This window comes from Pempheris klunzingeri, chromosome 20, assembly GCF_042242105.1.
Source record: "Pempheris klunzingeri isolate RE-2024b chromosome 20, fPemKlu1.hap1, whole genome shotgun sequence".
NCBI lineage: Eukaryota > Metazoa > Chordata > Actinopteri > Acropomatiformes > Pempheridae > Pempheris > Pempheris klunzingeri.
This window is the reverse complement of record NC_092031.1, coordinates 14,876,681-15,004,863: the sequence shown is the minus strand read 5'-3', so window position 1 is coordinate 15,004,863 and position 128,183 is coordinate 14,876,681. Positions and strand designations below refer to the sequence as shown.

The following is a 128,183-nucleotide window of genomic DNA, read 5'->3' as shown; positions in this document are numbered from 1 at the left end:
GGTTAAACATTGCATTTTCTCTTCCTCTTTCATCTGTGTTTCGAAAAAGCAGAAACAGGATACAGGGATTTTCTGTCCATACCTACTTCTTGTGCTGAATAACAAAATTTGAGCGCCTCATCAATTTAACAGAGAGACAATCGTGTTTCTTTTGGTAGCATTCACCAGCAACACAAGTTTGCTCATGAGCAACTGAAGAGTCTCCTGAGCCGACACCTACCATTGCCTTCTTTGTGGCCTCGTTCACTGAAGCCTTAAACTGTAAAGACACGTTTAGATGTAACACTGAAAATGATTCAGAAGTGTTTCTCCAACAGTAAAAGAACATGAAGCTGAAATTGGGGTGTAATTTTTAAAAGATAAAGATGCCTAGTGGACGAAAGCGTGTTCGGTTTACGCTCAGTGTTTCTAGCCAAAATATTTGTAATCGTGCGTTGTTCACATCCATGTTCTTCCCTGCATTTGCTTGCACAATTGTTACTAGAACTGCAATTGTGAAAAAAGGTGCAGAATTCCTTTATTCCCACAGCAATGAATGCATTTATAACTTTGCTTACTTTACCAGCTGTTCATATTCATTTTGATTAGGATTATTTAATGATTGCTAGCGTACATTACATGTGATTATGTAGAGGAAACCCCAGATTATATCAAAAATCTATTCAAATTCAGATCTTGAAAACATGCTGGGTTAAGTCGAGAATTTTCCGAAGTTTCGAGACGAACTCTGTCCGAAAGGGGCTGGAGATCTTCTCAGGCGTAGTCTCCTTTGTTTACAGAAAATAGCGTGAACATAAAAATTAAGGTCAAACAAGTTTACTTATGGTAAACCCCACGAGCCTGGCTAATATGGTTATGTTTACACATGATAGGAGACAGGTGTACTGATGGTGTGCCATCTGTGAGGCTGTGTTTTGTCCACACCATCCACTGACCCAGAAAATAATGTCCTGGTTTTGTGTGTAGGATAGATAAACTGAGGGGAGCAGTAGCGCTCGGCGAAAGCGCAGTAACACGGGACAATTTGCACACGAGTCCTGCTGCATTTTCTCATGTTTTCTGGGGAAACCACGAGCTGAAGGCATCAGCGAAATAAAAAGCGAATCACTCAGCTTGTTTGGGTCTTTGCAGCGAGGTTATGTTGAATGAAAACAGGGGAAATAAGTTGGAATCCGTCAACGGTGGCTACTGCCCTCTGATCACACCGGGTCATGCTTTGCTGCTCTTGGTATTGTGGTGGTGTATTTACTGCTATTCCTGTTCCCACACACTCAGATGCTCTGCAGCGCCCGATGCCAAGTTGCCGGCATTCACCCGAGCTCGCTGACACACTCACGGCCGCTCAAAGACTGGAGAAGTGGCACACACAATCAGCAAAGGGGATCGGTTTTTATTTCCTGCAGAGGAGGAAGCAGTCAGGGGGTGAGCTGAGGACACTGAGAACTCTGTGACCCCTCCTTCACCACAACCACCACCACCCACCATCTACCACCACCACTGGCATGTGTGGAGAGTGTGTGGTGTGTGTTTATGTATGGCGATTGCATGTGTGTGTGTGTGTGGACAGCTGGTGTTTGTTTGTGTTTACATCTAAAGAGATGTGGATTGAGGGAGGCGAAGCTAGTGATGGCCGCAGTGCCGATCTCCCTCTTTCAAAAGCTTTTCTCTCTCTTCCCCTCCTCCATTTTGGGCTTTCATCTCTGGCGCTTCTCGCTTTAAAACATCAGACAGATCTCTTAGTTTTCAGACACACACACACACACACACACACAGATGGGGGAGGCAGCAAAAGACAGAGGTTTGTCACTATGCAGTCAGGCTGGGCGACTGTATTAAATCTGCTGAGAGGTAGCCAAGCGTGAGATTATGATGCATCCATCTTTCTGCTGTCATTATTTAACACTCTGCTCTAGTATCTCTAGTCCACACACACACACACACACACACACACACACACACACACACACACACACACACAAGGAATGATATTTCAGAAACGTCATATTTGATCAACTATGGAGCCGTTATTCACACAGTGCAGTAAAGGCCACTGATTAGGTTGACATACAATATTTATTTAGGTTCACAAAAATGATAAGTTAATTATCAGGTAGTCCACAAATATTGTGGGAATGGTCTCATACAGTCATACAAGTGGGGAAACATACATGAGAAACCATTTAGGAACAGGCCCACCCAGAGACGCTCTGATTTTACCAAATAAAGTATGAAGCATGGAAAGGGATGAACTCAAACATTAGTTTAGTCTAAATAATAAAAAGGAAGTTTCTTCTTTATTCATTATTATATCCATATTTTTCCCAGTAATCTTTTTCTTTTCTTTCTAAAAAAAGACCCTCAACTATTTAAAATATCTCTTCTTACGCTCTCTTCTTTTATCGAATGAAAAAATAATGAGGAGAAACTAAAAAAGGGGCAGACCCTGCATTTAAAATATTGCCGTTTGTCAGGGTCATCCCTGAACTGTCCCTCAGCAGAATCAATGGACCAGGGACCGGTCGAAACTAGAGACCTAAATGTTGTAAAAACCCCTCTGTAGTACAGTATCTGAGGGTATACACATTGGATATCTGAAAGTAGTCTGTAGTGTCCCCAAACAGTCTGTGGTGGTTCTTCCTCAAGCTGCCCCATCATCCTCCCTTTGCTTCTCATATCTGACAAGACATTGTGTCCAATTTACAGTGAGACGCTGCCGATTTGACTCGCGCTTTGTGGAGAAACGCTCGTCTGTCGCATTTCAATTAGCTTTGGGAATGTGACCCACCGCCCCGCCCTCATTTTTAACTCACCCCCTCCCCATAAACATGTCTCGACCTCATGTATGTTTGCTACAAAAGATGTTACACGTTATGAACACATCATGCAAAGTGGCAATTCTGTTTACAAAGATGGAGTAGTCGTGTTTTTTTTTTTATCTTGTTTTAAATCGGTAGCCATTTTAGCTGCGTTTGATTCACTTTCAAAAAAAATTAAAAAATCAACCTGAAATCCCACCCATTTTCAAAGCCACCTCCCTTAACCTTTCAACGAAAACAGAACAATTAGCATTATAAACAATATTATATTAAACCATGATTTCTCAATCTCATTTTTCTTGTAATAACCCAAATCTCCAGAAAAAGGATACAGTGGACAGCTGTAGTCTGAGTCCAGGTTTAAAACTGTCAGGAAAAGCCATTGCAGCAAGGATCAGTTAGCATAAACCAGAATGGCTGCTGCCTTTAAGAAAAAATCTTTAAAAACTTGTCCTGTGGCGGCGGCAACGGTTGGTTTAAGAAGAATCCCTGATTGGCTGAAAGAAGTCAGGTGACCACCAGGTGAGGTAAGAAAAGTCCCACCTTTGACGATGGGGATGACAGTATGGAGGTGTTTCCTCTAAACGCTAGTGTGTGTGTGTGTATTTGTGTGTGTGTGTGTGTGAATATATGTGTGTGTGTGTATACATTTTTGATTACAAACTGACCACCCGCTCACATGCGTATACACTCACACTCAAGTGCGTGTTGATTTTAGAGTCAATCTCAAACACTGCATTGCAAGTCCCTCTCTCCTCATGCAGCACAGACAGTTGCAGAAACACAGAACACCAGTGGCAAAAAACACTGGCTGAAACGATGAAAAAAAAAAAAAACTAAACAAAAAACTGAAAATTAAGTTTGCTGCCTTGAGTGTCCTCGAACATCACATAGAATCCTTGGGCGTGACACTTTTTTAAAAATTTCTTGGTTTTTTAGTTCAATAATATTTCTCTTATCTATGCATTTACTTAGGAAAAACTAACAAAGATTTGAGTTGCTCTTTTATTACTATGTGTGTGCGTATCTTTTTTTTTTTCTATTTTTGTATTGATATTTGCATTGGTTTTCTCCTCTTCTTAAATTGTCCACGTTGAGTTTTTCTTGGTTTGCGTAGTTTCCGTCTCTTCCCGTATCCATCCATCTTTTCGGGAAAAAGATCACACCGCTCCCACCCTCCCCGCACTCACCCCCCCTTTTTTTGACCTCCCTCCCCAGGGTGGAAAGGGTGGGTTTCAGTCCCATGCTGCCCTTCATCTCTCAGCCTCCATCGCTACACTAGCCTTCTGCTCGGCGCCCGCATGCGGGTTCACGCCCGTGGGCCAGGCGGGGCAGGGCTGCGTGGGGGGCTGCCCCTGAGTCCAGAGTCCCTGTGGAGGTTGCGGCACATTAGGTACGTTTGGTGAAACCCCCCAGCCGCCGACCTGGGGGGGCGGGGGTGAGGTGGCCATGGAGGCGGCCATGGGGCTGCCACCGCTGCCGCTGTTGAAGCTCTCGGACGCCTTCAGCCTGGAGAACATGGTCAACGCGTCCGGGAAGTTGGGGGGCGTCGCTGGTGTGTTGGCTGGGGTGCACATCTGAGAATGAGGAGGGAAAGAGAAATGCTGATTCAACACAGGAGTACAGAAATACAAGATATAAAAACAAAACAAAACTATATGAATATTGAGATAAGAGGACACAGAGATAACAGAGCAAAATGCATCTTGTCCTATAGCTGCACTACATTCTGTTTTATTTATAGTTGGCATATTTTTGGCTTGTAGAATGGATTTCTTCCATTATTGTTGACTTTCACTGTAAAACAGAGAGGCTGTAAAGAGGTTTTTGCTCTTCTGTTACAACAGAATGACAAACTCATGCTGCTGGAGTGGAAAAAAGTGGAAAAAATGTTGTGTTGTTGACACTGGCCAGTTAACATGAAAAATGTGCACACACCAAATAACCAAATTACTTCAGCAACGTACATCACGGGGAACATTGCAAAAGGTGGTTTTCAGCAGTGTCACTTTAACGGTGGCAAACTGTTTTGTTTAACTGACTGGAAATTTAGGGGAATCCCAGGCTCTCTTTGGCTCCCCAGAGGATCCTTTGTTTACATCCACTTCCTGTTTCAACTACAATGTGGCGTCCAATCTGATTTAGCAAACTGGATAAACTTGGCCAGACTCAGTATAGAAGCTAATTTCACTTAGGACACACACACACACACACACACACACACACACACACACACACACACACACACACACACACACACACACACACACACACACACACACACACACACACACACACACACACACACACACACACAAAAAGCATGCGGACACACATCAAGACTCCTTGGCCTTAATATATCCCCCTGTGCTATAACCTGCTCTGACCCTCCTTTGTGCCAGCGCTGTTATTGTTACTGCTGCCAGGAGTTCCTTTAGTGCACACACAACACGCGTGTGCCAAGAACAATACTGAACCTAGCACCTTGTGGCTAAGGGGCCATGTGAACAACATGTTTGGCTGCTCAGAAATGGTGAGCCCTCATCACCATCATCCTCGCTAACACAGCTTCTCACATGCTGCTCTGTGGCCTGCTTCCTCATCCGTGTCCCCGTCCATTTGAGGCCAGGAAAACAACAACCTACTGTATCCCAAAGGGACACTGAGGTGGGGGCACGTTGAGCCAGGAGGCCTGTCGTCTAAAAATAAGAGCCTGGGCTGAGAGGCCAACAGGGCAGGCACCTACATGAAAAAATAGCCCTGAATCACCAGCCTCAACAATGGAAGAAAACAGCTTGGCAACTCCCAGGCTTTGGATTACATAAAATGAAATTTCCTTATTATTCAAGTACAACTGACATGACAGAATACAAGCTTCCAATAAAGATTAAAAACAACTTTAACAATCTGTTGAGTATCTTGAAGGCTCAAACATACAAGCTGTTACTTATCAACCACTTGAACTGTCATCATACTCTTAAATCTTCCCCCTGATCGTCTTTAAAGTTTTTCCACACTGCAACAACATTCAGATAACATTTTGTACAAATTCAGGCCAAATGTTCTGGAGACATTTTCTGGAATTGGGAGTCATGGGCTCCATGAATCAGTGGTGGGGAACAGCAGCTGCAGTCACACATGATTATTGGACAAAGAATGTCAACATGATGAAAGACAACAAAAAAGCTGGAAAACGCTCCCCTTACTGACAACCAGCACCGGCTGACCCGTTGTATCTAATCTACCCTTGGCTCCGTCACCCAGGATGCTCAGATTGAGACACGCGGCCTTAGTACTCAAGCAGAAAAACAACAGGATGACAGGAACGGCGTTCCTCCCTTGGGGGTGTAATCGGACCACTTTGCCCCCTAAAAGTGCTGCGGCTTGCAGGGCTGGTCCTGCCAGTGTACAGTGTGGGGCCAGGCCGGGCCGGGCTGAGTTAGAGGTCCTCGGAGTGGCACGCTGTTATGAAAGGTGAGCGTGTCCATGATGCACTCTGACAGGAAGTGCTGGCTCGTGTCTCTGCGGCTGTTTCCTGCGGTAAAGAGACACCCTGGAATGCTGAAGTGACCTCTGTGATCCTTCCTGTTCTTGGCTGGGCAGCGCTGGAAGCTGCTGGTTGGATTTCTTAAACCTCATGATCAGTTACGGGACAGTGTGCCTGGTGCTCAGGTAGAAAACAATAGACGAGGCCTCCTGCATGCCTGCTTACTGGCCAGGAATGGAAAATGAGAGAAAACTGCTGATACATGACCTTTCAGGTGGTCCACTGAGACCTTTGCATCTTACTTACTCATCTATAACTCATGCACAGATGAGCAGGTATAAATATACACCTGCAGACAGCTAAGAGACTATACATTTCACTACGTAAGTGTATTTACTGGCTTTTGCTTCATATTTAAGAGTAGACTCAAACAACAACGAAGGGAGAGGGAGGCTGACGGCAAAACCGATTTCAAAACACCATCCTTGCATCTCACGACTGCCCACCTCACACGCCTCTGCTCACAGAACGACACAACGTGCCTCTTAGGTGTCGGCATGCGTGTCTGACTCTGTCCAAGGTCCCCTGCAAAGACAGAGACGCAGACGGTATCGACCCACGGGGAGGAGGATCAGCTCCAAACACACAGCAGCCGTACTCTGTGCCAGGCTGTCTGAGTTTGGACCTGACTGCTCATCAGACACGTTCTCTCCATTTAAAGCATCAACAAAACCCAGAGCTGTCGGCGGGTATTTGACGATGATCCACATACATACAGAGAAACGCCATTTCTACTACACCCAGACAAATGACACACGAATATCTTGTGACAGCTGCGTTTTGTCTTTATTTTCTACAAGTGTCATGTTTTAAGCATCCAGTTTGAAAGCACGTGACCTGCCTCTTGTCGAAACAGAGAAAACTGCAGCAGGGGTAAAAACTACACATGGTTTCCTGCACAGAGATTAAAGCCGTTGCTCTGGTGCAGCGTACTGAGGAAGCAGGTTACTGTGTGTTTTCCCTTTGTGAGTATTAAGCAGCCTAGTGGCAGATTAACTCTCGCTGCACTGAGCGAGGGCAGAAAAATACAGCAAGAGCTGCTGAGACCGGTGCGAGCAGACCGAGGCTCCAATCTCATTGGCTGCCAGACAAGTGACGGCCACGTGGGCTGCAGCAGCACGGTTAATGTTTTATTTCAGAGAATCACTATCTGTGTTTGCATGTGTGTGCGCGACATGCTGACAAAAACAGCATCTACCGAGGTTTGCAGTTGTGTCACACACATGTTCGCAATATGGGATGAGAACCATGTGAAGCTGATATGTGTGACTCGGTTATGGGATAGGCTACTTGATAGGGAAGAAAGCAGGTTAACAAGACAGATATTTGTTTGGGATAAACAGATTACTGCCAAAAGATGTTTGCACATTGTTCTGCAACTGTGATGAGGTATTTTCCAATAATAAAAAGATTAACATTCACCTGTTACCTGTTGTGTTAGCTATAATGACGTATGAGCTAAACAAAAAATGTGTACATTTAGGAAGCTATATATGTAATGTCTAATTTGTCTGAGAAACAAAGATCTTTTAGTGCTCTTTTGGCTGAGATCTCAGATTTTATTACTTTCTCTTCAAACTGTGTGTGGAGTTAGAAAAGGGACTTTGTGCCATGCAGCATCTAAATGATTTTCTACTGTCCTTTTCACAGGGAACAACTAATACTTTGTTTAGTAAGATAAGAACAGAAACTGGTTTTATAAATATGAGTGATGCACAGTTGGCACGGATGGCTGTTCACATATGAAAAATTTTAATTATCCTGCAACTTGGAAAAAGACTGAGATGAGAAAAAAAAGCCTTGGGGCATTTCTTTTCTGTCTTCGGCTATTCAGTGTATTTTGGGCATTTTCCAAATAAATGTTATTTTTAAAGTACATAGAAGTACACATAATGCTGTAAGTGGCATTTGAGATGGATGTTATGTATTTTTCTGAGGTTTGATCTGTAGCAGCGTCTTGTACTCATGATGGAACACCAAAAATTTTGCCAGTACACAAAATTGTATTGTGATAAGAAACAAAACCACGTCTGGCTCCATCATGGCACAATCAGCAATCAATTATCTGTGTTCACAAACTGTTTTGGCTAAATATAACTACTGTATGTTTTATTGGTCCACGTAAGTTCAGTGTGAGAGGTCAGCTCAGTTAACCCTAACTAGTGGCATCCTGTAGGTTTTGTTAGCTGGTTTACAGTCGGGTGGGATCAAAAATGACAGAAAAGAAAAGATCAACTCCCACTCAGAACAGCACAGAAATGAAAAAATCGTGTTGTTGCTGTTGAGAAAGCCCAAACTGTGTTTAAAAACACAAGCAGATGTGAAAAGCTGTTGTTGAGGAAAGGTGATGTGTGTGTGTGTACGTAGCAGCACACACACACAGAGCAGACAGTGTAACAGCAGGGAGGTCTAGCCATTTATTCAAGATATACAGATGGAGAGACGGGGGAATAACAGACAGCGAGAGCAGGTTTGTGTTCAAAACAGAGCCAGTGGAGAGAGGGGTTGCCATGGGGACGGTTGTTATGCGGAAGCAGCAGAGATCTCCTTGTTGACGGGACGAGGCTGAGGCAGGCCTGGCTCTGCGGTCATGGCGGCCCGACTCTGTCCACCCTCTCTTCAACTCTGTTTGCTGAGCCCCGCGAGAGGAACGGATGGCTGACAGACAGCGACCACTCTAAACATGCCTGGCCCGCTCTGTGGAGAGGCTCTGCAAACCTTAAACACTCCTCCGTTTGTGTGTGTGTGTGTGTGTGCGTGTGTTTGTGTGTGTTTGTCCACAAACACAGATGAGCCGGAGTTATTTCCAGTCTAACCGACCACATTCCTCAGAAATAAAGTATGTGTGTGTGCCCGGCTGAAAAGAGGAGCTATCTATCTTGTTGCATACTTGTGCAGAGGGTCCGGTTACGTCTCATGACCCCAGCTGACCTCCGTGTCCCGTTCACATTCACATTCTTATCCATCTCACTTCAGTCTCTCTGGCCTGTTTCCATTCAGACATGGACAGATTTTTTTTGGCAGTGAATGAAATGTAATCTGCTTGATTCCATTAACTTGGTTGAAGTAAATAAACAGAAGTCCTTATAGAGTAAAAATTCTAAATTCAAGTCATACCACGCAAGTTCTTGTCCGTTTCAGCTAACGTTGGCTACTTTTAAAAGAAATTATTAATTCACATTAACCAAAGCCAAATCTGGTCAAACCTGCACCAATACTTAGATTTAAACCCAACTGCTTTGTCTTCATCATTCCCGCTGCTATGAAACCATGACGTGTGTGTTTTCTCTCCTTTCTCTATGTTTCTCTCACTTCCCACTCCCCCTCTAGTCTGTGGCTTGTTGCGTACAGCTCACACATGCTGTGTGTTAGTGCTTACAGCAACCTGTACTGAGAGATCTGTGAGACGTGAGAGTGACTGTGAAGCATGCAGCCTGACGTGTCCATACACGAGCCTAAATTCTTACTACAATTGTATTTTCTGACTGGATTATAATATTTAAGTCACTGTTCAGTATAATGTATGTCTACGGTATTTGGACAGAATGACTGTCAGCGGGAAATGCTGTTTTATAGCTTAAAAGTTACTCTGCACCATGAATCTGACATGTCTTACACAGAATACAAAAACTAGCCAGTTTACAAACTTTTTAAGGTAAAGAAATGATGACATTTGATTCCTTGGCTTTGGGTATTATTCAAACTAACACATGCTGACGGTGACTGGCCAGTGTGACTGGCAGAAAAATGTTTCTTCATGACAGCATAATCATAAATTTGGATCATTTTTAACTGTTGTAACCATTGAGTCTGACAATGTTATAGACTTGAATTATAAATCACATGAAAATGTGTAATTACTGATGGCAAAACAACTGCAAAACCAAGCCAAGGTGTCTGCACTGACAGCATGGCTGCTGTGGCTCAGCCACCAGGCCTGCACTCTTCAAAATATTTATTTAGTCATTTGCTGAACCCCAAGGCCATGTGGGGTGCTGTGTCACCTACAGCTCAGTCTGAAAGGTTTGTTTACATGTACTGTGTAGGGTCTAGTACTTTTCCACATTTCACTGCTTGTTGATGAGGCAAAAATGTTGCTTGTTTGTCCGTTATTAGAGACAAATGTGGAGGATCGCTGGAATCACAGCTCCACATTGTGTTGGCCATTCATTATAGCATTCCTCTCCTGAGCTACACAATGACAGGCCAGGTTACAACCCTCAGCTCTGGGGGCATCTTACTCAGAGTTAACCTTGTCCTACAGCAATGTTATTGAACCTGACCTCTCAACAATGGGCAATGTCAAAAGGGCACTTTAGCCTTAGTCCTTTTACTATGTATGGTATTGCCTTTGGATTATTAAAGAGCTGCTAAGGGTGTAAACCTAGTCAATTCTGAAAGACAACATGGAGGCATACTTCAGGTGGTGGAGAAAAAAAAATGTAGTCAGATATTGATGGGAGATACAACCTTACCCAAACAGCACCTCTTTGAACTGGTGTTAAGTGCTGGGTCTGTGGGAGGATGCTCCACCAGCAGGGGACTGGTCTTGAGCGCATTCACGTCATGCATGTTTGGAGCAGTTTATATGCATCCTGAAACATTCACTCCTTTTGTTTGGTTTGTTTGGTGCATGAACAATGCCATTCGAACCTAGCAACACTGACAATGCAGGCCTCTGTCCACTTCGAGGAGTGCTGTGGTACAGTTTGTTAGACCAGATATGCATTTTCCGGACAAAAGGGGATGAATGTACAAAACAAACTTGGCCTCAAGAGGATATGATGCACCAAGTTACTGGCAATCAGCACAGACAAGTCCACCATCTTCAGCTAAGCTTACAGGAACTGGAACTGGATGTCTGGACAACATGCTTCCCAAATATGTAACCTCAACAGATGACAGTTTAACAAAACTGTCTAATACACAAGCAGCTTGTGGGTCCATGTGATGCTCGATTACTGACATTCAACATGTACTCCTCTTCTGGCACAGAAAACCTCAATAAACCACAAAGATGCAACAAAATAAACTTTTCCATTTATGGGTCGTGCAAAAGACAGACTGTAGATGTGGCTGCAGTCTAGCTGTTGCTGTGCAGTCATTAATGTAATGGTACGGTTGATTCTAACTGATTGGCTGAGGGCGAGATAGAATAAAAGGAGAAAAGGCTGAAGAGACCATTGCAGCATTACACACACTGTACATGATTCTGCTTGCCTGTTAAATGTTTAAACAGGGAGTGCTCTTAATGTGTGTATGTAGCCAGGCACTGCTTTTTTGTTTTGGAGCTGCAGCTCTGCAGTTGGATAACTGCAACCATGACCTACTAACAAGTATGACAAGTATTGGAACTCTGACAAGGATAATGAGTATGTTTTTAATGTTAAATTGAATTTGAGTCCGATTTAAAAACAACAAAATAAAAAACAACAGGACCTTCATTCATCTGCTTACCGACATCTTCTCCAAGCTGCCATATAACAGTAGACGGTGGAGGTTTGGTACTGCTTAGTGCCAACGAATCAACACAATCGCATTTTATCTTAACAAGAGCAGCAACTCTGCGTTTCTATTATCCCATCACAAAGCTTACCAACAGGAAGTCACTCTCAGGGTTTCATGGGAGTGGCTGGATGTCAGAAGAAGACGTTTCCCAAACTAAATAAAGGAGGTTGACAGGTGCAGCTGAACATTTCAACTGACTGCCCCTGTGACACCCCCGACTCCTTGGACCTCACCCTGCTTCCAGCAGCTGACGACTTGAGGTTGTGTATGTCTATGTGTAAGTTAATATTACACACACACACACACAGAGAGTCATGGTTGGATTTGTGCTCACGAGGGGCTCAGTTGTTCATTAGCCAGGCTGCACTTTGTTTAAGTGAGTGTTTTGACACTGTGTAAGATAGGAAGGAGACTGAGAAAGAAAAACAAAAACAGATAGGAGCAATGACAGCGGCTGACAGTGAAAATAGGAGAACTGAGGCTGAGTGGAGCCTGGGTTCTGTTTGACCAACTGCACGCACTGCGCTGCTCACAACAATGGCTAACAGGCTAACAATAGGTGTTCAGCGGCTCACTTGTATCTAGAAAAGGGAGTTTGGCTGGCAACAGTTTGGCCACAGAAACTAGTAGTCCAAAGGTCATCGTGAGGGAACACAAAACAGGATTACAATGCAAGATTCGTCTTGCCAAAAAAAAAAAAGTCTTGAGGCTGCACATACACTGGATTTGTGAGTTTTTCTTTTCACCTCACGTGCAACCAATATATCAGCTTACATCTGAATCTGAAACGCTAAGTAGTGTGACGGAGGAAGTTTATTTGAAAATGTAAGTCAAAATTTAGACGACAGCACAGGAGCTGGTGTAGAGAAGTCCGCTGACCTGAGTCTGGCTGCAGCGCTACAGCTAACCTGAGAAAAACAGGCCACAGGGACACAATGTGACAAAACACTCTTTATGCAAGAGATGAGGGTCCCATGTGCTGCATGTGTATGTATGTGTGTGTGTGTGTGTATGTGTGTACTCAGTGACTCCAAGAATCAGTGTGAAACCCAATCTAACTCCACTGCTCATAAACACATCTGGTCCTTGCAGCCATCCCACATGGATTCACATTCCCTGACTCCCTTGAGCCAAAGTTCCTGTGTGTGTCTGTGTGTGTGTGTCTGTGCGCACACGCCTTTGTGTGTGGTTAGGGTTCTGGGAAGTCGTGCTCCTGGAAACATGCAGGGCAACACGCTGGAACATGCACAGCACAGGCCAAGCCTCTTCAGATGTGGCTAACTGCTTGGCATGGCTGTACAACACACGGGTACAGACAGCCACACACACAGAGATGCAAGAACACCTATTAACATTAACAAATCTAAACGTGATTAATTTTGAAATCTGAGACACACTGCTGCATGCTCACCCTGGGGATTTTAGTCCACACACACACGTACACACACACACACACACAAAATCACACTACACAAACAATGAGAGAAATAAAGTGGATTTCAGCTCATTCTGCACTTAATTAACGTCTGTAAGTAATGCAGAGAGACAGAGAGCACCTTGTTTCTTTTGTGGCAGAGACACAAAGCAGCACTGTGTTACTGTATCTTCAACCAAACTACCTGGCACTGCCTTGCTATTAGCATATTTCACCTTAAGTGCTGGCCAAGCATGCTTCCTCATTTTCCATCGATTCTTCACTGCTAGTAAAGACACAATCCAAGTATCCTTTATGCACTTTAGTTAGCCTTCCTCCATCTCTTGTGTTGTGATGATAAACGTATTGAGGTGGAAGCAGAGAGAGAAATAGCAGCAGACAGTTGTCCCTGTTGTCACGTCGTGATTTATGAAGGTAATTATACCTCTGCTCTTCTGCATGGGCGCACAACACTTTAAGTCTCAGCAAGATGAGATCTTACATGGATGAGAAAAGTTAGGGTTTCTAAAAATCCCTTTTTAAGCCACACCCGGACACCAAAAGCCAATGTTTGTAGTTACCAGAAACACCCCCTCAAACATGCACATGCACAGACACACACACACACACCAAACCCTCCTCCTTTCTCCTACTGGGTGTTTATATTGCCAGGAAGCAGCATTTAAACAACCTCACGCCCACTTTTATCACCGCTCTACAGTGCCCAATACTATTCTGCTACGTCACTGTAGCCGATCAGTTGGCGCTGAACATTGCCCTTCATAAAATCCTACTTTCATTCACTTTGTGCATGACGCCAGTGACGAACAATTGTTACAGAACAATCATTGAAACTGTGGAGCTGTTTGTTCGTGATTGTACGGGCTGCAGTGTGTAAGCGAGGCTGGCCTGAGCTCAGCAGTAAGAAGAGACAGGAGAAGTTCTTCAAATGGAGTACATACTGCTTATATTTAACTAATACTCATTTAAATGACAGGAAAAGAAAGCCAAATCCATAGATCCTGGATGATGCTCTTTACAGTCTAATAAAACTTTGCAAGAAAGTAAAAAGAGGAGCTGAAAGAAGTTAGTGTTTCTTTGTTTTTTCATCAATATGAAAGCATATGAGGGTGAGATCAGGAGGAAGATATGCTATAACACAGCAGATATGATTTGACAGGAAAAGGAAAATGTGAAATATTTCTTGAGGGGATTACTTTTATTACCCTGACCTACTAAAAACAACATACTTTTACAACACCACAGCCCTGACTTGACTGCAGTACACCAGCACCTCGCTGTATTCTTTTTAACGGCCGTGACTGTAGCAGAAATTACACACATGTGAAGCAGACTTTGTGGCTTAGTTAGTTCGCGTCCCAGCTTAGTCACATGATGGGGTCACATGTTCCCAGACAGAGGCAGAATGATCCCGCTGGGGCTACTTCCTCCTCTGTGGTCACATGAAGATTCATTCACTTTATTGCGGCTGCATGTGGCCCACATAGAGAAATGTTAATCATGGAAAACACTCATATTGGAGAGAACACCCTGTCGAACGTCAGTGCTTCTAAATTCAGTGAGACACAAAGCGAGCAGCTCTAAGACGAAAATTCTTTCTTGTTCCAAGGACATGTCTCTCTTTCACAAAAGAAACCTTGCTTATGACAACGAACGAAGTCTATTATTCTGTGTTGAGGTGTATATGTGGAAGAGTATTTCTGACAGCAGGCGTTCCAACTGTGTACCAAGTATCACGAATAGCTCAGACTTTATATAAGCAATCTATTCAAAAATGCCTGGAAATACGCATGGGGCGGCCCTAGAATATGTATGAAAACAAAAAAGGCAAGGGCACGAGAATATGTGCATAATGTTTGATTAGAGGGATTAGCGTCAAACAGCCAGGAGCTACACTAACACAACTAGTGCATTCCAAGTGTGAGCGAACATGCCGGCGCGCTGTTCTGGCGGTGGTAACTGCTTCGAGAATGAAGAGGATGAGGAGGACAGGCTACGATTATGAGACTCTCTAACAGAAAACATAAATGGCAAATTGAATTCTACAGCCTGATGTTTTGCGTCTATACACAGAAAGAGACAGAGCCAGCGAGGGAAGCCAGAAGGCACGGGGAGTGAGAGTGTATGGACCAAAGACAGAGACAGGGTGCTGTGTTTCTAGTCATACCGGCCCCCTCTGCTGTGAAAGGGTCCATTTTGGGTCGGTGTGAGCGTTGCATCCTGTAGGAATGTGTTGCGGTTGCACTGTTTTTAAAGGCAGGGTGTGTGTAGAGGAGGAAACTGGGAGTGGATGGGGAGGGGTTGGATTGACCTTAGGGCCTGGGTGTCCATCATGGAACGCACAGTAGATGTAAGTTTTAATGGTTTCATTCAGAAGCACAGAGATAAATGGACAATCTGTTCAATATCCATCATGTAGCTGCACGACTCGCACTGAAACAAACAGACATTACATGCACACAACAACAAACGGAGTCTTAAATGCGTGCCTGTGCAGAGATTCTAGCTCTTTCACGTCATGTGCCCAAGCTCAGGCACTCCCCGGGGTCTGGGATTGCTAGTAAAGGGAAATAATAATGACAAAAGCTCTGGCTTAATCCTTCACCACTCACATCATTATACAACACTGTACTGATGAGTAGCCTAACTCACCTCACTGTTTGACATTTGATACAGGGTATAAACCTCCGACATAAAATGCACAAATGATGCATTAGCAAAACACAGGTAAACAAAATGAGACATGACATGGCTTACAGCGTCAATGCTATCTTACTGACTGCTCCAAATCCTCACCAGACAAGCTTTGTTTGGGAGATAAAATGTGTTTGTTAAACAACAGTGCTCTTGTATTTATGATGGTTTCTCTCACATGATGCCAAATTTAGATAGACATCGCACTCAGCCTCACACACCGACTATGTTAACATGCAGAAAATAATCCGTTTTTTGCCCTTATTCTGAAAAGGACAATATTCCCACTTACTTGTTTACACTGCTAATGAAAATGAATATTCCACTAATAATCTTGTTTACATGCAGCCGTGCATACTCTGATTAACGTGTCATCTATCACATCAAAATATGGAGAAGTGGAACAGCTGGAGCTGCTTGAGTCATTTTGCTTCTGTGTCAAAAAGGGACTTTTACCATAGGAAGTTTACCACAGGTGGTGAACTATACATCCCAAAACCTACCAAACTGTTTGAAGGTAGGAGTGCTTCTCCTTCCGACCAGAAACGAGGGCATTTCTTTTGGAAATGCATCTCCAGCCCAGCCTGTTAAACTGTTGGCTGATTGGTTTGTTTACAGTGCACAGAGCTGATCGTGAACAGGCAAGAGGCTGTGTGTCCCACATGGTAAAAACCCCACATGAGATGCATGTTCCACATGTGCTGTATACATGTTCGAAGAACACACCTAAAACCTGAATGATAACGACACAGAAACGAATTAGAAACTGGTATACGGAATAAGGCCTAAAGCAGAAAATCCAAATCCAATATGCCGTTTCTGTGACCCAGATCGAAGTCAGAATATTGTCATATTCATAATAATGGTGGAATGTTAACATGCATGTAAATGTAGTCACTGTTTTACGGTCAAAAACAGTAACATAAACCAGCTCACTGAACAGTATCCATAAACTGTCTGACCTACATGACGTCCTAACCTGCCATGCTGCCAAGAACTGCATGTCTACAGGCTGTCTGTTGGGGCCAGTGGGGCTGGGCCGGGGCTTCTAGCCAAAATAGTAATCTCAAGGATGAGTTCAGTTTGTGTTGTAACACAAAACATTGTTGCAGCAGAATGTACAACACAAATGTAACTTAATGTTACACTGAGGAGAGTGAGAGAGTGAGAGAGTTAAGAGAGAGACAGAGAGACAGAGAGTTGAGGGAGAGACAGAGAGTTAAGAGTGAGAGCGAGAGCAAAGTGGATTAGATTTGTATACCAACGAACACTGTGGCCAGATAAGCTGCAGGAAGGTTGGACATGCTGGCCTACTGTAGTACTGTTGTGACTCACACACAAACACCCGCACCCACTCTGTGCACGCACACAACACAAATGCATGCATGTGCCGTACGCGAGCACAAGCAGAGACGAGTACACATGCTGCCATATGCAAAAACGGGAACGTGAATGTGTGATTATGTAAGAACATGTCTGTTACAATAACATAGGTGCTCTGCGACCTGACTTTCATTATCCACTGTCTGCGGCAATCAAGCTCAGCTCTATTTGGCAGACAGATCGGGACAGCTATTGGCAGATTGTTTGCTCTCTAAATTAAAGTGAGACATTCCATGAGCTAAACAGAGGACTGAGATGCTCTTATTTACCGATCAGATAATGACGGAGGTCTGGCTTTGTTTCTTACACTAAAGCTGTGATAAATGTGATTCGGCTCAGTGCGAGTCGTTTCCATGCTGACTGTCGATATTGCACTACTCTGAGGCTATAAATGTACACACACTCGCACACATTGCAATAAAAAAAAAAAATCCTCTTTTATCCCCATCTCTCTTCCTTTCCTTCTGGAAAAACACAGCTGAAATGTTTAGCAGTTTGACGACTATCTTCGCCACACAGAGTGCGAGCTTAACAATTATCAACAGTTTCATCCAAAATCCCCCCACATCCATGTCAGGCTCTTGCAGAGGGCAGCTGTTGCTGGATGCTGCCATGCATGCAGCTGCAAACAAAGGCTTGTGTGCTGCCAAAGTGGGCTGCTGCTAAAAGCCCAAATACTGCTAGTGTTTCATAATGTTCAACCCCTGTGTGTGTGTGTGTGTGTGTGTGTGTGTGTGTGTGTCTCCTACAGCCCTAATGCCTTCCAGTTTGCTGTGCTCTGATTTGTCTGCCCCTATACGTCCCCAGTGTGTGTTGTGTCGGGGGCAGGAGCAACCCAATCAGGGAAAACAGCCGAATAACCCGAGGCAAATGCATCGGCACGGGGGTCTATTTGTGAGAGGCAGCTGTCCTCTTCCTGGAAATAGACTTTTTTTTCTGTCTTACCCAGAAACTGAGGGGAGGGGGTTTCCTTCCTTTATGCACCTCAACTGATTTAATGCAAAATGACGAATTTCATATAAATTTCTACATCTATCTATCTTCCTCGCTCCCTCTGTTTCCCATGCATACGCAAACACAGTCTCTCTCGCTCTCTCTCAGTGTGGCTGCATGCCTGCCTGTGTGTTTATTTCTGGAAGCCCACAACATGGCCGACATGTGCTTTGTTATTGTTAGTACAACATCATCCCACTTGGCCTATAAGGGCAGTTTATCGCCCCCCCCCTCAATCCAACCCAAAACAACACAGCAGCCTTAAAGATACACAAGCATCAAATTAGGATTGTTACAATGACATAAAAAGAATAACACATTTAAAGTATCTTATGATCACCCTCCTCCTCCTCCTCCTCCTCGCACTCACCATTTGATGAGGATGGCCATATGGAATATTTGTTTCTTGAAAAAAGGCACTGAGGGCAGTCTACAACAAAACACAGAGAAAATGAGTGACATTATTTGTATGATAATGCTTTGTGATTTCACCTAAGAGCGCTAAATAATAGATGAGGGCAAAGAACGTCGCTTATTTCTGAGCTGATGTAGATTAAACACAAACAATACAACGAGCTCGCTATGGAGAAAATGCACTAGTTAACTGTACATTCACCGCAGACTAAACAACCATGCATCACACTACTCTTCAGTAGGCTAGTCGGTACAACACGGCGGTCATCTTTATTGCATAATAGCACAGGCTGGCCTCGCCTGTACACTGCTGTCATGTGTCGGATTATAGTATTTAATCTAGAGTAAAGTCTAATTGGATATGCTAGCTGTACACTTCGACCTACTGCGTTACTGTGTGTTCCAGACAGGTTTAGCCTCGCTGAAGCACACATACGTCGACTTTAAATACAGCCAAAGTGCTGTTTTGGTGAGCTGGCCGACTTCTGGCCACCTAAAGCGGACACACACAGCCAGCCGACACCGACGCGTTGTCTCATGTTGGTTTTCTGACATTAAAGAAGTAGCAAACCGCGGAGCTCCGGCTAAAACTAACGGCTGGTCAGACATAATGTTTATGTTTAGCCGTTGGCCAACGTCAACCGGCGGGAGCTGTGACATTTTCTATGAATCTATCTTTTTTTTTTTTTTTTTTTTTACCTCGAACTGCCAATGTGCCGCTTGCAAAAGCTGCTTCGCCTGGTCTGCCGCACAACCCGCCGTCAGGACGAACTGGTTAATCATGACTTGATGTTTGAGTTCATCCATTTTCGACGCAGCCCGTGTCCTACTCGCGGCGACTGGCTCTGAAACAGACTTTCGACCGTTTTTCCTCTCTTTCTTCACTCTAGTTGTATTCCGTCTCTCTGCCTCAGTCGTCCACCATTACAGCCGGTTGAGCAAACACAAATATTTACTGTAGGAGCGGTAGTGGAAGGGACGCGGAGTGATTGACAGGAGCGCGCAGCCAATCAGAGGGGGACGTCGTCGGTGGGATTTGTATGCTGCAAGAGGAGGGTCTGTCCTCGGCGTGTCTTTATCCGTCTAACGCGACTTTATTTTGACGCTTAAAGACGCGCTAAACGAAGACAGTCCATGGCAGTATGTGCGTTTAGAATTATAGTGCATAAATGGCGTAAAAAACCCCACAAAGGAGCTAAAGCCCCACTCGGGTAATCCCAAGGAGGGTTTGTTTTGGACTACAACTCCCGTGAGCACGCGCTTTGTTTGTAAAGCTCCAGAAGGCAGACTTTTGTGAATGACGGCCGCTCTCGTCCAATTCCCTGTCGCGCTGTGTCACCATCTTGCCAAATATGGTAAACAAATCCACCATCGCCAATTACATCGCTCTGAGTTAAATTAGGGACAGCCGACAGTCATGGGTGCACACTGAGAAGCGTTGTGTCTGCTCTGCGCACTTCTTCTCATAATCCACATATTCTCCCTGCGTGTATGCGTGTGTGTGTGTGTGTGTGTGTGTGTGTGTGTGTGTCCCATCAGTGCCGCAGCTCAGCCAATATACACACATCAATACGGGCTGCGGCGGCAACACATCCCCATTTCTCCTTTGTTGTGGTGCCAAAGTGAGCGTGGATTCTCATCTGTGGGTTGCAGGTTTGCTCGGGGACACTACAGCAGGTCAGAAGGGTTATAATAAAGAAGAGGACTGGTACCTTTGGACACCCAGCTTCATCCAGATAGCCATGAGGATGCATATCAACGACAAAACTACCATAAATGACTGACATTAATGAGGATATAATAGTGAGTCTTTGAACAAAATAGGGCCAGTTATTCCATCTAATGACAGTCAGTAGCCTTTGTGATAGAAAGAGAGGAGAATGCTGGTCCTTCGCCCCCCCCCCACATGCTCTGTGTGTTTTCCAACACACCTGATTCAAGTGATCAACTCCACATCAGGCCTCTGCAGAAGCCTCATTTGAATCCTATGTGCCAGAGCAGGGAGACACTGACTCAATCAGAGGTGGTGCCTGTGAGACTGTAAATGAACAATGGAATACGATGTGATAGAGTTACACTATACTTGTGTGATTCTTCAAACACTCCCATTGGCTTATCATATCTAGAAATGCTCTCACCATTCAAGCCAAGCAGTAGATCCCCTGCTTTTCTATCTACAAGTACTGGCGTGGATGGATTAGGGTCACGAAAGGAAATATGTAGGCTACTGAAGCAGCAATTTTAGTGCAGCCTGTGTGTAAAAGGAGCCCTCTGCTATCAACACACGCCGCTCAGAATTGTGGGTAACTGTAAACTGTAAACAATCTTTTATCAATGGCACGTTTGGAGCAGCGTGACAGGGGAAGCAGAGACACCTGCTGGTGACAGGCAGCATTGGCTGTAACACTGGGTGAAGTTAAGGTCATTGGCTAATGGTGATAAAATCCTGTTTTTGTATTGCAAAAAAAAACCTGTAGGTTCCCCAGAACATCTTTGTACTCAAGGGTGACCTTTGGTGTGTCAACTCTGGTTAACTGTCTGCATATCAATGTTGCTTACAGCCTCTTTTGTGCCATTTATGTGCACTTGCCGTCACTTAACTTAAACCTGGAACGTATTGGTTTATATTTGGTAAAGCCTGGGCTCCTGTCTCCATGAGTGGTGTCATTCTCTCAAAGTGTCAAATCATTTCTTTGGCTGGAATTTAAAATCACGTAGTGCTTCCCCTGATTTAATCTAGTGTATCGAGCTTCAAACGAAACGTTAAGAATAACGTTTCAAACTTGCAAGCGGAGTGTTCGGGACCTCTAATCTCTGCATATGTTTGGCGACAAATGTCTAGTATGTCTTGTGTTCATCAGTTGGTCTTTCAACATTTCCCAAAAATATAGTTGTGAGCTTTACAGGTTTGGTAGCCAGATGGATTAAATTCATCGACTTTGCCAAATGTTAGAGTTTTCCTAAATTAAAACCTCCATAAAGGTTAATGGTGCTATTAACAAGTAATACATAGTGGTGTGCCAGTCCTCTTCTTTCTTTCATCAGATGTAGTGTGGCCATATTGTACTGTATGTGTGCTCAGTTCCTGCCAAAGGACAGCCTGGCAACAATAAGAACAGCTGTCCAAACATTTGCCTGTCTCACCAGCAAGCCCTTTGTCAAGAACCTGAACAAACCTGGAGACATTTTAAAAAATCAAGCCTCCTTGACAGGGTTTGCAGCAGCTTGCCCTGACCCACCCAGGTTCTTCGAGTGTCGTCACGTAGATTTTGCCGCTCATCCATCCTCGGTGCCCTACACCCACTGCCAACCCCCGTCAGCTTCCGCACTCCAAATCTTTAACCTCGGCAGATGTGTTGATGTAATCTGTTTGGGGAGGGAGAGAGCTGGCTGGCACCGCGTCCTGCACTAAATATCCTCAGGCTTTAGGAGCATCATTAACGCATGTGGGCCTCTTGTAAAATGCCGTCTGTAAAGGCTCTGTACCGGCTGTGAAGTGGACCTGATTGGTTCAGTGTGCCATGTTTGACCAGGTCTGCACATCTTTAAGGAGTAGCAGCTTTGTGTAGCCCTCATGTATAGACAGCAGGGACCACAGAAAACCACAAGACCAGGTGATTATAAGGTCATCAATCCACATCATTTGAATCAGATGGTGCAGCGTTGGTCAGGGCCATGACAGGGCCTACGGTAACGGCTGCAATGTAACAAGTGACTTCTGTTTGCCTGAAAGAGTCAGTAGCATTCCTTCTTCAGCGAGAGAAAAACAAGCTCATGAGAGATATGGTGTAAAGGTTTGAGTTGAACTGTCGAGATGGAAATCTTGCAAGTAATGAACTGAGAGCAGGAGGATTTGTGAACCTTCCTCCTTCACACGTGAACTTTTTCAGTGAACACTGGCTCATACAGTCAAATTTGTTTAAGCAGACCCCCACACAAAAAAAACAAACAGTGCCTTCAGGTGTATAATGTACTTACCGCCTGTTAGGCCAGCAGATCAGCGTCTGAACCTGTGGCTTGGCTACAATACAGAATCAATCCACTGGGTCGCAGTGTTTCCTCATAATTCCCACAACCTCTGCTTCTCACTTCTGCACACACAGTCATGTTGGCCACAGTCTGTTTCACTTGAACCAGTGCAGAACATGACAATAAGTGACTGATTATGTTGGTGCACACCAAAAGTGGATGCTTTTTGCTTGTGAATGCCAACCCCCACTTTTTACCTTCATTTCTTTATTGAAAAATCTCATATATCAAGCTGCACCGTTAGCATGACAAGGCCTACCGATCACCATTAGTGAATATGTGGCATGCTTGATGATCATAAGATTAGATTAGACGATCATAGGGGCGTTTAAAGTGCCTTCCTAGTTGTTCTCAGTTAAAGGCTCAGCTCACTTGTACTTTAATCCAAGAGGAATAATGGATAAAGTGACATACCAGCCTGTATTCTTTATATATGAATGATATGTCTGATGTATGACAGCTTAGACACACTGATGAAACTGGTTGCTGTGGCACATCTACCGCCCTCTAATCTCTTCTGTTGATATTTGCCTTATTTAATCCTTTTATTACACATTTAGTGGTCTGCTGTTTGAAATGTTGCACAGTATCACTTATTTGACATGTTTTTTTTTTTTTACATTGCTTCTGGATTATAAATTGTACTTTAATGAAGATATAAAATACTACATCCAACAAACTATATAATGAGCCACTAAATTTAAAGTTCTACTTTACCATAAGTATGAAATGTCTGGGCTCAAGAACACATTCATTGGTGTTTATTTCCTTCCGGTGCTTTTAAACGATTTCAGATTAACACAAGTGTATCGTTCAGTTGTACATAACATATCCTTTTTCACGTTTGAAAAGAAACTACATCACCCACACCACGTGGGCTGCTTGCCTTGCAGGTGCATAAGTGTGCGCTACAAGCGGGACCTGTGGCGCGTCTTTCCCTGCGCCAGCGGGGGAGGGGGGCCGTGGCGCGCGCCTCAGAGGTCACATTTCAGCCCCTTTCCGCGATCAAGACAAAGATTCAAGGCAGACAAATGACAAACCGACTGTTCTTACTGCGGTGAACCTGTAGTGGCCCTCCTTCACCGTGCGTGTGAGTTATTTGGTGGTGAGAGGGAGAGAGATAAAGTGAGACCTGGAGAGGCACGGATAGCCAGCCAATCAGAAATCCCCTCAGGCGTTTAAAGGGATGGTGGGCAGTCTCTCGGGCTTTATGAGCGACTTATTTTGCATCCTCCACGCATTCTCACGTCTTGACCTCCCACGGACACTCAAACAGAGCCGAGCGCTTGGATGAGTAAGAGCCAGACTCGGCATGGGTCTGTCCTGAGTGGCGTTTTTCTCCCTTTTTCTCCATATGAGCTGCTCCTGGATCCTTCTCGCCCTCCCCCCGCCGCACTTGTTGCGCAGAGACTTGATGCGACGCTGAGTCCTTGGAGAGGAGAGGCAGGGACGGACTGCAACAGGTGCACATAGAGAGTCTCCTCCAAAGAGGCTGCGCCAGGGGTAGGGAAATTACGCATCAATTTGTGGGATTAATAATATTGCTTGTTTTGATCAGACGATATTTCGTCCGGCGTATTTGACATCTGGGTGATTATTTACTTTCGGCGTTTTTCTTTTTTTCTTTGACTTTTTTTCCCCCTTCAAGATAAAACAAAACTTTAAATGCCGATCTGAAGATCTCCTGGCCGTCTTCAGCCCTCACCGCGCGCACAAATCCAGGATGCCGGTCCTGACGAGCCCCGACATTGCCAACAAGTTTAAGGAGAAATGGCTGGAGGTTTACCCGGAGGATCAGGTCAACGGGTGCGACACTGTCCCCCTGGACGACAGCCTCACCAGCCTCCACTGGCTCCAGAATTTCTCCATCCTCAGCGCGGACCCGGAGCGCCCCAACGTAGCCGGGCAGAGCTATCCGTCCTCCCAGCAGCACCTCTATCTCAAGCGGCTCGGCTTCCCCAGAGGTGGCACCGATTCTCCGTCCAGCCCGCCGGCCGGGGACACCGCCGCCACCGGGATGCCTCCGTACCTCGGGAGCCCCGTGACCTCCGGCAGCGACTCCACCGCTGCACCGCGGTTCGCCAATTGCGCGCATCCAGGCAGCGGCTTCCCACAGATCCCCATCCAGGCCAGCCCGCCTGTCGAGGTCGACTACAAAACCAACCCTAAAGTCAAACCGCCCTACTCCTACGCGTCTCTCATCTGCATGGCCATGCAGGCCAGCAAACAGCCCAAAGTGACTCTGTCCACCATCTATAACTGGATAACGGAGAATTTCTGCTACTACAGACACGCGGAGCCCAGCTGGCAGGTAACCGAGACCTACTCTCCTTCTATTATTGATGAGTCAGATAAATGGCGAGGTGAGGGAGAGAAGGGCGAGCAATTGATCCCAGTGTCACCATCAGACACCACAGCTTTATGCTGCAGGGCAACAGACAAGGCCTTTTCGTCTGTCAGTGTGGAAGAACAGAAATCATGAGATGCAGTCAGTCAGAACAACTCCAGCATGTCCACAGGATTAGAGTCTCATTTCAGCCTTTGATTTCCATGACAAGTGTTTCTTAATGCAAGCGTCTCAGAAATTTCCATCTTCCAAGAGAGTGCTCATGGAGGGGTTTTGTCTGAGGGGAATGGTGATAGGGTGAAGAAAGCACTCTAATGTGTGTGTGTGTGTGTGTGTGTGTGTGTGCCTGTGTGTTAATGAGGGCTCCTGAGAGAGATGGCAGCTAAGCACAGCTGATCATGTTTGAAATGCACAGAGCTGCCTGTTACTAGAAAGCCTCATTAGGTACATTTGCTTTCCTATACAAACAACAACAATACCCCCCCCCCCCTCCCCGATCTCTCTCCTCTCGCCTCCCTCACAAAGACACACTGGCACATTCAGTTTTTGCATCACTAACTCAAATTTGCTCAAAGCCAATAGGAGCTAATTATTCCTGTTCTTTGGTCTTTGTCACAGAACTCGATTCGTCACAACCTGTCCCTCAACAAGTGTTTCAAGAAGGTCCCCAGACAGAAAGACGAGCCGGGGAAGGGAGGCTTCTGGCAGATTGATCCACAGTATGCTGACATGTTCGTCAATGGCATCTTCAAGCGCAGGAGGATGTCTGCGAACCACTACAGCAGCAGCAGCAGCAGCAGCAGCGCCCACAGACAGAGCAAGCTGGTTCAGGGTTATCACAGCACCCAAAATGGCTGCCCTTACCAAGGGGTGGGTGGCAAACGGAAGCACCTGCCCTCCAAGAACAACAGCAAGATGATGAGGGCGACCCAGTCTCCCCTTTTAGCGACGGAGGCTCACAAAGCAGACATGCTGAGGGGGGAATTTGACCTGGCGTCCGTGTTCGATGACGTCCTCAGCGGGAACTGTAGCACCTTTGAGGATTTGGACATCAACACGGCGCTGAGCTCCCTGGGCTGCGAGATGGAGGCTTCCATGCAGGGGAGGCAGGCCTCGGCGGGGCTGGGGAGGTGGTGCGCGGGAGGGGACATCGTGGCTCAGAGCCAGCACCTGAGCCACCATCAGTCCTACGGTTACATGGAGCTGAGCACCGCGTCCCTGGATTGCACAGTCAACATGGCAGAGCTCCACGCGCCGCAGCAGCAGCTGGACCAGGATCAGCTGCTCCAAAGCCACCACCACCTGCAGCAGTTCGATGAGCCCTGTTCAACGCTGTTCCCGGAGCAGCCTGAGGAGGCGGTGCTGCAGCCCTGGGAGGAGATCAAAGAAGAGGCGCAGGCCATTCCTCTGACTCTGGATCAGGGCTTCGGCCTGTGCGAGGGGTTCTTCACGGAGATGCAGCCATGGGAGCGAATGGAGGCCTATCTGTGACCTTTGACCCCAAACCTCCCTGACCCCTAATTGTTCACACCCAACGACCTGAACATCTCTGATTACTGCTCCAACCCCATTTTACCCCCCAAAGGGACAAAACTTCAGCTTCCCTCCAATCATTCTGCAATACACTGCAATTGTAATTTATTTTTTGTATCAGTGTCTGTTTCTTAAGATACAAACATGATAATGTCAAACCGATATTGAACTTGAACTGTGAACTCACTTAACAAAGATTCCCTTAAAAAAAGACATCTATAAAGTTTATTGGGCAACATGATTTATTTCCTGGCATTTCTTGCTTAGGGTGTCAGGTGTTTGACAGAAAATACTGCGTAACATGACGCACCACTGGAGCAACACGCACAGCAAAACAACAACACAACAGAGAAACTTTTATAAACCAAATTAAAGTTTCACGTGGACTGCGAAGGATTATCGCACCCTGTAGAATGAGTGGCAGCAAATGGTTTCTTCAGAGGGAAGACAAATGAAGAAAAGCTGGCGGTGATCAGAAAACAGGACTAATGCTTATTGTTGGGTTTCCTCAAATATCTGGTAACGTGTGAATGTGTTCGAGTGCTGAAGTGGAACGAACTGCAGCTATTTATCGCTCCGGGGTTTTTTGATTAAAAGTGAAGGAAACGCTCCCTACTTCAAAGCACTCCCCACAAACAAGCACTGTCGCTACGGGACTGAGAGGACATGCAGGATTCTATTTTGCTACATTAGCATTAAACATTTTTTTACTAACATGCAGCGAAATCAGCCATTCATCTCAACTGTCTGTGTCGCGTGATGATGGAAAATGAAGCTATCGGAGAGCAGGATGGAGAGGAGAAATCTTTAAATTCATAATCTGAGATTAGAGATCAGCCATTTATGGCTTTGTTACATAGACAATTTAATATATATTCACTAAAGTATAGTAAAGCTAGGCAGGAACATTTGCCATTTGTCTACAGTTGATGTATTGCAAAGCAAAAAGAGGAGCAGACCTGAAATCGATCGCCTTCTTGTCCGTCATGAACATTATGCACTTTGAAGGGCAGCAGTTTTAGGAAAGCAGGACAGCTTTTTTTTCAGGATTCTAGTTTTATTTCTTATTGTATTAAAAAAAAAAAAAGATGTTTTCTAAAGTTTACTGACCATAAAGAAAGTGATGCATATACTGTAATTGTCCATATGTTTTTGTTTTTTTTTTAAACAATGAACTCAACACTGCAATAAGTTGACATATTTCTTTGCTTAAATATATTGTTTTTCTTTCCAAATATATACAAAACTGGACATTTGTTGATTTTATTTCGCCAAATTTGTTGATAAGGAATATGCAGTTCATTGGTGTTTCTGTGTTGATTAATAAGGAGAAAAAAAAGATAGCTCTGTTTTCTGTCACTGGGTGATGGATTTCCCTGATTACTTTGGTGTATGTCTTTTTTATTTGTATGGTTTGTTTTCACAAATCTTTCAAAATATGTTTGAGAACATAATTGTTGTTTTAACGGGGACAAATGATGAGCAGATACATAAATTCAACACTCAAAGGCCAGATTTTCTTACTGTATCATGTTGATCAAGTTTGATACGAGCTCTTTAATCTTACCATGTTATTTTCATTTGTACTTTTTTAAACTGTTTAAAAATGCAATCATGCCTTGATGCAATAAATGGTGTCAATTAAAGGAAGAACAATAACAAAAACAAGCATCATTCACTTGTCACTGTGGAATATCTGAGACTGCAACGCTCACACATGATGGAGTGCGGCTTTATCAAGCTGTAGTCTGGATTATTGTTTGAGTTAGAACTCTGTGTGTGCAATCAAGAGATAAAAAGGTCTATCAGGGTTTATCATTAATCAGCACAGACAGGCCTGGGCCTGCCTGGTATTTGAAACATATGATACCATGAACAGCTTTACAGTGTAACTTGTGATGCGGCTAACATTTGAGGAGGAAAAGGTTGAAAATGAGATAAGATTTAGAGAATAATTGAAGAAGATAAAGGAGCATATTTTCAATTATTTGCCACAAAGGGCTTCCCAAACGAGGGAAAACAAAAGAGTTAACAGACATGCTAGCAGCTCTATGAGGATGTACTTGTAGCTTGAGCTAAATACTAACATAAATGCTAACATGCTCACATTGACACTCACCAATTACCATGTTTGAAGCTGGAAAGAAACATGAAACTGTTGACAGGGAACCAGCAGCTATGAACATGTTCAGTTATTACTTTGTATTGGTGTATGATAGCATGTTAGAAGCCATTCATCAATTGGCGATGCATTTTCATTGGGCCACATATGTGCTTTGACCCAGAAAACAGTAATTAATAAAACTAAAATTTTAAACCTTTGACTGGGAAAACAATTTATAAAGCTCAGGAAGAACAAATGAAGATGAAATATCAGTGTATCAAAGTGATTACAGTTCATTATCTGAGGACTTTGAGCCTGTTCACCCAATTTCATGGTAATCCATCGAGTAGTTGTTGGGACATTTTGTTCAAAATCACAAATGGTAGCGCTAGAGGGAAAGTCGGAAGATCAACAAAGCCAACAAAGGTGGTGGACAGACCAACAGACTAAAACTGCCGTTGTAGGACCACATTGGCAAAAAAATAACAGGTATAAACGCAAAAAAAGGTTTTAAGGAGAAAGGAAATGATGGAGCATTAACTACAGGTGCATTAGAAATGAATGAGTGACCAAACTGTGGAGCCCTTCAGAAATATTCAGAGGATTTCTGGGAGAGGACACCAAGATTCATGAAGGACCAGAAGTTCAAAGCCCACCCTGCGTCTCTCAGTGCACTCTCCATGAAAAATACATCTCATGGCTGTTAGAAAGTACCCTCAAAACCTACCACCACATATTTTCTCACCCATTTCCAGGATTTTAGTTGCATGCCCTGTATGAAAATGTGCTTTCTCGCCTCAAATCTCTTTTTAATTGAAATTGTTGGAGGAAAAGCGGAGAAATGCGGCTTATCCCTGTCCCTCTGGCTCGTGGCTCCCAGCGGCGACAGGTCATGTGTGGAGATCTCCAGGAATGGGTGGAATAACTCAGATTCCTAAAAACAGCGGGGACTACAGCCGCAGTCGAGGCTGAGGTGTGCGACCACCCTGCGCGGAGAGAATCACTCCGGCTGATAGAAACGCTGATCCTGTATCAGCGACAGGTCAGTTTGAACCAGTTACAGGCCTACAGGTTGCTTCACTTTGCAAAGGAAATGTGAGTGAAGTTTAACACGTAACATCAGTGTCATTGTCACACTCAAGTTGAAGAGTAAAGCGGCATCCATTGAACCCAAACGTGTGTGTGAACTTTCACATTTGTCTCTGTTTGTCTGTGTGTACATGTGCTTGTGTGCAGTCACATTATATGCCCATAATGTTTGTGCTGGTCCACATGTTTCTTTGTCTGCACTCACGCTGATGTGTGCGCTGCCCACTGACCATGTGTGTACACGGCTGCGATCGGAGCCCCGTGGTGGCCCAGATAACGCTATCTCTGTGGAGCCAGAGCCCTGCGGTTCTATTCAGTGCGGTGGATGAGAGGCTGGGACTGCCCAGCACGCGGACCTGCTCAAAGAAGAAGGGACAAGCTGGGCTGTCACTGTAGGCTAACCTGGCTTATAGTGGTTTATAACCTCCTCCTTGGTGCCCCCTGGGGGGCTCTGTATCGTGTTTGTGTGCTCGCTTGGGGGGGTTACATGGAGGAAGGCAAAGGCAGAGACAAGAAGAGGGTGTATTTTGTGTTTTATTGCCATCATGGCACCCTCTGGACTGCTCCTGATTAGAGTCAGGCACACACGGGGTCAACCAGCTTTGCTAAAGAAGCACCCCTCCCAGCATGACATAGACAGAGGGTTCAACTCCCTATTTATTGGGTATAGCCACAGAGCTATTCTTTATGTCAAACAGCTAATAGAAGACACAATATAGGGGTCCCTCACTAATTAGATCCTTCATTGTGGCAGAGAGCAAGAAGTGGCAGAGGGAAAATGCCCTGAGCCTGTTTTATAGCCCCTGAGGAATCCCTGAGCGTGAGTGATTGCATGTACATTTAAGTGTTAGATCACACTGATAAATGCAATTTCCTCATTGGTGCATGAATCAAAGCAGACAATCGCACATATATCAGGAAAGGGCCGTCAGCGAGAGTAGCCTCCACCTCTCTAAACTGGCGGGAAACTGTCGTCCATCTCTGGTTTCCAAGCCCTCATCACATATTGATAAGGGAAAAAGACTGGGATGATATTCAGTGGTCTGACCATCCATTAATTCCTCTCTAGACTGGCGTGACACAAGAGGAGGGACTTAGGCAGGAAATACACCTAAACACTCTTTCCGAAAGGCTGTTGTTTTATGTATGAAATGCTAATGAGGTTTCCATTTAGATTGCCTGCTCCATTTTGAAAAGAATTGCGGATGGTAAATTAGAATAAAAGGACCAAAGTGCAGTGGGGGGGGGGGGGGGGGGGGGGGGGGGGGGGGGCTTTCTTTCATTTACAGAGATTACGGTTTTACTTACGTGCATAATTGGTCAAAGTGTGCACATGGCCATGTTTACATACAATAAGAACCAGATCTTTACTCTAAGAACTGAATGTTTCCGCGTGTAATCCTTCAACAAAAGCCTGGTCCAGAAGAGCCTTTATTCTTCTCAATGTGGTGATGATTAATGAAGACTGGATGTCCAATTTGCCATCGCCACACGAACCCACACAGAAAGCCTCTAGATTTTGTTTCAGTTTTGATGTGCTAATTTTATTTATTCGGTGCATGTAGTGCAGACAAATGCAGGTGTACAAATGACTACAACTGCACACACACAGATGGCAATTAGGAATAAGTATAGAGGCTTTTTTTTAATGCCAAAGAAGCTCTATTCAACCTTATATACGGTAACCATTGTCCACAATTGTCTAGGTTTCAAGCTGGGTGTCCTGAGACCCAACAAATATCTGTAAAACACTAAAATCTCTCAGCACTCACTACCAAATTGTTGCAACTGAAATATTAATTATGACATTATACTTATTGTGAGTGCTAACATAGACGTTCTGTCCCATAGGCTATGATGCTTGTGGCTCTTTCCGGCAAAAGTCAAAGTGAGAAAGTCCTTGAAAATGCTGTGTTCATGGCATTCATGGTGTTGAAAGGTGCGCTCGATGGGTGTGCTAAGCACTGAAATAATGGTCCCCGGTCCTGATGAAAACACCTATGGTGCGTGAATAATCTCATACATCTGTGCGAGCATGAGCGTAAGGGTTTGGCAGGTTGAAAATATGGTCCCCCTCGTGTTCAGGGCGTATGTGCCACTTTCTCCGGCTCTCCTCTTGCCCTGTTTCTGCAACGATTCTCTCCAGAGAGAGAACCAGTGGAACATACAGTCAGGATCAACGCACTAAGTGCAGAGCGCAGCAACATCATAAGCCATTTCCATTACAGCTGTAATGTCCACGAAGTGCTCAGAGTGCCTTTTTCGTGAGGGCCTTGACCTTTATGTTTCTCTTGTACTCCAAAGAGTAGACCTTCAGTGACTGCCTCTCAGTGACGGTGCTGCTGCTTGCAGTGATTAGGAATTCAAGTGAGGTCAACCCGGTGGAAAAAACAGTCAGGGTTGTCCACTGACCGTGTGTGGATCATTTGACTGTGAACATTGTACCGCTGTATTGTGTTGGAAGATGGGTGTCATGTGTCCCATTGTTTCCCATTAGTTCTTAACCTGTGATATTAGCATGTATACTACTTTATTATATGGTATAATGTTTTCAGTACAGACTCATATAATATTACATTGAACCAGTGTGTGCCAATTGTCTTCCACTGGCATCACTTGTAAGTGTCATTTTTCATTTAATCCTATTTATCACATAGTTTTATGCTGGTTTGTGTTGTGCAACATGCATTGCTTCATATTGTACTCTAAATGTCATGACAAATGGCTTTATGCTGTGCTGTGCTCTGCAGACTATAGCCCTGCTGGTCTCTGCTACTTACAGACCTTTGGCAAGATACTTGGCTACAAGGAAAATGTAGTCTTTTCTTTTGGCAGCCATTTCAGGCTTTTAAAATTAATTCAGTTTAATTTACTCACCAATGTCATTACTAATATCTAGATAGGTAGATAGAGCACATTCAGACGAAGCAAGGAACACAAGTAGTCACATGATCTGACAAGTGGTTAAATAAAAAAAAGGCCTACCTGGCTGACATATGGTGCTAAAATGATACGCTGAAATCTAATGATTTTAACTAGCTACAGGGAATTCGTTAGCATTTCAACCCTTGGTTGTATATTGTGGCCCCAATTGTGGTCCCTTCTGGTGGACTTCAGAACATGATTCATTGCATCTGCTTCATTGGTCATTGGTGCAAATGTGTGCGTCACAGTTCACCAAACTTCATCTGAAATAAATTAATTTTGTGGCTTTGCTGGTTTGAATGCTGGTTGTCTTAAAGCGGCAGGTGGTAGCTTTGAGAGTAGACTTAGCATCAGAATTTGAAAGGGTGTAACTTCCTCCCCCTCCCTCTCCACTACACTTCAGCTCTGCCTCAAAAGCCCCTCCCCACAGAGGAGGCTGTCATGCACGCACAGGCACCCCACGCCAACTCAAGAAGCCAGGTATATATAAACATCCCCCAGGGTCTACATCGGTAACACTGCAGGAGCTCCAGGCAGAGAGCGGGAGCCAAAAACACAGAAACACAAACTATACTTCACTCAGCTGTAAGAACAGATTTTTTTCATCGCTGGTGGTTGTTTCTCATCCATAGTGTTTGCAAAGCTCCTCCTGAGGACGCAGCTGAAGATATTGAGCTTGACTGAATGAGATCATGCACGAGGGAAGCGGGGCTGTGCAGCGTGAACATGGGCAGCGATTGACACAGTGCTAGAGACTCCTCCTGCTCTGATTGGTTGTCTTCCACCAGGCACGGTGGATTCTTGCGAACCACATTAGGAGAGCCAGGAAGAGCCAAAGGGGGGCTGATCTTTTTACAGATTGTCTGTCACATGTACTACTGTCAGGATGCAGTAAAAGTTTCAACAAATATGACAAAAAGCTGTTTTAATAAAAATGACTAACATTATCCTGGAAAAATGATTCATAAATAAAGAACACGTATCAGTAAAACTGTATAGATAAATATCATGTATATGTGTGTCGTTTTGTCTTGTGTGTGCGGGTATGTGTGCATATTGGCAGCTACCACTTGGTCAGTGGAAGACATTCTTGCCCCGTGCCTTTGGTCTCTGTGGTCGCAGGGAGCGGCTGATTGTCCCACAGGCAGACAGGAGGAGGGCACACAGCTGCCACTCACACACACACACACACACACACACACACACACAGCATAGAGACCGCACAGACTCAAGCCAGTCACAGATTACTCAGGAACACAGATACAACTGAATGAGCCCTCACACTGTCAAACGCTTGCACACACTCATGCTAACACACAAAGGGCTAGCCAGAGGGCAGCGTGTCAGGAGGGTGAGCGTGGACGAGAGTGCAGAAAGAGAGCCAGGACGGCGCTGGAGCTCTGCCACTCACACAGCGTCAATATCGGTGCCAAGGAGCAGAGCAGAAAACAAGTCTGGACCAACCTTCCAAATCTGGCCTGCTGCTCTGCTTGATTCTCAGCCAGGAAACTCCTGGTTAGATCACTGCTCGGCGCCAGAATTCATGGTCACACAGAATCTCGCCAGATTCAAGTTAAGATGTGTAACTTTTTGTCCCGAGGCAACTGAGTGTTGGTGCTGTCTTGTCTGAGGTGGACAGGAGCCTGCTGCAGAACTCGCTGGTCATCACGAGAACTGAAGTAGCCCTTCATCCATGCCACCTTTCAGGCCCCAAATTTGGTACTTTCAATTGATTTTAAAGTAGATGTTAACACTGCACAAGCATGGACACTGTCACTATTCATTTATTTACTTACTTATTTACGTAGTTACACACTTAGTTCCCAGGGACAGTGATCATCAATCAACATTTCAGTGTCCACAGGTCATTGGGAGGGTTATTACAAATTGTTGGACTGTTATCAGTGCACTGCTTCAGCAAACACAGTGCATCATAAGACAATACCATACATTGGAACCTATCAAAATTCATGAGATATATTTCCAAAGTAACAGATATATGCTAGAAGTGTGATTACTCATTATCGCACTTTATATTTAAAGGTTTGGTAATTAGTGCTCTCTCCTAATTCAATAAGAAGACTCTTCCAGTAGTGGGTGGCTCGAACTGAGAAGACTGTTTGCTCTAGCTTGTCATGTCTATATTGTGCTAGACGGTCCCCTCTGGTAGTTGCTCTTGTTACCCTGCTGTTATTATCCCTCTGCTCTATGAACCAACTCGGACCAATGGCCACGTAATGTAATTTTGGTAAAGTTTGCATTTGTACTTTCAGCACTCTGCACAGCAGAAGCTGGATCTTTTAATCTTCTGGATTTTCTTATTATTTCAGGTGTTTAACCACACCTTTTAGCTAACTATTGCAACCATTCATCTATTACTTACAGGTATTCAAACTCTTCTTGCTGGCTTGCCAGCTAGTTTTCATGCAATATGAGAGGCAGCATGTGACTTTCAGGTGTTACGACTGACTCATGTTGATGGCAGGTGAAGATGAGCTCACTGGCCCATTAGCTGTTACTAACTTATTCCGACATCTATTGAAGATCAGCAACAAATTAGTTGATTTTTACCCTTTGTACCCAGTGTTGCCAGGAGCTCCATGGAGTACAGGGTTGGAAATCACTGATCAAGTTAGTCTCTGTTTTAACAACAAATTGCATAGATTTCACAAATTAGAATAAATCAAAATGCTATCTGCAGTAAACTATGAGTTAGACCTTGGATTCAATGAAAAGTCTTTTACTGTTTCACCATCAGCAATTCATGTTTCTCCCACAAGGCCTCTTACAAGAGGCCGGGATTTACTGACAAGCAAAGAAACAGAGATAAGACAGACAAAAGACATGTGTTTGCACTTGACTGCTTTATTTATTTATCTGCTGTATGTCAATCTCTGTGTGTGTGTGTGTATGTATGTGTGTATGTGAAATACATAAGTATGTGCATCCATCCGTGCTTATGAGTCTTTGACAGCAGTACAAGGTTGTGCAGGTGTGTGTGTGTGTGTGTTCTTCCACCCCCACCTACTATCCAGGATCTCTTGAAGCCACTAGACTGCCTCCACCACCCTTTCTTCCAGACACACACACACACACACACACACACACACCGTTCTTCCATTCTTCTCCCGATGTCTGTGCGCTGCTGAGGGCTCTTATTTGATTAGCTGCGATTTGCTTTGTGAAGCAGAGGAGCATTTGGCTCACCGGGGGAGCTGCACACACACCGCGCACACTTTCACAGATGCACGCAGGGATTCTCAGACAAAACACACACAAAGATAGATAGAGGATAAATGTGTGTAAGTACATTTCAAATCCAGCTTTTTTCCTCATGATTACCCCCCAACTGTGCCTCCTTCCTCTGTCTGTGCAGTGAAGTATCAACAGATTTCCTAACAGACACATGCAAGTATGCATGGCTGTCTCACATAAGCTCGTATCAGCTGACGAATGAATGTCCTGACAACAACAGTAAAACCAAGTGTTCACCTCCACACATGTGAAGCAACATGTGAGGCTCACCGTAAACAGTGTCGTTAACAATGTCTGTTTACTGCACATGACCTCATCCCGGCCTTCTCAGGAAATCACCTGTGTTACATAAGGATGACTGGGGAGCGACACCCTATCTACCGGGCCATAGTGGCGCTAACCGCCAACCCTTCAATAATGGATGGGGGGGTCAATGTTGCTAGTGAGGGTGTGTGTCTCCGAGGTGTGCAAAAAAGACTCGACACAAACGGCACCACGTCAATGTGTCAATTTCAGGCTGTCGACGCCTTTGTGTTCCCTTCATTCATCAGGGAATGCAGGCAGGCGACAGATCAGGGTAAACAGCATCAAGTGCTTCAGTAAGGCGCCGAGCCTTCAACAGCTTGCAGTTTGTGACTGCACTATCACATATTTCACACCAGACCCATTGTGCACTGTGTGGAAGATCTGCTTTTGTTATATGTATCTTATTCATTCTGCTTGTTTGTTTTTTTTTGCTTTATTGTCGCAGAGTTTCACGAGGGGGTGAGAAGAGAAACGAAGTGAAGACCTTGTGGGACTCCAGAGCCAAAGCTGCAGTCAAAGGGGTTTATATGTAAGGGTTCTTCGATTTAAAATTAAAAGTCTAAAAATTAAAAAAAAGGAAAATTTCATTTCACGTCATATGGTTACATTTGATTCATTCAAAGTTCACCGAAGCACTGAAGCTGCTTGTTGAGTCTTAAAGGGGTTCTCACTTGATTTTACACATCATAGGAGGAGTATTGCATGTGAGAAAAAATTTGGATGCGCTGAACAAGATTGTTGTTTTCCGTTCAATGCCTTAACCTTAGACAGCACAGTACAGGAGAATCTCTGTGGTTTAGGTACAGTCATTATCTATACTGCTGATCCCTAAGGGTCGCTGGGGGGGCTGGAGCCAATCCCAGCAGACGTTGGGTGAGAGGCGGGGTACTCCCCGGAGTGGTCGCCAGTCAATCGCATAGGGCCGACACATAGAGACAGACAATCATTGATGCTGTGTGTGTAAACAAGCTGAGTGAAATGAAAATAGAGATGTCTCTTATCAAACAAAATACCTTTAAAGATTCAGTAAGGGATTTGAAAGGATTTGGACTCAATAAAATTCTACAGAGCCCATCTCTATTGCTGATCTGGCTAAATGTGGTCTGTCCCTACCATTCTGACAGTTCTACACATCTTAACCACTTAATTCCTTAAATATTACAGAAATCCTATTTTTTCAGCCTTCACTTGCAGGTAGAACTACGTCCATGAGATGACCCAGCAGATGTGCTCTAGGTCGCCTTCTGAACATCTCATCCATGACGTTGATGATGTTTTTCAGGGAGAGATGGCTTTTTTTTTTTTTTTTTTCCTTTTCTTTCTCTCTGTTAATTCCCATCCCTCCCCCCATATCTCCTGCAATGACAAGCAGAAATTTCTCCTCTCCTGCTTGTCTTGTTCTCTGCTCTTCTTCTCCTGTCTCTCTCCCACACACCTCCCCCATCCGCCCTCCACCACAAGGGGTTAATTAAAACTGATTGGGTCCCCAGAGACCACACCTGCCTCTGACAGGTAAGGTATCTGGCTCATATGAGCTGTGTGTATCTGTGTGTGTGTGTGTGTGTGTGTGTGTGTGTGTGTGTGTGCGTGTGTGGATATGTGCTTAGCACATCAGTCTGTTAGCACATAGTGTGCTCTGCTGCTCTGGGTTCACAGCAGTCCCATTAGGACACGACGAGAGCGATCGGCGAGTGTGTGTCTGCTGGTTCATACATATGCATCTGTGTGTGGCCTTCAGTATTTAACTCTGCATTTGCATGTGATTCGTGTCGGTGGGTACGTGTGCATTTCATTTGTTTGTGCCCCCTCTTTTCAGAGCCACTTGAGGACCTCACACTTGATGTGCTGATGAGACTCTGCTCGCCGGAACCGATCGCTGCTTTGCTTTAACTTCACGCCCGTCTGCCTGTCTGTCATGTCGAGAGCCACTGGAGGAGGAGACGTATATACAGTTTAAAACTCAGATCATCATCTTCGCCGTCGCTGAGATCACACACACACACACACACACATACACACAAAGCATAGAGTATCATCAGCTAAAGTGTCATTCTAGTTCACATGTCTGCTGATAGAGCAGAAGCCTGCACACATCCATGTAAACATTCACATGCATGAATGAAACAGTGATAAAAAAACCCCAATGATGGCCCACATTAAAGCTGTGATTGTGTGTGTGTGTGTGTGTGTGTGTGTGTGCGTGTGCATATTAGCTGGCAAGTGAGGTGTTTGTGTGTAGAGGCAAAAACTAGTGTTGTATAACAGCAGCTGGCAGGGGAGAAGTGTAGCACACATGCATACACACACCCACACATCACACGCACACGCACACACACACACACACACACACACAGAGAGAGAGAGAGAGAGAGAGCTCCCGCTGCTAGGTTGGCAAGTAGAACAGTCAAATTAGCCACTGGAGAACAAACCGATCCAGGAAACTCTGTTGGGAAAAGGTGAAGGAAAAAAAGCGATAGAACGGGGAGAGACAGCGATGAAGAGAGTGAGATGGAAAGGGAGGTGAAGAAAGAACAGCATGGACATGACAGAGAGGAGGAACGGGAGAGGCAGCACCCTGGGGCGAAGCCACGACTAAGAGTTGTAAAATGAGTTGAAAAAAAAAATAAGAGCGGGAGACATGAGAGAGGTGGAGGAGGTTACTGAGAGGAGGGAGGATAGTGGAGAAACCAGCACGGGAAGCAGGACATAGGGGTGGAGGTGGGGGCAGTGTAACAAGGGGAGATGTGGATATGACACCATGGACAGAAAAACACAGCATAGAGGAGAACGATTGCATCACGTAATCTTCAAGTTGAGTTGCTTTGTGTTATTTTAAGCACAAAATGAACTATACTGATAGAAAAAACAAGTTGAGAGTAAACACATCGTCCCTAATGGTGCAGTGTGCCCTTCATGGCCAATTAGTGGCCTAAGGAAATGTAACCTTGGCGTGACCTGATAGTGTATCGCACCCTTGGGTGAATCAATTTACTTGCATTACTCATCACAATGTAATCCATATTCAGCAGAATGCCTGACAAATGCTCGGACTGATCCACACTCTAACAAAATGATCAATTATCTCACAGTTAGTGGCACATTATCTTTCATCTACACAAGAATGTTAAAAAATACTCGTCAGCTTGATGCGAGCAAAGTCAGACTCAAGCTTTTTTGACATGAGGCTTTTTTGTTTGACAGATTCCTTGCTTAGGCTCTGAGGGAACACCTTCCAAATGGATTCAGTCTTTAGAAGCAGCAACCATGTCGGAAGCTTGGTAGAAACATTTACTGGCAGCAACACAATCAGTTAAAATCAGTCCTGGTACAGATGAGAAGAAGTGCACTGCTGTGGACGAGGGGCTGCAGAAAAACAGCCTAACAAAAAAATCAGTTTAAATGTATGCGAGAATATTTGCACTGCTTTACACTGTCCCTTTGTCTTCGCTTGCTTCGAAGGCACCAAACTCCATTCACAAAAACAGTAATTTTACCAAGCAGAACACACAGATTAGAGTTGCTAATCTATTGCTGCCGCGATTGTTTAGTTTGCTTGTGTTGTTGTGTTTGGTGTTTTAAATTATTAGATCGGATCTGATCAATGAACCAAAATCTTCATTCACTGATCAATGCGGCGGTAACACAGCGAACTCCTGTGTTCTGCAAGGTAGAATGACTTGATGATTGTCAGTGGAGTCTGGTGGCTCTCAAACTGGTTAAAGATTCTGAAAATTACATTTACTTACCATTACAAATCTGTGCATATATTGTTAATTTCATATGTGTGACTGCAGGACTTAAGATGTCACAAACTAGTGGTGATGTCACCACATCCTGGTTGTACGTAGTCATTTAATACTGACATTTAAGGTGCAAAACTCTCCTCCTTCAGCAGATGAACATGAAAGCACATTTTTAGCGTCAAATACAAACGGCCTTCTGCACAGTGAAGGTCAAAAATGCAAATCGTCAATGTGTGACGAGCTCTTGTTCCTTTCAGACTGATTGAGCACAAACAATAGAACCACACCAGTATAATTCAATTCCTTGTGCAACTCATGATTTAGGGATTCATCATTTCATTGAGTTTATAAAAATGATAAAGCATTATTGCAAAGCACGATGTGTTTTTGTTACTCACGCTTTTGTGGTGAGAGATGGAGGCGCAGCACACCCAGCAGAAAGCGAAACATAGGTTTTCTGTGTCTCCGCTGTGGTCTCGCCAAGAAAGTGGATTTGAAAGCGACAGTCAGGGGTGAGCAGTTTTCAATGAAGAGGAAGAAAAGTTCTAATTGCGCCGGACTGGCCTCCTTAACATGACACAGAAGTCATACAAAGTCCACCATGACGCCGTGAAAAAGACACAGTTGTTGTCTTTCGGTCTGTATCAAAGCCCTTCACGCATGGTTGGACACTATGTAGGGAAAAAAAGCCCCAAGAGTAGAAATTACAAAACAAATGGCCTGTTTCTGTCCTTTTGCTATCTCAGGTTGTCTACATGTATCAGCATGGTAAAATTAAGGCTTCTTAATGCCACTGTTTAATTAGATTTAAGACCAATTTTGCAATAAAAATAAACTATATATATATATATAGATGTACTCATCTGAGTAAATACATGTATTGCCATTTAAAGTAAGGTAAATGACAATAAATGGTTGGGAATTGTGGTTCTCTGTTTTATAAATAGATGCAATTTATAAATGCAATCCTGCCTACAGACAGTCTGTTATCAGAGTGTCACCATCCTCATGTAAATCAGACCGATGATCGCCCACTTTTTGCAGCTCTTTGCAGCTTTTGTCCAAAAAGGGGACAAAATTTGCAAATATGAATAGCAAAATCTTCAAAAAGCATCAATTCTGCGGCGCATCAGCTGTGTGAGTGGACTGCATAAGTTACGTGTTCAATATAGCCGAACCATAACAGGATAACAGAGGCATTTGAATTCTACTCTGAATTGATTTTATTGAATGTTAAATATTCAGACATTTTACTCTCGGGGGGGGGGGGGGGGGGGGGGTCAGAATTCAAGAATATTTAATACTTTTAAGTCCTTTTATTAGTTAATGTGAATTTAAGACGTTTCAAGGACCTGTAGCCACCCTGCTATTTGTTTCTCCTTGGTTCCATTCACATTCGCCTTCATGCTCACCGCTAAAGTGCTTGCTCGGTTGTAGGCTATCATAAAAGTATGAAAAGCTCAATGAAATGCAGCTTTCAGTGATTCAGTGCAAAAGCCCTTTTGACATATTGGACAAACAGGTTGGGATTTTGTCATGGAGACATGGGATAAAAAAAAGAGACAGTTTCAGTTTGTGAACTCACCGAATGTCTCCCTCTCTCTGTCTGTGATCCCAGAGACACTTGCTTGTGTCTTTTCACCATTCGGATCCCCACATTCACCCCGCATGGTCCCTCAGAGTGAGGAGAGGGAGGAGGAGGCAGGACAGACAGGCGTTTTCTCTGTAATGAGCCGGGTTGAGCCTGAGCCAGACCTGGACCAGACCCACGACGGCTCAGTCCAGCTAATTATGCAAGGCTGCAGACAGCTCTGGCAGACAGAGGGGGACGGCGAGAGAGGAGAGGAGAAGATGAAATGAAAGAGGAGAAATGAAGGGAGGGAAGATACAAGACGGAGCGGCTGACACATTCAGAGACAGCAGATGAAAGACGGGGATAGGAAGAGAGATGAGGAAGGTGGCAGCGAGGGGAGACGTGCACAAAGAGAGGATGAGAGGGAGCGGGGGAGGGACGCAGCAGAAGGCCTGAGGTTCGTCCTTTGGCCGATGGTCAATTAGTGGTGTGGAGAGTAACGGGCCACGGTGATCTGTGTCTGCGGCTGCAGAGAGCTCTCAGCTTGTTTACTCTCCTGCTGAAGGAGACAGCTGGGGCACCTCCAACACTGAGGCTGCAGAGCATCATTAGGGGAAATATTAATGAGGTACATGTAATGTTTATTGTGTTTCATTGGAGGCAACAAAAGAAATTGCTCTAAAATTAGATTCCCAGCGCTTGAAAAGCCTGATGTATCCCAGTAAATATCACAGTTATTCCCAAGTGATTAGGGCAGAATTGTTGAGCTAAATTACTTCATATTATCTGTTAGTTTAAGTACTTTATGAAAGGTTTTGGATTGTTAAACACACTTTATTTTGGGGATGAGGAATATTACAGACTTACTATGTATGGCTCTGGCCTTCTAGCTCATGGATTCACCCCTCTACCTCAGGTGGTATTTTATTTTATACCTGTGGGGAACAAGAAAAGATCTGAGAAGAGCTCAAGTACTTCAAAGAAACAGAAATTCTGATTTTAAAAAAGCCAAATATTGAGTTAACCATAATACCTTTACTCTACATGTTGTGATTGAGAGAGTAGATTAATCCAAACACAAAAAAGACCTAAAAATGAATATTAGTAGATATAGAAAGCTAGAAGTCTTGGATGTAACATCAACGAACGTTAAGTAGCCTAAGCACAATGTAGTGGCTAAATGCTTGACACATAGGAAAGTAATAAACAGTCAAAATAAATAGCCAGAGGTTATGGATAAACAGTTGAAATGGATGGAATTAATCAAACTTATCAAAGTAATGCTGCAGGGAAACATCAGACATAAAGGTCTGGAGCGCTCCGCTCTAGCTCATCATATTGGCTGTTTTCTTCTAGTGATCAGAAGCGTAACCCTCTTTTACCGTTGCTTGCTAAATGCCCGTAAAATGGAAATGTAATGAAAGTAAACGTTAAAGCTTCGGGTAAGCGGCAGACACTTGTTCACGTTCCAGCATTTTCTCTTTCAGACTTAAGAGTCAGACAATGAAAGAGAAGAAGAAGAGAAGCCTCCATTTAACTGTTTTACTCCAGCAGGGCCAGTTTACGCGTTCATGGCCAATCTCTATTGAGGGCTGGCTGATGTGGGCAGACGTACGGTTTGCACCATCCTCTCCCCGGCATTCCTCTGTTTGTCTGCACCTCCATTAAGGACATGTAGTCTGGCCATTATGTGCTTGTGTGTCTGGCTGGCTGGCTGGCTGGCTGGCATGGGCAGGGTAAAAGAGACTGCGTGGCCAGAATGCTAACTCAATTTGATTGTTGGGTAGTATCAAAGGGTGTCAAGGTATGTATATGTGTGAAAGTCTGAGGCCGTGTTTGAGGACACAAGGTCAAGATCATAATTTTTTTAAATCACTTGATTTTGCTGTGAAAGGGCACCAAGTGCCCATGGTGCCCCGCTATGCTTGTCTTGCTCCGGTTTGCTTGGAAGGCCCTGATCTACGTTTAGTGGATAAAAGAAGCAAACACAAATGAGGCAATGACAAATAAACCTTCTCAAGCTTTTCGGGAACAGATGAAAGGATGATGTCAGTAGGCTGTATGAGAGAAACTGTTGGGACAAAGCAAAGAAAAAAGAAAAAAAATACGTGTGAGGGGATGAAAAAAGGCAACCAGTGACAAGTGAATGGGAATGGACGTTTTCTGTTGTGAGTTTGGTAAAAGGAGTGTATTCCATCAATATGTGAAGTAATAATGTACTTTATTGTCATGTATTATTACATTCAATTTTGAGATAATAAATAGCAATAAACATCCCATGACAGCATATATGAACAAATGCAGAAAATTAAATCTTGTCTTTCGTGTAAAAAGAAAAAATCTTTGTACCTGAGTAAGAATTTAGGCAAAGACTCTTTGTGTTATTACCTTTACCACAAAAGTAACTTCTTATGATCCATGTGTAAGAGATGCAGGAGACACGGAGGAGCTCTTTCAGTGGTACAGTACATTTCCTTGGTGAAACACAGCACGTTTCATTTTCTCGATTTCAGCAAACAAAGGGGAAACCTCTTTTGTCGAAGCTCCAATTCCTCTGCTACGCCCCTTCTGTGCTTCCCTGTGATTAGGTTCAGAGCACATCATGGGGGTGAGGGGCGTGAAATCATTTGTGGTTGTAATTATGGGCTCCCCTCTCCAGAGTAATCATGAGCTATTAAAAACCACCCTCAGCTCAGCCCCCCAACAATGCCAGTTAACATCTATGCTCCTCTGGGAGGCAGCGGGGAAGAGGCCAACTACCCACAAACTTCAGTGGGCACGGAGAGGTGTGTGTGTGTGTGTGTGTGTGATGTGTGTAGCCAGCACATGCTTTTTTGTCTTTTGAGTGCATACAATGACTAAAGTAATAGAGAAGCTCAAACACTGAGCGTAACACTAAAACACAATTCATTAAAATCCTTCATAATAGTTCACTTCTTCAACTTACACCGCTGGTTACAAACTCATACATCCTTCATGAGCACAAATGAACAGTTAGTGTTGTATTTTTGTATTAAACGGGCGTAGAATTAATAGTTTTACATTACAAAACATGAAAAGCTTTAACCGATGTTGTAACTTTGAAATAACTTTGAAATCTAAGGGACTGCACAAAAATTACTGTTTTGAGAGGCTGATTCTTTTATTTTACAAAAAAGAAAAGCCCTAGGAGCTTGACTAAAAAAAAAAACTGCATTGTAATGCAATGAATAACTATTTATTGTATTCATATTTTAGAATATACAAACAAAATTAAATGTGAATCTGGAAAGAAAAGAAGTAAAAGACCCTCTTCCAAAGATTTTCCACTATTAAATGAAGTGTTAGCATTGTATCGCTACAAAGTCTGGCAAGAAAACTCATAGAAATGATCTCGTCAAAGGGATCAAGAAGGAAACCCAGAGTTCTATCCTCCAAATCAAAGAACCTTTCACCACATTTAGACATTTGTCTTGTACTTTAACCACCCGCTTGTCCGTCAGACCTACACTGGCATCCATCATTAAAGGAGTTGTGGAAAAACCAGCAAATTCTCACATCGGAGAAGCTGGAACGTGATGGTTTTTTGATTTGTGATTTATGCCTTCAAGAACAACTTCAACAATTGCCTTATTCAATTTATGTTTATTTACATTCAATTAACCATTTCAGAGTGCCATATGCGTACATAAACATAGTACACAGAGAGGTTCAACAGTGAATGGACAGGATAACAGAGAAAATGTATAACAGCTTTCCACTTACCAACACTACTAATGTCAGGCAGGGCTAACATCTAAATTGCTCACTTAAATACTTAATATGAAATCTGTTTTATAGTAGGGAAGAGGGTTAGCACCGCTCATCGCACTCCCTCCCCCTCTCTGACAGTTTCACAGGCTTTGTGCCACCCCTCGTAGCACCCTGGTTGAATGAACACAATCTCATTATCAGTGACAGTCAATTAAACATCTAAATGCCAAATTCTGAATGCCTGATGCCGCGACACAGAGGGCAATTGAAGATCGTTGGCCGGAGACTGATTGGCCCGTCCGAGCCAGGGAGAGGAGAATTATGGTGATGACGGTTTGTGTATGAATATGTTTAGCGTGGAATATCGAAGCCCTTTGATACCTACAAAACCAGAGATAAAGGGGGAGAGTGACAAGCATGGCAAAATAATATAGTGCCTCCTTTTGCAGTATAAATATAAAGATCCGCTCTATTGGCTTGAGTGACCAAAGCGAGCCAGAGTTGACCGAAAGTTGCTGCTAAAGAATTCAAAAGTTGAGAGTGATGCAAAAGTGTTTTCTCAAAGCTCTAATTCCCTCGCATGCTGCAGCTGTCAGTGTTTTTTCCCCCCTAAATTACACCTGTTATCAAGTATGGAAAATGCCAGCGTAGTGTGCATGTGGAAAAAGTTGGTAATGTTATCGGTGTGGTCACAGACACAGTGAGAGCTGCGTCTCACAAGGTGGTCTCACCGCGCACAAAGACTTCCGGCAAACAGCACAAGCAAGGAGAGAACAAGAAGAAGACAAGACTGGGAAGAAAGGAAAAAGGTCATATCAGCCGTGTGTGTGTTTGCTTTATTGTGAGGGAACTCTAGTGAAAATTTCTGTCACATTGTACTGACACAGCGGGAAGCGGGAGAAGAAGAAGAAGAGGAGGAGAGAGAGGCGCTGGGTGAAAAAAAAAAGAAAAAGTGTTTATTCTCTTTTTCTTCCCTCCTCTACTCAGGCTTTTCCCTCCCTTTTTGTCCATTCAGTGGTGTATGTATTTGTGTGTGTGTGTGTGTGTGTGTGTGTGTGTGTGTATGCACTCTGGCACACTTGAATCTTTTACTGATTACCTCACACACGTCACGTCTTTCTGGAGGGCTTTTAACGGAGGAGGATTATCAGGCAGCCAGAGCCTTTTAACCCTTTCTCTGCCCTCCCTGCTCCGACCAGACAGCTGGCAAACGCTCCCATTATGTCTCCATCCGAAAAAAGGTGCAATATGCAGTTTTTTTTTTTCCACAATAAGAAATAAATATGAGGCTATCATGTGACACGATGCACCCACTGGCTGCCAAAGGACTAAAGAAGCTCTGCTGCTACAGTATGCTATGAACAGCTTCTGAATAAGTATAAGTAAGTGCAGTAACCCCCCCCCATTAAATGTCTCCGTCACTTCTCCATCACAGTTTGAGTTACTACAATAAAACAATTACAATTACGCAGAAAAAAGACAAAGAAAACATATGATTATATCATTAATGCAACATGATATGTTAAATCAATATACTAAATATCATCTTCTCATCTGTAAAGTCAACGTTGTAGCTCACAATCCATGTGCAAACCCCAAATAGTCAGACACACATGAATATGAGTGAATCCGAAATGCACCTGTTATTCAAATGCACTGCAGTCTGAAGCTGCACACTAAGTAATGATTAGTACGATGACTTGATGCTTGCTGCTGTACCGAATGAAATATTTTCCACCTCCTGGAGCAACAATGTCACATTTTTCTCATCAGTTCTATTAAGCTTTCATAATTCGATATGTTCAACTTTGCAGTAGTAATAACAGCACAGTCAGCTTTAGTTCATCCAATTCGGTTGGTTGGTTCTTCAGCTTCAACTTCTCTTATTTCTTAGTAATAATAAATGTGTCAGTTTTTGGTTTTCACAAAATCAGGGTGATTTCTGCCGATCCCAGAAGAAGAGCGGACAGTCGTACCATGGCCTTATTGGGGGGTGAGGTGATAATAGTGTAATGTGTGCCTGAACTCAAGTCCCTCATGAAGGTAAATACACAAGGCCTCTCTGCTTGCTTACATGTGTGCCATCTCTGAGGTGGTCGGGTGTTTGTCTCTTCTCCATCCCTCCCCTCCTCGTGTTTTGCTCTGTTTTATGTGTGTGTCCTGCCCATCCTCTTGCATTCAGTCCTCCGTTTACCATGACAAAAGCTGCCTGCTGAGACCCTCTCCCATGTATAGCCCTGACCACTGCTGGCTACTGGCAGGGGCCCATTCACTGCTGCAACCCACCCTGGACCATAAAGAGGCTGGCAGGACCGGCTAGCCCCCCCCTGTGAACAGCCAACACCCCACTTGTTGTGTCTGCCGGCTATAGTACAAGCGAAGGAGGCAGGATGGTGGAGCTGTTGGGTTTATGTACTTGGCTTGGTTTTGTCAGGGGAGAGAGAGGAGGGGTTTGGTTTTATGTACCCAATAGGATAGACCTGGAGGTTTGAATGGACAGGAAAACTGTTAAGGACAAAGTGTTCGGCATTTAACTGGGGAGGAAGAATAAAGGAAATGGTGGAGGAGCAGATTGTCTCAAGACCAGACATGGTAATTGGAGGCTAAGTGCTGCGTACTGGCCTACGTGTCCTGGTAGTATTGTGTTTTTCTTATTCAACTTTGGAGCCATTTCACATTAAAATGTTTACATTGAGCTGAAATTAAAATCCATTTTTGCAAAGAAACCAGTATACTGTATATCTGTTGTGTTCGTCTGGCCTGTGTACTTATTTGGTCAAAATTGTAACCAGCGAAAGGAAGGAATTTTTGGCTCTTAAGTTCCGAGTCAGACTCCATGTGGTGATTCCAATCATTGGTTAACGTATGGAAAGCTGAGGTTACAGAACTTCTTGTCGCTGTGAGTTTCAACAGTCTGATGAAAGAGACGCCGTTCTTGTGTATAATGTAGGATGAACGCAAGTGTCCAGTGCGCAGGAAAAACAAGATAAAAAGTAGACCTTAGAAACAAAAATGACCTGAAACAATATTGCGCACTTACAAAACGTATGTCTTTAGTTTTAGTCTTAGTCATTTTGTAAGATATAATAAGAATGATAATAATAACAAATAGAAACTAAACTAAACTGAGAAGAGCAAACCCACTCTAACACGAACGAAAAATAAATAAATGAAAATAAAGATTACAAAACTATAAAACTATGGGGGGTAATAATTGCGTAATCATTATTGTTTGCATTGCCTGACAGAAACAGTGAGGAAATTCAAATTTCAGTTCAATTCAAATGCCGCACCACTTCATAACTGTCATGATGACTCTGCAGCCAGACATCCCCACACATTCTGGAGGTGATTCTGAGCTGATGACTGCCAAATTAGAAAAAAAAAACGAAAAAACACTGCCACAAAATGTTGCCCCCTCTCCTTGACGATGGCTGGAGGTCAGGCGGGTTAGCGGGCGACCGCAGCCTCTTTAGCAGAAGCCACACATGATTGGCCCCGTCTGAAGAGCTGCGTTCTCGCCAAAATCAGCAATTTAGTTGTGGGGCATTCTCGAGGTCTCGATTTGATTGGAGGAGAGCTTGTGTTTGTGTGTATGAAAGTGTGTGTGTGTGTGTGTGTGTGTGTGTGTGTGCATGCCTCAGACCTTGGGAGGGCTGCCTGTGCAAGCCCAAACTTGCCCCAGCGATGCCACAAAGCCTGTCAGAAATGAAAGATGATGGCAGCACGGAGCCAAGAAGCAAAAGGAGGATATTCGCCACTCATTCTTATGAGAACAAATGCACACCCAACCGTCACACAAAAGCTGTGATACATGATCCAACCGTGCTCATTGGTATTTTTCTGTTACAAAATCTGCTCTTCAATTGCTCCTTTGCACACAGAGAGAGAGAGAGAGAGAGAGAGAGGTGAGGAAACAAAAGAGCGAGGTGCTTATCTTTAGGAAGAGCCACATCCAATTGTTATTGACGCAGGTGACCCACGGTAAACAGATTGGAGAGTTTAAGATAAAACAGCTGACTGGTACAGGCTGCAGTGTGTGTGTGTGTGTGTGTGTGTGTGTGTGTGTGTGTGTTCTCTGTACCTCACACAGGCAGAGCTCCCATAAAGAAACATGATTAAACAGCAAACCAAAGTGGAGTTTACAGATGTCGCCTGATAAGCAATGAGAGGAAAGCTGTTGATTTAACCTTAATCCTTTAAAACGTATTGACAGAAGCTGGTGCACAGGCAGTGATCTATCGGAGGCGCGGGGGTGCTCGTGGAATTTTCCACTGGTTTCACCCCGTAAACACTTTTCCACTCACACTAAGTCACACCAAGACACTTGAGACTGAATCCTCTCAGTTATCAGAGGATGCTTAGCTGATTGCCGAAGTTTAAGATCAATTTAAAACTCCTGGTGAAATTGCTTTCCCACAAAGGAAGGAGCCCAATCAATACTGTAGCCCATCAACATCAGAATTTTCAAGTCTCAGAAATGGAAAAGTCAGAGAGAAAATTGCACTTTATGTGGAGTTTTGAAGATTATAGTGCTAACAGTGATGATGGTGCACGACTCCAAAAATATTCACGAGACATTGATTTGGCTGTCATATCGTATCTCGGACAGGGGAGGCTCTGATTTGTTGCCCTGGAAGAGTAATGGCGGACGGAGAGAGATGGGATGTTATAAGACAGTTGGAGAAGTGAAATTGGCTGATTTGCATTGTGATCAGGACATAAATGGTCTCTCTTTGCATAAATATGAAGCAAACATACAGTATCTGATCTGGGGAGGTGTCAGGATCTGATCCTATTTCACGGTTGTCTTGTTGTCTTGAAAAAACGCTGATGATTGACCGACAAAAATGTCACTCAGCCGTGCTCGGGGAAGTGGAACACCATGTCCTGCTGTGTGACGTGAGGGTCTGTGGATCTGTGCGTTTGTTAATGTGTGGAAGAGTGCGAGGTATGTGAGCGTTCTTGAGTTTGTTTCATTCAGCTATTAGGTTGAGAACAGAATTCAGGAGGTAACCATGAAGAAGAAAGTGGGGGTGTTTACTTCTACGAGCTAGTGGTCGGTCAGGAGTGAGAAAGTGATCTGGACCACTGTGAGGAAACATCCTAATATGCAAGAAAGCAGATTTTGACACACGACAGTTAAAGGTGTTCTGCAGTGTTTTTGCCCTAAATGCTGCACATATGGAGGGGTATCCTGCTGAATTAAAGCAAAACAATCAGTCACAACTTCAGTCACTTCAATTTCACATCTTGCATATGATGAATTTAATGTGGAGGAAGCATTCTTTATTTAAGTGCGTAGAAGAAAACTTACAGCGCAGTTAAAAGTGCTGCAGTGGAAATACCACTCAAGTATTACCCAGTGCCCACTATTATAATCAAAATGTACTTAAAGTACTCATAATGGGCAGATTTGAAATAGACAAACATGCAGCAGCAAAGTCAAATGCTAAACTCTGCACAGTAATTGTGATTTCACCTTTACTGTGCGCACACGTCCTTCTCATCCACCTGTGCTGAGTCATTATAGCCCATCACACCATCCCCACTGACGGGTAACAGCCAGCAGCCGCTCCTCTGTCCAGGCAGGCCCAGGCTCGCCTTGTACAATGATTAGTCCTGCTTGTCTTACACCGGACACAATGGTCCCCAGCAATGCTTCGCCATTGACCCTTCGCTAACTAACTGGAACAGAATGAAACGAAGAGGGCGAACTAGACCGTTTCATTAAGAACAATAAGGGAAGTGCAATGTGGGAGAGCCACATTCCACCGATGATTGTAATCAGCGTGTATCACACTGGAAACATGACAGACTGTGCTCATTCACTTTCCCTGTATACTGTAAAAATATATGTGTGTATGTCATCTTATATGTGGCTGGAGTTGTTTTGAGTAGTTGAGTGTTATGTAGTTGCTGCTGAGTACTATTTGACTTAAGTCATCACTGGTCTTAATCTAGAATTCAATCTTCGTTATCATCATTCAATCTAGTTATTTAAACCTATTTCCAATACAGTTTTGTTTCCAACAAAAAGAGGACAAAATCTGCTCCATTAATATCAAGAACATTTGTGACACTAGTGTGGTATTTCAATAGAAACTAGGTTGTATAGAAGGTATTCTGGATTCATATTGGAAAACCATGTAAAAAGTGGGGCATGATGGGAAGCCAGTGAGGGATCACACCCATGTCGCTGTTCTGGAGACACCTACTAGATAGATTTACTTTTTATTCATTTGATTTGGAGGGGGGCTGTGTATAATATCAAACATAAATGTCACCTTTACTGTTGGCTTTGAGAATTTTAGGTTATATTCAATATTTGAGTTTTGTGTAAAATTATAGTTAATTGTTTTTACAATTTTTTGGATGTGTTTCTTAAAATAAAGATTTGGATCCATTATTATGACAAGATATCTTCATTTCAGCAACTAAATCAAATATTTCCACCTGACAATGTCAACATTATGGGGTTGTAGAGTTTTTGAAGGGAAACACATAATTCGTCTCTTAAATCTATGAAATGATTTTTTTCCTCTTGTGTTTTAGTTTTTTGATGTTTCCCTCTCTTCTTCCTCTTCTACTTTCTCTCTGGGCCCCATGTGTGCTGTGTGAATATCAGATAACAATTCCATGAAAATGAATCCGGTGAGATGTACCCAACACAGAGGGGAGGAAGGGGGAGGGGGGGGGAGGTCGCGTGCAGCTACAGAGAGAGAAGAGAGAATTACTAACCATCAGAGAAAGGGCATTCAGGGAAAGAGTATTGTTCAAGTGATCACTAATGAGGTGTGTGTGTGTGTGTGTGTGTGTGTGTGTGTGTGTGTGTGTAGGTGTACCCTGTGTGTGTATGTGCATGTGTGTATGTGTGTGTGTGTGTGTGTGCACGTGCACAATTAGTGACTGGGGAGCCAATGAGTGGAGAATAAGAGCCGGTCTTCAGCACGGCTGGAGCACACATGGCAAGGAAGAGAAGGATTGTCCTCTGGAGATGACAGGAAAATGTGTGCGTGGAGGAAGGGTTGCACTCAGGAAGTCATATTACAGCCCTACATACGATTTCCCCCAGGCTCTCCCCCTGCTGACGCACAATCTCCAAAGAGTTTGGTGCAACCTGATGTTAATGTTGCTCACGACAAACTCCATACTAGTTACTTTATGTCAAACAAAGCTTGCAAATCCCGTCAAAGCTGCCAATCCTGTCTCCCTTGGGTTGAAAAAGCATTTTTGCGATGTGAGGAGGAGACGGTCAGTGGTTTCTCTACCGCCGTTTAATTGGACTTACGATGTAAGCAAATGCAAATGAACTGCAACTGAAGTTACAGTAAGATGAGATGAAACTTTAATGATCTACTTCTCCGATGGGGAAACAGGGTTGGAGAAATAGTATCCAGATGAAAAACATGTAAGAATCAGATAGGGGTGATACTGAAGAGATTATGCATTCACATGTAGTAAATTCAGCCCTATTTAAGCATGGAAACATGGCAGCTTTGTTTGTACTCCTTGGGAAATGTAATAATATGGCTTGTTGGATGAAACCCGCTGTGTGTTGGATTCATTGGACTCTGGGGAAAAGTGCTAGAAATTAGACACAAAACTCAGTCTGATAATGTACAACAATCTGTATGTATCTATACGTATGGATTGATTCATGGGTTCAGAAGTTATTATACACATAAGTGAGATTTGTGTTTTATTTAAAGTGTTTTCAAATTTTATTTTTGATTTTACAAGAAAAGAGACTTTGTGGATGAAGACTATTTGGTTGATTTGGCAACTGCACGTGAGGTTGATTTCCTAACCTCTAATAAAGTGCAGCACACTGCCGCTTCCCGGAGCTTTTCTATGGGTACTTCCTGGATGCAGTACGTATCAGAGCAGATCAGGACCAGGCAATTATGGAACTTGGAGATGTTTGGTCATTTTTGGCCAGCAGACGTTCCGCAGTGTGTTGTGGTGTGATATCTATATCAAGTTTAAACTGAACTGGAAAAGTACACTGTGTCGTTATGAAACTGAAAAAAATAAAGAAAGGTTATTTTTAACTTCAGTGTTTTCAACACCGTAATCCCCAAGGTCAATGGAAATCTGAGGGCTGAGGAATCAAAGCATCTGGAACCGCATTTTGTTTGAATTTATGACAGTACGCACAGAGCTTCCCAAAGTGCTATTAATACAGTCCATCAGTGTCTAAATAGATTCTATCATTGCAGACTAATAAGTCAGAATTTATAGTCATTTCCTGTTGTAGTTATCCTGGTGCTATTGTTTTCTTGTTAATATACTACTCTTTTGTTTATAATTTCTATCATGTAATCGTTTTCATGAGTCAGTCAAATCTGAATCTTAATTTGAAAAGGGTCCTGTGTGGGAGGATGCCCCAGTGCACAATATGAAGAATAAACAGGAGTGAATCTATAGAAAATACAAAACACTGGAAATTACAAAACTTAAACACTTCAATAAACATGTGCACACACACACACACACACACACACACACACACAGAGGCAGAGGAGGTTTGTCAGCGTCAGTCCAGGTGGTGTATAGGTCCCTGTGGGTTTGGGGGGGAGGAGGGGGGACTATAACATTACTCTCCATCAGCTCTGCCATAGGTGGGATCATCAGACAGGTGCATGCTAGGCCTGACGTACCCCTCCCCCCACCCCTCCACACACACACACACACACACACACACGTAAGCTCCTCAGACTCAGCACCCAGGCCATCAGGTGAAGGAGGCCAACCAAAAGTGGGGGAGGGGTGATTGTGTGTGTGTGTGTGTGTGTGTGTGTGTGTGTGTGTGTGTGTCTTGGTTCTAGGCACAATGAAGAGAGAGGGTCTGTCAGCAGCCACCTGTTGACCAGCTGTCAGGGTCCCATTTCAGGGTCGCCTTTCCATGCAGACACAACATCTATCTATCTATCTATCTATCTATCTATCTATCTGTCTATCTGTCTATCTGTCTATCTATCTATCTATCTATCTATCTGTCTATCTATCTATCTATCTATCTATCTATCTATCTATCTGTCTATCTATCTGTCTATCTATCGATCTATCTATCTATCTATCTATCTATCTATCTATCTATCTATCTATCTATCTATCTATCTGTCTATCTATCTATCTGTCTATCTGTCTATCTATCTATCTATCTATCTATCTATCTATCTATCTGTCTATCTATCTATCTATCTATCTATCTATCTATCTATCTATCTATCTATCTATCTGTCTGTCTGTCTGTCTGTCTGTCTGTCTGTCTATCTATCTATCTATCTATCTATCTGTCTATCTATCTATCTATCTATCTATCTATCTATCTGTCTATCTATCTATCTATCTATCTGTCTATCTATCTATCTATCTATCTATCTGTCTATCTATCTATCTATCTATCTGTCTATCTATCTATCTATCTATCTATCTGTCTATCTATCTATCTATCTGTCTATCTATCTATCTATCTATCTATCTATCTATCTATCTATCTATCTATCTGTTGTAGTCACAGTAAATAGCAGCCATTGATGTGAGAGACCTGATTTTAATTTTCTCCCCCAAAAAACATGCATGCACCCATTAGAAGATGAGATGAGGTGAGGAGGAGTGGAAGGAAGATGGGGGGGGGGGTGAGAAGCATCTATGGGGTATCTAAGTGTGTCTCGTTTGATGCTGATCAATGGCTCGTAGATACCATCCTCTTCATGTCACATTACCATCTCTATAGGAGCCGTGATGGAGGGGCGGGGGTGTGAAGGGGGGAATCGGAGAAACCAAATGATGAACGCGTGATGGAAATTGGGAGGCATGAAATGGACAGGAGGAGGAGGACGAGACGGGAGGGAGTTGGATTGGAGAAGGAGGAGGTGGGTGGTGGAAGGTGGGAGGGGAGGGGAGAGATAATTTCCTATGAGGAGTCTGCAGGGGATGGGGGTGGCAATGGGTCGGGGGAAGGAGGGGGGCTAATGGCTTTGGGTGCTGCCTCTGTTCGGCCAAGCACCCACTAGATGACGGAATAAGACGTTCTGAGATGATTTTCATGATCTGCACGTTGGCAGGGTCATTTATTTGTCCCTATTAGCTGCTCCATCAGATTTTCTACAGACAAAGAGGAGGATGGGGACAGAGAGCATTAGATCACATGGTGTCATGTGTTTAATACATGGCATTTACATCTTGCTCAAAGCTGCTCTCATAGATATATTTTTACAATAACAATGGTTCATGACAACGTGAAAGAGGTCAAAAGTCAAAGTGACGGACCCATAGAGAATTATCACCGGGCACTTCAGTTCCTCTCACCTCTGCAGAGCCTTGTAGTGTCATTCAGCTCATCGCTTTGGTTTTCTGGCCCACAACTTTATTGTTTTGGTTCACTCTCACCACTCATAGCATTGTTTAAGGCCTCTGTTCAGCAAAAAAGCTCTAAGCCACTTAAGGAGTTGGTGGAGACCAAAACCAGAGTGAATATTGGACTTACCTTCGCCAGAAACAGGATTCCAAATAAAGGATGAAATTGCTGTTATTGCAACACTAATACCTGCTGGATGTGTAAAGAGGCTGTATGATAACACATCAGTTAATGCAGGCTTACAGAAGTCAGGTCACTTTAAAGTCATAATCTATGAGACTCACATATAATTGAATCCTACTCAGTCAGTTTATTTAATTCTGTACTAATTTAACCTAAATTGAATTTTACGTTCCAAATAAACCGTCTGTCATCATCTGACAATGTCACTGTTTAGTTCAGTCTCCCAATTCAGTCTGACATGCCCAACATGTGAAAGGAATATTTATTTGGGGAAATGTAAGATATTGATAACACTCTCATGTCTGTACGCTAAATATGAAGCTTAGCTTAGCATAAAAAGAGACGGCTCTGTCCATCAGTAACAAAATCCACCTAGCAGCATCTCTAAAGCTCACCGGTCACGTTATGTCACGTGAAAACAAAAGGTCTTCATGCTAAGCTAAGCTAACTGGCAGCTTGTGGTAATTTTATACGCTACAGATGCAAGAGCCAATCCATCCACTCACTGAACCCACGGCAAGAAAATGAACAAATGGGTTCCCAATATGTCAAACTGTTGCTTTAAAAAGTCTCATTGTGTCTCTCTCTGATTTGTCACCTCGGTCAATAAAACGCCAGCAAGTGTAGGCTTCACCTTCTCCGGCGCACATGAACGACAAGACTTCATATAAAAAAGGTCACTGCAAAAGTTGGACAGAAATCGCCCCTCTGCCCTCAAACAACCCGATGACCAAAATGTCAAACGGTTGGACAATCAATACCAGCGGCTAGCCATAGCAAAGGTCTCCATCACTCTCTCTCGCTGTCTCTGGGTGCGTGGAGGACAGGAAAGGAAACACTGCAGGATTGTTGCAATGTAAGAAAGAGAGTTTTTACCCCTCGTGGTTGCACCAGTACCTGTAACATGTGACTGCTTGTTCTTCAGTAAGTGTGGACCTTAAGGCTTAAAGCACCACATAGAAATTTAATTACTGTGTTTTTATTAAAACAGTTTGAGTGTATGACCTCCCGGTGTAAAAGGAGAGGAGCTTTGGGAGAGATTATTACAGAATTAAAATGAATTTAACGCAGATAGAATAAGTTCTGCTGTTGTGTTTTGTATGCAGATCACTGATGTCTGTGTTTGTGCTCTCAGAGCTCCTCTCCAACATAAGTACGCACTTATTTAGACTCAATTACGGACAAGACTTAATGAATGCCGGAGCAATCGTATGCGTGTGTGTGTGTGTGTGCGCGCATGTGTGTGTGTATACTCAAAGAGAATGGGAGGGAAGGGCCAGGATGAACAAATCTAGTGGTGCAACACACAAAGGAAGCACCAATAAGAGTTCTGCACACTAATAAACCTTGTGCTCGAATTAATGACATACAAATCCCAAAGAAAAGCAAGAGTCATGCTGTACCAGTGTAGTCAGGTTATTGGGCTTGGGTTGCCCTCTAGTGGGCATTCACAAATCACAAAATATCCTCATTTCTTTGTACTGAGTCCTCAGGGGTCAAAGGCTACGAAGCATCTATCTCACACTCTTCGGAAGAATCAGCAGGTTTTATCAGATCTTTATCAGTTCAGACCAGAGGGCACACTTCAGGCTTAAGGATGGTGAGTGTTTGATGCTGTGGGCACTGATCGTTAGGCAGGTAAACCACTGCTGCTCCAGGCAGGCTCAAGGTGACAGGAAGCAATGCCCCAGCCATTGTTCTCACGAACGAGCTGTTGTTGAACGTCACACGGTCCTCTTAGGCCTGTGAGAAGTCAGTGTAAATCCTTCATGTGAAAATCAAAATCCATTGAAAACTTTAAATGTATGTTATGACCATCTCCCTAAAACATGAGTGAGTGATTGATTCACTAAATTCACTTTTGCTTATTTGATAAGTGCAAAAGTCACAAATTTAGCTTCTGACTTTCTTTATGAAAAGAAAAATGTGCATGCTCATACACTGCAGCGAGGAGTGTGTCAATCTGACCAAACTTAATGTTAGACTCTAGTATAAACTAGAGTTTAATGAGGACCCTCTTTGATGGTAAATGATCTAAATTAGTCTATTTCTTGAAGACCTCTCAGCTATTTAGGAAATTCAGCCTTTCGGACACACAGCGAGGTTATTTATGAGGCTATAAGAACAGTTTGTATTCCATTAAGAGACTTCGTTAAATCTGCTCCAGGTGAGGCTCGAACTCACAGCCTCAGCATCACTCTGCAGGTTACTGTCTTATAAGCACTGGACTAAGGACTGATCTTTCTGTGAGGCTGCAGAACTTCATGAAGAGATCACTGTTTTCTAAAAAGCTACTCCTCACATTTTAAACAAATGTAACCAAGTTTGTTTAAAATAGTTTTTTCTTGATTATAATTCTCTAATTTTAAAAAATTAGCCTCTCCTGGAGCAGCAGAGTTGAACTTTCTGGACATCAACAAACAGACGTAAAAAATGACTGTGTGTCTTGTTGTGTTTATTGTCAGGTAGCTAAAACGCCACCACATTCAATAAAAAACGTCAATATCAGCTATTCACAAAGGAGCAGATTAACATACAAGTGTGCTCTGTACAGGTGGAACAGGGTGAATATAAAAAACAATCCATTTGTGACTGAAGTGCATTAAAGGCTGTGGAGGAAACGAAAGTTTCCAGTGTTATAAAAAAAATCAGCCACCAAATACTGAAAGTAAAAACATGTTTTCCATGTTTTTGTCAGAATGTGCAGTTCACGGAGAGAGAGTTTAAGGGGCAGGACTCAAAATGTTAGAAGCCGCTGACACAAAGTGATACATGGCACAAAAAGACATTGTGTGTCAATAAGGCACATTTAAACGTTTTAAAGTCTAAAGACCTCTAGTAAATGGACAAAACTGTTTGGACATCAGTAAAAAAGTACAAAACAAGAATCCGTTGCAGCTGTAACAGGTTGTAATGTTCCTTTTGGCCACTAAGTGGTGCTGTTAAGTCAATTTTTATCACAGAAGAGAGGTAAAAAATCTGGCAGCAGACAATTCTCCTCCAGTGTAAAATCAGTCGTTTTCAGTCAACTTTACATTGTTAGTTTTGTTCCCAGGCCTTCATGCATAACTTCTATTCATAGTCGGTCTGTTGTACCTTTAAAAATCCTGAAAATACTGGTGGTTTTTCCGGGAGAAATGTTTTTACTATGTCACAAGTTGCACTGCAAAGCCTTATCCAACGTTCATCTTCATCATCACCCGACATTTAGAAATGCTGGGACCAGCCCGACGTTGGCACTCCTCCAGAAACCGACCAGGTGACGGTTCAGAGGCCGACGCTCAGAGGAGGTGCGCGTTCAGGTCGTACTTCTCGCAGAACTTGTCCGTGATTGGGATGCAGGTGATGTACTCGCACCAGTCGCACTTCACTGGGTAGACGTAGAAGAGGACGGCCAGGGCGGAGAGCAGACCCAGGAAGACCATCAGGAAGACGCAGATCTGGACCCGCTTCCGGTACATGTCAGAGCGCCCAAAGCTGGGGGGGAGAAAGCAGCGTTATTCATTACATAACGGAGATAAAATACCAGGCCAGGGGCGTTCACATAAAATACATGTCTCTTAGTGGATGGACGGTTAGCTTAGGACTGGGGACATCAATCTTCCTGTCTTGGGAAAAGAAAGACAGAACATTTGTACTATTCCTTTAACTCCAGCTATAATAAACTACTCATTAGCTATTGTACATGAATCAGTGACTGGCCCCTTTTTCTGTAACTACCTGATGACACAGAGGGCACAGATACGTCCTCCCTGCAACCAATCTCAGCACACCCGAGAAGGACCAGCACCCCTTTCTTCACCCACCTGATGTACGGCAGGAATGCGAAGGACAGGAAAAATCCCGACACAAAGCCGCAGATGTGGGCAAAGTTGTCGATCCAAGGGAGCAAACCGAAGGAGAAGAAGAAGACTGAGATGGCCAGCAGCTTGGCGAACGCCCGCCACGGTCGCTCCAGGATCTGCCAGCTCTGAAAGAGCTCCACGAACAGACAGGCCAGGATGCCGAACTGGCTGCCTGCAGGACCCACCTGAGAGGAAGAGGAGGGAACAGGTTGTGTACTTTACAGCAGGATTCAGATCTGGCTGGAGGATTGTGATAAAGGCCGGATGTGAGGGTGACATTGTACCTCCGCCCTGTAGGGCAGGAAGATGGCTGAGGCCAAGTTGCCGGTGATGCCGCTTAGCATGTAGATGATGGAGATTCTCAGCCAGCCAGCCAGCTTCTCCAAGTCCCTCAGAACCGTCATCTGGAACAACGCCGACACGAGGCAGTGCAGGATCCTACAGACACAGACAGGGCAGCCATTCCTGATGGTGACCTGAATCCACCTGATAGCTTACAATCTACTGTTTAAACGTAGTGATTTAGGCAGACAAAGTAATTCTGTTTTCACACAGAGAAATCTGTGGTGGATTAAAAGAAAAAGAAGTTCAGTCACCCTGCATGAAGAAAGAGAGACAGCCAGAGCCGGGAGAACTGGTCTGGGATCTCCTGGTTGAGGAAAGGCAGCAAACCACACACGTCGTCCATGCAGGCAACCTGGACGAGAGCAAAAGTCAGGACAAAAAAAAAAAAAAAACACAGTGAGCCTGAGGAACCAGTGCCACCCTGTGGAGGATGAGGAGAGTGCTGAATTAATTCCACACTGATTCCAGTCAATTCACAGCTGACTGCAGGCTCCAGTGGCGCAATCGGTCAGCGCGCGGTACTTATAAGACAGTGACCTGCAGGGCAATGCCGAGGTTGTGAGTTCGAGCCTCACCTGGAGCAGCTGTGTTTTAAGCCCCAATGTCTGTCACAGATTTGGAAACACTTAGAGCATTTAGATTGATCTGATGGATGTAGGAATGTGTGTGTTTGTCCGACCTGCGAGCAGAGGGTAGCCTCCTCGTGGAAGTAGCCGTGCATGAAGTCACAGTACTCTCTTGAAGTGATTTCACATCTGCAACATGACACACATGATTAGCTTCAACAGCTCACAGGTAGAATACTTCTGGATTACAGCATGCCATTTGTTATCTTTCAGCTATCTGTGAAAGGAAATCACCCTGCTTACATAAAAAATAGATCTTGTAATGAAATTGTATTGTTTAGTGTATAATAGGTTATATTTGTAATGTTATCTTTTATTTATAAGCTAGTTTATTGATTAAAGAGTCTTTTACACTGCATTACATTTTCTATATTATTGAAGATGGAGATGAGTCGCACTGTTTTAAGGAGCTGCTGCCCCAGAAAGACTGTACATGGTCTTGGTTATAGTGTAGTTTCATTGACATGTGCTTGTAAATGTTTTATTTCAAATGCTTTTCTCTCCTGATGTTAAAATAAGGTGATGAAAACACAACATTATTAAACATTTAAGCATTAAAATAGTGACATTTAAATATAGTTAACACTGGCGCGTATGCAGCAGCTTTGATACTAAATTACAGCTATAGCATAATAGCATCATAGTACAGTATATCAGCTTTAGAGAGTCAGATGGTGATAATAAGCCGTACCGTCCTTTGGTTCCGATGCAGCAGGGCCGGCCTGTGATGGTGCAGTCTATGTGGGGGAGGTTGGTGTGATTCCCAGAGTTGTACCTCGTACAAACCTGCAGATCATAACCAAAGGATTTATTTAAACATTTAATCCAGACGATATTCGTAGAAAGTTCTGCATTCAGACCTCAGTCCTTGATCAAGGCGAAGAGACATTCTCCTTTGTAGACATCTTTTAGAAACACTCCATTTACTCCATACAGCTCATTCCCTAACCTGCAGTGCTGCTTTTAACAAATTAAGACTACAGACTGCAACAGTTGAGCAATCAGCTAAATGCTAGACCCATTAAGTGTACTTACCGGCCACTTGGTGATATCGTCAGGCCACTCATGAGGTGAAACTGAGGCGGGCTCCAGGCAAATTCTACAAAACAAAGAGCAAAAGTTCAAAAGAAAAACAGGAGTTTCCATTCACGTCTTCTATTAAAGGGACGGAGCCCTGACGAATCAGTTCAGGAGAGTGAAGTAAATACAGAACAGTGTCAGCAGACAGTATTCGTGTGATACCTGGGGTCCTGGTGGCAGACTGAACCATGCTGCCGTAGGGTACCGTTCAGAGAGGGAGCACTGGGGTGCTGAGGCCACTTCACCCACACTGCCAGGGTACTCTGCAGGACAAGATGCACGGAGGGAAACGGGTCATTGTTGACATTATTCTGCGCTCATTGTACTTGTGCAGTTGCAAGTACAATGATATGATGTAAATACATGGGGATGGATTTTAAGCAGAATGTTTTAGGTAAAAACAGAGATCAGTGTGAGTCTCTATTACCGCCTATCTCTGCTGCTGCTGTAATATGCAAATTTCCCCCTATGGGGGATCAATAAAGTATATCTAATCTAATCTAATCTAATCTAGTCTGTAAACTCTGCAGCTGGTTCCACTGACCGAACACTCCTCCTGTAACGTCTGCAGGCAGCCGGAGCGATCGTTCCTCACGCAGCAGCCGGACTCTCTCTCTCTCGCCCTCTTCTCCTGGATCAGTTTGTGGATCTCTTGGTCTTGACGCATGCACGGCGAAAACTTGGCTCCCAGGTGGATCAGCGCCTCCTGCGGGTCAGCGGGGTCATTAGTTGACAACCACACGAGGTTGAGTTTTTTAATTTCTTCTATCTACCTTTATTGTGATTTTTCTTTTTGTTTTCATTTGAGTGAAATTATAATTAAAATAAAGTTTTCTTCAAATTAGTTGAACTACTCTACACAAAAGTCTCCCCTGGGTGACGTTGGGAATCACCAGATGATTTTCCCATTTTTAGTACCACGCTGAAGAGCTGAGTGAAGCATGCTGATAGAGAGAAGATGGCACATGGAAGATAGAAAAAGCACTTACCGAGCTTGGGCCCACCCAGAAGTTTTGTTGTTGCACAAACTTAACGTTTTCATAAACTCCCTTGTTCCTCAACACCTCAAAAATAATGAAAAAAGAGGTTTTACTAATATTGCTCAGTCAGCTGACTGACAACATACCAAATGGATCATAACGAGCCCTGTAAAATGCACTCACAGAGTCGACGGTTTCGTGCTGCGAGAATCCGACCGGGGCGATGCCGTAGATGGTGACGGCCAGAATGGTGATGAGCAAATGGACAAATGTGATCCAGTAGGAAAAAAAAGGCCTATGGAGGACAGGGGGACAATTTTAGACTCTCACAAAAAAAAAAAAACAACCCACACAATCATCCCAAACCCAACAGTCATCCTGAGATTAGGAAACTAGAATCAGCCGTCGTACCTGTGATCATCCATGTCCTCAATCTGCCTTTTGACGAAGCTGTCGATGCGCTTGCGGTACGTCCGGTTGGTGAGACGGCCGACCATGCCGAGCCCGTAGGGCCTCTTCTCTCTGGCAAAGAGCTTCTTAACGGGAACCACGATCCTTTGCCCCCGCTGCTGATGGCTGTTGACGCTCACCACTTCCTGTTTCAGACGCACCTTAGGTTGGACCAGAGAGACATCTTTTGCCTTCCGCCATCCTCTCTCTAAGGGCCTGTAGTGAGGACGAGGCAGAGGAAGAGAGCTCTGTCACCGTATGTGTTCGAGTCAGAGCGTCACATCATACAGTGCTCTACAGACGATCGTATGTGCATGTAAATTATAACTGTAGCAACCACCCACAGCATGAGGTGGCTCCTCTCCAGTTCGTTCTTGTCCAGCGCGCTCCCGGTTAGATCGCCCTCATCCAGCTGTTTGAGGGCAGCCTCAGACGGTGTCTCAAAAACTTCGTCAGTGTAGGTGGACAGCTCGTCCTGCAGGCCGTCCTACAGAGATGGAAACCAAGTATGCAGGAATTCAAAGCTGTGGGTGCAAAGGGTCTAAAAGAGCATCCATAAAAATACAATACATGGTGAGCGCTCAGACCACATGAAGGTGAATCAGCACATCAGCTGATTTGATCTGGCCGTCTTGAAGAACATACTTGGGATTAGCTAAGTGTTAGGTGTGACGTGTTTCAAAATCATACATTTATAACTTATCTGTTAATTACAGTAGTTTTGCAGGCTTTGTCGGACAGTGACGAGCACACAAAACAAGAGTGGCCACAGAAGAGCTTTAGAACAATTTCTGTGTCTGCAGTCTGTGGGACACCAGGAATTCAAGCTTTAAGCGAAGGTGGAGCAATTTGAGATTGTTGAATTAAACAAGGTTAAATTAAAATGCATGCAAGTGTGCCCCCTGCTCACTCTGGTGAAGAAGGAAGTGTCCAGCTCATCCGGGAAGTCAGCGGTGTCGTCTTCAAAGAAACTGGGAGGCATGAAACTCCGCCTGCGACATCGCCCGGCGGTGCTGTCGCCCAATGTCCTGCCCTAACAGACACACGAGCAAACCCCATCAGTATGATCATCAATGATGATGCTGTGTGTAGAAGGTGCTGAGGGCCTGACAGTGTATCTGGGGGAATCCCAGACTGTGCAAACTTCTCTCTTAATGATTGTGTCTGACGGTTATGTAGCAGCAGCGACTTCTGTGTGTCAGCGGATTAGCTCTGCACTTCTGGAATATCCTGACTGCAATCCAGCAGATAGCTGAGCATTCGGTGTGTATTATCATGGACCATCTGCTAGTGAAATTCCCCAGAGTACACACACTAACATACACTCTCACTGAACATCCATTCATCCCTTCATATGTGTCTGAAGCCAGTGGGCCACACAGAGAGAGTCATCTGCACTCTACTGTACGGTAAGATATTTGGACTGACTTTAATCCACAGTAAAACATGCTGATCCCATGTTTTATATAACATGCCCACACACACATGGACACACAAACAGAAGCGCAAACACAGACACAACTCAACTATTACTATGTGTGTGAGCCTGGGACACGCCAGAATATAATAGACGTACTCTTTCTGGGAATCTCTTCACAAAAACATACGATAACGGAGATTAAAGTGTTTACCTGTGCATGTAAACTAAGTGATTGTAAAGTTTTGGCACAAAATGTCGTAAAAATGTAAAGCATTCATTTATCCTGATCCCCTTTTCAGAGAAGAAGACCGCAGACTGTTTTAGACTGAAGACAGTAATGTTTGTTCATAACGGATTACAAATTATTTTATGCTGCAGGCATTCAATAGTACAAAGGAGGAACATATATATAGCTGTTTCTGATGTGCAGAGAAGAGAAGTAATCTCAAGAGAACAACCGGCGCTGGCAGTAGCTTTGAAGTTAAAAAAGCGACAAGAGTTTGAAGCACAGGTCTTGCAAAGCACAGTGTTTGGTGATTTAGCAGCAACACTTGCTGCATCAACTAAAAGTTAGACACCTTCATTAGTGCTGCTGCAGCCTTGAGACTCATGACTGCGACAGACTCCCGTTTGCGTCGTCGTGGCAACCGGTTGAGGGCGGAGCGGGAGCTGGAAAAGGAGCAGAGCGAGGCTGTGCCTGGCGTGATGGGAGTTTGCGGGACACTGATGCCGTCTACCTCTTCCACCATGCGAAAGGCTCGACCCCGGGCCAGGGGGTCTACGATCTGCACGCGCGCACACACACACACACACACACACACACACAAACACACACAGTACGTATGTGTTGGTTACCAATAGCGCCTTTTTCCATAATCAATTGTCAAGCGCCACACAACAGTGAACACACAGCGACAGGATAGTGAACAGCAGGGACGCACACAACACACATCTAAACTAGGGTTAGATTGATGAACCAGGAAGAAAGAAGACAAAAGTGATTAATCAGGCGTGAGTGATGGAGATGCTATTTGGCCATTTTCATGATCAAGTCATAAACATTATTGATTATTGGTAATTTTACGTTTTACAAAAGCAGCAGAGATTTGTCCACTACAGTCAATAGGCTGAATGAAACCATTACTTACTGTGATATAATATGACACTATTACTATGAAAAGTAAGAAAAAGTCCGTAAAACGTCTGTATTTCTGAGCTAGTAGCACTAAGGAGCCTATGCTGGCATGCTATGAGCTAAAACAAGATTTATAGAGACAACTTCTTCACAAAAACTGGGTTTTAGAGGCTTATTTGTTTGGACATTAAGCATTCAAATGTCCAGAGTAAATCAATTTATCCGAATCACATTTCCGCTGCATTATTAGATTCAAAAAGCCATTGATTAACCCTAGGTTAGATGACAAAGCATAGAGGTAAAGCAAGCGCCGGAAATTTAACGTGAAGTAAAGAAACAAGAGCGAGGAAGAAAATGTGATGGGGGTAAAAGCAGAATAACCGTCCCATCTCCTCCTCTGCTCCCCCTGAGGTGCCCCAGGCGCTGGCCTACCCTCTGCATGCCATAGTGGTGGTGACTGGGGTGGTGGGACGGGAGGTAGAGGGGAGGGGGGGTCTCAGTGCTGGCCAGGGAGAGGTTGTCCTGGCTGTGGAGCTCCATCTCCCTCATCACCTGCGGCTTTAGACCCCCGTACAGATGGCTGCAGTGCTGCAGGCTCTTCCTCCTCCATCGCTGGGTGCTGTCGCTGTCTTTGCTCACACCAAACCAGTCCGCCGTACCCCTGGGGGGGGGGCGACAACATGCTCTGGTTAGTAAAACTGAATATTCCAATATGCCTTTGTGATTTCGGAGTAGTACATGATAAATCAGACGGATCTGTGGCAGAGAGCAATCAGCAGGTCACTGAAAAGTTTGGGCTCATTTTAGTATTTTATTCAAGACCTGAAACTATCATGATTGGACATGAGAGTTTAAGAAGAATGCGAACATATAATCGCAAAGACAACACTAACATGCTGATGCTGAGCAGGTGCAATGTTTGCCATGTTCACCATCTTGTTAGTGTGCTAACATTAGCTAATTAAGACAAAACACAAATTCAGGTAGCTATTAAAGAATAAAAAAGTACAGGTTTTACCATTTGACTGCTCTAAGGCAATAACACTGCCTCATCTCAAGAAGGGTGTAGTTATTCCCACAATGTCACCCCTTATTTTTGTACATAATCTGCTTCAGAAATCCACAATCACGTTGAGTATGCTCCGACAGACTGAGCTGTACATCCCTTCTGATTATCAGGACAATATGCTGATTAGTGGATGGATTGCAGCTGGTTATTTGGGGATTAGTTGATGGGTTAATTGGTTCATTTGCTGATTGCTTTCTTGTCATACATGTAACAAGACCTAGAGCACCTGGTTTCACAATCTTTAATATGTGGAGCCTTACAGTTTTTCTTCTGTACTTTAAATACTAAATAGATAGCCAAAATGCATAGGTCAATATAGTTAATAGAAAATAAATTAAAACTGCAACAAGACAAAAGCTTGAGAGAAAATGAAAGACTGTGTGGGTGCATGCAGGGTGAGCGGAAACTGATGCAATATCTTTGGCTGTCACACACAGAAAATTTAGATTTATTTTAATGGCACAAATCAGCTTACACTTTATTATGGATGAAGGTTAAGTGATTGGATAGAAAAAAGCCGCAGCATGATCAGGCTGCATCAGGTCAGTTTATTAAATGAAGGACTATTGTGGAACATGTCAAAATATCAGAAATCCCCCTTAAATTCAGCTCGCCTCTAGTATTTCTCTCTCTCCTCCATCTTTCTCTTTCTCTGTGTACACACTTGGTTGCATGGACACACTCAACCCAGCAGAGAGAGGCTGAAGGAAAAATACCGTCTTGATCAGTCAAAAGTAAAGAAGCAGATGTAGTCTGATAGTTGTGCAGCTGATGGCCTGGCTTGGCTGTGCGTGGGTATGTTTGTTTCTCATTTAAACTCAATAAATGTGTGCACCCAGGTCCCTTTTTTTTCCCCAATGAAACAGTGCCAGGCTGCGTGTTGGGTTGGGGGAGGCCACACTGGGGAAAACTGTTTGGAGAGCAGGACACTCAGTAATAAACACTCAAGCCTCATCATCAAGAAAAACGCCAGCTGGGGAAGCCTTTTAAGGCCGCACAGGGGCAGGGAGGGGGTGGCGCGGCCCTGATTGTTGTCCCTCCAGAGAGAAATGTCGTAGAGAGAAGACAGGTTTGGGAGAGCAGACAGAGACGTGAGTCAGACGGGGGCCTCTCCGAGCAGGAGATGTAAACAGAGACAGGAGAGGAGGACAGAATATGAGGTCAAGATGAGCACAACATCCGTCATTGATGGTAAAACACCATTCAAACACACGTGAATGTTGTGAATCGCGGTCTGCTTCAAGATAAATCTGTGTTTGTTTAGATAAGCTGGTATTTGTCTGTGTCCACACATGCACTGACAAGCATCGCCCACACGGGCCCATGAATAAAACACTTCACGAAAGCACAAATCCCTCACCTGTCACAGATTAAAGCCACACCGAGCCTCATAAATTATCTCATATCCTTAAGGCAAGGCTGGGACGCATGAAGCAGCAATCTGCTGTACAGTAATTATAGGCTTACGCTGCATTCAGGGAGCAGGGAGAAAATAACAAGGGGCGAATCTGCAATCTAAATAAATACTATGACTGAACAAATAGAGAAGATAAACAAGAACATTATTATTATTATGGTATTGAGTTTTCCGCATAGATATATCTCACAACCTGACAAAAAGAAGCCTGAGGAAAGACGCAAAGGAGACAAAGAAAAACAGGTTTTGGCAAAATAATAATAATAAAAAAAAAAATCTAAACTGTCATGGGCTAGTTTAGCTTAGCACAAAGATGGAAAATAGGGGGAAACAGCTAGCCTGGCTCGATCCAAAAATAACAGCATTTAGAGTTATGCACTAACAGTTCCACTTTTCTGTTTGTGTGGAGATAAAACAAATGAATGAACACATGCTATGTAGTGACTTTTAGAGGTCAGTCCCCTTCTTGTAACTTTTGGCGAACAAGCAGACGAGCTTAGTGACAAACTGCTCCTTTTAGTATCTGAATACTACCTTCCCTGCGGCAGCATTACAGTATTACACACGGATGCTGACAATCGTAAAAGTAAAATCCAAAACACGAGACTAAAAGGTGTTAAACTATGAGCTGCCAGTCTAAGCCAAATCTTATAATCGATATTAAGAATCACCTTAAATCCTCCACATTAAATTAAGTACATCAACAGGAGCTTTGTCCATCCACTGACCAAAGTGCCTCAGATCAACATGTTACTGCACTATATTCTGCATTGATTTGCCCCTTTGAGCAGAAGCACAATACACTCACCTGTCCAGAGAGCTCCAGGAAGGGTTCAGGGTGTGGGTCATACCTGGGGGGGGCTGGGACTGTGGAGCTGTGTAGCCTCCATCACCAGCATCACCAACATAGTTTCCTCGCTTACCCTGTGACCAGTGCTAAACCCTGTGCGCTGAAGGCAAACTCATCCTCCGCAGGTCACACATACATTGTTCCCTAAAGGGATTTCCTGATATCCAGGCCAGCAGTACTTGGTTGTTACACAAAGAGAGGACGATCACCGCGTGTCCAGAGTCTGTGTAACATCACCATCCTGCTCAGTGAGCTCCTGGTCAGAAAAAGGTTAGAAGAAAAGCTGCCGTTGAGCTCCTGATCTCTGTAGTGATGCAAAGAGATCCACAGAGGACTTCCAGTCTTCCACCAGCTGGAACCGGTCATTTAGCGCACTGATGAGCGGGAGGATCTTAAATCTAGAGACCTCTTGTCACCCCGCTCACAACACAAGTTTCCATATGACTGTGAGACTGTGTGAGAGAGTGTGCGAATGTGTCAGTTGCTGGCAGGCCTCCCAGTATCCCTCCTTGAGAATTCGCTTAAAGGGATGTGACCTACTGGGCAAATAAGACAGCGGCTCTGGTCCTTGTCAAACTGAACATTCACCCCATCCCCTCTCCCTCTCTCTCTGCCTGCTTTTGCAGGATTGTGTGTAAACACGAGTTCTGCCTCTAACATAAAGGCACTCCACAGGAAATGAGAGATTAGTGGGAGGGAGATGGGACATCATACACATCAGGAGGGAGGTAAGAGAGGGAGGGAGGGCACTGGGACATGCCTGGACACATGCACACTGGTACAGTGCAGTAGCAGTACCACAAAGGTTTAGCTGGAACCCCACCTCGCTTTGCAGAATTATACTGTGTCAGCAGTTCAAAGAAGTCCAGCTGAGCGTGTGAAGTTCAGTTCAAACTATCATCAGCACAAGCGTGACTGAGATAAACTATTATCCGCATAAATCCGTGGCCTGATCTATCAAAATGAACGCCTCCTTAACATGAGAAGTGACTCACAAAGAGCTTTTCCTGTTGTCCCGCAGATCAACAAACACCAGGGTGTCCTCCCAGTAACCCTACAAGCCAAGAGTTTGCAGCAAATCACACACTGACACGAACTTTGTTTTTAGAGTAAAGATTTATCCTGTATTTATGCGCTGTTTTGAGGAGGAGGTACCTCAGCTAACCTCCAGCAAGCCACGTACGCGCACACACGAGCACAAACTTCCTCTCGGTCCCATTAATTCTCTCATAAACATCAAATGCATTCATTCCATTTCTCTCTCGCAGACTCACACAAGGCTAGTTTACCTCGGCATGATAAAGTTAAGACATTAAGACTCCTTTGAAGACGGTGTCTCTAGGTTCTACCCTTGGCTCCGTGTTCAAACATTTACATTCAATTTAGTGCTGCGAGAGGGGAGCCGCTTTGATGTGGCCCACATGCTGTGTGAGGCACATAGATAGTCTGTATGAGTAATTGTTTTATTTTGTCTGCCCCAAACCATGTGGTCCTGCACGCCACCTGGACTGATACTGATACACAGTGTGTGTGTGTGTGTGTGTGAGTTAATGTGCAGCCTTCATGTGTCATCATGAGACATTGTTAAAAGTGTCACATCTGTGGCACAAAGAGACTACAGAGGGCTAATAGGACTTTTGTACAAAATGCACACATGAAAGGGGAAAAAGTGTTGTGAAAAACGGTACATCTTTTGAAGTTTTCACTTTTTCTTACCATGCCTTGTGTGTCAATAGAAAATTAGTTAATCATCAGTTAATCAGTTAAATTAGTCGAATAATTGTTGGATTTTTTGGCCACTTAGGGTCAGCAGAAACGAGCACTATATTGATATATAACCTTCAAAGTTAATATGGCGTAAAGTTGGTGTACAGCATACACGTCGTACAGGTACAGAATGTATTTAGCTTTCCTTTCGAGTCATTTTTCTTGCCACCTGATGAATGTAAGACCAATATTCACCCTCCTTTTCGCTCTGTTTTTGGTCTCCACCAACTGCTCGAAAAATATATGGCTCCGATTTTCACTAAAAACATTTACCTGCTGCCTAAAACCACACGGTGAAAAAACAATGCCCAATTAGGACCAATGATAAACTTGACCTTGAAGAAACTGTTTCAAATAGAAACATCAGCAGCTTCAGACTGCTGGTATGACCTCCCTCCCTCCCTCCCTCCCTCCCTCCTCCACCTCTGCTGTACCTGATGATCTGTTTGGGTATAGATGAACGCCGTCGGGTCAGTATTTTGGGGATGCAGGACCGCCTTCGGACGGTTGACACCCTCCTGTGGCCCCTCTGGCCCTTTGGAGGGACTGTGTTGACCCGCTCAAAGCGCACCCTTTTCTCACTTAACACACATTGTAGCATGCGGAGAAGAGGGCGGGGATGCGGCAGGAGCAAGCAGGTGGTAAATAAGGCAAAATCAAAGAAAAGGGAGAACAAGAGAGAGGAAAAGAAGAGCAAGATTAATTTGTGTGAAACCAGAAAGGAAGATGCAGTTTAATTAGTTTTGTTAAAGATTTATTAGTGGAGAAGAATTATTAGAATTAGAAACCTGAAGGAAATGAGCAGCTGGAGAAAATCAGCAGAGAGGAAAGAAGAAATCCTCTTATGAATGTGTGTGTGTGTGTGTGTGTGTGTGTGTGTGTGAGTGTGTGTGTGTGTGTCTAACCTCTTGATTGAGTTTGTGAAGGAGGGCAATCTCTCCAAAGGAGGCCTGAGGTAGTTGTTGGAAGTCTCCAAGGCAGCGATGCAGGTCTGGGGGTTTTCCCCTGGCATGCTCACACTCCGCAGGCGCTTCACCGGCTGTAACACACACACACACACACACACACACAACTTTAAAAGTAAAAGCTCTGTAAAAGTCTAACAGGTAAAGCTTCGTATCTCACAGTCTTCCTCAACATATAGAATTTACTCAGTTGTCATCATGTGACATGAGTGATCTCAATCTGCTGAGGAAGACCATGGGATGTTGTTGAAAGCCCCAGCTCTCTTTCATGCTCATCAATTACACCAGATTTTTCAATTCTACTAGTTCTTCTACTCATTTAAATTACTATGCTGATTAGAGTTCTACTGCTCGTACATTTGTACATTTGACCCTTGTATTTTTACCTGGGTGAGTGTGGGCGTGTCGTCCGGCGTCAGCTGGATGGTGGGGATGTCCAGTTTGAGCCATGGCGGCTTTTTCCTCTGCAGGCTGCTGTTCCTGCTGCCCGGCTCATCCATGCTCGCTAGCTCCCCCTACGCCTGCCAGCTGGAGCACACACAGAAAGGAAATAGGTTTGTAGGACAGTGCACACAGTCAAAATATGCGACAAAAAAAAATCCAACTGTCTAAATCCAAGGCTGGCCAGCTTTGTTGAGTAATTACAGACACTGTGGACAGCATGTCTACAAAATCAACTGCAATCCATGTCTCCACATGGCGTGGAGTCAGACAGACTCGATGAGACGAGTCGATGAGTGAATAAAATGTGGAGTGAGCCAGATGGTTCGTGAATATTCAATAAAAAAGAAATACATCTTTGATCTTGTGTTCAACAAACACAATCAGATGACGTGTCTCCACAAAGCTACTTTTATTTGGAAGAAGTTGGTAATGTCAGTGTGGAAATGTAGCCAAAAATAAACCTTAATTCGATATAACTCCAGGTGGAGTCAAAGACCTGAGATGCTCCGTCGTCAGTCTCATCTCCCTCATCAGTGACAAGTTCTGTCACCTGTCACCTTTTTTTCCCTCCTGTGATTGAAAGCCTGCTGCTCCAGGTGAGGCTTGAACTCCCAACCTCAGCATTGCTCTGCTGCATACTGTGTTAGAAGGACAGCGCGCTGACCGATTGCGCTACTGGAGCCTCTGGAGAGCCGAATATTTAGTGTTTGTGTGAGGGGCAGTAGTGCAGCTACCTTTCACCGCCACAAGATGGCGCTGGGATTCTCAACAGGACCGACTGTCTTCTCATGCTCAAACACACAAAAGCCCTCAATGAGCAGAGGCACGCAGAACACAGAGGGATGATATTACTCCCTGTTGAGTGTGCTTTTCATACAATTAGAAGTGGTCTGAGTGTAGCAGGCCACCTACTAACAGACAGGGAGCCTGATAGATTGAACAATTGAGCCACACAAACAGAGGGAGAGCCGCAGAGCAGGAAGCCAAAGCCTCCAGTCATCCTGTTGTTTGCTGGTTAATGGCTTTATGGGTAAAGGAAGGTATTTGGAAAGTGAAAGGGGTTTTCCTGCTTAGCCATTTCACTGGAGGTTGTATTAGAATGAAGACATCTCTCCATCTCCATGAAAGCCGGCAAGCGGAGGGAAAGTAAGGCAATGTGCAGAGGTAGCTTTTACTCTGAAGCGCCAACACAACCAGTGATCTCTTTCTTTTAAAGCTCTTTGAGCTCGTCAGGTGAGGCACGACCACAAACCTCGGCGTCTTCCTGCTGCTAACGGTGTCACTGGTGCCACACAAAGGTGCTTTATCAGAAGTGAGTAGCTCCTCACTTCTGATAAAGCACTTTTATGAGGTGAGGCTGTGGAATTCCCCACCACAACAAAACATGACAAACATTAAGTCCAATCGACCGTTCTATGCAGCTTACAGTGACAATGGTGGAACATTTACCACTCAAAATTCATGGTCATTTTTGAAACAATGGGTCATTGATTTTAGGCAGATTCTAGACAAAGACACAGGCACATTTCCAGCCCACGACCATCAATTTTGTAATTTGAAACGGCAAGAGGCAGATTTAATTGACATACATACACAGACGTTGCATTTGCCAGTGGATCACAACTCAACGCCGCTGCCATATTGGACCCGAGTGGCCTGTAAACACATACAAGTAAATGGTGGAGCTGTTTTTTTCTGCACTATAACGTTTAGATTTCAATTAGTCATCTTTATATTTATGAAAGTGTGAGATCTAAATGGGGTCAAATAGAAAACCCCACGTAGATCATAAATCCTTGAATATAAAAAAGACTCACTGAGAGTGGAAAATCTTGCCAGATCGCATCAGAAGGTAAAACCAATCATACTTAACTTCTAGTGTTCTTGGTTGTAAAAAGTCTAAAAAGAGACACAAGCCTCCTGAGCTGAAATCCTGAGCTTAACAGAACCGCAGCATTACTCACCAAACTAAGTGTCCACAACTGCTGATCCAGTGAGAACTTTAGAGAACGGTCAGTTGTCTTTTACTTATAACATCTACATGTGAAATAAGACTATGATTATGCTTTATTATGACTATATATTTTTAAGGCCAATGAGAACATAGCAAACTCAGTAAATTCTATCTCTTGAAGGTATATTAGGTTCTATGGACCAGGCAAACGGGAATAACGGTCTACCTCTTGTAAGGCCTGCTGTCGAGGGGAATAAAGGCCTTGATTGGTAGTTTTATAGGATGTCTGCTTCTCCCTATCATCTCGTCTATACACTTTGTCAAATTTATTTCCCCCGTTTGCTGTACTAAAATGACATTAAATGTGAAAAAAATGTCCCTGTGCTGCTGCTCAGTTTGAGAAAACAATATTTCTGGTTATAGCTTGGGCCAAGGGGAAGTCATCGAGCAGGAGTGGAGGGACTATTACTGGATAATAGGACATCTGCGTGGGGCGCGACCACCAATGAGGAGCTCCTGTAAATCTCAGCTGTGAATCATTTTGTGGTTTATTGCTGTGAGTGAAATTACAGACTCCGCTCTCTTGCCATAAAGCCATTAGCTGAACAATAATCTCCTCCATCATACGTGCTGCTGGAGCCGATATTCAAACTTCTGGCCAAAGCTGTGTCTAACGAGCTGAAAGATATTCAACACCGGCAGCTGGAGGACTTCCTGATGCTGAACGTCAACACACGCGCACACACATAACCACAAACACAGTTGCACTACATGGAAAAATGTAGTGCAAAAATCCCCCTCTGGATACTCTCACTTGTCAAATACAATCGCACTAAATGGTATCATTCTCTGTTCTGGTGCATCCACTCTCGTGCAAAACTGCTTTGTCCATTTAGATAATGATGTCCTACATTTCCCAGGAGGCTGCACAGCGATGCCTACAGAACAGGTGTGAACTTGTGGGTCACAAATAAAAGGTGTGCTTACTCAGCAATAGATGGGAGTGGTGGCACAGCAAGAGCCTGAGCTCCATGCAGTTCAACAAAGCTGTCAAACACATCACGGCTTGTTCATCACATACTGATCTAGTGAGGTTACTGGGGGCGTGGATCTTTGTATTTCTCTCTCCTATAATGGATTCAACAATGTATGATTCCTCCGCGCAAGTGAAAATCTTTGGTTCTCAAGGTAGACAAAGCCCTTTCAGCTTCCTTCCCTCGAGCAGTTTCTGTGTATAACAGGTGCAATTCCCCCACATAGAGAGTCGTTTTAGAGATTAAAGGTTAACCTAAATTCACATATTGATTCAAAAGGTTAAAGCTATTATATGTAGAATTTGAAAATTCCCAACTTTAGCAAACCCAAAAGCTAAGACAGACATTCCCATCATCCTCGGCTGAACGTGAATGATCAAATGTTGGCATGACAACACGCTGAACTAAGACGGTAAACATGGTAAACATTACACCCACTTAACATCAGCTTGTTGGAGCATGATGGACTTAGCATTTAGTTCAAAGCATCACTGTACCTGAGTCGACCTCTAACAGTTGCTAACATGTCTATGGACTCTGGTCTTGTTCATAGACTGTTAAAAAGAAGTGGATGTAGCTTCCAAGCCAGTGCAGAGGCGCCTTAGTCTCCACTGGTTGCAAAAATGGTCAGGTTTTATGGAAGTCTATGAAAAAATGACCCTACTTCTCACTTTACTCATTACCTCAGTAAACGTTTTCCTAATAAGTTTATGGTCTCCATTATACAGCATATTTGTTAATTTTGTAAATGATGGTCACATTTAGAGTAAAATAGATGATAAACCAAGGCATGCTTTAGGGTGGGGCTATCTTGTGACTAACCATGCCTAAGTCATGCCTAAACCTAACCAATCAGTAGCGGGGTCTTCACAAAATAAATGTCACTTTTGGCCTCTATGCCAAGATGGCGACAGCCAAAATGCCAAAACGGAAGTCCACGAACCGACAGGAGATGCCAGGGTGGCTACGTCCACTTCTTGTTCCTGTTCTGTGAAGAAAAACATGCGTGCGGCCAGAATGGCTTGGAAGATGCCCTAAATACACACCACGGCTTTAAACTCTGTGCCATTATGAAACAAATGCCGTGTGAAGAAACATACAAGTTAATTACAGTCAATTTTCATTTTTTTAAGATACATAAGTTGAAACACTGTATATAATGTTTAAATATACACTCGAAGAGTGGCCCTACAGGCAGTTACACGAAGTGGACTTTAATTCCTTTTGCCTCTCAGCTCCCCGTGTCAGTGTTTTGGTCTCCCTGTGGTCACATGTGGAAGCCTGTGCGTTCTCCTACGGTCACAGAGGATAAACACACCCCTGCAAATAGAAACCTCCACCAGAACAATCCATAACCACATCCTTCAGTTATTCTGCAGCAGCGATACTCGGCTGTTTGTTTGTGAGCACAGAAAGCACTCGGACGTACGGGCAGATCACGGGTATGGACATCCAAACCTGCACACACGCTCACATTCATACAGTATGTAAACACTCACTTGGCACGGCTAAAGAAGAGAAGCCGTGCGGTCCAAAATCAGTCTCTTCTTTTTTCATCGTTTCCAACATCCACCATTTGTTATTCAATGATGATGATCGCTCTCTCTTTTTTTTCTCTAGTTGGGTTTTCATGACAGGCAGATTAGGGGCTATAATCCCAGTGCTTTACACCACATGACATAGCCCTGCTGTCAATCCATACTGACTCCTGATTGGACTGCGATATCGCTGCAAGGGTGTCATCAGCACCCAGCAGGAAGTGGCGTGTCATATACCAAGGTATTCAGTCTCAAAGCAGAAGAAGTCACAGTCACTGTCATTACTAAATCATTTCATTGGGAGTGAGCTACTGTGCTTTAACATCTAAAAAATGTTGTTACTTGGGTTGAGATTTATCAGCCACAGGCTTGAAAATTGTCATGCACACGTTTAAAGCTCTCAGTTTGAGTACTTTCTCACACTTCCTCTCAGATTCGTATCATAGATTTGTATCATCAAGTCAGTTCAAAAATGCTTTATTAAATCAAAATATATTTCACAACTCTCCTGTGCTGAATTGAAGAGAGCACTCTGGGATAACTGGAGTCTCATTCATGAAAAGTGATGGCTGCTACATTTTCAGAAGACTCACAGGAAATGTGGACCTTCGGTGCAGCCTGATGTGCCCACAGGGGACTGCCGCACAACAGCGGTGCAATTCGATCCTTTTTAGATAGGGTGACATTTCCTGACATGCCGAGACAGAATAAAGGCTCCCAAGCAAGACTTGTCCTGACACTGCTCCCTGATTCTGGTCTTTGAGGCTGAGGCACCCAGTCACTGTGGCATGGAGACTGACCGTGACTGCATGTCAATATGTTTTAATATTCAGTGGATCTTTATGCCAAGCAGCCCTAAACCTAATCTCTGCTCTGTCTCCATTTATTCCCTAAACCTCTCCCCCTCCTCCCCTCTTTCTGTTTCTCTCGTGACTGCTGAGACTTTTATTCACTCACTCACTTGCTGCTTAACGTTTAATGTACGGCCTGAACTATGATTGACAAATCTGCAAAAGATTTTGCACGGCAGCTGAACTCTACATAAAATATTTGTTCACTTTTGTCTTGAGGCAAATCCACTAATTTATGTGATTGTATTGAAATTAACTGAACTCGCCTTGAAAATTTGCCATCGCAAATGCGGATGTGACCATGCCTTAATGCCAAAATTACACAGTTTATACGCTGTAAAAGCTGAGACACCGTTTTGATGAAAACTAACAAAATTCTCAGATTGGCTGCGGCCGGCTTCATTGCAGCTTTCACAGATTGCTCCGTCTAAAGCCATTTGCTCAAATCAGATTACCTGCATAACATTGACATCGATCAACAACAGCAGCCAAAGTCTGCTCATTATTGAATAGGTGCATCTGATTTTTATTTCTATTTCGCAGGTAAATTGTGTTGTGGATACAAGCAGCCGAAATGGGTTTCCACTGCTGGGTGTCTGGGCTCAGCCTCAGAGATGGGGTGAGGAGCTCTGACATCCAGGAGGAGCTCGGATTAGAGGCACCGCTCCTTCACATCGAAAGGAGTCAGTTGAGGTGGTTCAGGCATCTTTGGAGGTCTACCGGGCATGTCCAAGTGGGAGGAGAGAGCCCGCTGGAGGGATTTTATATCTCAACTGACCTGGGAACACCTCGGTGTCCCCCAGGAGGAGCCGGAAAGCATTGCTCATGAGAAGGACGTCTGAAGTGCCCTACTTGACCTGTTGGCACCCCGACCCAAGCAGAAGAAAATGGATGGATGGTAAATTGTATAATGGTTGATTATTGGATCTTTTCTTTGCTCTCCAAAAAGAAGGTGCTGAAAAACTGACAATTACCAGTTCACTTCCAAGTGAATTGGTTGGGGACTCCGCTGCAGATTAATGGTCAAACAGTTCAGGTAGGTTTGATTATTTATTTCGCTGGCATTGCTCTGCTCTCACAGGCACTACAGCCTGCCCAACAGCACCACTGGGTCCATTTTAACTTTCAGGATAAAGTTTTTTTCAGGACTGTCCTTTCAGAGGTTGTGCTCATGGGAAGTGACTGACTACACTATTTCAAAGAAAAAAGTCAATTCCCGTAAGCACGCTTTTCTCCACTGCATCGATTCATTAAAAACAGAGACAACGCTTGGGTCAAAAGGACCTTTCTCAAGACAAAGCCATCATAAAGTGACACAGTGTTTAAACACAGCACCATAATTGCACAGCTGTGTTGGAAGTGTATCCATGATCCCACACAACAGTTCACTCACCCAGTTCCCATAACTGCGAAAGACATACAACTGAACGACTACAGCCTCAAGAAAATCGCCTGCTCCAGATAAACGCTGAAGTCTTGAACTTCACATTATTTACACAAAATCTTTACAACTCATGTTGTCTGGCCAACAACTGAATTAACAACTGAAACAAATGTAGAAAATACATTTAGGAGAGTATTTTACATGTTATCATTTGTCACAATAGGAAAAAAAGACAAAAGAATTGAATCTCTATCTTAAAGTGAGACTGTAACATTTAAAAGAAATAACTGAGCTTTCTTTTACAAATTAAATGTTGAATTCATGAGCAGTTAAACTCCGCCTTGATCAATTCAATACACTCAGTGGTTTTGTTGCTACAACCTTACTTGGTCTGGTATGACCAGTCGTTTATGGAGGCTAATGTTTGCAAACATTAGCTGGATATTGCCGTGTGCTGTTCTGCAAAACTTACGTACTCTCACTTTAATCATCAACTTTATGATGTTTCCACTACAGATTTTCTACAGTTGTGACAGGACCATGCTAGCTGTTTCCTCTTACAGTCGCTGTAGCTTCGTATTTACTATGCAGATATGAGAGTGGTATCTACCTTTTAATCTATCGCTCAGCAAGAAAGCGAACAAGTGTATCTAAAAAGCTGTATATCTGTTTGCTCTGATGTAAGCACGAGTAGGTCACATAGATTAACAGTGAGTTATGCTGTGTGCTTTTACCCTCAACCCCCCACCACAGGACCATGTATGCTCTGGGCTCTCATCTGTGCCAGATGTTACACTCATACCACAGCAGGTCATTTCCTTTCTGTGTGTAGAGTCCTGCGGTAGTATGAGTGTGTGTATGTGTGTGTGTAATCCTCTGCTACCTATACAAACAAACACTAATAAATGATTCAACATCTGCTGCAAAAGCAGCAGTATGTCAGATAAGGAAATCTCAGAGCAAAACAATAAAAGATAAATGCCTCAACTGATCTTCCAAATTCCTGTTAAAACATAACATCTACTGACTGACATGATGCGACACTAATTCAAAATACTAACATCAATCAATCAATCTTTATTTATATAGCGGCAATTCATAACAGCGTTACCTCAAGACGCTTTCCATAAAGGTCGAGACCAAACTCTTTAATTTAGAGAGTGACACAACGATTCAGGAATTCAAAATTTCAGGATTCAAGAATCCCCACATGAGCAAGCGTCAGATATTAGGCAACAGAGTCAAGGGAAAACTCCCCTTTAACGGGAAGACACCTCGAACAGAACCAGGCTCAGAGGTGGGCGGCTTTCTGTTGGGGTACATCAATCTGTAGTTTAAAGGGGTTGATTGTTTTCCAAAATCCGCTGATAGGCTCACACTGGGGGTCTTAGTGAGATGAAGTCATCTGTCTAAACGCCGCTTTGATTGTCTTGTGGTGTCTGTCTTTCATCTTATTACCGCAGATCACGCCAGAGTGAGCAATTCATTAGTCAGCCACTGCCCTGCTACGCTTCAACTCCCCCCACACACATACAGAACCGCACACACAGGAAGCAGCTACTGTATAGGTAGCATTTTCACACACACAGATGTCACTGTTAACTGTGACATGATTTAAATGAGATGATTTAAAGCATCATACAAGCCAGTGTCCTTGTCACCGCCTCTGTGTTTCTCCAAAACTGCTCTTACATCCTGTCTTTGAAGCCTTGTATCCTCTAGCCACTCCCTGGTTTTCTCATTCACTTTGCTGAAGAGGATGAACATGTTCAGTGTTTTTTCCATCTGCCTTTCAATCCTTACACCATCTGCCATTATGAGAAACTCTCAGCAACTTCAAATCCATTTTAGTCGTAAAAAAAAAAAAAAAAACCCTTCCTGCAAAGCCATCTCCTTCTAAAAAAGTCCACCAATTCAAATGCAACCTGGTTTAATTGTTGCTGCTGCACCAAGGTTGGTCACTGCAAGGTGCTCAGGTGAGTTCAAACCTCACCTTGAGGGCTCTTGTGCAATCATAAGTCATCACACTGGAACATTATGCAGTGATCGGTGATGATATAACCTTTAGTTGCTAACTTTCTTACCAAACTACTAGGATTAAAATGTACAAATATTAGTTCTGTGATTGATCATTGAATCCTCATGTGCTGCAACCTCGGTAGAAAAAAACCTCACATTACTGTAAAAAGCTCAAGCACCTTTCATCCGCTTCACCCTACTCAGTTTGCCTGCGACAGCATGATGGTCATGGTGGTGAGTCTGGGATCATGTTTTTTTTTTTTTTTTTATTCTTCATGTCTATGGCTTCTTTATTCAGCTTACAATCAGTACTTATATTTCATGAATGTGATAGACCTGACTTTAATTGCTGTGTGTGTTGTTCGGGTGGTTTACGAAGACATACAGTGGGTTAACATATGGGGTCCCTCGGCAACACTTAACCAGTGAATTATGAATAATTAAAAGTGTATTAAATATTTACAGCATGAGGCGTGAGGAGTATATTCTACTGTGTAAATATATATATATAAATATTTGTAAAAGGCTGCATAAAAAAGCCAATGCATAATTCAGGTTTACAGAGCAGTTTAAACACATTAAAAGAGGCAGCGGTGAGGCGTTAGTGTGTTAGTATTGGGTTTAACACTTAAGATGATCAATTTTAATTCTAATGCAACACATGGAGCCAAATCCTAAACTACAGTAAACTGTCTCTCTAGATAATCAAGCCAATGCTATCGCTATAGTTGCAGCTGCATCTTACAACGTCAATAAGCAGCTTTACCTTTATCCAAACATATCCATCCGTGGTGTGGAATCAGAATGATCATAAACATGCCTTCTGAGATGGTTTTGTGTCATGCTTTTTCTCTACAGCACACCACATCACTAGTTTTCTCCATTTCACATTAGCAAAAGAACGATATTGGTAGCACATTGGTATGCAATATGATAATAAACGGTGCATTTTAAGGAACGCTCTTGCTTGAGCACAAGGAACAAACTGTTTAAAGCTCAAACTGATGTTTACAGATCAAATATTTTTAATATTTTTTCCCATTCGAGCAGCGGTTCAAATTTCAAATAAGTTAAGATAATGTCATTATCCGGGGTGAACAGGAAAAGTCACAGGGATAGATTTCTGGAAACCTCGGGGCAATATTTTATGGTTCCAGACGCTCAAATATGAGAATTCGCTTCTTCTTCTCTGACATTACATTGAATATCTGTGGGTATTGGACTGTTGATCAGACAAAACAAGACAAAATGATTGATTGAGAAAATAATTGGCTGATTAACTGACAATAAAAGGTTAGTTGCAGTCCTAAAAGTAGGGTTTTTAAAAACTGGGTGAACTGAATGTGAAGCTTGTAAGCTTAAGAAAGATGGTAGACTGTCCTTTGGCCTATAATAAGGGAACAGCATAAAAAAGCTGCTTAACTATGGAGAGATAAACAGTAGCACAGACAATCAGAGCAGATCAGAGGTCAGGCGTACATGCTCTGTCTGTCCTGAAGTGCAATCATCTCTCTATTCCACTACTCAGCTCTCTAAGCAGGAGAGATTTAATTGGCAACTTGAAACCAGGGCAAAAGCAGAGAAAGTTATAATCCACGGCTAAACTTCCTCCACTCGAGGTTTTGCATGATGAAAAAGTCTCCCATCTCTCTCACAGTGAGAAACGTCCGCCATGGAAGTCATTAAGGGATGATTAAAGGATTGACGTGGGCTACTGCTATCATGTGTTGCCTACTGTAGATTGACATGTGGCCTCATGGGAAGCAGCTTTTTGACTCTTGCAGTATTCAAACCCCGACCCACTGCACTTCACTTCACACCCACACGCTTTCGCCGCAGGCTGCACAGGAAGACAAGTAAAGACAAAAAATGGTGTGATCTTTACAGGGCTTGTTATCAAATAGAACCTCAAGCTCGCTGTTGGTGGCACTTGGAACGAGCTTAGCACTACAAATGTCAACGCTGGTGACATTTAAAAAAGCATTCAAAAGTTCTGCATGCATTTGTTATGGTTGGAAATGTTCTACCACAGTGTTAACATCCCAGTGAAGCTGTGGCCACAAGCGTCAAATTGCCTCTTGTCTGCAGATGACCTGATATGAATCAAGGCAGAGAGAGGAGGAAAATACAACAACAGATGGAGAGAGATGAAAAAAGCAGAGTAAGGACTTCATGTCATGTTGGGAGTAGATGAAAGGAGCAAAGGGGAGAGAGTAAGGAACAAAAAAAAAAAAAAAAACAGCAAGCTGCACCAAGTCGACGAGCAAAAAACAAAACCCAAAAGGAAATCCAAAGCAACACAGCAGATAATAAAAAGCATGACATTATGTGGAGGGAAAAGAGAGATGGATGTGAAGGAGACACATTTTCTTTCTCAATACAAAGTAGTTGTCTACCTCGCACATGCATGTCTAAACAACATGTGACATTCATTTGCACAGTTTAACCGCGTGGGCTTGCTGCATAGTTCAAGAGATGCAGGGCTGTGTGTGTATAGGTGTGTGTGTGTACACATCATGTTTGTGCTTGTTAATTCATACTTCTATGCATGCTGTGAGTGTGTGGGTCCGTGTGCTGGTCCATCTGTCTTAGTTTACTTGTTTCTGCATCTGAGTCATTTTAGTTTTTGTTTTGAAACTGTAGACAAAAGTGCATCCTCCAACACCTCAGATCCTTTCTGTTCACTTTTCTGGACACATTACTACAAAATGCTTGCAGTGCACATCGTGAAACAGCAACCATAAACCTGAATTAATTGACTTTTATGGCCACATGGTGGCATAAAGACAAGCTTTAAGCACATTGTTTATTTATCATCACCTTTAAATTTGATATACAAAACTTCTCTGAATCAGCAAACAGCTACTATCTAGATAAAAAAAATAGCATTCACTTGGAGGCGTGTGGCCAAACCTCCAAAATCCACTGTTCTAGCTCTGTTTTGGTCTCCACCAACCTCTGAGGGAAATATCTGTCTCTTTAGCTGCTAAATGCGCTGCTATGTTCACCAGCTAATTGCTAACTTTGTCTGTCTCCTGTTTGATGCTGGACAAGGAGCAAACAGTAGATTTTCAGGCTTTCTCTGCCTGCTGCGTCTGAAAACAACTGTGATGGGAACAGTGTGACCAAAGTAGTAAAGTTAAGCGCATTAAAAGCAAAACAATCGGCTCAAAGACGCTAAAACGCTCTGTATACCTGTAGAAAACTATAAAGTTGGGTCATGATAATCTGTGGGTTTGCCACTCACATCATACTGAGGGATTTGGATCATTGTAAACATAGACACTTTTCATCATTACAGCAGCTTTAAGTTTACTGATCTGTCTCGAAAAACATCCTGCTCATTAAACAGGTTTTACAGTATTTTCTAATGACTGCATCAGATCGGAAATACAAGAAAAAACATGTCAGTAAAAGCTCTGGGTAAAAGCATTTCTGATTAACTGATTAATTCATAGTCTGTTTAAATGTAAGAAATCCTGGTAGCTGCTGCCAGTACTGCCATTCATCACAGCAACTGTTCCAACACCTCATAGCACGTTCGACTGCCAAACATGCCACTGGAGAGAGCATGATGGTTTCTCATCTCCTGTGCCAGGTGTAGGACTCAAGCAGTTTTCTCAGCACAGAGGACGGCTGGTTCCTGTCTGCAATCGAGTCTCTCATAAAGGAGAAGCTGGTGACAGAAGCCGCTAGAGACTGCTGGATGATGTGAGGGAAGATGACGAGACGAAAGAGAGAGAGAGGGGAAAAGAAACTAAACAAAAACGAAACAGACACAGAGAGCAAAAGATACGAAATGCGTCATCCGACGTTGACACATTCCATTATGTGTATGTAAATTATTTAGAAACAGATAATAATCAGCCACAAAATACAACACGTGATGGTGGTGGCGGTAAATTCAGTAACAGAATTTGTCTCCAGACTCCAAATTGCTGCAACACATTGAACAGTTTGTCTGACAGTTTGTTTCTTAGTTCTGTATTTGTACTACAAATGAGCTGCAGTTAAAATTAGCACAAATTGACTGTTAGAAGCAAATTGAGCCCTTTCAGACAAAAAACAGCCACCAAACTATCTGAACATGTCCATTCAAGTCTTTTCGAGGTGGACGAGTTGCAATATTAGAAAAATGATCACCTGTGAATCACCTTTAACATTGCACACATCCAATATGGCTGCCTGTAGGCTCAGCCCTATTTTCTCAACACAAGCTAACAAAGATATTTATTGTGAAATGGGAACTTTTTTTCTTGTCTTTTAATTTTGCTTTTTTGTGTTTGCTTCACATTCTGCCTCCTCAGTGCTCAGTCAAAACGAGATGGCTTCATCAAGCGTGACAGGTACACCTGCTTTGACACAGAACTCATGCATATTAATGACAGTGATTAAATTGAGTTAAAGCAAGTTCATACATGCATGCTATTTTTACTTCACAGAGTCCTTTGAATGAAGTCTTTTTTCTCCTGTCCTTTGTTTTTTAAATGGGAGTTGCCCATTTCCTTTTTGGTACTGACTTACTTATTGTTCTGGAAATTCTTTGTTCGTTGTGCTGGCATTTTTGCTCTTTGCTCAAAGCGAGAACCTTATTATGTAGAAGATTAATAGAGAGCAAACATGCTCTTAAGATTCCAGTGTCCTGAGGTGTTTAAACTACTTATAGAGTATATTAAAGGTGCAAACAGAGCGACACTTGCGTTTGTAGTCTGTAGTACAATACGACAAGTAATGGACCACACACAGTGTATATGGTCAAAGGTAAACCTGCCACTCACCCCTCAGTCATACAGGAGTCTCTAAAATGAAGAGTGCACCACTGCTGAAGTCCATGTTCAAACCTCTGGCTGGCTGCTCTGCCAAGGACTACAAACTGACTTCCCTGAAGAACACTGAAAAGGCAGAACTCCAAAACACTTCTGCAACAAAACAGGGCACACTAAACTTATAATTATGAGGTTTATATAATTGAGGTTAAGTCTTTTTAAAGTCTTTATGAGCACTGCCATGTTTTTGCTGGTCTAACATGACTGTAAAATCAAAAGTGAATAGTATAGCAACGTCATGTTTACTGACTACAGGCATTATCACCCTCAAACTACTGCTGGGAAAAACTATTTTCGACCAAAATGCAGAAAAGATAATAGTGATCGACCACATTTGACCACATCTATAGAATAAGGAGCCCCCGTGAGTCACTGGGGAAGAAACACCCATCCAAGGAGAGTTGCCAAAGCAAAATCTCAATCATGAACAAATTTTTCTATAAATCACACTATTTTAGAACAGCAGCGGTATTTGAGAGAAATGTAATGCCACCCAAGTTCCATTTTAACAACATAATGCCACATGTTCACTGACCATGTATTTTCAATATTTTCCTTTTTCCAATATTTGTTCATGCAATACAATATCTGCTTGTGGAAACTAAGGGGTAATTAAGGGTTTTGTGGTTAGGTTGAGGTACTGGCAGCACTTGTCGAAGACAGAGATCATGGCCTCGGTTAAATACTGAAAAGGTAAAAAGTGAAGCATCACACAGTGTTTATTTCATTGACAGTTAGCCCAAAACAAACGACAATAATTCATGTTTTCTTATAAACAATGGCTCATGTTGCATTTTAACGCCGTTCAGCTGGTTATTTCTGTTTTATGACCCGCAGCATTACTGTTTTGTATTTTAGCAGCACTAGTGTGCTGGACGCTACTTGCCCAAACAGCTAATAGATAATGTTAACTGCTAGATATCCACGTATTTCCCTCCCGAGCTGGTGGAGACCAAAACGGAGCTAAAAAGGACAGAGAATATTTGACTTGAATTTACCAGGTGGACCAAATCATGACTTCTTCATAAGGTGATAATATGTCAGCAGTTCATTGCCTGTTTCTGCCGTCTCCAATTGGCCAAACATTTGGTTTTGCAGGTTTAATCGAAGTGTTTTAGTCACCTGGCCTCACCTGACTAAGGCGAACCCTGGTCTCAAAGTTCTCTGCTGTGCACAAACACAATCCAGTACAACTACCTGTCTAGAGTTTACCTGCCGTACAATAACTTGGCCTTTCCTTCATCTGAGAAAACGTACCAAATTTAATAGTATAGTATATAATAGTATAGTATAAATGTAGTATGTAAATGTCATTTCTAAGACACAGGTTTGACCTCATACATATTCACACAGTCTTACATTGATTGAGCAGATCTACAGGAAGTTTCTCCAGAGCAAAGAATCGATGAAAGAATGGGAAGCATCTCTCATCAACTTTCCCACAAAATTCATTTCTAGGCGAGGATTTAAACTGGCAACTGCTCTAAAGGGCTCTCACGGGCTACCAGTACTGCTATGGGCAAGCACAAAAATCCAGTTTTTCTTTAAATGTGCTGTTGATGGCCCATCTGAACCTTGGCGTCTGCTTGTAAATGCAAGCAGGCGTCCTCGACTGTCTCTTCTCCGCCTTGTTACAGGGTCATCAGAAGCCTTGTTTGAAGTCTGTGGATTGCCTGAAGCTTATTAGTATGCTTTCTTTTGCTTTCTGTGTTGTCACTTTTTCAAAATTCAGCACCTCCATTGTAGGGGAGAAAGATGAGCCATTCCTATAAACTATTATACACAAATGGACTCGCAAAATCTGCGATAGAGAGCGTGCAGATAAAGTGACATTTAAAAAAAATCCTCTGATTATCAAGTCAAAGGTCATGCATCCACTCCTCTTGTCAAAATGTGAGTCTAAATATAAGCCGTATCTGCCATAAATTGTTAGATTTTTGTCTCTGTCTTGTAATGTAAGTCAGCAAACCCCACTATGCCAGATTGCTTAAATTTATCACTTTAGAATTTAACAGACAATATAAAGTGAATTCAACAAATATGCATTAGATCACATAGTAAAGAAAAGACACGGAACGAGAGACAGAGTGCAGAGTCGACAGGCAAGATGAGAAACAAAGAGAGCAGCTCAGCTGACCCTCATATGAAGCCGCTTTGTGTTAGCTGCATGGTGACAGGAAGGTCAGCGTCACAATAAGTGTCTACTCAAGTATGGCCTCTTCTGGAGACATGAATAGGGCTCCTCAGCAGCCATCCATCCCTCCCACCATCCCTCCTTCCTGCCGTCCCTCTGCGCTGCCAGCAGACTCATGCTGCGAGCTCCAATACAACAGCTTCCTCTGTTGGCTGGCTCTGTATGAAAACTTGATGGTAATTGCCCACAGATGCCACATTAGGGTAAGATAGCGGGGGGGGGAATTGGCCCTGAAAAGAATATCTAGAGGGAAAAATGGAGGTCATAATTGTGGTTTCAAAGAAACAGAGAGGAGTTATTCGGGAACTTTACAGACAAGTCTGGAGTCTCAGGAGACCTCTGGCCGGGGGACAGCATTGTCATTGCGGACACTGAAGAAGAGTTTGGAGACCAGAATATGCAACATAATGGGTGGATTAAAATTCCTTTTTGATGCGTAGTTTGCTATTCATCCAGGCTTTTTGTTGCAAGTTAAAGAAAAAGACAGAGGGTTCCTGTTCAAGAATTTATTGACATAATGCAAACTGTCAAATGAGAAAATTCTAAATGACAACATCTTTGCAATGGATATGGCTAGCATTACCAGCATAAAGCAAAAATACTGTTTTCCATCTCTGCAAACCAATTCCCCGGGGGATCAATTTAATGTTTTAATGTGTATTTGCATGTGGCCTTATAAATTGAATGGCCTGCTTTTGGTTTCATTTATATATACATATATATATATATATACACACACACACACACACACACACACACACACACACACACACACACATATATGTATGTATGTATATATATATGTATGTATGTATGTATGTATGTATATATATATATATATATATATATATATATATATATATATATATATATATATATATATATATATATATATATATATATATATATATATATATATATATATATATATAAATATATATATATACACACACACACACACATATATATAATAGTGGTCTGTAACAGCAGAATATTTAATCCAGTATCAGCTGATACATTCAGAAGCAGCTGTTTCTGTGTAAGTCAGCTGTTCAAAGACTCTTCCTTACATGTTCCTCGGGCAGTCTGGGAGGCTGTTTAAGCAGCTTCGACCCAGCAGCTTTGTTTTGACAAGCCGGACATTTCAAAATAGCTCCATGACCATAGATCTGCCCATGATTCCCCACCTCTGTCCCAGCTTTAACTCAATAATCCACTCATGACCTCCCAGTGACCCATCCATCCATACTTCCACCGTGCAGTCACCGATCCTCCTCGATGGTTTAGCCATCGACAATCTGTTTGATGTGAAATACTTTTTTTATTCAGGGCTCACAATCCCAGCAGCTGTCCTATTTCTGTCTCTATCACTGGGCTGGAAAAGCAAAACCAACAACTTTTGCACAGAGAAAAGATTAAGTAACGCAAACCCCCGCGATCTTTGAAATACAGTGATCTAATGTTTGTTTTTTCCATTGACTTTATTCTGTAAAGTAAAAATAGCAATGCATGTATGAGCTTGCCTTGTAGTGTATCTTTCTGTCATCCGTGATTGCGCTCTGGTGGCACAGGTTTATCTGTCATGCTGATAAGGCCACTCTGGTTTTGATTTGAAGTGATGATGTGTGGGAAAATGGGACAAAAAAAACCAAGAGCAATGAGGCAGTGACAGAAAAAAAAAAAAGGAAAACAGACATGATGAAAAAGAGAGAGAGAGAGGCGGAGAGCTGGAGAAAGAGAGAATTAAAGAAATCCCTGTCCAGATTGCTGCGGATCAGCTCAAATCTTGATCATTTGGTCTTTCAGGGGGCACAGAGGGTGAAACATGTGACTCAGGTGGGCAGGGCACACTGAGGACACTGATACTGTCACTTTTCACGCATAAGCTAAAAGAAGCAAAACACAGATCACACATCATACGATTGATGTATTGGTGTAAAAGCTGCACTGCATGTTTGCTCATGTGAACCAAATTGCCGCTGGACTCAGCATGCGTACATTTTCATAATAGTAAAAGTCAAGGGGTCACCAAAGTTAATACATTTCACCCCGAGGACGACATGAACGTCTCTACCAAATTCCACAGAAATCAATAGATGCAGAGGAATTTCACAAAAAAAACAAAAAAGTCAACCACTCGTGGCGCTAGAGGAAAAGTCCGAGTTTCACCAAAGTCAGCAGGATTACTGGTCTAGGGACTGCAGACTGATGCTACCATCACTCCATCACACTCAAGGGACATCACTCCTCTGTGGAACTGCTCACAATTAATAGACACATGGAACCTGTGTTAAAGGGATCACGTGGTTTAAGTCATTTATCGAGCAATACGATGAAAGTTTATGGTTTCAACTCACAAAATGTGAAGATTTTTGCCATTTTTCTATCGACCGATCAATGGGAGAAAGAAAGCTACGGGGGAGGATGGATGATTAGTCATCATTGCACAGTCAACACGCACGTTGTCTTCCTCTGCGCCATGTTCTACTTCTTGCGCTGTGCGAATGAACAGACGAACGAACAGACGGACGATTATTGGGCGCAAACTCTGTCACTGCACCGTCAACCTGTCAACACGCACACCTTTTTCTTCTACTGTTTTGTGTTCTTCCTTCTTGCAATCTCTCATATCAATCTCTCCCTCCAATCCAGACCTCCTCTGGTGGTGAATTTACAGAATCGCAGCACGATAAATACAAGAAGATAATGGATCAAGCGGGCATCATCTCCTTACAAAAGGGCAAACCAGCCAAACAATCGTCAGCCCTACTCTGTTTTATATCTTTGTAAACTGAATATTTTTGAGTTGCTGACTGTTGGTAAGAAAAACCAAACACTCTGAAGATGATCCCTTGGGTAATCAAAGCTGTTATGGGCTTTTTTATTGGACACCATCATAACTGATTATCACACAAGAATAAGAAAGAGAGATCCAAATGTCTCAGTTCTGCCAAACATGAACCCTCATAGGGCCTTATGTGGCCAAAATGGCACAAATACTTATGGATATGTGTTATGTTGCCAAGATATAAACAGCAATTTAAAGTTGAATAAGATATTGAGATAGAAGAGGGTCTCCTAGCGAACTCTGGCAGCTTCCTCCACAGTACTCCACAGGCTTCCCTGCTTTTGTCACATGTACTTTGGTCAAAATTCTATTCAAATGTCTCGACTATTTGTGTAATGACAAGTAGTGGGATAAAACATAAGACAGATAAACAGTGCAGCTTGTATGGACTGGAGAAGATCCACTCGTGGGCAAACTGCCATGAAAAATGCAATGTGAGAATGCTGGAGGGCTCCTGTAAAACCAAACCGGTTTTCCACCCCCTGCACCCAGCGGAGGGCTCCTTGCAAGCAGGAAGATGCGTTTCACTTGTCAGAGCAGCGGCTCAGAAATAAACCGGCTATTGTCACCACTGCGTCTATTCTAACCTGTCTAAACACGCTTAACACAGCGCGCTGTGTGTCAGAAGAAAGAGACAAAGAGGTTAAAAAAAAACACCTGCACACAGAAGCCATGCAGCCACTTCTGGGGCTCAGAGAGTGACGACGAAACAGCAGATAAAAATCTTTCAGGATGCCGTCAGCTTCCTGTTTAGAGAGGTGTGTGTGTGTGTGTGTATGTGGTGACTTTCGGTTTTAAGCTTAGATTGAAATCATTAAGCTTATATTTAGGTTCAGCTAAGGACAGTTGAAGTTGAAGAGTAATTTTTCGCTCTTTTATAATTAATATATATATAAATATACATTTATAATTTATAATTTTCTATACCTAAGTAATTGATTATTCCTTTAGTTGATTTCTCATACAAAACACCAAACTTTAGCTTGTTCCACTTCTCAGATTAGATGATTTGCTACCTTTCAATGATTGTTTATGTAATAATAAACTGAATATCTTTGGGCTTTGGAGTCAAATCAGCATGTAGGCTGGAGAGAAAACTACATTTGGTGACAAATGTCTTTTTTTGTCTGAAAAACAAGGTAAACTGGGAAATTGTAACCTGCAATGTTCATATTTCACTATTCTAAAGATCTGACAATGAATTTAGAAAACCAGCAGCCGATTAATCAATAATGAAAATAATCAGTTAATCATAACAGCTTTCACATACTGTGCTAAACCTCGGGCCCATTCAGCCCCATTTACTTCCTAAAAGCACAACTGGACAAACCACTGGAGATTTAGTGGGTAAAATGTAAAACCTTTGTCATGTTTAGCAGAAACGTTTAACATAAATGTACAGATTCAGGTTTACTTCAATAATTGCGTCTTCCCTCCCCAAAATAAAACGTTCAATCAACAGCTGATGTCGTCTGCAGGTGCATCAGTTTCATTACATCTTTGAACCTAAAGCACAGGCAACAAGGTGCCTCCACCAGCTACAGCAGTGTGACATGGTGCGGAAAGGAGCGCGAGACTTTGTACAATTATTGCCTCTTTGCTGGAAAAGAATTTTGAATTATTTCGGAGGAGGAAGCATCTCATGATGGGATGAGTGCACTGGAAAAGTATCTACAGTCACTAAAAGAGTGGGTGGATGCTGGTCGGAGTCGAAGAATACAGTCTGGACGGTCCACACTGATACATATATATATATATATGTGTGTGTGTGTGTGTGTGTGTGTGTGTGTGTGTATCAACTCAGCAGTGCAGGTCACAGGTTCAAATCCCGGCCACAAATCCGGCCTCCCTCAGTAGGACGTATGACCGGCTGCTCCAGGTGTGTGTGTGTGTGTGAGTGTGTGTGCGTGCGTGCGTGTGTGTGTGAGTGAGTGTGAGTGTGTGTGTGTGTGTGTGTGTGTGTGTGTGTGTGTGAGTGTGTGTGTGTGTGTGTGTGTGTGTGTGTGTGTGATCCTGCCATCTGGCCCCAGAAGTCTGCTTCCTACGATCTTTCCAAACAGGAAAGCCAAAACAAATCCTTGATGACACGGGTCAGTAGTTTAATTGTCTCTGAGGGATTTCTGCTCAGCCAGCGACCGAAAACTGCCCCTTTCATCTCTACAGCACCGGAGCCTGAAGCCCTCTCAATCAGTTTATCTCTCTTAGAACCTGAGTGTGTGTGTGCGTGCAACTTTGACTAGATTTATGAGAGCATTTTAGAGCAGAAAAATATAGTTAGCTGGAGGTATTGATGCCTTATGCTCTCTTTCTCCATTATACACCTCATTAGATCGGTATTGATGCCTTGGTCTTCCATAGCAGAGGCATCAATAAAGCAAGATGGGTCATGGGAAGGAGAGACCCCTGGCATTAGGAACCTATGCTTATGTGTATGTGTGTGAGTGTATGTGTGTGTGTGTGTGTGTGTGAGAGAGAGAGAGAGAGAGAGAGTAAAGCTCAACACACACACCTGTCCCTCTCACTTTCAGCATTTAGCTCCTGTCATTGCCAACCTGACCTGAGGCTTCACAATAACATGGCACTTTAACGTGGAAGACTTGGAAGTCAGCCCAGATGTGTAAAACTCTTCCTGTAAGTACTCATCCTGGCACCCATGGGTCTCCCCTGTGAGCCTTGGGAGACCCCACCCAGGGACCCCCTTGTGTGCTGCAGCGCCGTTTAAAAAGAAAAAAAGAAAAACCCTGCAAACGCGCAGCCAGCTCGGTGCTCACAGCGAGGTGTGCACGCACCGACAGCCGGGGTGAGGAGCGACGAGGCTGGGTGTGACACACACTGATGCCCCGCTTACCTTCAAGCTGCGTCTGGTTCTTGCAGCCCGACGGCTCCACCGGAGAGATGCTAACACTTCATAAGTTATCCCCTCCGCACATCACCATGTGGCCCGAGGAAGAGTAGTTTCACTATCAAGAGCTCCAGATGTTGGAGAGGGCGGTGCTCGCGTCCCGTCCAGATGTAAAATGTGAGCCGGATCACAGATTTGCACGCCGGGTCCTCTGCAGCTGTCCGCCCGCCGCACCGGCTCAGAGTTTGGGTGACACTGTGGAGTGACTCCCGGTCCGCCCACGGTGCTGCTGCTGCTGCTGCTGCTGCTGGATGACAGCACAGACCGACCGACCGACCGACCGACTGACTGACTGGCGCTCCGCCGGCTGACCCTCTGGCGCCGCCTATCGGTGATACCGAGCAACTGCAGGTAGCTGTTTCGTTGCAGGCTTGTTGCAACGTTACATACTTTTTATATAATTGAGTAGCAGCAAAGAGAAGCTGCTTTCATTGTTAAAAATCAGCTATAAAACAATAAAAGCTAGTGTCGTGTGTGGCAATAACTACAATAGACCTTACTGATTAAATAGATATTAAATATGCCACTGGATATTGGTTTTTATGTTTTTGTTTCTTTAGACACAAATTTCACTTATTCAAGTTGAATATTTTACAAGATCAGCCCAAATAACTAAAAGCAGCTCTAAAAATAGTAAAACTATGTCAACTAATGTTATATTCTGACTGTTTAGTCACTGTTTCGTTGGGTTGGTTGTTTCAGACTCTTAAACATTTCTCAGTTTTTGCTCTTGACAGCAAATTTGAGTCTGAAGATTTTCTACAGTGAGGCCTAAGTTAAAGCTCAGTCCTCAGAAAAAAGATATTACACATGTTGACAGATGTGTCCAACCCTCAGGAATGATAATGTAACCTTAAACTGTCCAAGTGTTCTTGCTTTGAGAAGGACTTTGAGGACAAGAAGAGCCAGACGCACATGTGTGGGTCCGCTGGTCACCTGGTGCTCGTTTATTGTCCCACATCTTTTTCCCCAGCCTGCCGCAGGGCTTGACGCACAGGCAGACGGATGAATGCTCACATTGATGGGTTAAATGCAATTAAAAATACGTACGTCTTTGGCTCCGTGTTTGCTCTGCCTTCACCTGAACTAAATGTCACCGTTTGTCACACTGAACAGATGAGCATGGACGTGTGAAAGTTAGGTACTTTCCATTCAGAAGCCTGAGGAACTGAGCCGCTGCACACACACATGAACACACTCTGACACTCTGACTGTAGTTTCTGTTGCTTAAAGGACACTTCTGTTTCTACATGTTTTAGTCTGACTTATAGGCAGCTTAAATATTTGTAAAAACCAAGCCAGGGGCATCAAATATAATAAAGTAATACGCTGCAAATGTCTGGTTACTTTCTCTGAGGGACTCTTTGGAAACGCCCTTGTATTTTAGCCAGGCTTTTTGGTCTGAAGACTCTATATGAGCACAGGTGGGCGGTGCTGCAGTTTGCAGATTGGAACAGTTTCCCCTGCAGGGTCGGTGTCCTGTTCCTCCAGCCCCCCCCCCCTGGATCTTCTGACTGTCCTCACCGCAACGCTCAGTCATTGCCACAATGTGGACGTCAGATGTGAAAAGACACAGCTCAGTACAAAGGATCATTTCTGTGGTTATAGATCGCTCCCTATACAAGCCCGGCCAGGTGTCTGTGGGTGTGGTGGAGATGCATTCTCACTCTTGGTGTGGTGGTAAATACCTGAAAAAATAAAGGAAAGTCACCAGTACTTTTGTTAGCCATTAATAACAACTGCAGCCAGTTAGGCAGCGACGTGTGGTTTGTCTGTGGAAGGATGCTGCCAAAACGGCTGCAAATGATTTCCTGAGATTTATTTGAGGAAAATACAAAAAAAAAAGCTTTCCGTGCATTTGTTCACAAATATTTTCACACAATTTGCCCATCAAACACCCAGTTTGCTCTTTTTTATCTTCAAATCTGATGCATATGTTTATCCCCCATAGTTTGATAGTTGCTCTATGTCACAAAAGCTGTGAGTGCAGAACACAGACATCCTGCTGACAGCGAGAAGAGCAATATGAAAGCTGAGTGTGTTGTCACATACTTGATTTCCTCTCAAAGAAGAAAAAGAAAAAAGATTTTCACTGAGGTTTGCCATGTGACGCTATCTGTTTCTCTGTTAAAGGCAAGTTTCCTCTAAAGAAGCACCTGACTTTGTGCATTCACGTTTTTTTTTTATCTCCATTCTCTGCAGGCACCAGAAATCTTGCTGTTTTTGGAGGGTTGAACTAAAAAAACCAACGGAGGGCTGCAGACTCGTAGCTTTCTTATCAGTGCACACAAGGCAGAAATTTGCATAGTGCAGATGACAGGGAAAGATCAAGATTAGGAGAAGTTGAGTCTCAGTGGGAGATTTTCACTAAGAGCATCATGGGAGCATTGCTTTGGCCCCATAAAGTCTGACTTAAGTACACAGGGAGAGACTGGATGGAGCGCTACCATTAAAGAGTCTTACTCTTATAGACAGGGGAGCTGGTCCTGCATGATAACTAAAGCCTGGTCAGGATGGGATTTTAGCAAACTTTGTTTTAATCTCTGTTACTGGTTTTAAGAGCTCCGCTGTGCACTTTAAAAAAAAAAAAAAAAGAGTCAGTCCTCTACAAGCTGTGTATTAGTCTGCTAGAATCTCACAAACGCTATGGTCTCATCTTCTTCAGTGACGTTAGGGACTGTATGAAAGTTATTCAGATAGTTGGTGAGGTTAGAAAATAGTGTGTTTTAGTTTATTTTTTTCTTTTTATTACAAGGAAGTTGTTCTGATATTTGTTTGGGAGCATCTTTAATTTCCATGCCTCAGATTTGACCTTCGGGATCCTTGGGGCCTTTGAAGGAGTTCCCGCAGGTCCAATGAAAACTACTTTCATCTAACTATAATTCCGTTGACTATGAATTAGCCCAGTGAGAGAAAGTTTAAAATGTATTTCCAAACTACTAGATAACAATTTGCCAGTAACTCTGAAGCAGGATTCCTCAATTTGACATAGAGACACAAAAAGCTTTTTCGGTTTTAAGTCACAAAGTTAAAAATAGCTGTGTGTGTTTAAGGTCTCCCTAAAAAAAGCCCACTTGGTGAATATGTTGAATGATTCGATGTGTATGTGTGTGTGTGCAGGTGTGTGTGTGTGTGTGTGTATATGTTGAGGTTTCCGAGCATCGCAGAGAGACCACATTTCCTCCTGCTGCCTGCTCATGATGCAAGGTGCTCGGGCCTCAGCTGTTAGACACGTTGAGTCACCCAAAATGGGGGAGAGATTTTAACTTCATCTGGAGTTTCTGAGGAGGTTTGGTGCATTTTCGTTTCAGTCTGAGAGGATTTTGTGCCAGCTGTACTTTCAGCACTTTGTTGTGCTGCACACTGAGTGAGAGTCACGTTACGTGCAGGACATACAGAGAGCTGCTTTCCTTTTGTAAAAAACTGATTACAATGCGTAGCTGCAGGAAACAAGCTTTAAGGATAATCAGCTGGGGCAGGAAACAGGAGAGAGGCATTCAGGCTTTAGGACGCTTTTATAGACTTTACAGGGAAAACTGTCCAATCAAATGAGGAGTTAATATGTACCATTTTCAGCCTGCCGACTTTGATTCCTACTATTGTGGATCAGAATTACACTGGAGTAGAAACAAGCTTGTAGACACTGACCACTCTGTATGCTGAAGCTTCTTCAAGCGACAGCACACACAGGATCATATGACTGTCTTTATCCTTTAGACCCTCTGAGTGTTGATTTAAAAGAGTTGGAGTATTTCTGGAGAGATTTTAACATCAGAAAAACATCTATTATAGAATCTCATATCATGGAAAACTCCAGTATTAGGAGAAACAGTATTCACCCATAATGTTCTGCATCATAGCGCCACCTTGTGGATGTATAAGGTAACAAAGGAGTAAAAGAAATACAGTATTTTAAACAGGTTAATTAAGCACATTTGCTCAAGTGCTGTACTGTACAAATTTGAGGTACATAGACCTTATTTGAGTTTTTTCTTTTAGTGCCACTTCCATAGAGTTGGTTCAGATTGAAATATTGTACTTTTTGCTCCACTAAAGTCATTTGACAGCTTGATGATGATTTTGTTATATATCAAACATAGAACTCTCTGCTGAACTTACAAGATACAGCAAGTTTTACAGGAGTTTTAGGCTGTCATGTCATGTTGATCAATGGCTCTGCCAGTGAGACTGAATTTCCTTTCATTAGACCTTCAGCTGTGTGGCTGTCACAAGGAGGGAGACCACACAAGAAATTTATTGAAAACAACAGTAATTTATCAAGATTGAGGTTAACACAAATTAACAAAGCGGGTCTGCAATGCAAGCAGTGCATGGATGTGTGGTGGAGATGCTGAACCATATGCGTGCATGTAGTCTAAAGGCCTCAGGTGATCTGAATCAGCTGATGACCCCCCCCCCCCACTGCCAATCAGCTGTCTGCTGAAGTAGACCAGGGCAGCCTCCAAGGCAGTGGGAGGGGGCGTCTGGTGTTAGACAAGATAGTGAAAACACATCTGTGGGCTCCAGTGGCGCAATCGGTCAGCGCGCGGTACTTATAAGACAGTAACCTGCAGAGTGATGCCGAGGTTGTGAGTTCGAGCCTCACCTGGAGCAGGGAAGTGGAAGTTTTACCCGCAGGAGGTGAAGTGAAACTACAACATGATGATCGCTAATAAGTCAGAAGAAGACGGAGTTGAGATAGGGCCTTATACCTTCACTCTCTGAGCGTCTCTCATGTGTCAGTCGGTTCAGTTCACTTCAGAAAAGCCACCAAATGTGTGATGATGTTTCTTTCTTGGTTCACCTTTGTTTCCATAACTGCAAAAAGTCAACATTAACAGTGGCATTAAAGCAAATAAGCATTTGTTTCCCACACAAAAATGAGAATTATGTAGGAAAAAACACCTCCAATACTGATTCTAGCTTTTTGGGAAAACAAAAGTTAAAGTACAGATTAAAGATACTTTCCTCATACTTGATATCACATTAGCTGTGCGACCAGCCCACCACACTGAGACAAATAGCATGACTGTGCATTTTTTGTTGAACTAATTATGCTGAGTCAGACCTCTCCACTGCACTGGGTGAGGTCTGGGACATTAAGAATTGTGTTTCTTTTAATTAAAAGAAACAAGCTTGCAGCTGTACACCATCAAACACATCCATCAGTGCTGATATGAAACCTCACTGGAAACTTGTTTGCTGCGTGTGTTGGGCACATGTGAGGAATTGGAGAAGGTAGGAGGGGGGGGGGGATCATGCAAGGTCACCTTAGTTACTGTGGAGCTGTAGAGAGCCACTCGATAACCAGTGAGGCTTCCTTCCCAGCCTCCCCAAACTTTTACTCTCTTGTCTTTATCTAGGTTGATATGTAGTTGGACAATGTCGAGCAACGGAGTTTCAGTTTTCGCAAAATCACCCTAAAAACTCTGACTGTTTAATTTTACTTGTTACATGATAAATCCATACTGGGAGTCTTATAATGAATAATCCCAGTGACATGATATCATCACTTTTCTATTCATGGTGCAGCTCCAGACTAAACATGAGCCTGAAGAACAATGGTTGGATCATGAATGGGGCAAAGTGGGAGACTGCCAGGGTCACTGAGAGGCAATTAGTATGTAATAATGTGATTAACGGTAACCTTTTGTGGAGATGACTTCATCATTTCAGCTGATTTTGGTGCGTGTTCCTGAATTAGGCCTAAACGTTAAATTAGACAACAGCAGTGCAAACCTCCAGGCTATAACTAACACAAAAGCCTGACTAGTAGACACACACTGTGTCCTCTGGTCCTCACAGCAGTATCTGATGCAGGCTGGCCTCACACCCACTGTCCCCTGACCAGCAGCTTATGGGGCTGCAGATAGCAGCAGCTGACACTTTATCTGAAGGAGCCTCCTCCACACTGATGAAGCTCCTCACTCACATCCAATAATCTCTGTCATGAAGAAGACTTTTTTCAAGAAATGCCCCAAAAAATGTTTAAGAGTTGAACAATGAAAGATTGCAGCTTAAGGATGTAATAAAGGTGAACTTTCCTTATTGAAGTACTTCTATTTTTTAGCGTTTATTTACTTATTTCAACATATATAAAGCCTAAATCTGCTAAAATCCTCATCAACAGACAAAACAATATGTGAGCTAAAGAGCCATCATCTGGACTCCCCGCAGCATCCAGCAGCTGCACCCTTGGGTCAGCCTCATGAATGTTAAGGTGGACGTACCCAGTCGTGACGCACATGAGGCGGCAGATAGCGCAGCGGTGCGGAGCCCCCACCCTGCACCCCGCACCGGCTGCTGTCTGATAACACACAGCTGAAAAACAACACCATTACGTTACACCTCGTGTCCTCCACACAAGGAAGGAATTATTTCTTCATCTCTTTCACTCACCTTCCGCGTTTTTGCGCTCATGCGGTGATCACAATGGTCGATTGACGCCTTTTACGCACGCGTTTGTCGCCTGTCGCGAGTGTCATTGGATGATATTCAGCCGCAGTTTAGTCTCCAGGGTTGAGTGCAACAGGCTGCCATGCTCTCAAAGAGGGAGAAGGAGCTCATTGCAGAAATATGGGGAAGACTGACTCCTGTGGCGGAAGATATTGGATCAGACGCGCTTCTTAGGTTGGTTTAAACTCATTTCCGAAATAAAAGCTGTCTGTGTGTTTGAAATAAACTGTTCATACAATTCTCATGAGAGAGAATTTCTCATTTAATACCAAGGAGATGTTGAACTGATAAAAAGTTTAAATGGATAGTTGTTGTAGTCACTTCTCCTCCACAGAGGCACTACGTAAGAATAGATGGTCTGTCAGCCTTTATCAAGTTATTGACATTTAGAACTACAGACTATTGTGGCTATTAAGCATTAGTAAACTATCAACTATGCATTGGATTAAATTTTGACTAATGTTGGTGATACAGGATCAGTGTAGTGAAATGTTATGATGATGGAGGTGGTGGCGGCAATAAGAAGCAGTAAAAGTGGCCAAAATCAGTGTTTCAGTTACAAAAGAGCATCATTGCCAGTGGTGGAGGAAGTATTCAGATCCTTTATGCAAGTCAAACTACTAATACCACACCATAAGTCCTGCATTCAAAAGTGTAGAAAATATCATCGGCAAAATGTACAAAAAGTGTCACATGTGAAAGCAATTCTAATTTAACTACTCTATATTCTACTTTAATCTACAGCAATGCATCATGGTCTGTAAGAACATCGCATTTTCCAGCTGACCCACACATAAAGTAACTTTTAATCCTTCAGTTTATCAGAAAAATTCAAAATCAACAGATTTGGACATCCGTGGTTTTTACTGGTCAGGAAGGGTGACAGGTAACTGAAGCTGTCAGACAAATGTAGTGGGGTAGATGTACTTAGTTACATTCCACCACAGAAATCCTGATTCATTCAGACTCATTTCATTTTTCCCGACTCTTCCGCAGGATGTTTAGCACTTTCCCAGGCACCAAGACATATTTCTCCCATCTAGACATCAGTCCTCGCTCCCCTCACATGCTCTCTCACGGCCAGAAGATCGTCCTGGCCATTGCAGAGGGAGCCAAAGACATCAGCCAGCTGACCGTCACCCTGGCTCCCCTGCAAACCCTTCACGCCTACCAGCTCCGGATAGACCCCACCAACTTCAAGGTGCCTCGGATCACACTGAGAGTGACGTCTGATTAATTGTTGCGTCCTAAATGAATGAGTTTTTGCAAACTAAAATCTCCTCACGGGGTTTAATCCTTCTTATCATGTTCTGACTTATATGTTTCTCGCCACAGCTCATGCAGCTGCACACTCACTGCCAGTGTTTATGCAGCAGGCATTTATTTACCACGTGTGGAGAAATAACACACCGACACACATTTGGGAAGACAAAATATTGTAGAAAATACAGTTGCTTTCATTCCATAAAAACCTATAGAATTAAACGTACATTCAATATAGAAAAAAAAGATTTTTCAAAATACTGAAACATACGTGTATAAGGAGTCTACACATATCCTAAAGATGAATTTGAAATGCTGAACTTATCGTTTTCTGTATGACAGATCAGGACATTTGTAGCTGCATGCATTGGGTTTCAATTAATATGTTATCTACGTTCATAATCTCCAATATTTTTCTCACTGACAAAGTCGGGCTAATGCACGTCTGACCAGGCTACATTCAGTTATGAAGTAAATGGAAGAGATTCAGAGCCGATTTCGGTATCACGTTTTAACGATTTAGCTCCTGCATTTAGCTTGCTGTTCCAAGTAATACCTCTCACCCATTTTCCCTCCTTTAATTTCTCCCATCACATAAAAACAGTAAAAAATACTGTTCTGCTTCATCGTCTGAGCTCATAAAACCATTTTTTCAGCTAAGTGAGAATAATCAGCTCACAGATATCCGCACAGGCCAAAACATCTTATTGTTATCCCTTATTAAAACTGTGCTAATTAAGTGACACATTTCTCTGTTCTAACCCACAGTTCATAACAGCTGTTTTTAGACTGGGAGACAGAGGCCTTAATAGTCCCTCCATAAGGGGTGGTCTTAAATACTTGAAGTATATCAGATGGGTGCACACCACAAAACAAGCTAGATGAAAAGTACAACATCTGGATTTGCATGCAAAACCCTCATAAAACCCTTTTAATCCTTATTTTACTGATATCCAGGTATGTTTTTGTGAGCCTTGGAATGTTAATTTGATTCTTGTAAACAGAACTGAGGCCCAGACGGGATCAGCATCCAGACCTTTGTCAATAACAAACCTTTGCCTTCTCTGCAGCTTTTCTCACACTGTATGCTCGTCACCCTGGCCTGTCACATGGGCGAAGACTTCACGCCAGTAGCACACGCAGCTATGGACAAGTACCTGTCAGCTTTTGCAGCCGTGCTCGCAGAGAAATACAGATGAGAGCCAGCCACGTGTTCTTAGGAAGTATACAAGCCATTTCTGATACTATATGATGTGAAATATTTATGTATGTGTGGATGTTATGGTGCAATGTTTTATAATAATAAAAATGTGCAATGTTGTTTTGTGTGACTTTAAGGCGGGACACTGTAGGTGAACAGGGTAAAAAGTTTAATACATGTCAGCATGAAACTCCACCAGATGATCACTCAGATTATGACAAATAGATTTTATAGTACAAGTTCTCTGAAATGTTATGTTTAAACATGCAAGAGATGCATTATCTAATCAAAAATGCAATTATTTGCATACATTTCCAGAACAGAAATCTGATAAAGCCATGTTCAAAGTTCTTGTTTCATTTTGTTGACATATTAGAGTTAAAAGTTTTTACAGAGGACACTTTGGACATTTTCCTTTTTTAAATCAGAACATGAACAAACTACTTTGTAAAAACCTTCTGTATTTAGATTGGGAGAAAACTGGAAAGTCTGGTGCACGTTGGTGCTACTTAAGTGGAGATTTCTGTCTAAGAAAATACAAATTTTGAGAAAATAGCCTCTAAAGATAAGAATTTAAAAGGAAATCTGCAGATATTAATAGAAAAAGTGTAGTAAAATCAACATAAATGTGTAATCTGGCTATTTTATTTCAACTATTCAGAAAGAAGACATGTAATGGAAGCAAAATAACCCAAAACCTCAAAATTGACCATCGAATGAAAAACAGTATTTTTGTCTGTAGTGTCTCATCTTACAGAACCAAACCTGTTAGCATGTTTGTTAGCATGTTTAATCCCATTAACTACAGCAGCAACCTTTTACTGCATGATGATGACAAACTGAGGTGACTTCTGCAGCGTGTAATCTAGTTTAGACTAATGCATTTGGACAACCAGCAGACTGACCTGGTTATACTGCAACAGAAAAAGGTTTAAAAGGGTCTGACTTTCTTTTTCAAAATAATGCTTCAAAATGATATAAGAAATGCAAAACCTGACCGATTTAATCATCAATTGATCATCATAATCATCACTTGATTTTACAATAAACTTTTAGGATATTGTATTTCAAATAGACTTTTTAAGCCACTACACAGAAGTCCTCAAATAAAAGAAAAAAAAATTAACATCAGCAATTTCGTGACAACTGGACAAATTCCAAAATGACCGAAAGCCAAAAACAAGCCTGAGAACATTCAATCTGCCACTCCAGTCCAGAGGGTGGCGCCAGTGCGCCCATAAGTCTTGGTAACGTCATTAAACCGATAGAGGAAGAAGAAGAAAAAGAAGAAGAAGAAGAAGGAGAAGCGACCGTAGAAGAAGAATTCAAATGTTTATTTTCTATGATATGATGATAGCGCTGTCTATTACTTCCACTGAAGTGCATTTGGTCTGAGTTTTTATTCGGTTTTACCACTAACAATTTATTATGCGTGTTCAAATGCGTCTAATATTTCGTTGTTTTCGTGTGTAGGTGGATTTTTCCAAGTTTTGTAAACTTTAGCTTGTTTGGCAATTGTAGCTAGTAGGTTAGCTAGCTAATTAGCATTAGCTAATTAGCATTGAGGGGGGTTCCGGGATGGTGGTGAGATGTAATGTCCGGGACATTGCTGTAATAGCACCAAGAAGCTGTGGACCTTCCCGACTGACCGTGTGCGGGCTCTCCGATGCTCCTCCAGGCTAAAACTGTGGGCCCTCCACTTCTCCCCGGAGCGTTTCACCGACTGCACGCCGGCTTCACTCTGCCGAAGACGCTCTTCCAACAACACCGGAGGGTCGGTGAGTCAAAGTCACTTAGTTTAGCTGGGCTTTAAATCCCCGTGTGAGAAGAAGTTACGTTTTTATCTGCTTCAGTTTAAAGTTAACGCCAGTTTAAACTGTAAATCAGAGGAGTTGGTCAAATTAGAGTAGATTTTAAATAGTGAGTTTTAAAGCATTTAGCAACCTTATGTCAGGAAAAGCCCATTTTAAATGCAAATAACCAGAAGTTCAACAAAGACTCAGACCCTATGAGCCCTTTGTAGTTTTATCTTGCTGTAAAAACTCAGCCTCTGTTCACTCAGTCCAAACCCTGTAAAGATGAGGGCTGCCATGCTGTGGGACAGACTGCTCAGGTCAGAGAAGCACAATGTCACAACACAAGCTAACAGGAAGCTCTTCAAGCACAATGAAGGCGAGTTCATCCTCTGCTCAGTTAGTCCATAAAGACCCGAGTGTTGGGCTCTGAAATACTGAACACCCTCTGCTTTGATATAAGGAAATCATGGGTTCATTAGTACAATTGTCAATGATTGATTAATCTAAAACTTAAGTATGGTTGGTACAAGTGTGTTTTCATTGTATCTCATTGTGACCAACACCACTATTGAGACCATGAAATTCAACAAACAAAACTGAAATCAAAGTCATTACTGAAGTTACAGTTGCTGTTTTTGCACAGTCTTTGCATAACATGTCTGTTGTTCACTCACAGCAACAAAAGCCGGGGCCCGCACGTGAAGAGGTGTAGATTCGAACCACGCTCGTGACCTGATGATCACTCACACAACTATAATAATGAGACTGAGACTGCAGCAGCTGCTGACAGGTGCCTAAATAGACTGAATACACTGCTTTCATGTTGCTACTTGAGCACAGCATTTTTCTTTATCAGGTATGATTTCCCTGCTGGGGATCTAATTTATTTGGTCTTGTCTTTAACCCAGACAGCAGGCCTCTGTAGTGACGGTATCCTTTACACCCAGAGAACAAGTAAGGCCAAAAACTGCTATTGTATATATACTGTTATTGTCAGTCTTTAAGTAGTTTGTAAGTGTGTTTGTTCACAGCCCTTTATCATCCAGAGCTCTAACAAGTGGAAGGATGTGTGACATGCTAATGCACAACACATACTGATGAATTTATTTGTGTCATTTTGGAGTTCTTAATATTACAAGAACAAAACAATACATTAATTTATTTCTGTTTACTCGTAGTGAAAGTACACTTCTGCTATTATCTGTATTTAGCCGTCTGGGCAATGTTTTTAAAAATAAGGAAGAAAAATAAAATTTGAGTAAAAATATCAGGCGTTTGACCTTTTTATTTTTCCTTTTTCCAAAGTTTTGATGATTTTTGCTACAGTGCAAGTTGTCATTGCGGGAATGTGGGATTTAACTTCACATCCGAACCTTGTTGCTTGCAGGAAAGTCCAATCCTGTAGGTTTTGTGCAAACTGCTGATCTCAGGAGTAAATTTTCAGTGTCATATGATTTAAAAAAATAAATAAATAAATAAAATCATAGTTGGTCCCACTTGCAGGTGACCTGTTACTGTGTACATTAAAATCCACATTGAAACTGTTGCCTGTGCTGCAGTATGTATAAGATAATTATATAAGTTATTGTCCCAAGACAAAAGATTTAACTTTGTTTGAGGGTTAATGTTAGGTTTGTAGTACTGAGGGTCCCCACGCGATATCAATCCCTCAATTCCAGTTTAAATTTTTATTCAACTCCAAACATTGATTTTTGATGATCTTTGCTCTCTATAAAATCTACGTAGTTTTCCTCTTCTGCATAATGAAAGCCGACAGTATAATGATTGTTTTATGTTTACAGTATATATGTTTGAGTAGTAAATAGTGAGCTGTCTGCAATAAACTACAGGTGAGTGCGGAGCTGTCAGTGGTCCTGAAATTCTCTTGTTATAACTCTGGAGCTGTCTGTGGTGCTGAAATAAGCAGCGACTCCGATCCCTCTGGGAAAAGTAGCACCGTTCTGATGACATACTTTAAAGACCTTATTTCCTAGTGGCTCCATTAACTGGTCTGCTGACTTTTTTTCTACATAATCCAAAAAAGTCTGTGCTTACAGCTCTACGTGATTTTAAATATGTGAAACCACGACTTTCAAATAAACTTTTACCTTACTGCCAAAAGAAACATGTCACTGGAATGAGTTGATTTAAAAAAAAACCTAAAAAGTGAAATGTTGTACTAACACTACTAAATCTACAGCTGATCTGAAGATCCTGAAGTTGAAAGAGAAGTCCCAAGACTTCTTTTACTTTTATAAGACTTTTTTTGCCAGCATGTTTGTCTGTCTAAAATGATAAATGTGTATTTCTGATAGTTTCAGAGAAAAATGGTAACAAAAAACCCTTCAAACATTTTCCTCGTTTTTATGTTTTTGAATTGTCTTTGCCTTTATATCTTCTTTGTTCTATCCTCATATGTTACATCATGAAGTAAACCCCTCATGCTGGTGAGCAGCAAGAACTGTGGATTTGAAACGAAATGCTCAACAGCAGCAGATAATCTGCCCTGTCCGCAGTGGTGACGCTTGTTTCTCTCGGCTGAATGAAGATATCATTCCCTCCTCTGTCAGGTGTCCTTATGTGGCTTTGAGCTGCAGCCTTCAAACCGGGGCAGCGACAGAGTTTGAGCTCTTATCTGTTTTAAACTGCAGCCTCAGATAATCCAAGTGTGAGATGAGTTCAGGCCTCACACGGAAAAACAAGACCTCAAAACCTTCAATCAACCAATGGGATTCTTTTAAAATGTTCCAAACTTTTTACATTGTAAAAAAAAAAAAAAGACTCTTCAGTCTTCTTCTTTCACTGATTTCTAACAAGGTAGCAAAGTACCTAGCTGTTGGCATTAAAGTGTCAGGCATTAATGTAGAAGTTATAAACCATACTACATTTGAATTCTCTAACAGCAAAACAACCACAGTACTGTTGATTTCACTGTTGATTTCTATAGATTCAGTTGTACTGTAATAGGTCACTATAACCTTATTAGAGAGTATCATAAACTTGATTAATGTCTTTGAATAATGTAGATTTTTTTTAATGTGGATGTCTTATTGGGGTAATTACGTAATTACGCACGTATACAAAAAAAAAAAAAAAAAGATGGGGACAAAAATGTAACTTTGATTTGTTTCTTTATTGAGGAGACTCATAACACTTGTAAATATATGTTAGATCTCCTTCATGCACGGCAGCTGCTGAGTTTAGTGGTACTGCCTTCCCAGAGCAGACACCACTACGGCCAGGAACTTTTGCCAGGCGGCCTGAACGTAAGGTGTGAAAGCGCTTCCCATTTTGGCGGCGACGACGATGCTCAGGCAGTCAGCCAGAAGCTAAAGGAAGTATCAAAAAGTCATTAGATATGTGTGGATGAACTGACTATGACGTGAATGCTTTTGTGCCAGAGGCCGAGGCTTTACCCTGAAGTTGTCGGGGTCGACGTGCAGCTTCTCGGAGTGCAGGACGCTCAGCTCGGCGTAGGTGGCCTTAATATCGTCCATGTTCTTCACAGCCCGGTCCAGACCATGCAGCACCTTGATGCCGTGGGCTGCGATGTTGGGGTTGGTCTTGATGGCGTCGGCGTTGTAGAGGTTACCGAAGGCGCCGAAATACCTCTGAGTCCAGGGGTAAACGATCAGACACCTGCAGGGGGGAGAGGCGGCTAAGTTGGCGAACTTTCAGCGCAGCATAAGAGCAGGGGGGGCGCAGTAACTGGGTGTTTCCTGTACCTGCACAGAGCCTTGGGGCCGATGTCCTCATAGTCCAGGTTGGCAAAGATGCCGTTGATGATGCTGCGCTCCTGATCAGTCCACTCAACCATGGCTGCTCTTGATTGCTCTTGACACAAAAGGCTGAATGCTTCTGCAGATCGACCCTCGTCTATTTAAAAGCCTCAATCCACCCTCCCTCCGCCCCCGCCCCAACGGTGGAGCCAGATGTGATAGACTGCAGACTCCTCCAGAACTTTCTGGAAAGATTTGATGTTGGTTCAACAGCGCTGCAGAGTGACTTTCCAGGCTCAGTTCAAATAAGTCGATGCGTCCTCCGGCTAAACCTTAACTGGGCTCTTTGCGCCTTTATTGGAGGCGATTTCATTGATCTGCAGTCTCCAAACCTTGGGCTGACCTTGTGCTTGTGAAGATAAAGCTGTGTCAGGTAGCAGACTTTATTTGGGCATCATATAGTTTCCACACACAGCTTCAAATCAGGACACACTTGCACATGCAACTCTTTGTCAGTTTTTCAATAACATAATGGCTCCCGGTCAATGTCGTCATCAGGGATAATTTAATAAAATACCAAAGCACAAGTGTTCATAATACATTAAAAACAACAGAAAACCCGAAAACCTGCCTGTGAAACTGTGAATGAACAAATGTGTATATACAGTGTATTTAAGTATAATGGGAGCCCCCAATATGTGTGTGTCTTTGTGTACACACACACACACACACACACACACACTGTTGCCCATAAAGTTGGAATAATTGTTCAATACCCCCAATTTTGTTAAAGCCTGAATACACAGTTTGCAAAGGTTAATTGTGGTTAAGTTTCACTGTGATATGTTTGGAAGAGTTTGATCAATAAAGTGCACAAGCATTTCATGAGATACACACACATATACATACACACACACACACACACACACACACACACACACATATATATATATATATATATACACACACACATACACATATATATGTATGTATATATACACATACATACATACACACACACACACACACACACACACACACACATATATATATATATATATATATATATATATATATATATATATATATATATACACACACACATACACATGAAACAGCAAATTTAGATACATACAAAACAAGTATAATGTCAAATATATCACAAGCAACTTTATTTGTGTTTATTAGACTTAATTTAATTTGTCTCTGACTTTGCCAGTCTTGACACAGACAGTGTGTGGTGGCAGAATGTTATCTGGAGAAGCACACTGGTGTTATCTCCAGCAGCGCCCCCTCCACCCACGGACGCGGTGCCAAAATCGACGTTTGTTTCGATTAAGAAGATACTTGAGGCCGGTGATGAAGCTTCTGAGCGACCGCTTCCTCCCCTTGATTGGGAATAAAAGTATGGCCAGGAACAAAAGATGCAATTCTTTCTTTTTAGGAAATGATCACCGGTGTGCACGGGGCATGCTGCACGAAGTAGAAATCAAACTTTTGTCACTCAGCTGTTGTTGCAGTCTGTCCAGCAACATAAAGTACAGCCTTGAATATTTTTATATTCCTCTGGCTTGCTGAATAAAATCTTTTTAGAAAAATATGGGAACTAAATAAAAACGTCGCACCGCGAGAGGCCCCAAGGCCTTTTAAATAAATGATAAATGTTAAAAATAGTGATTTCCTCCTGAAAATGCTGCATTTTCGTTTGGTATGAAATAGTTTCAGATGTCTGGAGCAGCTGAGCGAAATGGGAAGTTCAAGGTTTGTCGTCCCTCTGCGCAAATGGGCTTTTACGATTTTAAGGTTTTCAGATCGTGACTCCCGTGACCTCAGTTGCCCTCGTGCACCGCAGCGTCACCCCTTACTTCAATGCCCGCAGCACGTGGGGACTTGTATCAGTGTTGCCAACTGACGCCCACGATGTGTCCAGCTGATAGTTTCTATCAGCCGGGCAGGAAGGTTCCGATCTGCGTCAATAGACGCGGCTTGGCAGCCTTTGCCATGGGTGTGACTCTGGAGCCAACTGAATTTAAGGAGAACTCCGGACAAACCGGACAACCTCCAGCCGTCTCAGCTAGAGAGAGAGAGAGAAACAAGCAGCCATGAGTTTGACAGACAAAGACAAGGCCGCCGTCAAGACCTTATGGGCCAAAATCGGCAAGTCAGCTGATGCTATTGGGGCTGACGCTCTGAGCAGGTAAGAGTCACGTCTTTTAAGTTCATATCATCAGTAGTTTTTGGCCGTGTTGGACACTGCAGCTGGTTTGGTTGATGACGAGATCACGCTTATCGCTGATGGAGCTTCAGGGCAGCACATTCTTGGCTCCAACCTACGACATTGTCCCGCTAACGAAGGGTTTGGTCGGTTTTGTTTAAAGTTTTAGTTCCTCTGTTGCTTACATGGTTTGCCAGCAAAGTCAATTCATTCCAAATAAAGCAAGTAAAAACTAATAAGCAAAAGGCCTGTGCCCTTTGATGGCTTCAAGTCCAAACGCAACTCAGTTGAGATTCGACTCGACTCTGAATCTCATTTTCAGACCACAAACGTATACATGTCAATCAGAAATGTTCCTAGTGTTTAGTCTTTGCAGAGCCTTGTCAATTCCCATTTAGAACCAAAACTCTTTAAATGCTCCAGGTGAGGCTCGAACTCACAACCTCGGCATTACTCGCCTGAATACTGTCTTATAAGTACCGCGCGCTGACCGATTGCGCCACTGGAGCCTGTTTCACTCTCTGCCAATACAGAGAAAACTCACTGACATGATATCACAGAGCGTCTGGGGAGCTCCGTGCCATCGTTCTGTTTTACGCTCAGCTGGTGCAGCTCTCCAACACCCCCACCACGTAACGTCCTCTGCGTCCCTGCAGGATGCTCACCGTCTACCCGCAGACCAAGACCTACTTCTCCCACTGGCCAGACCTGTCTCCGGGCTCTGCCCCCGTGAAGAACCACGGAAAGGTTGTGATGAAGGGAGTGAGCGATGCTGTGTCCAAGATCGACGACCTGACCAACGGTATGCTGGAGCTGAGCGAGATTCACGCCTTCAAGCTGAGGGTGGATCCGGCCAACTTCAGGGTGAGACGATCATATCATGATTTATTTTATTAAGCAGGTGCTGAGAATTTAGCTTTAGTGGTTACTTTCGCGTTATAACGAGATTAAGGTCTGCTCTCCTTGGCATGACCTATGCGCACTTTTACGCACAAATTACGCATTTAAATTTCTGCCCAGCAACCGAAAGAAGTCTGATAGAAGAGTGAGCCATCTTTGTTTTTAAAGCTTAGAGTGACTTTGTCAGATGTTACGCTACATTTGAGCAAAGTGGGACTCTTCTCTTGGGATCTATTTTTGAAATGTAAACCATCCAGTAAATTTGCTGTACTCCTGTCGTCCGCAGATCCTGTCTCACTGCATTCTCGTGGTGATCTCCATCATGTTGCCCAAGGACTTCACCCCTGAGGCACACGTCGCCACGGACAAGTTCCTGGCCGCACTGTCTTTGGCTCTTTCTGAGAGATACCGCTGAGCATGTGTGCAGCGTGACACGCGCTCTGCCACGCGCCACCATGTAACCCGTGGTGCAAAAATGAGAGAATAAACTTCATGCAACCCAAAGCAAATATCTTTTATGCCTCCTTAATGTGTTATCACTGCGCACATGCACAACAGTATACATGGTTTTGTTGTATTGTTTTGAATGGGCAGGGGAACAAACGAAGAGGTCACTTATACGTTTAAAATCTTTATTTGTGAAAAATCCATACAGTTTGACATGGAAGGAAAAAAAAAACTACAGCATCAAACACACCGCATGACGTTATGACATGAGTAAAAAGGATCTAGGCCACTGATATGGTGACACCGGCAATGTTTCCACGTTTATTGTCGCCTGGCAATAAACGCACAATAGGGGCTGTTATGATTTCATAACGACTCGTATTTTATCATCACCGAGAATGAGCCTGAAACAGAAGAGAGGCGTTGTGAGTGTTATCATTGTTGTCATTTCATTGATTTATTCGCCAGACACGTCTTAATCATATCTGGCTCCTCTTACCTGAGCAGAGCAGCGGCCACCAGGCCTCCTCCTATGGGCCCCACCCAATAAACCCAGTGGTACACCCAGTAGTTGGTCATCACGGCTGGACCGAAAGCTCTGGCAGGGTTCAGACACGTTCCTGATACATCACCCCTGCACAGACAATAAAAACAGTTCAGGTGTGATACAAACAGTAGCGGCAAAAATGATATAAAGGTATATTGTAGGCGATAATACGTAATGATAAAACATTTTCATTTGAATCAAAAGTAGTCAGACTTTGTCATAAAAATCGTAGTAATAAATGAATAAATAATATAATAATAAAAATTAGAATTTAAAATGCATTTATTCCGTTTTGCGTCTGTGTAGATTAAAACACTGGCTGATTTTTGAATTAAATATACGAGGATATTCAAATGATTTTTAAAATGATCAATTTGAAATAATTGCTAAATTGTCGTCTTCAATTTTAAACGTCTGTCTTGATGGATGATAAATATCTATGTTCGTATTTTTAATTTTTTTAAATTTAATTTTTATCATTATTTCAATATGAGGAAGCTTTTATTTTGGAACTTTAAAAAAATAAATAAAATAAATTGAATTAAACGTCATTAATGGGCCCCTCTGCAGCTGCATCTGAGAATAATTAATCCAGCAGCTCTTTGATCCGCTGTAAATGTTTAACACAGCGCAGGCACTGAAGTGGCCACGGTCATCGCCCTTTTATTCTCACCCTGCCAGGATGTTAATGATGACGGTACAGCCCACCAGGAAAGGAGCCAGCGGGGTTTTCGTCTTGCCGTTGACCGCCACCAGCAGCACCACCATGGTGACCAAGCAGGTCATGGCCACCTCCCCGAAGATGGCTCCAGACAGCTGGCTCTCTGACTTGAGGATATCAAACGCTGCTCCCGTGGCGTTGAAGTAGCGGTCGGCAGGGGTCATCATCTGTGAAATGGGTTATTAATAATCAAGTTTTATATGTTTTCAGTGCAAAAGAGCCCAAATATGCATGCCTTTATAATACTGTGCAGTTTGAACTGACCTTGGCCATTCCAGCTCCCAGCACTCCTCCAATCAGCTGGCTCGCCAGGTAGGGCCCCACCATCATCAGCTTCATGCCCCCACACAGGTAGATGGCGATAGTGAAGGGAGGGTTGAAGTGGGAGCCACTGGAGTTAAAGGAGCAGCACATTAAAGTCGAGATGAGATGGGAGACTGGGAGATATCCCTTCTACCCAGATTCTATCATTCTGCCAAATGGCTGAGGCTAATTATTATTATGCACGAGTCCTTTTACCTGATGTTATCCATGACCGCCACCATTATTGCCACAGCCAGGCCGTGCACCAGGGCCGGCTGCACGCGTCCAGCTGCTGGCACGTTCTCAATGACAGACACACAGCCGATGAAAACGAAGAACATGGTCCCCACTATCTCGGCCAGGCAGGGCTGGAAGAGCGTCTCGAATTTGTTGGGAGGAAAGGACATAGGCGGCTTCTTGCCCTTCTCCATCAGAGTAGAGTCTGTGTCCTCCATTTCCATTTTCTCGACTCCCATTGTTGCTTGGTTTTTACCCTCTGCCTGCGAGAGACTTGTGTTCCAGGGTGATTTCACAGATATTCTAGCTCTGCAGCTCCAGCGCCTGCACCCGACCCAGACTGCGGACTAAGTCGAGGTGCTTATTTATAATCATTACCAGCAGCTGGTGCATTGAACTGTAATTGCTGGTCATAAAACATCAAAGCTGAAGCATATTCCAAGATTCATCCAATCAATACAATCCCCGCCTAAACAAGTTCTTTGACGCCTGCCCAGCTCAGATGGAGTCGGGCCAGCTAATCCAGCCCTCCTCACAGTGCCCTTTTGTTAACCTGATGATAAGGTTCAACACAGGACCAGAGCTGCTGTAGGTCATCCTCAGTCAGCTGGCTCAGCGAAGCGTTGGAGGGGTAGAGAGCTGCACTTTCTTCATCATCATCATTTCTTTACTTGGATGCACAGGCAGGAATAGATTAACCTATATTATACTGTAGATAAGACAGACCTGGACCATAGACTTTACACTACTCAGTATGGGTTAGTGCCTCCATGCACCCTACTCACCGCACTCATGTTCCACAAATGAACTTTAGATCATATTAGAATGAGCACTTATACATTTGATTCTCAAGCAACTATTTACTGAGTAAAGTTCACGGTGTACTACTTGGTATTTCTATAGTATGCTACTTAAACGGCTGGTGTCCTATTATTCAGAGGAAAAGTCCCTTCATCCTCCACTACATTTATTTAACAGCCACAGTAACAAGATTAACAGATTAACAACAGATTAAGATTTTACATTAAAAAAAAAACCCCATAGAAATAGAACACAGTTCCAGTAAAGACACACCCCTCTCTAAACTCCTCATGCGGTTCTATATGAAGATCTGTTCAAGGTCCTGAGAGGTCGAATTAAAACAATATTTCATAAAATATCCCCAAAAAGAGCAAGAGCTTTCTTTTTTGTTCCTAACAGTGTTATATATCACATTTTAACACCTGCTGAGGCCTTTTCTCTGCAGATTGTGATACCTAAAGTCAACTTTAATCATAATTATTGAGTAGTTTTACTCAACAAACATTTTGAATGCAGTATTTTTTACGTATGATGTAGTATTTTTACATTGTCATACATACATATACTTGGGCAGAGTGTTGGATTACTACGGACTGGTTTCAAATTATAGGAAACTAGGAACTAGCATGGGAGATTTTTGAAGTATGTGTACAACGCCATCTAAGGAGTCATTTTTCTGCACAACAAGCACTTTTACTTTTAATACTTAAGTACATGTCGGCTGATAATAATTCTGTGTTTTAACTTCACTAAACTTTCATTGTAGCGTCTTGCTGTGTTTCAGTCGATCGAAGGGCACCAGTTTATGATTCTAATCTAGTTTTATTGTGCAGCGAGGTGCCCTGTCCTTGCACCAGCTTTTAAGTAATAAAGCTATCAAAGCACGGTTTTCCATTCAGGACTCTGACCCAAACAATGAGAACAAAACACTGTTAATAGATAACAGAAAGTGTATGTATGGAATTTATTATCAAATGTCTGGCCTTTTTCCAGCAGTCATCAAACGTTAAGTTCAAGAAGGAGTTATCAGGTCGTGATCATGTCATCAAGCGCTTTATTTAATCTTGAAATACAAGAATCCCATTGACAACCTGTCGACAATCGTAGCTGGTTCAAGGACAAATATATTTGCACACATTTTGCTGATAGATTTAAATAGCAGACAAATTGATGAGTAATCCACGAGCACCCAAATGGAAAGGCCGTCGTCAAGTCTCATCTTGCACATTCACGTGAACATAACTCGAGTCTTCTGGTCACCGAACAGCAACCTGCAAAAGAAGGACGCTGCAGTCAGTCACCTGGTCATCAGTGGTCATTCACAGCAGCGTATGAGTGTTAAGAACATGGATGGATTACTGAAAAGGCTCATTGGGCACATTTGGCTAAACTGCACAAAACAACCAAGTAAAAAAAGTATTTACAATTCAAGCAAGACAAAGTATAGAGTATAGTATAGAGTATACATAGTATATTGTACATACTTTTTAAGTGCATATCTCTGTCCACTATTCTATTCTATTCTGTTCTATTGAAGTTTTATTTCTGCTGTTCTTTTACTTTTGCTTACTTGCTGCTGTAACACTGTGAATCTTCCCGCCATGGAACTAATAAAGGAATATCTTAAAGATGCAAAACAACAAGAAAAAAATACAAAATGACTACAAAGAGACATAACAGGACTACAAATCACAAAGAGATGCAAAGAGGCAAATGGCTACAAAGAGATGTGACACAACTACACAGACTCAAAACGGCTGCAAAGAGACAAAGAGGGCCTTATGTCTCATGATCCGTCCATGATTAATAATCATGTATGATAGTTAGTAACAGCTTGACTGAACTAAGACAGCCAAGTAGGCGGTAAGTCAGACTGTAATAAAGCTAAAGCTGATTGGATGGAGCGACGGGAGCACAGTTCTCTGGCTCTGTTTCAGGTCAGACTGAAGTCCAGTGGAAAAGCAGGAGGGAGGCTGCTACTGTTAATACTAAACTCCTTACTAGGAACAGTCTATTTAGCAATGCAACCTTCGGGTTTGCTCACCTGTCGGCATCATGTGTGGCGTATCAACCGAAAAAGAAGTCGCTGTTGTCATTTTGTATTCTTCACTTATATTATGACAACTTTGCTGCTGGAAATTTTTTTGCTTCTTTGGATACCTGCATTTAGATTTTACTCAACCAGTCAGATTATGTCTTCCACTGCTGAATATATTATTAACCTGAACTTCGATTAAATTCAATGTCAGGGTGGGTACCACAAATTACCAAAAATATACCAGAAATACTGTTTGATTTGGTTGATTTAAGCTGCAAATTCCTAATTAAAGGTACCCCCTGGAGTTGTCTCGTCATTAAACAAAAGTTCAGGTCTTCTCAGCATTGTGCTTTATGTGTATCAATGAGGTCATAAAACTGTGAACGTCTTCGTTGGCAGATTACTGCCATCAACTGTCGTCCTGTGGGATAGTGTGAAACCACTGGCAGGATGTGAATAGAGATATCCATGTGCTTATACTTTCATTATAACAACAAAATGGAAACCCACACGTAAAAAGCAATTCCCCACAACACCACTAGTGGTCAAAAGCTCCACTAGGCCTTAAAAATTGAAATGTGCGGTCTCTGGACAAAAAGAACGGGCATTTATTGCTGTACATCTTAAAGGGCCCATATTATGCAAAATCCACTTTTTAATGTCTTTTTCAACACAAATTCGTGTCCCTGATATGTCTAGAAACCCTCAAACTATGAGAAAATAGCATCTTCTCTCTTTTTCTCGCTCCATCTTTTACTAAATGTGAGTAAAAATGCTCTGTTTAGATTTGGCTCCCTCATGATGTCACAAGGGGATCTGTTGAACATGTGACCTCCTTTAGCCAGTGTTTTTTCCTTGCTGATGCTAGCTCATGGTCAAACGAAGATGTCAAAGGCAAGAACAGAGCACATGGACTGTTCTGTTCAGACTGAGGCTGAAAACAGCTGCAGCAGCCGAGTCTGCTATGAGAAAAATAATGTGTTTCTGAACATGAAACCATGTAAACCTGCTCTGGTAGGACCTCCAATGGGACTTTTAACTACCTCTGTCCTCTGAGCCGTACCTGATGAAGCTGACAGTGAGCAGTGCACCACAAGTGGGTCCAACCCAGTAGATCCAGTGATGGTTCCAGTGGTTGGCAACCACTGCGGGACCAAAGGCTCGGGCCGGGTTCATACAGGCTCCAGACACCATCCCTCTGAAACAACAGCCAGCACAAACCAACACTGTAACGCAGCTGCTGACCAGAGAGATGCAGCTCAACGGTGCTTCTGTGCTTCTCATCTTGGAAGCAGCACTTACCGTCTCAGCAACAGACATCCAAAATATACAAGATAGAGACATGACAAAGCTGCATTGTGGTTGTAATGCACGAAGAAAGCTCAACCTCTGTCCAGGATTTGATTCGGCCCCATTTTAATTAGACTATTTGTGACACACTGACAAAAGTGTAACTGACAATAATGATCCTTCCCTGTCTCCTACCCCTGAATACTATTACTGGATACTGGATTTTTTTCATTTTATGTAACAACTTCACTACAATTATTGTACTTTTTCCTTCAGGACATTTATCTGACAACTATGATTTGTAGTTATTTTGAAGATTAAAATCACAATCGTCCCTTGACAGATATTAAACATTAAACTGATCTATCAAGGTAAAAACCAATAAAGGACCCTGTCGTCTGTCTGACAGCTGATAATAAATACAAGTGGGGAGGACAGTTGTTGTCAGGGCTCATTTACGACGCAGTGGTCATTTCCTGCCTATCTTTTTAATGGCAGTCTGGGGGTTCAGCATTTTGAGGTTTGTATGCTACATTTAAGAATGTAGAGGCCAAAAACAGTAAAAGGACAAAGTATTTCCCCACCAAATTTTCAGTTTGGTAGTTTTGAGCATTTAGGCTTTTATGTAATAATATAAAATATAAAACACTAACACTCTCCAGGATATGATTAAATACTGTGGGCTGGTTTGTGAAATGGAGAATGTTCTGTTACAGTTATTTTAAATAGTCGGGTTGATTGATTTTCAGAGGAATGAGAACTGCGCCATTAAAATAAAACTCAACACATAACTAAACTCAATATGAATCATTTTTTTCACAGACTTTCTTGTGTGTGATTCAGTGTGATGTTGGGGCCGACTTCCCTGCCGAGGCTCTTACCCAGCAAATATGTTGGCCGTCACAGTGAGGCCGATGCAGAACGGAGCCGATGGTGAGCGGGTTTGGCTGTTGACGGCCCCCATGCACACCACCGTGGTGAGGAACACGGTCATTATCATCTCTGCCAGAGTGGTCTGACCCAGCTCACTGGGCTCCACTGCAAAGGCGCCTCCAAGGGAAGCAGCATAAATATTAGAGGGGAACAACGCCTGAAAGTGGAACAAATTGAGCAAATGTCATTGAGTGCATGATGAACTTTATTTTCACTCTCTATTTCTTTGTTAGGTAGGAAGGAAGACCAGAATCAAATGATACCAAAGACATGAGCTGTCGAGTGTTTTCTTTTGTTGAGTCAAAATTTGCACAATAATGAGATAATAGTCCAAATGTTCACATACTAAGCCAATAGTATGAGGTAACTTACTAAGTCAAAATCATGGGATAATAAAGCAACATTTTGAATTACTAAGTCAAGATTTTTAATTTGCGATCAAAAAGTTTGAGATAATTATCCAAAAGTTTGATTAAGTTAAAATGAGGAGAAAACTATTCTTACTAGGTCATAATTAGGAGATATGAGGTCAGAAGTGATTCATTATCTAATGTTTAACATTATCATCTCATCATTTTGACCATGCAAGATAAAAAGTTTGACTTACCATCAGTATTTCTACTTTTAGTATTTAGTATTCTACTTTTCTAACTTTTCATCTTTTTTCTGGCAGCAATGGGCTTCCATACATTTTCTTACCTTTGCCAAACCCGCACCAGTCATCCCTCCCAACATCTGAAGCAGGATATAAGGCACCAGGAGAGGCAACGACATCCCCCCACACAGGTAGACACTCAGAGACACTGCAGGGTTAAAGTGCCCCCCACTGTAAAAAAAAAAACAAAAAAGCTTTACAGAGTCCATCAAATGATGTTATAAACTGATAACAACGATACCTATCCATCCGACATTTGTACAATCTAACTAATCAAATAGAACAGTATTACAGTAAACTCACTCACATGTTAAGGAAAATTCCTAAATAGGAGTTCTTCAATTTTGATTTTTGCTCTACAAACAATATAAAGTGTTTAAAACACACAACACTATATAATGTGATCAGTCTTTACCTGATTTGCCCAAACACCATAATCAGCACTCCCAGAGCCAGTCCATGTGCCACAGCAGGCTGGGTGACACCACCTGTCCCCTGATTCCCAATGACAGACGCACACCCCACAAACACAAACAGGCTTGTCCCAAACAGCTCAGCCAGGCAGGGCTGCACAAACTGCTCAAAAAGGCATCTCTTCTTGTTTGTCTGACTCGTGTTCTTCTCTGCCGCCTGCTCTCCCATCTCGGATATTGTGAAGACATCTGTCTTGGTTTCCTCCCCCGACATGCTGACTTGTATCCTTGTTGCAGTGGAGGACCACAGAGTGCACTCGGTGCTCTGATGAACGCACACCTTTGTACATGACACATTCCTGGGATGATGAGCAAAGGACGTACGCACATCCCCATTTTTCGCCCCACCTTCCTGCAATTGTTTATACTCCCATGGCTGTTGGCACTCAATCATGTAAAGCTCATAAAATTATTAGCACTGTGTTATTGAGTGTCAGAGAACACGCACATACAGATAAGATGCGTCCTATCACTCCGCAGCACAACAGCAGCACTTGCTTTGCTTTGTTGAATTGAAATCACATCTTTCAGCTTTCTATCTGTGAAATCATTTTAATGCATCTAGAGAGTGTGCAAACATTGTTTTTTTATGTTAAAATCGGCAAATCAGGCATATTTCTGGCCACCAGGTTAATCAAAGTCCAATATTCTCTCTTCTTTTAGCTCTGTTTTGGTCTCCACCAACTCCTGAGGGAAAAATCTGCCTCTTTAGCTGCTAAATGTTTTTTTATGTTCACCAGCTTTACTGGTCTACCTTTTGGTGCAGGGCAGTGGATGTACAGCGGGTTGTCAGAAATATTTCATAAAGAAAAGCTGCTTGCCAGCTGCGGCAGGAAGTCAACCAAACCAATAAAATTGGGAGTCTGAAAACCAGCCTGAAAAACACTATTAAGTTCAGTATAATGGAGGAAAACTTCATAATCAAACTATGAATTTGAATGAAGGGCTTTACTACACAATCCTCTGTTTGGAACAGGTACTATATAAATAAACACACACAATCATACAATTTATTATGGTGATATCTTTCCTCAGCTTGTCCTTCCCACTGCAGATAACCCCACTGATAATTTGCTACGTGATAAGTCCATAACAAAGTACATAAAAAGCACAGCAACGCAGTCTTACACAAAATCTAATTTTTATTCAACTGCATTTGGCCAGCATTCATCAAATAAAACCTACCGCAAACTAATCTGACATGTCCTCTTTGCTGTTTGAAGCAAAAGAATAGAAAACATTTAATGGGCTGCTGTAGTTCTATGTATTGCATTTCATGCAGTTTGACATTAGTTCTGTCGCATGCGTGTATGATTTGTAAGAAAATGAGTCCAGGAAGTACAATTATAAATAAAATCAAAATGGCACATAAAAACCAGACAAAGACAACTATAAGACACCTGAAATCGTTCTGGCTTCAAACATTCTCTAATCTGCAACACGGATTTTGAAACAATAATTTTGAGTGACTGCGCTGTCTCAGACAAAATATGCCTGTAGGCAAATTAATTAAACAAACCCAAAACCAAATGTTTCAGTTGGTGCCAGTATAGCAACAAACCTCTTCACAGCTCTCAACCTTATCATCTCTTATCTTCAACACGTAGCGGGTTACAAGAGGATGCTCATGGCGTCACATTCTGCTGATGCGGGGAATTCTCACGCCGGAACAGCTCCCAGACGAGGGCTTGGTGGAGAACGAGGGCTTCCTCTTTTCACGCTACCTCCCTTTGCACAATTTCTCCCGTTGTTGGTTTTGGCGTGTCAACGTGTATAGCAGGTCCAACAGCGGAGAGCTTTCCCGCTCAAAAACCCAACTGTGACAGACCTGAGGAAACAGAACATGACCTGCTCTTGTAAATGGCCGCAGAGGACATTCAGAGAAGGCAGATGGGTGGAAATGTGAAAAATTAAATACATGTGAGTAACACAAAGTAAATAGACCAGAGGACAGCGTGGCGCCAAAGTGGTCACAGATGATCCTGGAACTGAGCAGTCATAGTTTCATACTTCCTTCTACATCTACCACAGCTCACACTCATTTACACATAATCGAGCTTTACCCAGATTGAGTTTGTCCTTGGTGGCCCAGCAGATGCTGTAGTGTTGAAGAAGTTGTTGCAACAGCTCCTTCTCGTCCAGGAACTCCAGACGCTCAATTCTGAAAGAAATAAAAGTAAGGAGATATTTAGAATGTGATCTTCCATATTGAGAAAGAGGAGCAAAAATGACCAGGAAATGACTTGCAATGCTACACAAATTATTTTGTTGAATGTTAATTTCTTTGAGTCTTTTTATGGTCTTTCATTCAGCTATAAATATTCTGACTTTTACTTAAAACGTGTCACCTCCAAGCCAAAGCTGAGATAAAATATGATAAAATCACCAGAATTCCCTCACACCCACTAAAGACATTATACATCTGTTTTCACGAGATAATCAGTACCCCTTGTGACAAGTACAGCGATCTTCATGCGGAAAAATTGGTGAAGTGGCCCTTTAATCTCACAGGGCTTTATCAACAGATGGTGACAAAATGCCCATCTGGAGGAAGAAGGATCAGTCACAAAAGATGAAAATGTGAACAGCCATGTAGCCTAAATAGCCTGTAGCTGTCACTCTCTTCCAAGCCACCAGACTCCTTTAACAGAAACAGTAATTTTACCTCACAGAACACAGGAGGTGCTAGCCTCGATGCTGTGACTGTTTGAACACGTTAGTTAGCCTAACTAACTTTTTAAAACACAAAAGTCACACAAGAGCACAAACAAACAAACCGATGGAGGCAGAGGTAGACCGTGTAGGGTAAAACTATTGTCTTTGTCAGTGAAGTCTGGTTGCAGCATAGATAGGTACCATATCCCACTTAAAAAACTGTGAAATGTGGACAGATGTTGCTCTTGTTGGCTGTATTTAATAGAGTACTCAGCAGTACTTTGGCAGATATTGGGTGATGTCAAGCCTGCATTACCTCGCCACATCATCCTGGGGCAGCATACTGTAGACGGTCATCATGTCCAGAGCATCAGCATGCTCCCAGCCTGTCTTCAGAAACCGCTCCTTCTGCAAACAACACACGTTAAAATATTTAAGAATCAAAAAAACAAAGAACTAAAAGTACAACAAGCAACAGATGGTTACCTGAGAGTCCAGAGACTGGCAGGCCTCCACCCCTGCCAGGCTGCACTGGCGACGCTGCAGGTTCTCGATCATCACCTGGCCAAATCGATCGCTCATGTTCACCTGGAGAAACACATTATTATGCCTTAACTCAGATACACATGTACTACCTCTGTCTATTCACACAGCAGATAACCAAATGTCTCCTTCCATATCAAGTATGTTGAGGCTATTTCTATGCACTAACTGCATATATGATGAGGGATACATATAATATATAATAGTATGAGTACTGAGTACTATTTGGAAAAAATACAAGTACTGAAAGGGATAGTTTGGACTTTTTGAAGTGGGGTTGTACGAGTTACTTATTCACTTTTTTGTCAGTGGAGTTTGCTTGGAAGACAGCATACGTGGATTAAATGGTTTCAGTGACCCACTGGAAAGGGCAGTCTGACAGCAAGATAAAGGAGTGAATATTAATATAGCGTACACTTAAACTGATAATGATTTATTTAGGTCTTTTCTGAAGTGGTTAAATGACATGTTTCTGCTGCCCCTTCCTTGCTGACCACCATCTACTGTAAATGATACACTAACGAGGGATACATACTGCGCATAACCTCGCTTCAAAAGATCCAAACTATCCCTTTAATTTCTAATTATTGTGTATTTACATCTATAATCCACCACAGAAAAGTGCTTTTACAGTATATGATTATAACATCCAGATACTTGCTAAAGTCGTGACACAGATAACAGAAGCCGAGTTCCTCTGATGTATCAGGAAGAAGTCATTTGTTTTGTTTACCTGTTCGTAATTGATGAACATGGCAGTGTGGAAGGTTTCTGCTGCCCAGTGAGCTAGATTGGAGGACTGGGAGGGCGTCATGTACACCAGCACACACTCTGACAGCAGCAATGTGGGTAATCTGGGAGAGACAATGGGACATCTGTTATTTTAATATTTTAATATATTCATATAAATCTGTTATTTTATCATTTCTGTTATCTGGGTCCAGGTTTGCATCAAAGTAAACAGATTTAGCGAATTGTGAAACTGCTCAAAAATCTTGCAATATTGAAAAGGTCTTGGATACACAACAAGCCCATCACTTCACTGGAAGTTTTTGAGACATTTTGCTGATGAACTAAGAAGCAGACAAGCAAAACACCCTTGGTGATCAGGAGAGGCAGAAAAATAAACTACCATTACACTGACAATTTGCTTCTCTCTGGACTCTTATCTTCATACTCTATGATCTTAAAACCACTTACATAACGGTATCTATTATCTTCACTGAAGAATATTACACACACTTCTGTCCAACCTTTAGTGTGGGCAGATAAGCTGAAACAAAGTAATGAACCTCCCTCTTAAACAATAAAAACTATACAAAAAAAAAAGAAAGAAAAACATTCACACCCGGCAGCCTTCTATAAAAGAGAGCCTTGCTCTTTGTCAAACTTCCCTGGATAAATAAAGGTAATATGAGAGGTATGAGCAGAGGTGAGGGAGGCTTCCAGCCTGAGCTATGCTGCCATAGAAAACATCCTATTTTACAAAAAAGGATGTCTGTGCCATCCAACATCCTACTATAAAACAATGAAGTGATAAAATGGTAGCCCTTCACAAAGAACTAAATAAAAAAAGTCACTTACAATAGTGACAGTTTCACAAATTATCAAACCTTTCCTGAAAACTCTCTAAAAATTTGGTTAAAGGCACTGCTTACATGCCATGCTCCCACCCTCTTTGAATCAGCATATTTAGCAAGATTTTAGTGAAATTATGAGTGTTTTCAACATACTGAGCATACAGCTGCACAGGAGGTTGAGTGTTTAATAGTGAAAACATACTTTGTAGGTGGGGTATCCTTTCAAATGAGGCTGTAGAGGCCAGACATTACATCTGCATTACAGCCATACAGGCACTCTCTAGAGTGATTCTGTTATCTTACTTACTCACAGTGAGAAAACACAGAGATAAGCTTTAATTCTTGGACTTTGTGAGACATGCTGGGAAAACAAATGACAAGTGACGGAGAGCAGCACAAACGTCTTATTACACCGTTTCAAAAAAAAAAATATATATATATATGTTCACATACTCTGGATTAAGCTGGAACTTCTTCAGTTTTTCATCCAAATTAGAGATGTCTCTGAGGTCTGCCCCGATGATACAGTAACGGTCTGAGTCGAGGCTGTGGGCATCTTAGCAAACAAACACACAATGTAAGGCACATTTTCTGACAAGCGCAGCATAAACATGTCATGTAATGGTTGTGACTTTTGTTCGTTACCTAGTAGTAAGGAGTCTGTTGAGTGTGTTTCGATGAGGGGTTTGGACAGAGGCGGTTTTGTCCTAGTCGAAGTCACAAACATCATTACAATTCATAACCAAAACTACCTGCCAACAATAAACCTAAAGCTACAGGCATTAGGCATTTTGCATGCTATATAATGAATTTCTTACACATTATACATATTTCATATTATACCTGCCTTTTTACATTTTACTGTATTTTTTTTTAGCTTAGGTTCCACTTTAGTAGTTGTGACAATATTGCACTTACTGCAGTATATTTGATATTCATGACTGAACGGCACTTATAAAGAGATTAATCTGAATACTGGTAGTTGTTATCTATATATAATACACATATAATAACCACCCTAACGTACATGTTTTGATAACATATGTCATAAATACACTGCCATTGGTCCTTCAATTCTTTTGTACAACAGCTGTAAGTGTAGAGATGTTACTTCTGTTAAAAAAGACCTCTGTCTCCCTCTACAGGTCTAGACACCACATTGAAACACCAAAGCCAGAGAAGGAAAATAAAAAAATCAATCACCATACACACACACACACACACACACACACACACACACATATAAAAAAAAACACAAGAAGCAGATCTTCTTATCTTTAAGGGAGGCATGTGGCTGCTAGAGTTTTTGCATGGCACTCGGTATAGGGGATAAATATAGATAATAATAATGCTAATAATAGTTATAATAAATACAATAATAGCATGATTGTCTTACTTGATATTGTGTATTTTCCTGGCCACAACGGTTGGAAAGTCAACTTCAAAGAACTTCCGTGGCATGAGGTTTTCATCCTGTAACACACACACACGCACACACACACACACACACACACACACACACACACACACACACACACACACACAGCCAAGTCAGATCAGACAGGATCAAAAGCCACATTAGACCAGAGTGCTAGCAGACAGTTGCAATGCTACAAACCTTTAGTCTCCAAAATGTGGTGTCCAGTCCAGCACCCACGTTGATAACTTGACAGTCACACTCTGCTTTCCTTATAAATGCGTCAAGGAGATGGTTAACTCCTTGAACACGGGCATAGTAACCTGTCGAATGAGATAAGCACACAGTATAATAAGCAAATCAAACACACGCCTGGGCTACGTCACATACAAAAAGACATTCTTCAGACCAGACTTCACAAAATGGCTTTACAATGAAGCATTTAAAATACAAAAAAAACAATTATAGATCCCAAATATGGAGGCCTGTATAAGACTTTGTAAACACTAAAAATGTGTGAGTGGGATGGTTTACTGCTCACAAATCCTCACTAACCACATCGTGGTTAGTGAAGTGTTGATAGCTAGTTATAAAATCATCATTACTCTATGCAGTGCACACATTCTGTCAACTCTACAATAAGGTGCAGGCTATGTTCATTACATGTATTCTTGGTGCTATGACTTGACTACAGCAAAAGTAGAGACTGCATTACTTACCCCTATTGATTTCTGGTGCTTTTCGCTCCCCTACAGATCTTGCGAAATACTGGATGTAGGGGTCTTTCCAGTAGCTTTTACTGGTAGCAAACCTGGTGTACAATCACACGTTTGATTTGGTGACATGCATCAGTGCAAAAAGGCTGCTAATAATGCTGTTTGCACAAAGAATCAAGACCCTGCTCTATAGATCTGTACAGTTTTGGTTTTGCTGATCCATAACTGTGTGGTCGGATCCATACATGTCTCACAAACTGGTCCTTAATAAACCATGGGCAGCAAAGTGGACACTACCTGCCCACTATGAAACTGTGGAGGGTCATTGTGTGTGGCTAGTGAGGAAAACAGGGCTAAAAGGAAAAATGCTGTTATTCATGGAATACCCATGTTGCTCTGAGTATTGTTGTATATTGTTTTGTTATAGTGCCTTATTTCAATTGTTTCTAGCTGAGGATCAAAACAACAATTAGCTTTTAGGAACTCTGGAGATTTCTCTGTGTTATTGGGCATAATTAGTAAGTAATAACTGAGATGAATTCTTGCATTTGATCTTGGCTAACGTTACTTCATTACTTGCAGCTATAACATTAAAGTAGTAGGTTAATTTGTTCATGCAGCATGACCTTTGACATGCTATAACTCCTTCACCTTACTTGCACCGTCACGCGATGCAATTAAAACCACATGAATTTAACGTTAAACGATGAGTTTGGCTGCTGCATGTCCTGCTCTTACCTTTTGCATGTGGTGGCATCGTCACAGGTCGCCCTCACCGCTTCATCGGCAGTATCCGTGTCTGTGAAGGGTTGCCGAGCTGCCATTGATGATCCTCGTCCCGACGTTATGTTGTGGACATAAAAGCTGCAACACCTCGTCCACCTGCTTGAAGCTGGCTAGCTACAGCAAGCTAACTAGCTAGCTCAATTTGACAGGTGGGCTGATTTAACAAAGCAGGGAGGAAGAACAATGAAACCGTGAGCATAGTCGGGTGGCTCAAGTACTTATGTATAATGAACAAACTCCAACTTGGGTGGAAATAAGTAGTTTTCAACGAGGGAATAATATTTTGCTGGCTAAAAACAAGTTGCGCGGAGCTAGCAATGTACCGACAATTCCGACCAGATGACACGTCCGGTTAGTGTTTTTCAGATTAAAAGCATCACTTCATAGAAAAATGCATGTTTTGACTTAAAGGCTATTTCATCTCTTCTACTCATGTCTGCGGTGCACATTGTTGTGATTACGCTGGTCATGAAATAGACCCGTTTAGAAGAAAAAATGTCATTAAACCTGCCAAAGTAGAGACAGAATTTAATGTGGAGGTAAAGTGATTCTGCTGAAAACACAGAAATGAAC

At 42.8% G+C, this 128,183-nt stretch overlaps 9 protein-coding genes and 3 non-coding genes across 13 annotated transcripts; 5 read left to right on the top strand and 7 right to left on the bottom strand.

Moving 5' to 3' along the window:
* Positions 1-4,016: 4,016 nt before the first annotated feature.
* ubald1a (UBA-like domain containing 1a) lies at positions 4,017-19,753 on the bottom strand. The gene is made up of 3 exons (XM_070851975.1): positions 19,490-19,753; positions 18,747-18,806; positions 4,017-4,393 (listed from the first exon to the last, which is right to left on the bottom strand). The coding sequence occupies exons 1-3, from the start codon at positions 19,595-19,597 to the stop codon at positions 4,070-4,072; spliced, it is 492 nt and encodes a 163-aa protein (XP_070708076.1). The 5' UTR covers positions 19,598-19,753; the 3' UTR covers positions 4,017-4,069.
* A 4,482-nt stretch (positions 19,754-24,235) lies between these two features.
* foxj1b (forkhead box J1b) lies at positions 24,236-26,927 on the top strand. Its single transcript, XM_070852365.1, has 3 exons — positions 24,236-24,322; positions 24,468-25,130; positions 25,785-26,927. Exons 2-3 carry the CDS (start codon positions 24,543-24,545, stop codon positions 26,655-26,657), a joined length of 1,461 nt encoding a protein of 486 aa, XP_070708466.1. The 5' UTR covers positions 24,236-24,322; positions 24,468-24,542; the 3' UTR covers positions 26,658-26,927.
* A 31,499-nt stretch (positions 26,928-58,426) lies between these two features.
* Positions 58,427-94,099, bottom strand: rhbdf1b (rhomboid 5 homolog 1b (Drosophila)). 2 transcript variants are annotated; one of them, XM_070851511.1, is made up of 19 exons: positions 93,865-94,099; positions 72,311-72,452; positions 71,865-71,998; positions 66,289-66,517; positions 65,300-65,506; positions 64,212-64,334; positions 63,646-63,788; positions 63,263-63,517; positions 63,035-63,146; positions 62,861-62,935; positions 62,416-62,577; positions 62,034-62,134; positions 61,827-61,890; positions 61,483-61,577; positions 60,845-60,920; positions 60,417-60,517; positions 60,105-60,258; positions 59,782-60,005; positions 58,427-59,452 (listed from the first exon to the last, which is right to left on the bottom strand). In XM_070851511.1, exons 2-19 carry the CDS (start codon positions 72,422-72,424, stop codon positions 59,257-59,259), a joined length of 2,565 nt encoding a protein of 854 aa, XP_070707612.1. In that variant the 5' UTR covers positions 72,425-72,452; positions 93,865-94,099; the 3' UTR covers positions 58,427-59,256. The 2 variants fall into 2 exon arrangements, with proteins under 2 accessions (XP_070707612.1, XP_070707613.1); XM_070851512.1 differs by lacking the exons at positions 71,865-71,998; positions 72,311-72,452; positions 93,865-94,099 and adding an exon at positions 69,151-69,261.
* On the top strand, positions 60,655-60,748 carry trnai-uau (transfer RNA isoleucine (anticodon UAU)). The gene is made up of 2 exons: positions 60,655-60,692; positions 60,713-60,748. It is a non-coding gene; the product is annotated as a tRNA-Ile (tRNA).
* Positions 94,100-98,438: 4,339 nt separating the features above from the next.
* trnai-uau (transfer RNA isoleucine (anticodon UAU)) lies at positions 98,439-98,532 on the top strand. Its single transcript has 2 exons — positions 98,439-98,476; positions 98,497-98,532. It is a non-coding gene; the product is annotated as a tRNA-Ile (tRNA).
* Positions 98,533-100,245: 1,713 nt separating this feature from the next.
* hbae4 (hemoglobin alpha embryonic-4) lies at positions 100,246-102,958 on the top strand. The gene is made up of 3 exons (XM_070851829.1): positions 100,246-100,548; positions 101,371-101,575; positions 102,708-102,958. The coding sequence occupies exons 1-3, from the start codon at positions 100,457-100,459 to the stop codon at positions 102,834-102,836; spliced, it is 426 nt and encodes a 141-aa protein (XP_070707930.1). The 5' UTR covers positions 100,246-100,456; the 3' UTR covers positions 102,837-102,958.
* Positions 102,959-107,748: 4,790 nt separating this feature from the next.
* Positions 107,749-108,516, bottom strand: hbbe2 (hemoglobin beta embryonic-2). The gene is made up of 3 exons (XM_070851417.1): positions 108,360-108,516; positions 108,051-108,273; positions 107,749-107,963 (listed from the first exon to the last, which is right to left on the bottom strand). The coding sequence occupies exons 1-3, from the start codon at positions 108,449-108,451 to the stop codon at positions 107,835-107,837; spliced, it is 444 nt and encodes a 147-aa protein (XP_070707518.1). The 5' UTR covers positions 108,452-108,516; the 3' UTR covers positions 107,749-107,834.
* Positions 108,517-110,389: 1,873 nt separating this feature from the next.
* On the top strand, positions 110,390-111,977 carry hbae5 (hemoglobin, alpha embryonic 5). Its single transcript, XM_070851419.1, has 3 exons — positions 110,390-110,550; positions 111,225-111,432; positions 111,755-111,977. The coding sequence occupies exons 1-3, from the start codon at positions 110,456-110,458 to the stop codon at positions 111,881-111,883; spliced, it is 432 nt and encodes a 143-aa protein (XP_070707520.1). The 5' UTR covers positions 110,390-110,455; the 3' UTR covers positions 111,884-111,977.
* Positions 110,984-111,077, bottom strand: trnai-uau (transfer RNA isoleucine (anticodon UAU)). The gene is made up of 2 exons: positions 111,040-111,077; positions 110,984-111,019 (listed from the first exon to the last, which is right to left on the bottom strand). It is a non-coding gene; the product is annotated as a tRNA-Ile (tRNA).
* A 256-nt stretch (positions 111,978-112,233) lies between the features above and the next one.
* On the bottom strand, positions 112,234-114,057 carry LOC139219525 (aquaporin-8-like). Its single transcript, XM_070851416.1, has 5 exons — positions 113,703-114,057; positions 113,448-113,574; positions 113,136-113,350; positions 112,415-112,549; positions 112,234-112,319 (listed from the first exon to the last, which is right to left on the bottom strand). The coding sequence occupies exons 1-5, from the start codon at positions 113,960-113,962 to the stop codon at positions 112,274-112,276; spliced, it is 783 nt and encodes a 260-aa protein (XP_070707517.1). The 5' UTR covers positions 113,963-114,057; the 3' UTR covers positions 112,234-112,273.
* Positions 114,058-115,623: 1,566 nt separating this feature from the next.
* On the bottom strand, positions 115,624-120,170 carry aqp8a.1 (aquaporin 8a, tandem duplicate 1). Its single transcript, XM_070851415.1, has 5 exons — positions 119,856-120,170; positions 119,485-119,611; positions 118,734-118,942; positions 117,626-117,760; positions 115,624-115,795 (listed from the first exon to the last, which is right to left on the bottom strand). The coding sequence occupies exons 1-5, from the start codon at positions 120,125-120,127 to the stop codon at positions 115,753-115,755; spliced, it is 786 nt and encodes a 261-aa protein (XP_070707516.1). The 5' UTR covers positions 120,128-120,170; the 3' UTR covers positions 115,624-115,752.
* A 740-nt stretch (positions 120,171-120,910) lies between these two features.
* lcmt1 (leucine carboxyl methyltransferase 1) lies at positions 120,911-127,936 on the bottom strand. Its single transcript, XM_070851803.1, has 11 exons — positions 127,563-127,936; positions 126,828-126,919; positions 126,310-126,431; positions 126,088-126,164; positions 125,337-125,398; positions 125,145-125,247; positions 123,845-123,965; positions 123,055-123,156; positions 122,885-122,976; positions 121,977-122,074; positions 120,911-121,741 (listed from the first exon to the last, which is right to left on the bottom strand). The coding sequence occupies exons 1-11, from the start codon at positions 127,646-127,648 to the stop codon at positions 121,719-121,721; spliced, it is 978 nt and encodes a 325-aa protein (XP_070707904.1). The 5' UTR covers positions 127,649-127,936; the 3' UTR covers positions 120,911-121,718.
* Between the last annotated feature and the right edge of the window lie 247 nt (positions 127,937-128,183).

Bases quoted from the DNA above. Each gene is read 5' to 3' on its own strand.
- ubald1a (XM_070851975.1), bottom strand. From the start codon at position 19,597: ATGGATGAACTCAAACATCAAGTCATGATTAACCAGTTCGTCCTGACG. The intron at 18,807-19,489 runs GTAAAAAAAAAA...GTTTTGTTGTAG, and splicing joins CGGCACATTGGCAGTTCGAG to ACTGCCCTCAGTGCCTTTTT. The intron at 4,394-18,746 runs GTGAGTGCGAGG...CCTCATTCTCAG, and splicing joins ATGGCCATCCTCATCAAATG to ATGTGCACCCCAGCCAACAC.
- foxj1b (XM_070852365.1), top strand. From the start codon at position 24,543: ATGCCGGTCCTGACGAGCCCCGACATTGCCAACAAGTTTAAGGAGAAA. The intron at 25,131-25,784 runs GTAACCGAGACC...TCTTTGTCACAG, and splicing joins ACGCGGAGCCCAGCTGGCAG to AACTCGATTCGTCACAACCT.
- rhbdf1b (XM_070851511.1), bottom strand. From the start codon at position 72,424: ATGGATGAGCCGGGCAGCAGGAACAGCAGCCTGCAGAGGAAAAAGCCG. The intron at 66,518-71,864 runs GTTAGACACACA...CCCCCCCCCCAG, and splicing joins TTCACAAACTCAATCAAGAG to GGGTACGGCGGACTGGTTTG. The intron at 64,335-65,299 runs GTGTCTAACTTT...TGTGTCTGTTAG, and splicing joins CTGCAGCAGCACTAATGAAG to GGCAGGACATTGGGCGACAG.
- hbae4 (XM_070851829.1), top strand. From the start codon at position 100,457: ATGCTCTCAAAGAGGGAGAAGGAGCTCATTGCAGAAATATGGGGAAGA. The intron at 100,549-101,370 runs GTTGGTTTAAAC...ACTCTTCCGCAG, and splicing joins GGATCAGACGCGCTTCTTAG to GATGTTTAGCACTTTCCCAG. The intron at 101,576-102,707 runs GTGCCTCGGATC...CCTTCTCTGCAG, and splicing joins TAGACCCCACCAACTTCAAG to CTTTTCTCACACTGTATGCT.
- hbbe2 (XM_070851417.1), bottom strand. From the start codon at position 108,451: ATGGTTGAGTGGACTGATCAGGAGCGCAGCATCATCAACGGCATCTTT. The intron at 108,274-108,359 runs GTACAGGAAACA...TCCCCCCTGCAG, and splicing joins GGCCCCAAGGCTCTGTGCAG to GTGTCTGATCGTTTACCCCT. The intron at 107,964-108,050 runs GTAAAGCCTCGG...TACTTCCTTTAG, and splicing joins TCGACCCCGACAACTTCAGG to CTTCTGGCTGACTGCCTGAG.
- hbae5 (XM_070851419.1), top strand. From the start codon at position 110,456: ATGAGTTTGACAGACAAAGACAAGGCCGCCGTCAAGACCTTATGGGCC. The intron at 110,551-111,224 runs GTAAGAGTCACG...GCGTCCCTGCAG, and splicing joins GGGGCTGACGCTCTGAGCAG to GATGCTCACCGTCTACCCGC. The intron at 111,433-111,754 runs GTGAGACGATCA...TGTCGTCCGCAG, and splicing joins TGGATCCGGCCAACTTCAGG to ATCCTGTCTCACTGCATTCT.
- LOC139219525 (XM_070851416.1), bottom strand. From the start codon at position 113,962: ATGGGAGTCGAGAAAATGGAAATGGAGGACACAGACTCTACTCTGATG. The intron at 113,351-113,447 runs GTCAGTTCAAAC...CCCATTTCACAG, and splicing joins TGGGAGCTGGAATGGCCAAG to ATGATGACCCCTGCCGACCG. The intron at 112,320-112,414 runs GTAAGAGGAGCC...CTTCTGTTTCAG, and splicing joins GTGGCCGCTGCTCTGCTCAG to GCTCATTCTCGGTGATGATA.
- aqp8a.1 (XM_070851415.1), bottom strand. From the start codon at position 120,127: ATGTCGGGGGAGGAAACCAAGACAGATGTCTTCACAATATCCGAGATG. The intron at 117,761-118,733 runs GTAAGAGCCTCG...CTGTTGTTTCAG, and splicing joins ACGGCCAACATATTTGCTGG to AGGGATGGTGTCTGGAGCCT. The intron at 115,796-117,625 runs GTACGGCTCAGA...CTTCTTTTGCAG, and splicing joins CTCACTGTCAGCTTCATCAG to GTTGCTGTTCGGTGACCAGA.
- lcmt1 (XM_070851803.1), bottom strand. From the start codon at position 127,648: ATGGCAGCTCGGCAACCCTTCACAGACACGGATACTGCCGATGAAGCG. The intron at 126,920-127,562 runs GTAAGAGCAGGA...ATTGTACACCAG, and splicing joins GATGCCACCACATGCAAAAG to GTTTGCTACCAGTAAAAGCT. The intron at 122,977-123,054 runs GTAACCATCTGT...TGTTGTTTGCAG, and splicing joins GCCAGTCTCTGGACTCTCAG to AAGGAGCGGTTTCTGAAGAC.